This window comes from Cylas formicarius, unplaced genomic scaffold, assembly GCF_029955315.1.
Source record: "Cylas formicarius isolate icCylForm1 unplaced genomic scaffold, icCylForm1.1 PGA_scaffold_1__22_contigs__length_36826433, whole genome shotgun sequence".
Taxonomy (NCBI): Eukaryota; Metazoa; Arthropoda; class Insecta; order Coleoptera; family Brentidae; genus Cylas; species Cylas formicarius.
In genome coordinates this window covers 8373367-8517545 of record NW_026844264.1, presented here as the reverse complement: position 1 = coordinate 8517545, position 144179 = coordinate 8373367, and the positions used below count along the sequence as shown (strand labels likewise).

Genomic DNA, 144179 nt, shown 5'->3' with positions numbered 1-144179 from the left:
GTTGGGGAGCACTTTTAGGACACCCTATAATCTTTAAAGTGCTCCCCCCGACATCAACTTTGTTACTTTAAGTGGAACACTCTGTATATTTCGATATTTTTGGAATCCTTGGTTAAAATAAAGGTCTCTTTCTTAAGAAATTCTTATTCTAATTTTCTACAGTTTAGTGAAGTGAAGATTGAAGTTACGTATTTTTTCGCATTTTGATTGCCCCATATAAAACTCTGTTGTGACGCTACTGATCCAGGTATTGCTACGAAAATTTAATCACACACTAAGGAAATGATGCACTAGTCAATCAGTTTGACAGATGCGCCTCAGCTTATACAGGGTATCCCAAATAGGTGGTGCCGTTTTGGCGAATTGAATTAACGAAATTTCAAGATTAGCCATATTTTTTACGATTTTTGATTTACGTTTAATAATTTACTCTGGGAAAGAACAATTTTCAAAGTCTTTTAGATTTTTTCCTTTAATTTAAAAAAACCCGTATATAATGGAAAAAATGATAGAAACGAAGGTTAAAGCACTGGATACATACCGCATCTACCAGTTAAAGAATTTTGTCGATCGGGTCAATGGTTATGGAGAAAAATATGTTTTTCTTGAAGCCAAAATAACCAACAAAAAAATTTCAAATTAAAAAAAAAATACTTTGCCGTACTTGATCGCACTCAACTTTAATAGTTTAAATGTGGGTCAGAACTTCTTCTTCTGTGCTAAATCTGAAATTGGTAGATGCAAATTTAGTGCACCTATTACGTTTTTTAATATTGCACGGAATGTAACCCTGTACAATAGGTGAAAACCTTAAATATAAACGTTTTAGCTCTCTCTTTATTGCCATGTAAAAAAACAATATCTGAAACACGGTCCTTTAGTTATAGCCAATTTTCAATAATAGGGGGACCCATTTTTCAGTTTGTTGTTTGTTTGTTGTCAAGAATAAAATCCACGCCAAATATTCTCATCCAATATTATTTTCAGTTCAGTAAACAATTCTCGAGAAATGATCTTTTCCTTGCCTGCTTGCAAAAGCAGTTTTTAATTTTAAATACTTCCCAATCCCCCAAATCAAATTTGAAGTCGATAGCTTCAAATTTCGGACACTTATCATCATAGCAACGTCCAAAAAACAGTCGAAAATTGAGAAAAAATATATGGACGCCGAAGGTTGAACGCAGCCATTTTTACAAGTCTTATGTATCCTGTGGACGGTTAAAAAGAGCAAAATTTGAAGCGTGAGATCTCGAGTTTAGTGAGGAGCGCGCATACTTTCGAAAAGAATCGGTTTCATCGCTTTTTCAAAAGTAACAAGGAATGCTCTTTTCCGCCTTTTTGTCATCACAGGGCGTGATTACCTTATAAAATAAGAAAGTATTTTTTTGCGAGAAAATGGAGAACTGTAGAAAAAATCTGAGTACGCCACAGTATTTCTATTAAAAAATGTCCTAATAATGTTTTTATCCGAATCCAAAAATCATATATATATATCAAGTACGTAAGCTGGTGCTCATAATTCCATCGTCGAGATGAGCATTATTGAAAATGAATGGACCAAACTGAACAGGTTAGGAATCCACTTCAAAAATCGACAACGCTGCCCATCCGAGACCCCAAGCCGGACGTACGGTTAGTCCAGGGGCGGCGTAATTTGCGTCGGGGGCGGTGGGTGGCAGATTGACCGTAGGCCGACCCGCTGATTGTATTTCCCGGGGGAGGCGAGAACAAAGGCGAAAAGGGCAGGCGATTTGAAAAATCTTTAACGGATTGGATGTGACTGTTGCAACGCGGAGTAGGGGTAGAAGTCCCGATTCTTCCTTATTTCCGATATCCGAAGCACATTGAAAAATCTATCGAACTAGGTCACTGGTTGTTAACAACCCGGACGTCCGCTTGTCGTAAACTCGGAGAGTAATGACTGCGATTAAACGTCACGTGACCCGTAATTATCACTCAATGGTCGGGGGTGGGCGTTATAGGTCCCGCGGGATATCCCGAACGGGTCTGGATAGCAGGTGCGACACGCGAACTGTCGTGCGGGCTTTCGTATAGTCTGGATCTGGTTACCGATTCTGGATAATTCGGTTTGCGGAAGGATATAAACGGCTGAACGATGCATACTGGGTGGTGGTTAGCCATGAATGCGCCGAATATCAATCTTGTAATGATATTGAGCTAAATGCCTGAACCACATTAATAAGATACATAGTATTAAAGAGGTGAGTCTAGCAGAAGATATTCTGTTTCTACACTTCACTTAGAAATTGATATAATTTACAATTTACAGACATAAAATTTTACTAAAAGTGCTATCCGGGTTATTCTAATCTTTTTGTTATTTTAAGCAGGAAGTTGTAAGCCTTCGGAACAAAATTTTGAAAGTATCGTTGTCCAATATATATATATATATATATATATATATATATATATATATATATATATATATATATATATATATATATATATATATAGGAATATAGTTTACTGGAATAGGAATTCCAGTAAACTAAAAACACCAATACCCAAAGATAAAAAAAGTCACATTCTATGTCAAATACCATGCAACGACTGTGACCAAGTGTACATAGGACAGACTAGCCAACTGTTGAAGAACTGCATTAATGGTCATAAGTACGACAAAAAAAAACAAAACAGCCATCAGCAGCCATATAACAGAGAAAACACATACTTTTAGCTTCGATGACACAAAAATACTTGCTACCGAACCAAACACACAAAAAAGGGAAATAATTGAGATGATACATATTCAAAGGAATAAAAACGCCATAAACGCGAAAACCGACATAAAACACCTGAGTGAAATCTATTTGGAATTGTTAAAGTAGACCATTTTAATGCTCAGATGCTCCACCGCGTATCAATAGATCTTAAACTTAACACAAACGTACACTCTAAAAAAATAAATAAATAAAAACTAATAGGGAAAAAAAAAGACATCAGATACAATGAATGTTTATTTTCCACTTCTATTTTTGATTCGTACGCCAAAGCAAGAACGTTATTGTTTTTGGCAATGATGTATGTGCTACTTTTTTACAAACAGCGCTAATAATAGACATTTAAAAAAAGAATAATAAATTTGTGAGTATGACTAATATATGTAATTTTTTTTGTAATATTTGTAATTTTTAAATTCGTATATGTCTACTGTTTAAGATATTCTGTGTTAGACGTTTTATTTTTTGATAACGAATTAATTCTTTGTGTGATCTCGCTTTTTTTGTCCTCTGTTTTGCAGTTTTTGAGAAAGACCTGGGTTGCCGGTCGAAACGTCAATGACAATTACAGTGTTTTAAAATTATTTGTGAGTTTTGTTCACTGTGGATCAAACCCTAGGAATCAACCTATAAAAAATATACAAGGATTCACGAAAAGCATATTTTTCAACTATATATATATATATATTTTTTCACGTATTGATTCACGGAAGGAAAAATGTGATGACACTATATTCCGGGATATCATCCGTTCGCTTGTTGAACTCCGACTGGAATCCTGCAGACGTTTCGCCAAAATCTCACTTGGCATCTTCAATGCTCGCGCTCCAGTGTTCGAAGTGTTTTCGGAGCGCGAGCATTGAAGACGCCAAGTGAGATTTTGGCGAAACGTCTGCAGGATTCCAGTCGGAGTTCAACAAGCGAACGGATGATATCCCGGAATATAGTGTCATCATATATATATATATATATATATATATATATATATATATATATATATATATATATATATATATATATATATATATATATATATATATATATATATATATATATATAGTTTATAATATTTATGATATACGGCTGTCGTTAATTAAATATATTTATTTATTTATTTATAAACGTATCACTAGAATAGATAATATTATTTTCTAAAAAAGAATGACATATTTCTTTCTGTATATAGCTGAGTTAGAAATTAATTATCCTTTAGGCTCAAAAATTTCTTTTTGTCAGCATTTAAAAATCCGTAGGTGTGAAATTCTTCTCAAATGGGACATGTTTTAAAAATCTTAATAGTGAATTAAAAGAACTTGAAAATGATGGAATTAAAATTAAAGAGAAGTATTAATTCATTAATTCATTTCTAAATTTTTCGTAAGTGAAGTAAATCAGAAGCACAAAAGTCAGTTACTTGTAATAATTTATATTTAAGATCTATAGAAGATTACAACAGCAATTAAGCAGCAAAGCAATTAGCAGTGGTAAAGAAAATTGCTCGTTGAATATCATGCCATCATTTCATTTGGTGCTAAATTTGTATGTGGATGTAATGCATGATTTGTTCAAAGGAATTTGCCACTACCACTTATGTCATATAATTAATTATTTAGTAGAACCATGAAAACGTCAATTTCTTTTGTATTTTATGCGCCAAAAAGCAATCTTAGAGTGGTATTAAGCTAAATTCGTGAGCCACATTAATTAGATACATGGTCATAAAGAGTTCTTCATACAAAAAAAAAAAAATCGGTGAGTCTAGCAGAAGATACTCTGTTTCTACACTTAAAAGTCTATTAAAAGTGCTATTAAGGTTATTCTAATCTTTTTGTTTTTGATTTAAAATTTGTTTTTTCAATTTTTTTGTCTTAGACTGTTTAACAGGATGTTGTAAGCCTATGGGGCATAATTTTGCAAGTGTCTTTGTCCAATTGTTTTCAAATTTTTCGGTAAAGTAAACTAAGTTGTTGTTGTTGTTAAAAGTAACTCGTTTTATGTCCCTATGGTGTCGGAGTTACTTGGTTCAATTTTAATTTCATTGTTTTTACTGTTTATCAGATTAATTAATTAATAAAATAAAAAAAAATTGATAAATTTCTTTCTGGATAAAGATGATTTGGAAATTAATAATCATTCAGGCTCAAATAGTAGGAAATAAATGTTTTGTAATATTTATTTATTTATTTGGCAGGATTTTAAAATCTGTAGATGTAGAATTCTCCCCAAACTAGGCATATTTTAAAAATTTCTAATCTAAAGTGAAGTGAATTAGAAGAACTTGAGAATAATGGAATTGAAATTAAAATAAAAGAAGACATATTTAAAGTATATTTCATATTAGGTTCAATTTCTGGCGATAATATGGTGCTTAATTCATTTCAAAATTTTTCGTAAGTGTAGAAAATCAAAAGTACTTGTAATAAGTTAAATTTAAGATTTAAGGTTAAGATTGCAGCAACGATGTGAGTGTTCAAGAAAATTGCTTATTAAAAAATCTTAAATCTTTCTGTGAATGTAATGCATGATTTGTTCAAAGGAATTGGCTACTACCACTTACCACTCTAAATGTACACGCCTCCGAGAAACATTTTAATAGTCTAATTGGGTATGATATTATAAAATTACCTTCACGAAAATATAGATTAAAAACTATTTTCATGAGAAAGTCAGTTGAGCCGTATTTTTCAACATATGTTTATTAAAGAAGCTCGAGTCTATTTTAAACTTCTATGGAAAAACTTTTATACTAACTTTTGTAACACCTTATATATCAAACCATTGCTTCTATTTCCGATGCTCTTCATGAACATTTAGTGATATAATTTTATTCAAAAAAATATATCTTGTAAAAGCGACACATAAAATACGCCATGCAAGACTCGTGGGAATCATTTTTGTTTTGTTCCAGAAACCCAACAAGACATCAAGGAGTCCATTATGAATCCAAAAACAACAAAGTCGGCAATCTAGCCTTGTCTTCTATACCTTGGTCATGACATCTCTAAAATTTCTTGCATACGTATTTAAAACCGTCGGTATATGTTTTAAAATAATGTATATATATAATTTAGCAAAAAATTAAAGCAAAATGTTTTGCAACTGTTTAGAGAAGTGTTTCTATACACATGTGGTTCCCTTCGAGAACCCCAAGGTTCACATGATTTTTGAATCGATTTTACAATAAATAGTATTATTTACTTAAGTAGATGATTAAAGGGTATTCCAGGGGACATAACCTCAAACCTTGCAAGTAAGCGGGTAAGTAATTAATTTTGCCTTTATTCATAATCATATTACCATATAGTATATGGCATACACATTATTTTAGAATTCATACCGCATCAAGTCAGTGGACAACAGGTAGCGATTAGATACTCACTTATGACCCTGATAGGTGATAGATCTACTTCAGGGATGGTCCCCTACCTACGCGAGCCTTGGTTTATCTCCCAATACCATACGGGGGAAACCATTGTCCTAACCATAGCTCCTATCCAAACCTAATGTTTCCTTCCCTCCTTCCCAAAATCAACTCACCAAGACGTCTAGCCAACATGGTGTTTTACGGCTAAATACCCCCTATGATCATGCCAGATGTAGAAACTGAAATACCCCAGACGAGTAGAAAAATACTTCCAGAATCTCGTACTGACAATCAGTCAGTCTGCCTCGAGGATTCTGGAGGGGGGTGGGGGCAAACATATGGCAACGAGTACCAAACGTACCAATGAGAAAATACTGCATATTGCAACCTACAATATCCAACCACTATCAACGGACGAAAGATTAATGGAACTAGAAGGCGAGTTGGAACACATAAAATGGGACGTTATCAGTCTAAGTGAAGTAAGAAGGAAAGGCGAACAGCTCATAGACTTCAAATCTCGGCACATATTTTATCACAGGATTTTTCATACACAGGCGACATAAATCAAGCATCGGGTCTTTAAACAAAATTTCAACACGAGTTCTCTCCTTAATTCTAAAACTCAATACCAGGTACAATATTAAGATCATACAAGTATATGCGCCTACAACATGATGATAAGGAGATAGATCTGTTCCATGAGGACATTAACACTGCTCTAAACGAACACTCAGAGCACTTTATTCTACTATGCGGTGATTTTAATGCCAAAACGGGCAGAAAAATAAATCAGATTGAAAAAGCACTTGGAGACTTCGGCTTAGAAGGAAGAAATGATCGAAGAGAAATGTTGCTCGGTTTCCTACTACAAAATAAGTTATTTCAAATGAATAGCTTCTTCAACAAAAGAACAACTAGAAGATGGACATGGAAAAGTCCTGATGGTAGAACAAGGAACGAAATAGATATTATTATAACAGATAAAAAACACATACTAAAGGACATGACTGTCTTAAATAGGGTCGCTACTGGGAGTGACCACAGACTCGTTCGAGCTAAAATAGCTATTGACATTGGCAAAGAACGACAAAAGATGTTACGAAAATGTATCAAATCTAATTCGCTAATAAATCCAGCGGATCTTAATAGCTTTGAACAGCGGATCACTAATAAATTAACCAATGCTGAAACGGAGCAAATTTGTAACGACATCAACAAATTAAATAACATAATCACAACCCCTATAGCTGAAGCCCAAGATCGGCACCGCTCAATGAATCAAAAGGAAGAAAAACTAAGCAATGAAACCAAGTTGCTCATAGAAAAAAGAAGAGAATTGAGGTCTCAAAAATCAACATCTGAAGACGAATTAAGAGTAATAAATAAACAAATCTCAAAAGGCATCCGACGTGACTTAAGAGCTTTTAGACACAACCAAATTAAAGAAACCATAGAGAACAACAAGGGTATGAAAATTCTGCGTAGAAGGCTCGATGATGGAAAAAGGCAAATAATAAAACTAAAAAATGCACAAGGAGACATAACAACTAACAGAAAAAGTATTCTAAATATAGTAGAAGGGTTTTATAGATTGCTACATAAAAATCTACACCCAGAAACAGATATACCAACCCGCAAAAAAGGTGTGGTTAACCGGGGCTCGGAACTACTTTTACAAATTTTTTTAGATGAGATTAAACTAGCCCTAAAAAAGATGAAAAACCAAAAATCACCCGGTGAAGACTGCGTGGTTTCCGACACGATAAAGATTGGTGGTCCTTGTTTGCTCCAAAAAATCAAAGCCCTTTTCAACCTTTGTCTCTTCAATAGTACGATACCTGAAAAGTGGTACAACGCCATCGTAATACTAATCCACAAGAAAGGAGATATTTATAACCTAGAAAACTACAGGCCTATAAGTCTTCTTAGTCACCTTTACAAACTATTCACTAGAATAATTACCACACGACGTGAAAAGAAGCTAGATTTTCTTCTGCCGGTAGAACAAGCCGGTTTCCGAAGTGGGTTTCTAACCAACGATCATCTCCAAAGCGTCAAAACAGTGATTGAAAAAACCATCGAATGCAACAGACCTCTGGTTCTCGCTTTTGTAGACTTGAAGTCCCTAAAAGCATACCGTATTGACCATCGATATACTAAACTCATACAATATATACGAAAATGTCACCCTTATAATAAATTACATGAAAATACGAATCCCATAAAAATTGGAACAGGAGTACGACAGTGAGATACGATGTCCCCAAAACTGTTTATCACCGTTCTAGAATATATGTTTAAAAAACTAGACTGAGACAAAAAAGGTCTGAACATAGACTGCCAAAATCTATCAAACTTACGGTTTGCAGACGACATTGTTTTACTATCAGAGCAATGCTGCAGGAACTTCAAAAGGTCTGTGCAACAGCTGGTTTAAAAATGAACATGGGAAAAACAAAATTTATGACATACCTCGTCCCTAGCAACAACCTAATTATTGAAAACTCCGAGGCTAAAAAACTAAAGATAACGCCGCGTAAAATGGAGAGATTCATGCTTAGTGTTTCGTTACGTGACCATATTAGAAATGAAGAACTACGCAGAAAAACAGGCGTGACCGATGTGCTCGTATATATAGCAAAACTTAAATAGAAGTGGGCTGGACATGTGGCTCGCATGCAGGATGGCAGGTGGACAAAACGATTACTGGAATGGAGGTCCAGACCTGACAGAAGGAACAAAGGGAGACCACCAACTCGCTGGACAGATGCATTGATTTTTTATTAATAATACGTACTGTTTTCGTTTAGCGTAAATCTAATTTCCTATCGTTAGTGATACCAATTAATTTTAACAGATATGTAGTATGAAAACTTTTACTACTAATAACAAACGGAAAAGGTCCCGTTGCTATTTCTTTTTCTCAAAGCGGTATACCATGCATAAGTTATTTCCATCGCGGAAACCTTTCGCAACTCCCACAGCAAACCGTCAGGAGATTTCCTTACCTAAGCATCCCTATTTCCGGACCGCACGTGGTAGGTATATAGTTATGACTTACAATTTATCTTTATACGTCGCGTTCACCGTTTTGCCTCCAGTATGATTGAATATTCGCGGTATAAAACGACGAAACACTTAAACGTCCAAAACCCGTCTAGCGGCGGTCGCGGCCGCCCCCCAGGGACCGCCGTCCGCCGTACGCCCGTTTTACAACGTCCCGAGATATGCGATATAGAGCGTCGACGGCGACGATGCTTTTCAATAACTCTAAAAGGACCCCCGCCCCACCTCCACCTGACCCCCGCCGCCCACCATGGTGTTTTTATGCCAAATCGCTTTTCCGACCAGCTGCGCCGAGACAAAGCTTGTTCTTCGTTACGGAAAAATCTTGATTATCATTTTTTGTGAAAACAGATCAAACTCTCGGTAAGGTTACTTAATTTTTTATTAACATTAAATTCAAACTACAAGAATGCCCACTATGGCAATCTTTGAAACGATTTGATATGCTTGTAGTATTGTTACTATAAGTGAAGATAAAGTAACGTCATAGATAATAGTTTTTATTATTTGCAGATACTTTGGAAGTAGAGTGTTCTTTGATACTATTAAAAAATATATATACCCCTAATAAGATATTTTGAAAATATAGCCAAGAAAAAATTAAACAAATAAAGGAAAAATTCACCAAAGGATTAGGATTGCTATCAAGGTGTTAAAGTGCTGTTCGTACCGTTAACCGAAGAAACTTGTAAAAAATAATTAATTAAAACGAATTGAGATACTGATGTTGAAAAAGTACGTGTTTTGTCTAGTATGAAGTGAAAATGCTCTTAATTTTGTAAGGATTTTTTTTAAATCCTCATTAAGTATGGTTCTGACCAATTAAACTTTTAATGCACAGTCATTTTTGTTGTCATATTTAATAGACAATAACTAAAATAAATGTTCATAAGTAGATATACTTGTTTAATCTGTCGCCATTTTCATGTATCTTGTCGGCTTGTATATCTTTCTTTAATTCTTACAGCAAACAGAAATCCAAGGGATTATTTTGCTATTTTAAGTTTAATAGACCTTGTTATTATGGATCACAATCGTTGCCAGCTAGAAACGGGATGGGTAATAAACAAACCTGTATCTTTGAGATTATACATGTTGGAAAAGCATAATGTTTATTCAAACTGTTGTTATATTGCCGCAGTGCAGAACAAAAAATATTAAATAAACTAGTATAACTTTCATATGCATCTATGTTTTTCTGGGGCGTCCCCTTTTCCTGTTTTCTGGAGATCACAACTCAATTTTTTTTGGCCATCCGGTGTTCGACATAGGTGGCTGTCGTCTCAAACTTTTAGCTTCAACAGCATCAACATTGCTGGTGTCAATCTTCATTGCTTTGTACCATTTTTCTCGCAGGGTTAGTCCACAGCAGTGTCTCAAGTGGCCCATTTCCATTGCCGACAATCTCTTAATTGTTCAGTCATTTCCCAGATCACTGTCCTTTCTACCATAGTCGAATACGGTTCGTAATTTTAGTTTCACTAGTGCTACTTTTGGTTATTTTTACTCGCAAATATTATTAAATATTATTATATAAACTCTCACAAAATTTTTTGAGAAATGTTTATTTTTCTTTTCTCAAGGAGTACATGGAGTTAATTAAATAATTTTCTTTAAGAGATCAGAAAGCTCTAGGGATTTGAGTTGCCTCTGTACTTACCACTGTACGACTGTAATGTTACGACCATTGATAAATTGGAAAAACTGCACTTTGCGTATTAGCTAATTTTAGATTTAATTTTATCGTAACTTATTACAACCTTTTCAGGGAATTTTAACAAATTGAATTAGATTATCTTTTTATTATTAATTTTGAATAAATTTTCTAATAATGTTGCAAACAATGCTTTTGTATTTTATTTTGGTATAGATTGAATTTCAGATGTGCTTTTGACAGCGAAGGTCCTGTTTTAAACGTGTTTTATGTGGGACACATGAGTATAGCGAACTCAATGCTGCATCGTCGAAGGCTAGATTGTTATTAATATTAGAAAGGCTTGGCGTTGATCCCTGTGGCATCCTTGATGTACAAGGAATGAATCGGAATTATTAATGTTAATTGAGACATTTGTTAAATAGGAGTGCAATAAGAAGCACCAGTCCTTAAATAAGGAGAATTGACTAGTTTTAATATTATTATTAAAAAGTTTTTTTAGGTCTGTGAATATAGTAACTAACTGCCAACCAGATGGCATGACATTTATAAGGAAATTCAGAAAATCTATTAGATTTTCCATAGTAGATCTGCGTTCTCGAAAACCATACTATATATGAGATAATTTTGTGTGTGGGCTCTTAACCTAGCCTTTAAAATGTTTGCTAAAATAATTGCAATGTTAGATAGAACTGCTATAGGGCGATAATTTGTTAATTCAGTTTTTGAACCTGATTTAAAAATTGAGGCTGTTCGAGCAATTTTTAACTGTGTTCCTATAAGAGGAACGTCGGAATTTTCCGGCAAATCCACTTGATTATTATCGTTATTATTTTAACTAGTTTGTAAATAAACAGTTTTAGAATGATCTGCTAAGGCTTGAGCTGCATTTTTCTCACTAAAAATTGCTTGATTATTAAGAACCATTGAATCTTTACACCATATTCGTTTCATCGTTTGTCACTGTGGGTGGACGTTCCTTTTTTGTCTATTTGTTTTTTTTTTCTCGGTAGTTGCCCATTTTAATGTTCTGTTAACTTAACGAAATGTCAACTTTTAAATGAGGTATGTAATTATTATTGTGTTTTTTTTTCGTTTTTTTCTGTAGTGTGTTCTTTCGCTTCCGCAATGGATCGTTAGTCGTTTAAGTTTTTAAATTTCCATTCTCGACCACAATTTGTATTCTTGCTTATGGGCACTTATAAAAATTCAACGTATTAAATGAAACGTTGGCCACAGATCAGATGTTTAAGGTGTTAACTATTCTGTAGATGGAAAGTCAATAGATAATGAGTTTCGTTAGCCATGATTAAAGATTTGAATAGTCTGAACTATATGAAAACACCCTCCAGGAAGAAGATTCAAACTTGTTCCGATTCGCATTTCTCATCTTTATTATAATTTTTTACTTTGACTTATCGCTTCTGCAGGCAGTATTGTCCTTGCCTTTCTATATAGCGTACCAAAAATCAACGACGTGAAATAGTGTTATTGATTTTAGTTTTGGTCCAGATAACATAAAATATTTATAAGAATTAGGAAAAAATCTATTAAAAAATTATAAAGACAATTTTGTTGCGTCTCTGATTAGTAGCTTCCCTTATCTTATATATTTGTTATTTATTACCCCATTTGCCTTTATATTTTTAAAAATATAAGGCATGGTCCGCAAGTACGTTATAATACTTAATATAATTATAGAATAATCCAAATAATCTTTTGAGAATTCATACTCCTTGGGTAGCCGATATATCTAATAGTAAGCCGATATAGACATGTATACAACTAACAGCAAGCACTATTTATTGGAAATCTACTACGGTACGCCACTATCTATTTCAATACTTAAATTATTCTGTGATATGAGCTACTTGTTTCTTTCAACTTGACCCAAGTAATAATCTATAAAAGCGCTTAAATGTCACCAAGAAGAAAATATACCTTTTAGTTTCATAGGGAAAATTTTTGAGGATTTATGTCAGAAATTTTTGAAAATAAGTCATTTTTCATTCTATACTAACTTGTTTTTCATTTCATTTCATTCTTGGTGGTCTTTCGGCGCTTTCGCAACAATCCTCTTAAATATCGAAACTTTTATTAAGCTTCCCAGAAGATGCCGAATTCAAAATATTGTGGCAGTTAGGTATCAGCAGTTTGTACCACAGTAACATTTCTGTAGATTAAAATATTCAATCAGCGCTTTACAGGTGCAGTAAAACTGTTCTTTCAAATTTCATTACAAGCAGACGGCAAGGTGAGGCAAGTTTGTTTCCTGTTCGTTTACCGACGAGGTTAAGAAATAAGACACAAGCGGTGGAATTTTTATTTGATTTATTAATTGAAGGTGAATCGAGTGAAATGTAAGACAGCTGCTCAAAACTGAGACGCGGTCAAGCCGCTAGCCGACACATATTTTTCTTTACAAAGTGCTTTATAAACATTTGATTGGATTTTCGACGCAATGTACAAGGTGACAATTTGTAATAATACGTAACATTCATATTAGCTAACATATACTATACACGGAGAAATTTATATAAAAAATTAACAAATATATACAGGTGGTAACAAAAGCCTTATACAACTACGCACATCAAAAATAAGTCCGCTGTAATGTGGTAGACGGTTAAATATAATTTGTGAACATTGCACGTTATAAGGACCATATCTACATGGGGAGTAAAAATAATCGGAAACATTGGAGAAGCCTATATACATATGGAACGATAAAGCCATATTAACAGTACGGCAATAATGTAAATTCAGTCGCAAGGCATTGCTTTGTTTAACTAGACGAGCTTGAGTACAAAATTGTTAGAACCTGGCTTTATTTACAGCTATAAGGGGTAGCCAACAGGCAGATGATGATTTCGGGAATGCAAAAAAATCTCAAGTAGCTATTTATAAAGCTTAACAGAAAAGTATTAAAAGGAAGTAAAATAAATCAGTATCTTTGCTGCTCATAAAAACACAGAGAATATCTAATAATTGGAGAGTCTAAGAAGTCGTTTTATCTGGAAACGTACTTGATACGGTTTAGCATTGTATACGAAATTTGCACAGGAAAGTAACTCAATAGGGTTGTTAACAATTTTATAAAAAAAAATATTTTTTTGGAAAATATCTGATCGAATACCATGCATTGAATAAATATTCTAAGATTGATCTGATGACGCTTTTATAAATAATAAAGACTCATTTCTGACTGATTAAGTCTTTAGGCCTCTTAGGCTTTATTCCTCTTTTTAACTGTAGTCCAGTTTTGTATTGTCTAATTTTAAGACAATATTAATAAATTATTTTCTTACTTGGCATTTATCAGGAACCTATCGAAATAATTCTGGAACTCCAAAATGTCCGATTGAAAATATTCTTTTTCTACTTTTAGGTCAACAAATCACCAACAAAGCTGGAATTAAATGTTGGAAACAAATATTATTATCAAACCTAATTAATATTACAATGAATCTAATGAATGCAACGAATAATCGATCAATTTTGGGTTTACGCAATAATTTAGAACCCGCGTAGCCCCATTACATATTGACACAAATTAGTTTAGATTTTTTTACTAATTTTAATTAATAATTAATTAATTAATTAATATTTTTTTTAAATAATTTTAATGGTATAATAATAATATATATAATATATATAATAATATATAGATCCTTTAGTAGTTATTATTAACATGATTTTACTAAAATGCATTCTAAGTAAAACATGTGTTTTCCATAAAAATCAGTCATTATACGAAAACTTAATTTACGAAAGTTACGAAAATTAAAAAAAAAGTTTGAGGTAATGAAATTTTTGAAAAGAAAAACCGATGTTTGTTTTTGCAGACTAGTAAATGATTGTTTAATTTTTGTTAAAGGCTCGAAAATATATTTTAATTAAAAAACTTTAATTTGTATGTTGAACCCTTGATCTGTTTGACAAAAATAATGAAGGTAATTTAGAGTTCATTGAAGAAACGCGTTGTGTTATTAAAATTTTACTGGCTGTTACTTGAAAAAAGGAAATATCGAACAAAATTTTTGTTCTTTTTTTTCCTGGTTCGTTATAAAAAAATCTATTTCGTCAAGTGGTCGGGTATTAAAACGCAAAGTTACATGTCCTTGAACTTCAAAATTGTATTATAGGGATTAGTTAGCCACTTATTTAACGGTTATTACAGATATAAATAAAAAACATTACAATCTGTTGCTGGAACATGCAATAAATTGGTTTATATTTTTTTCTCGAAAACAAAACAAGATACGAAGGTAATAAAGAAAGTTGCTTTTTTTTTTCAAAAATATTCGTTATGGAGCCTGCCGGGACGCCACTGCATTTCATAATTTCAATTTACTTGATCCTAAATGAGCCTCTTGACGCAAATTATTCGAACATTATTCTGGACACCCTATATAAATGATTCCAAAATTATCATAGATATTATAGAGTTTCGTATTTCTCGTTTTGATATACATCCCGACGAACTTTTAGGGTGTCAAGAATATCGACTTCGCCACGGTCGCGTCGACGGCGACGTTAACGCGATCGAGGCGAAAAGGGTGCGCGAAGGGATAGCATTAAGATTAAATTGATGAAATTATGTAAAGCGGGAGCTTTGTCATGTCTCCCGGTAATCCCATACTCCCTGGGAATACTCGAGCGCTCGTGTTTCATCGTCTAGTTTTCGCTCGCCGTCATCTTCTCTCGCATCCAATCAAATCCCAAGCAAATCAGAGCGCCACCTGGCGTAACGCTTGGTAAATACGCCGGAAACGAATACAATATCCTAACTAAAAATTAATGGTCAAGATTTGTGCTTTTTCACTTCGAAACGTTTCCCTTTAAAGTTATAATTAAAATAATTTCTTTCCTTTGTCTTGTATTTAACCATGACAGTGTTAAACTGGTTCCGCGGTCTTGTATTTAACCATGTCAATGTTAAACTAGTATCACAAGTATTCCTAAATCGTTTTTAGGAATACTTCTGTTATGTCATTAGTTGGAATTGACAGTTGATATGTCATGTCATACTTTTGAATTACTTATTTAGGTGATGTTGTGGTTTCGTTGACTTTTAAAAATAAACAAAAGAAATATTGAAAAAACCTTTGGTCTCAGTTTCCATAGCAGCAACATTCAGAAATAAATCGCATATTTTTCTATAATCAGGCTAAATTATTGGAAAACGACGAGAAAACAAGAATATTTAAAAACGGCTGGCCCATTTTTGAGTGGAAGATTTTTCACGCATGAAATTTCCCAGACTGAAAGTTTCCAGCGTTACGTAGCATTTTGATAATTTATCACTGACGGAAATCTGTTTGCTTCAGTTTTCGTAAGAAAAAATAATAATTTAACGTTATTTAATATTATTTTAAGGCGATTCGAAATTAACTTAATGGCTGAGCCGAAAGACTACGTGCGCCACTGAAATTGGGAAGGGTCTCCGCAGAGCGTGCTTCTGTCGTCTCGTTTTACGTCAAACGCGTTGAATTTCCGCGGAAACTGTGGAAATCCCACCCGGCGCACTCACTTGATTTCCAAGCAATGCTGACAATTTTTAGCGTCCCTCGCGAGGAAGATTTTTCTCTCATTTTTTTTTAAAGAAAGTATATGGTATCAGTTTCGAATTTAATCCGTTGACATTCACATTTCAAGAAGTTACTACGTCACTGGTTCGGTGTCCTGTTATTATTTAATTGCAAAATAATAATTATTTTCTATTTATATATAGTGATCCATTGTGGGAACATTAATAATATCCTGTCATCTTAAAATTTTAAAAAATTTGAAAGCGTAAAGTGGTTAGTGCTTACAATCTCTGGCAAGGAAGGAGGAGGAGAGGGGGGCGTTCGAACACTTTCTTAGATTATATGTCCGTAAAAGGCTTAACGCATTTTAATAAACTTGCAGTCGTTAAAAGGGCTATTCTGAGGCTATCCAGAGGCCATTGCCCACTTTGCCAGGTTTTCTGACAATCGCAAAATAATTAATTTTTTGGTTAGAGATATGGCCTTTTTTGCCTCATTAGCTAACCAAATGCAGGCACAACAACCTAGTGAAAACCGCATCTCAAATTTCCCTTTTACGGGTTGCTATTGATGTCTAATTGCTGATTTATTATTTAGGATGCCAACTAAAATGATTTAAAATAAAAAAAGAAGTTTTTATCTTTATTACTTTTTTGCAATAACTTCGCCGTTCCCCAAATTAGATATCAGGTTCCGTTAGCATTAAAACGTTTTTTGACATGCCTAGCCATTTGACCTTTTTTTATTAGTTTTAAGCACTAACCAGGAGACTAAATAATGTTATCTACCATCGACTTACTTAAATAGTAAAATGTGGAAAACCATTTGGAAACTGAATAATAATGAATAATTATCAAGATTATTATAAAAAGATTTTTGGTTTTATCTGACCAAACACTTCTTTCATGTCGTATTTGATGCTTATCAAAACTATATTCATTGCCCACTGTTTTAATTACTTTTAATTCGTTAGATCTTTATTGCGAATGAAGAATAATATATACTGATTACTATCAATAAATTTGGTTATTAGTTTTAGTTAGTTGACTAAACCTAATTATTAATAAAAAATTAGTGATTGTAATAAATTATTTAAAAACGGAAAAGGAAGTCAAAACTTAGTAATGTTAGTTGCTGAGTAATTTAAAGCGAACAAAGGGTGTTGTAAAAAAGATAATAAGAAAATCTTATTTTCGTTTTAAATACTATTTGACTTCCTAAATAATAAATTTGGTAAATTCTATATTCCATAGACATTGATAACACCCGTAATCGTTTTTTTTTTGAGGGTTGCAGATTTTGAGATGTGATTTTCATAATTTTTTTCTAATTTCTATTATCGTTTATTTTCCCAATACAGTACGGCTTTGCCCTTAATGGGACACCCGGAATATTAATTAATAGAACATTTAAGAATAGATAAAGATAAAATGTCATCTGTTGATTCAATTGTAATTGTAACAAAACATATGTTTTAAGGAAATTTAAATACATTTTTAAGAAATTTTGGCCACACACATTTTTACTTTATGTATTAGTAAAGATTTTAAACATTAAAACATTAAAACTCCTCGCAAAATTTTACATCCACAATATTTTTACATTTGTTATTTACATTATTTTTTGTTGTTACTAATAAGTGACCCTTTGTAATATATATAACGTATTATAATCATATTTTACTAAACATACATTTTAAGCTTTGAGGAAATTCCCGGAATCATTAAGAAATTTTCACGGTAGATATAGACGCGGGAAACGAACGCCGCGATATAATAAAAATCGCAAAGTAAAATCAAACCAAACCGGAACAACACACACCCGGAATATAAAACTTCTCTCCGGCGTTTTCCGCGTCGCCGGTTAAAAATCCAGAGAAAACGATTCGAGTAAATTCTGGAAATTTACGTGGAAAACGAACGTTGCCGGTAGCGAAATCTCAATCTTATTTAACGTATCGTGTTCGGCAATGTAGTCCGGTCAGTTTGAACGTTCGTTCGTACGTCACTATCGTATTCTAACCCAATGTTATATATACAGGTTATACAGGTTGATCATAGTTCCTAATTACAAACTCTTACACTTTGTAGGATCTTTTATGAAAAAAATGTGTTAAAAATTTGAAAATAATTTTTAATTCATTTGAATTAGTGTATTTTTGTTGCTTCTGCTTCACCCCGCCCTGAAGGTAAGATCTTGAGATATAAAACATCCTCCAACTAATTGATTATACTATTAAAAATAAAAAATAATGAAAAAAATCTACTTTAAAATTAAAATTATCATAAAAAGCTACTAAGCAATTTTGCAATTTTTTAAATAGAAAATGGCTTCCTACAAGCTGTCACACCTTGCCTACCCTGCCTTTTTCTATTCACACCCTCGCCTCTCGTTGGCGATCTAAATAGCAATTGTAGTTTTGGTTTGTGAAAGAAATCATCTTCGTAATTATGAATTTTGGCGTCTTCGTACTTTTTTTTCCTGTACTTTTCCATCCATTATGAGCAGAAATAATTCGTACCTCTAACCTCTAAATACATGACCTAAATTTTTCTTTCCTTGATAATGTTGAATAACTTTGATTAAATTCGAAGCATTCATCTGGAAAGCTTTTTTAATCTGCCTGAGAGTCTAGGGTCCAGCTTTCGCCACTCATAGGGCAAGACAGAGAATATGCGTTTTCCTCGCTTGTTCAATTCTAGAGAGAACTTCTTTGTTCGAGTCGTACAGCTCTATTGTTTATTTTTTGACAAGCAACTGTAGATTTACTGGTGTTTTCGAAACAATGAACTACAGAATCTATTATAAATTGCAGGTCTTGCAAATTGTCTGGTATATAGTTCTGAGATGACCAGAGAATCTAGTTCGTCGACACCAGTTGCTCTTTAAATTCCTATGTATCGAAACTACTAAGGAGTTCTGTGTTGACATTCTGTTGGTATCTTGACAAAGCTATAGATTTTATTAAATAATAATCTGAACCTTTACCATCCTTTTCTGCATATTAATTTAATTATTTTATTATGTCACGGGTTCAGGAGTTACCTCTTACACATATTTTTACATTTACGTGAAAACCTTCTATAATACAATAAGTTACTCTTCAAATTATTTTAGATCGTCCTCGCCTTTTAATTTTGAAGTCATACAAACACGCTTCAAGCAACGCAGTGTCGCAGTAAATTGGTTGATCTATGGTTTGTGTTTGCTTTAATTCTTCGGGATTTGCCTTTCATGCCTTTGTGTGATTGCTGTTAGTGATTAAAAGGTCTACAAAAGCAAAATCTAATATCTTTTTTTTTAATATGTAATATTTCATCCTGCGTGTGACATTCATCAATTCGTAGAGTTTGAGGTACTGGTTTGGCCTAAAATGTGTTGGGTGACACTCTGCATTGTCCTTTTTACAACTGCCATTCCTATAGGAGGTGGACCAGTCGGCTTTTTGCTTTCTTTTTTCAGATCCTGCTTAAACTGAAAAAAGACAATATAATGGGTTTTAACCGTATGCTTCGTTGGGTTTCTTGTATAGGTAATTTAATAAATGTTTATCCAAAGCAGGAATGCTTGTAGTCTTATAACTATTGACGATGCAATAACGATATACAACTTTCAACTTAAAAATAACTGAAACTCGGGAAGAAATGTCAAGCTGACAACTGACAACAGGAAAACGTACCTCGTGACGTCACCAATAGCTGAAATAACCGCGTTATGTTTTTGGTAGGAAAATGTCCAGTTCAAATTTTAATTATTCATTCAATTAATTAAAAAAATATCCTCAAAGACCCTATTGTCGACCTTCGAAACTTGGCCTCAAGTATTGAAAGCGCTCGTTCATTAATATTCTAATATTTCCACGGTATTTTCTATTTTGCTTTTGCCAAGAATCAAAATATCGTAAAAGTTAATTTTTGCAATACTTTTGATATGGTTGACATTTACGTTTTTGCAAATTACACAATATGGCCAAAAAAAATTTAGGTCGCAATTTTTGTCCCAAACGAACCGATCTTACCTATTCCGAACCCCGTACAGTTCCGGTTAAAAATCAAGTTGCTCAATCAAGGAGGGCGGGCTGTTTGATATTCCTTCGGCGTCGCGACGGCCGCGCAGTAAATAAAGATATGGTCTACGTGAATCGCCTGCCGCCAGCCGCCATATATATTGTTTTGCCGCTCCTCGGGTTTTCATTAAACGCGGACGATGTCTTATTTCGGTGTGAATTTGCCAGATTGCCGTAATAAATTTTTATATATTTCTCGACCTTCGACGCCATACACCGTGATTGTTCGGAATTTCGCCCCGTCTGCACTATCACGATGACACGCCCCGCAATGGAACTAGTCCGTGTTAAATGTTGGACTTGGGACCAACTAATTGGTTGAGAAAATGGAAAACGTCGGCCCTCTCTTAAAAATTGTTTTTCAGAAAACGAAAACCTATTTTATCATTTTTACAGATGTTCGTAACTAACTGTTTCTAAGAACATAAATATAAAAATATTACCAAAATTTCAATTTTTTATTGCTCAAACTAAGGTGGATTCTATAGAAGTTATAATTTCTTTAAACTCGTTCTTTATTCATGAATTTTGGACAATATTTTGTACTTGTATTGTATTTTATTTTGGTTTATAGTCTACTCAAAAAATGACATTAAAAGTTTGAGATTTGTTAGATGTGCCCGATAACATCACAATGTTGTAAATTGAAATTAGACATTCTTGAATTGCAGAAGAGTTATTTTAGGTTATTTAGCTACATTAACTAAATGTTTTTGTTGTGCTTTTTATAACATGTAAAATGTCTATTATTCGTTGTCGAATTTATATTTAAGTCAAATATTACGCGTTATCTGACAATAAATACCTTTTCAATATTTTGGATGACCTTACCTTAGGACATATTTCGTTTTTCTATTCTTTTTCTTATATTATAATACAATTTAAAAAATGAACTGCTATTTCTATAAATTTCCACAAGTTTAAGATTATTTTAACACCATTTTATTTTACATTAGCCCAAATTGTCAAAATAACATAAGAAATATTATACAACACCAAAAAATATAATACCATTAGACTATACAGAGGGCGACTATAATGCCCTAGTATAAAAAGAGAGTAATAACGTATTGGTATAACTCTCAAATACTATACCACTACAATGACGTGGCTGTAACATGTATTTGACTTTTTGGTACCATTTTTTTAGAGATCTAGAGAAAGCTCTGTTAGACTGATTTATTTTTACTCCTAATTTTAGTACTTGAACCAGAAAATATGATCCTCTTCCGTTTCCTGTAGTTATTTCACGATATAGCTGTTGTTAACTTTTGAGTAGTGCCAAAATGATATAAGAAATATTATCCAACATTAAAAAATATAATACCATTACACTAGGCAGAGGGCGAATATAATGCTCTAGAATTAAAAGAGAGTAATAACATATTGGTTTAACTCTCAGATACTTTATCACTATAACGTGGCTCTAACATGTATTTGACTTTTTGGTACCATTTTTGATAGAGATCTACAGAAATCTCTGTTAGACTGATTTATTTTTACACCTAATTATAGTAGTTGAACCAGAAAATATGATCCTCTTCCCCTTGCTGTAGTTAATTCACGATGTAGTTATTGTCCACTTTTATGTAATGAAATATTATCCAACAATAAAAAATATAATACCATTAGACTATGACGCAGAGGGCGAATATAATGCTCTACAATTAGAAGAGAGTAATAACATATCGGTTTAACTTTCAGATACTTTATCACTATAATGACGTAGCTCTAACATGTATTTGACATTTTGGTACCATTTTTTCTAGAGATCTAGATAAATCTCTATTAGACTGATTTATTTTTACACTTAATTTTGCTTTCCTGTAGTTAATTCATGTGAACCTATTTAAATAATAGAAACAAACTTATTGATTATTTTTAGTTCATTTTGTTCAAATAGGTTTAGTTAGTTAGGTTAAGTACGTTCACCGTGTAGGTAGAACAGACACCATATGTTTACCTGTCCCTATCCAATTTTTGACAGCAAATAAGTTATCATAGTTGTCGTGGAATTTCTGCTGACCTGCAGTCGCCCATACGGCATTGTTCCATGGTAGATAATAGAAAAACTCCCTTATCGAGCTGGGGTTGATCTTATTTAAAATTGAAAAATATGTACGAGATGCTAGAAATTTAGTTTTTGCTAAGCCTCAATTATAACCTTTACCTTTATTAACCTAGGGTTTACGCATGCAGTGTGGAGATACATAGATGACTGATGACTAATCTTTCTTAAAATGCATGTACAACATAGTTTACGCCGGTTTGCAGCTCACCACAAAAAAATGCATAGTACAACAACGATTACTTTGAACTTCTTTGAAATATATAGTTCAAACTAATCTGTCAAAAACGGATTTTCTAAAAATGTTCGAAAAATATATGTGTTAAATAGGAGGGTCGTCTTGATTCAAATATTATATATTAAACTAACAACGGGGCCTAACAATAATTATATTGTGTAGTGCTTAATATTTCCATTACTTTAACAAAAATAAAAAAATATATATTGGGTTGTAGTACTGTTTAAGAAAATACTTAATTCAAATTTGGAATTTTCAGTTTTTTTTTTCGGATTTGAACTGCGTTTGTTATGGTTATGTTTTAGAAAATTCCAAGTGACTTTTCTAAAAAATATATATATATAAAAAAATGCCAAATATGCCAGGCAATTTTGAGTGTCACTATCGAATCAACTAAATACTTATAGTAGAAAAGAAGCACAGAGATATCAAAAACAAAAATTCTTTATATAAGAATCTCTAATGCATCCTCTAAGAATATTTGTTATTATAAGACGAGCATATATTGAACAATTTTCTGAATTTTCAAGCCCAATACTAGCGAGGACTGGCAATATCTGACATTTTTTAATACTCCTCAAAACACATTTCAGTCAAAATAGTTACAAATAAGATGTCTATCTCTTCAAAAAATGAATTTAATTTTGCCTACCAAAAAATCCTATAAATTTTTTCCTCTTTCGTGTTTTTTCATATTACTATACAGCTTCAATTAACCATCAAAAAATATAAACACATTTTTTAGAATGTGTAGATTAAGTTGATTAAGACACCGAAAAAATTAGAAAAATGTTACTTAAGATTTCTGGTCAAATATTATTGAGGTCGGTAGTATGACGTCGTATGACGTCAGTGCTAAGTCAAAATGCTTGTCGAGTATTTTCATTATTATTAAACACTCATGTTCTTTGAACTTTTGTTTTTGGTTGACAAACAAAAAAACTTTCTTATTATTATTATTCTTGTTATTTGGAGAGGAAGGCTTATTAGATTTTTAATCGTACGATAATATCCTCATTGACATTTAAATAAGTCTCCAAACGATAAATTTATAAAATAATTTAATAAAAAAAAACACACATTTTACTAAGAAGTTTTAAACAACCATATTCATGAAGTCCAGTTAAGCAAAGCCTCACCGATAGATGCGTGATATGTACGTATAGAACGTCAAACGGGGATTATCTACATATATAGAAATACAAGCTCCACAGTAATTTTTCAATTATGCATTCGTTGTAAAACGCACGTCAAACGTCACACATAGTTTTTATAACCTTTAAGGTGTTCCTCAAGGACCCCCCCCCCCCCCGTAACCAACGTTAACCTTTTGTAGAAGACGTTATCGTTTTGAATGATAAGATTAAAATTTGACATGGGCGTCCGAATACAAGAAACATTTATCTCCCTTTAATTTTCACAATGTTATTTCCAACTTTTGAAATAATATTGTAACGGAGAGTGTGGGGATCGACAGATTTTGCTTGTACACCTTGAAATAGCCTACATAGTCACTAAAAATAGGGGGAATATTGGAAAAACCAGAGCGATCAAACTGCTACGCAGTCAAAAATAGACAGCAATTCTGGTGTAAGATATGACGTTACTATTACGCTTGGACCAACTCTGCTGACCTATGAAAGTATAATAAAATCTTCATGACTTACATCGCCAGCGTTACTAACGTCATTCAAACCACAAGCAAAACCGGCGCCCTGATCTATGACATCTTTCGGACAGCGCTAAAAAATCTTTGGTTCACCTAGTGATATATACCCGTCGAAAATGGGATGTGTATGTACAGACTTACGTAAAACCTACCATATATTCTATATATGGTAAATAGAATCACAGATTATGATAAAAAAATGCTCATGAAGGCGTCCAGCACACGTGTGGAAATTGTCCGAGACCTGTCGCTCTTCCGTCCAACGTTTGGCGACCGTACTGATGATGCCCAAGAGACGTTTCGGGCTCCTTCGCGACAGGGATTTCGGCCAGCGCGGCGGAACTCCCTCCAGCTTGACACTATGTGACTATGGGCCGTAGCTCGGTGTGTTGCGTCTCCTTGTGGCGTCGCAAGTCCACCTTGCGTTGGAACGCGCGTCCGCAGAGGTCGCAGGCGAAGGGCTTGAAGCCGGTGTGCTTCCTGGAGTGCGTGATCAGGTTGGAGGATTGGCTGAATGCTTTGCCGCAGACGGTGCACTTGTGGGGTTTCTCGCCTGCGAACAAGACAAAACAACTTAGTTAAACACTCTAAATTATTAAATTCATATTTATTAAATTATCAAAATGTAGGTTTTTATGGGTATAAGTTTTATACACTCATAGCTCTCTGAGTTTTAAAACAGGTTTTTTGACTTTTCTAAGTATTTAATTTAATTTTGTATTATATACAATATTATTTTAATTTAATTATATTACTTTTAAATTAAATTATTAAATAGTAAAAAATAGTAAAGTAAAATATACAAATTTTAATACACAATTTATATGTAGGGTCTGTGTAATATTTCACTAATTTCTCATTTGTTTCAAAGGTCTAAAAATTGCTTTTTATCAACCATAAAATGCCTCCAAAATCGAGAGCTTAGAACTACAATTTGTTTATAACCCCGCATTTTTGTATACCTGATATATGAGAGATTTATTTATTTAATATCCGATAGCGCAGGTTTAATAGGCATCTTGCAAAAACCCGTTTTCATACTTCCTTAATGACGTTATGTTCGATGAAGTTAACTATAAAACGGCTATTTTAAAATTGGAAAAAATAAATTATATATACGATGTCTAATTATAACTGTGTAACGATACATGTGTGATTTTTTATTTATTTTAAACGTCTAAAATTTGCTTCTCGTGATGGCCTCAAAAACGTTTTCAAAATGTCGATACAAATCAATTTTTGATATACCTAAAGCGTTAGAAATGTTTTCATTCAAAATTTGAAAACGCAGGGTTAAGCGGGAATATTTCAAAAACCCGTTTCTATATTTATTTTCTTAATAAAAACATAAGATCCATAATAAACAAGTTGTCTCTGTAATGATGCTTGGATAATTTTTCGTTGGCTTTAAAGGTATAAACTTTACTTCATGTAACTCATAAAATGACCAAAATGAGGACCCAGAGCCCTTAACTATATATTTTTTTATAATACCGATTTTTATTATTAGAGATTTTTTTTGTTTAAACTCTTATAATGCAAGGCGAATCAGCATCTTTCAAAACCCACTTTCTATATATGAGCCCAAAAGTGGGCCATTAATTATCAGCCAATCAATTATCAATTAAAAAAGAAACAACAAAATTTGATAGTAATGTATAATAACACATTTTTTCATTCTGAGATAAAAATACGTAAGTTTAGAGAAAAAGTTGCTTCTGATTTTGCTACCAAAAATACAAATTGAAAATTAAATACCAAAGTTTCCATTGGTTTATAGCAGATCTGACAACACCGAATTTGTTAAAATTATAACTTGTTACGATTTTATGCTAATTTATAAAAAGCCCTCTTCGTCAGTTCTTCAAAACTTTGAATAATACAGTCAATGTAACGTTAATCAGATCAAACGCTACGCATCTTTCAAGTCGTGATTTGATGCTTTTCGAAATCTCTTAGCTGCTTATACAACAAACAAATAAAACGGGCAAGGAAATCAAAGCATAGTAATCTCAGGTACTGGGTAATTTTGTGCGCTTCGGAGGAATTGTAAAAGTAACAGACATTGAATATCATTCGGCATCACTTGCAATAAGGGCAACCCAACAATTCAACTTTCAAAGTTCTTCCAATTCAAACTTTGATATATTGAGAATTTTCTTTTGAGATGATATCAGAAAACGAAATCTAATTGCAAGGTTGCAACCGCAAACGTTTAAGTTAATCAACTTTTCAAAACTCTTTCAAAAATTCAATCAATTATTAAATTTAAAAAAATATTTTTTCGTAGGTGATTCGCACCCTATTCTGTAAATAAAAGTAATTCTGTTGAGCTTGTAATTAAATAAATAAATAAAATTAGGACTCTACACATTACTACAAATATAAATAAGAAAATTATATATGAATCCATTAAATATCTAGTCATAACTCCGAATCGCCATTTAAAGTTCACCCTAATGAAGTAACTAAACAAAATAACTAAATTTAAACGTTTAAAAGAATTTCTAGACAGCAGACTCCTAAAGGTACTTAATTCCTCACTGATTGAATCACAGCTTCCAGTTACATAGACTAGGTGTTTAGCTTAGAATAATGGATTGTAATATGGATTCTTGAGAAGCAGTTCACAGGTGAGTCACAAAACGAGAACCCAAAAACTTTCCAAAAAAGTTAAAAACAAATGGACACTCATACTTTCCAAATTTTGCTCCGGGGGCTTACAGTTTAAAATAAAAAATTACAAAAATCAATTTTAAATCAAAAATAAAAACTTTGATTCAGCAAACAGCGATAAAAATTTATTTTTTGTGACTATTCTCTCTATAACTATAAGATAAAATCAAGAAAGTTACATTGAACAACCCAACTAGTTACCTAACATTAACGGATAGAACATTATCCCGTATATTCAAGCAAATTATCTTCTGTTTCAGCTGTCACTTTTAGACTAATTAAATTTTAAGGTTGTATTTCGAAATTATGTCAGTTGTTTATTTTTCAATACTACAAAATAAATAATGAGTGTTTATGTATGTATTCTTTTAAAAAATGGGAATAATACTACTTGGTCATCCTTGGAAATGTTAATCATACTGCAATGGATTGGCTCTAAACAGGTAAAAACCCACTCAACTATATTCGTAGTTTCTTTCCAGTTTTAAATCTAAAATCAGAAGCATACAAAATAAAAATCTAGTCATGCCTTATGTGGAGTCAAGTTTTCAACTCACCTTGTACATTTCATGGAGCCGAGTGTATTTTTGTAAGGCGATCTAATTAATACAATCATCAACGTTCATTTTATAATTTAATTTATCTTCCAAAAACATATTTGATTATGTTATTTGATATTTCACTAGATTTGCATGGTTCGTATTTGTACTCGGTAGTTATCAGCAACAACAGGGTTAGGTTGGTTATTGGTGTAACCACGCTTTTACTAGTCGTTAACTAAGAGAGAAATTTTTAATATTCCATGATCTGAAATGTACCAATATTGAATGTAACCTATCGCAAATATCAAGCAGGCGCTGTTGGGAACTCATAAATTTTCCAATGTGGACTTTGTCCATCGGGATATGTTGGGTTTGTTTTGGGCAGTTTAAATTCACAGCGAACTGAAACTCTCTCTCTCGACACAGTTTACGATACTGTTCAAATAAAATTATCTCATCTTTAACGGTTTTTCATTTATGGTCAATAATTTGCCCACAAAACGGAAATTTTTAGGATCCTAAACGACACACCCTGTATATGATTCAAACAATGTTATAGCCCTGGATCTTCCATGTATCCTGGTTCAAGAATTTTTTGAAATTAGTAAATGGTTTTCGAGAAAATAAGTTTTTTCTGAAACCATGCAGTGCGTCGTAATAATCAATGACGTCATCGCGTCTTGACAGCCCCCGAAATAACGATTTCATTAAGGATTTTTTCAAATATCCCGAGCAGCGTATGTGATAGACGAAAACCGCAAATACAAAAATTGTAGCTCTTGTTGCGGCCTATGACACCGTTTGAACCAATTAGACATATTTTTTACGATTTTTGATTTGCGACTAATAATTTACTCTGTAAAAGAACAATTTTCTGGTTCTTTTAGATTTTTGCCAATAATTTGAAAACCAATTAGACATATTTTTTACGATTTTTGATTTGGGACTAATAATTTGCTCTGTAAAAGAACAATTTTCTGGGTCCTTTAGATTTTTGCAGAGTTGCAAGATTTTATGGTTATAGATCAGGATTTGCCTACAACAGCAGACTTGGCAGACGAAGCCATATTACAACAAGAAAGAAAGGGTGAGGAAGAGCACCAAGAGGAAGAAGAAGATGAAGAAATTGATCTGGGGCCACCACCAACCATTCAACAAGCCCTATATTCAGTTAAGCTGCTAGATAATTTTTTTATGTATCATGGGGAAGATGCCAATCTCGAAGAAATGGTGAAAATACAAGCCGAAGTACGAGATGCGTATTGCCACACTAAAAAAATTCAAAAGAAAATAACCGATTATTTGAAATATTAAATGTAGTTCTTAAATCTTTATATAAAATATTCCTAAGTAGATGTTAAAATATGTATATAAAATAATTAAATATTACAGAACACATATGTGTATTGCTATTCTTCAAATGCCTATAATTCTTTATCACGAAAAAAAAGCGGTCCCTTCAATTTCGCTATATAGAGTTTTGACTAAATAATTTTTTTTTTGTTAAATTTTTACTTTTGGGACACACTATATTATTATTTTTTTATTTAAATATAATTATTTTAAAATGTTTCTACATTTTGTGTAGTGTTATTAAACCGTTTTCATGATTTAATCAAAAACTGTTTGTAAATATAGAGTTTTTTGTAAACACCCTGTATAACGATTATATTGTATTAAAGTTTGATGTTCGTAATAATTTTTTCTTATTATTGTTGTGTTTTTATTAATATTAAGTAAAATTTATTGGCATTACAAAAAAAGTCGAATTAGTCAAACACCTAGGGTTTCCCTTTTAATAGATGTTATCGTCTTATCGCCCGGTATACCCCGCGAAAAATCTCTCGCGAAACGACGTCCGTTCATCCGGTCACCTCTTTCGCGCCCCAATAGCGTCGATGTATCGGTCCTCGTTGCCGCCGTCCCGAATCGCCATGGCAACCGCGAGGGAACGGGCGGGGCCAACCGGGACGAATCACAGCCGCCACAAACTGATATCAATCGATAACGCGGTAGGCTGCTGTGGAGAGGTGCCGCCGATACGCGAGCCGACTTCGGGTACCTGCGTCACACGTCGGCTGTTGGATTACGCGCGATCGGTTCGATCGAACAATGGCGAGTCGATATCGCGCCCAATAGGGTAACGTTTCGCCAAGCTGCCCTATCCCAAATTACTGCGGATGACTTGGAATACTTTTGAATACTATTTGAACTAATCAAGTGAGAATCAATCACGTTACAGAAGACGTAGTCCTCACACTAAACAAAAAAATAAAATGCCCACCCACTGGAAAACTGTGTCGATTCGTGGCCATTGCGGGATATTTTATGAGTAAAACTAGAGCGGTTCGAGGTTCGTTGTGGAACGAACCGGGTGATTTTGAAAATTTCGCGATCCGCGGCACCCCTCGTATCTCAGTTAATATTTAGTGTTGTCAGATTGTTTTCATTTTTCAATTATGACATAACGTTGTGTAGTTTATAAATGAGACACCCTTCATAATTTTATTTATTTTTTAGTTTTACACTACAATTTATATATTTAACAATTAGTCAGTTTTATTCAAGAAGTATTTTTATCAGTCTTATCTATTTTCCTCCCGCAAAATTGTATTAGTTCAAAAATTGTGTTGCTTAGAGAAAAAAATTAGACTAAACGTGAATCTAAATTAACATCTAAATAAACTGCCCAAATTGACGTCCATTATATTGAATGCAGTATGGGCCTTATTTTCTTGTTCTAGGCAATACATTAAGTAAAACTGGGAGTGCTTGCACATTTCTTCATTCACTTTTAGTGGAATTCCGCAGATCTTCCATTGTATGATGTTGATTTTTGTAAATTTGATTTTGAAGGTAGCCCCATAAGAAGTTATCAAGTACCGATAAATGGGGAGACCTGGGTGGCCATCTCATGGGGCCAGTTGTGTCAATCCAATGACTAGGAAAATTGTTGTCTAAATATGGACATATGATTCTAAAATTATGCACAGGAATTCCGTCCTATTGATAAAAATATGGCATTTAGCTAAGCACATGGGAAGATATTGTCCAGCATCTATTTGCTCTGAGGCTGCCGTGGTATATACAAAACTTTATATTACTTCCTGCCTTCCTACCTTGTTGCTCCAGAGGATACACATGTTCATTTTACTGAGACCAGTCACTAATATTTCGCATGTCTAAAATGCCGGCAATTGCTAATAAAAGTTTCATCAGACCAGATAATTTTCCTATCAAAAACCTTATCTCTGTGAATATTTTGTAAATGCTAATGACAAAATTCTAGCCCTGGGTATGCAAATTCTGAACCAACTCAAATCTATAAGGTTAAACTTGTGCTTTTTTAAAATCTCTTGAACTGTAGATTTTAGATGGCCAACACTATTCTCAATTTTTTTACAAGAATTTGTAGCAGTTGTTCTGACTGTTGCCAAAAACATTAATTTCACTAATTTGCCGATATGGTTATTACACGTTTTACACAACACAGCATATCATATTTTTCAACACTTTTAAAGCTTTGTACAGCTTTATATCAATTTTGTCACCATGTTATACCTATCTAATATATACCAAAGAAACACAACAATAATATATCCACACCCTGTATATTAAAGATATAATTTTTTGATTAGTTTGGGTGACTAAGTAAAAATGTCTAAGTAAGTTAAAAGAAAATGACCTTTATCGGGGTCATTCGATTTTCGGGTACATCTGTTAAACAATCTTGGGTACTCACAAAGACGGTGATCGAACCAACCCGTCGAAGAATCAGTTTTAATGGAATCAAAACAGCGCCCGAGCCGCCCAATTACTTTATGATCGAACTCGGGAGAAAATCGTAAAGTTTTCCGCCGGAAAAGTTTAATGAAAAATCCACTTTTCCTTTAGCGGAGAAGCAGCAATCCAGCCGGAATAACACTCGACGGTATATGCGGGCTGGCGCTTCGGTTACGGCCGATAGATTTTCACGAGGTCAGTGGCGGAGGGAAACGAAATTCGTGCCGGTCAGACGCGCCCAGATATTGCGGCGGAAAACCGACGATAGAAGAAACATAATCGTAATCGTGAGGGTTAAAAGATTGATTACAAAATACTATAATTATTAAGGAAAATTATTTCCATTTGAAATCGACGCCTTTCTCTTGACGGACTAAGAGAATGTTGTCAGTCCTGGATATCGCCGAAGGTTTTCACCGTAACGCTATACTTACACAGAATAATATTGTTTTATATTGTGTTGTAATTACTATTACAAAGACTGACAGCACAAATGCTACAACACTCTGAAGCTTTTAAAGAACTTGAATTGGTTCAATACTAAACACAGAATATTATTTTCTTGTTATAAAATAACAAATAGACTTTCTGGAAATGAAAAAGATATTTTTGAGCCATACTATTCAAAAAACTGACGGCTAAAATGTCGCAATACTCTGAAGTTTGCAAAGATCTTGAATTTCTTTGAATTCCGATATACTGAATACCGATACACACAGAATACATATTACAATTACATATAAAAAAATAAATAGACTTTCTGGAAATGAAAAGATGTTTTTGGGCATTACTCTTACAGAAACTGATAGCAAAAATGCAGCAATACTAAGTTTGCAAAGAACTTGATTTGGTTTGAATCATGATGTAGGTACTATACAGAGAATGATATTTTGATGTATTCAATCACATATACAATAACAAATAAATTTTCTGGAAATGAGAAGATGTTTTTGGGCATTACTATTACAAAGGCTGAGAGCAAAAAGGCAGGAATACTGTGAAGTTTGTAAAGGACTTGACTTGGTTTGAATTCAAAGTGTCTTTACGTTCATCTTTTCAACTTTTCTAAAATCTGAAGAAAAATAACTGCCATGCGAGATGGTTAGGATGCTCACCTTAAGTAACAATTGTAACATACACAAGTTGGTACTGAAGTCAGTTTACTCGGCACTGAAAAGGAAAATGTGTTTTGATAAGTTCCGTCATAAAATTCGATGCTTTTAAAACGAGAATTTCATTAAAAATTGTTATGTTTAATAGACTACTTAAACTGGAGACTTAAAGTGTAGTTTGTATTTTACTTACACATTTTAAAAACTTTCTTACAGTAACATGTTTTGAGAAAAGAGATTTTATTTTTGACAAGCAGCTCGCCAACTTGGCCCACCTTTCCCTACTTGTTATTTCAGTTTATATTTTATTGTTTTTTATTGGTCTTAGTATTATCCATTATAGATTTACAAAGATTGCCCAAAGTCAGCAGATTTGGTTTGCTTTATCTCTGCGTCAAGTTTGTTTAACTTAGCCATTTATAATGTAACTACAAAGGTTTTAATATTTTTATGTTATAATCTCATACTCTGGTGATTCATGGCCCCTAACGGGAATCATTTTCTCCAACTTGACGTAGTCACCATAGCAACCATTCAGATTTAGGCAATTCATTAACAGCCATTTTATAAATCCGCTCCCTTTTATTTGGACGTCTGTGCATTATACCGGGGGTCCTAACTAAATATGAATTTCGGGTTTCTGTAATTGCCCTTTACCCTATATCTGAAAATAAATGTCGATAGCTTCAAAAAGGCTTAAAGCATAAACTTCATGCTTTGAGTGAGGCGATAGCATACTTCCTCACCAGATGAAATAATAAATGCAACATGTGACTTTTTTACCTCAATAGGTAGTCAAACAAGAGCCGATCAAACCAATGAAAACTACATCAATATCTTTATCATAATCTTATATTTCAATAGAAGAACTTGAAACTCAAAATAAGTTGAATTTTGGTTAGCTTAGAATTTACACTTTGCGGGTTGTTCTTAATTTATTGTTTTCCAAATAGAACTTTTATCTCTGCGTTTGGACATCCTTATAGGTATCAAATTTTCATTTATCTTTATCAGATTATTTTTCTCTTCCTATATAGACATATTTCCACATAGCAATCTATAATATTATTATTAAAATTATTTTACTTTGTGCAATGACGCAATTGGCTCTTTATTGGCTCTATTGGCCTTATTGGCTCTATATTTAAAATTAAGTACATCTGCACATCACTGTCGCTAATGTTCTGGTACAGGAAGGCACGCCCCTGCTACGGCGGGATAAGACAACTCGATTGCCACCCCCCCAGGCCAAATATTTTCGTTAGTAACCCGGCAGCGAGATTAAAGTTTGTGCAGCTCTCGACACTCCCATTTAGTGCACTCCGACAGATGGATTTGTTATTCTTTTTTTGGCAAACAAGGCGGACGATTTCGTTTTTCTGTTCGCCACTCGTTGTTTTACTTGGCGATCCTCTTTCAACGAATTACTTTAAATTTCGACATCAGAACGCGAATGAGTTCTATAGCGCTTTGTTTTCTTTTTATTCCGCATTTAACAAATACAACCCCTTAATACTATAACAATATGATCATCATAACAATACGACAATGTAATGATGATTGCAACTAAAACATAATAAAACGTAAATAGTACGTAGACGAAAAAATACACAAAAGCCGGCTATCCCATGTCAGAACTAAGTGTTAATATTTTTAAGTATCTAGAAATTATTTCATGCAATTTTTATATGAAAAATGCAATCAAAAAATCAAATTAAAAAGCCATTCATAAGTAGCTTTAAATATTTATAAATGGCAAGCCCTAAGACTTATAAAAATTATAAGTTGCCGTAGTAATAAGCGTATAGCAATTGCATTATAAGTAGATTACAATTAGCTATTTATAAGTATGTCCTTATTTAATATCACGAAATATCTTAATAGCATTAAACGTAAATGGTGGAAATTGAAGAGCATGAAAATGATACCAATTGTTATATCTGTATAGGGAACTGTGACAAAACGTTCCCATAATAATATTAAGAATTTTGGTCTACCGAATGATATATACATGACTACCTGTGCGAACAGTGATTATCCTAAACACCTGCACAATACTAAAGATCATGTCGATGGAATAAGATCAGTCAATTAATGACTGAAAGTTGGAATAATAATAATAACTTTATTTGACTAAAATTAACTTGTTTAACAATAATTATTGTAAAAAAACCTGTCTAAGTTTGGTGCTTTGGACAATCTAGTACCAAACACGAATGAAACACTGTTCTTTTATACATTGTAAATTGCTTTATGAGAATTCTAGAGGAGTTTTAATCATTGTCGAGTTTGAGCCCATTAGTAGAGATAAAAAAAAGTTTTTATATGTCATTTTGAAACTTTGTGCTAACAAGAACTAATCAAGTTGAAATACTTTAAGGTAAATGAACATTGTCGCTGAAATATGGCAGTGCAATGTGTTTATGATCAATTTCCTCAATCCATGGACTAAACTTAACAAGTAATGTACTGACTACGATTTTAATATTCCTGGTCTAAACAAAAGTCATAAATAAAATCACAATAGTTCACATTTGTTGTTCACTTAAAATATGGCTGTTATTGTATAGAGTTTTCATTGACCCAAGATATTTTTGAAATGTTTTTTAAATTTATGCAAGTTGTCTAAAACAACTCCCATACTTTTGGTACAATTGAATAACATTCTTGTTATTGCCACAGACCAGAGATGAGAGAGCGATTTATCTGGATTAATTGTTAGTTTGGGATGTTGGTGATATAGCATTACTTAATTGCAATTTATATTAAATAATTATTATTTATTTTATTTCTCTTATGAGTTTTCGTATTTAAATTTCCCGCCCGCAGATCAACCGACGCGTCAAACGTCAACGACGAATGTGAGGTTATGAGGTAAGCGGTAGCCGCCGTTTTTATTATTTGCATGGTACAGAGGAAGTTCGGATCGTCGTAAATCAAGTCCCGGAAACCAACCGGGAACGCTCGGGACACGTTATTAATTCCCTGCCCGAGGGGTTTGGCGTGAGAAGCGACCAATAACCTGCTGGGAATCGTGGACATTCCGGACGGTGTCCCGTCCTGTCCGGCCGCAATCCTGGATGATAAAGCCGGACGGAAGAATATATTATACGTGCCGCAACTCCGTATATTGTGTTGGACGGACGAGGTTTCACTTACGGACGTGTTTAAGATTATAAATAGGCACCACGAAATATACATGGACAGGGTGCGATAGAATACACGCTGAGAATTTCAGCTATAGTTCTCTCGAAACTTGAGGCACTAGACTCCAAAATATTATGAAATGCCAGCATTTGTTTTGAAAAATTTTTCTATTACTATTATCAAAATTGTTATTATTTAAAATTGATTTTTAAATGTTAATGTTAATGTTTTTAAAAATTCAGAAAAAATACTTTGAATGTGTTAAATACAAAAATTTACATTATTATTCGATTTATTTAAATAATATGGGAAAATTAGCCCCATCTACGAGCAACGTCTAAATAAGTGTCGACTTCATAATTGTCAAATCAAAAAATCGAAAATAAATTGAATTAAATGAAAAATGAAAAATTAAATAATTAATAAATAAAATTAAAACATTCAACGCCATGCATAATATTTTGGTGTCTAGTACCTCCAGCTTAAAGATTACCCAGTCTTTATGAATTATCCTCTATATCCGATGTTTCGATTAGCAATGGTATAAAGGAGAGACGAAAGACTTGTGTCAGAAATTCTAACTTTTTTTCAGAAATTCAAAGAAAATTTCAGATGATTCAGGACGATATTGTCATAAATTCTAATCATATATTGAAAATCATGCACACGATATGTGTGACTTCATAGGTAGGAAATTTCAATTTTCTTAACGCTTAAAATAATGGAGAGAACCTTTTAACCATATGCTTATTAAATTATTTTTGATTCTACACTATAACCATCAAAGGGTTCCATGTTTGATGATTCGTCCCTACCTTATATTGAATTCGTGTTCTAAAATTCCGATTTAGAGCACATGGCAACGTTATCGACCGACTGATACAGGGTAATTTAAATTCCGTACCCTCAACTGGGGTCGCTAGCTGCGATGCTAGACAATATGCCGTTTAGAAACTATTAAAATGATTTTTTAAAAGTCTGTTTGTAAACGGCGCAGAGTAATAAAACGCTGGATTTCGAACAGTATGATCGAATTTGAGGATCGTCGATAGAGTTGGGTCAAAGATTAAGTAATAAAAACGAAGAAATGGGGCAACATGGCGAATTATAGAGGAGTATTTTTTAAAATAAAAAAAAAACACAAAAATTGAAAAATGTAACAATTTTATTTATTAGACCTTAAAACCTGATTATTGATATTTACTATTAAAATATTGTTTCATCTACACACGACTGCGCTTCAAGCAATTTTGCTTATCGAGTATATCGACTGGTATCTTCTATCGACGCTGCTTTGTCGACATAAACAACGTTGTTCAGCAATATATATATATATATATATATATATATATATATATATATATATATATATATATATATATATATATATATATATATATATATATATATATATATATATATATATATATATATATATATATATATATATATATATATATATATATATATATATTTACATATAATAATATGTGAGAATCTTGTTTCGCGTTTTAAAACTACATGGTCCATGAAGTGGACACTTCGGTGCCCAAAAATGGATGCCGATTCAACGAAATGTATTGTAGCATAATATGGAACGTCCTGTATATTATATTATGGCAGAACCCTTTCCATGTGGATTTTAAAAATGTATAACGCAAAAAATATTTTTCTTTACTACCTTTTTCCCATCCTCTATATACGCAAAAATATATTAAATTAACCTTTTTTTCCTAATCAATAATAAGAAAAACTGGCTGTTTGGTGTGCTTTATGGGCTGGTGGAATCATTGGTCCGTACTTTTTCAAAAACGATGATGGCCAGAACGTTACAGTCAATGGTGATCGGTATAGAGCTATGATTACTAACTCTTTCATTCCTGAATTAAATAACCATGATGCCCAGGAGATGTGGTTTCAACAAGACGGCGCAACATGTCACACAGCTCGTGCCACAATCAATTTATTGAAAGACACGTTTGGTGACCGCCTAATTTCACGTTTTACACCTGTGAGTTGGCCTCCAAGATCTTGTGATTTAACCTCGCTAGACTACTTTCTGTGGGGCTATGTAAAGTCATTGGTCTATGCGGATAAGCCACAAACGACTGACCATTTGGAAGACAACATTCGCCGTGTTATTGCCAATATACGGCCACAAATGTTGGAAAAAGTCATCGAAAATTGGACGTCCAGATTGGACTACATTCGCGCCAGCCGTGGCGGTTATATGCCAGAAATCATATTTAAAATGTAATGCCACAAGATTATCTTTCGGTTAAATAACATTCATGTCAATCGAATAATCCATCGTTGTTTTATTGCAACTTAAAGTTCTATACATCGAAAAGAAACACCCCTTATATATCAAAAATATGTGTAAAAAGTGACACAATTGAAAAATTAAATTTATTAATGCAATTTTGCAGAACTAACTTAATGCAAGTATCAACTCGATGAGTTTTGCGTATTCTCTTCTCAAAAGCAATCGTTTCCAATCCAATTTCCCCGTATCCGTTAACGTAACAAGCCTATTGTCGAAATAGAGAGAACGGTTCTATAAATAAGATAATAAAGACGATTCGAACTTACGTCCTTCTATATAGCGTGAGTCGGCGATATCGATCGGGGGAACTTGATAGCGTCAGTTAGCTAACGACCGCATGCATGGGGGTGATAATAAAATTAAGACGACAAATGGCCTTATGCCGGTATCACGGCATATGTTTGGCGATTTCAATCGACGCTGTTGCCGTCTCTATCTCACTTCCGAAACAATCAGTGGGTCGGAAACTCGTATAATGCTTAAGGTAAACGCGAGAAATGAGCACCAGACAATAATTATAATTTATTTTATCAAATAATATACGGAGGGTCCGGAAATTTAGCGAACGTGTTGAGGGTGTTAAAAAAGCATACTGCCATATATAAATAAATAAATAAATAAATAAATAAATAAATATATATATATATATATATATATATATATATATATATATATATATATATATATATATATATATATATATATATATATATATATATATATATATATATATATATATATATATATATATATATGATGACACTATATTCCGGGATATCATCCGTTCGCTCGTTGAACTCCGACTGGAATCCTGCAAATCCTGCATCCGACTGGAATCCTGCAGACGTTTCGCCAAAATCTCACTTGGCATCTTCAATGCTCGCGCTCCGAAAACAGTGAGATTTTGGCGAAACGTCTGCAGGATTCCAGTCGGATGCAGGATTTGCAGGATTCCAGTCGGATGCAGGATTCCAGTCGGAGTTCAACGAGCGAACGGATGATATCCCGGAATATAGTGTCATCATATTTTTCCATCCGTGAATCAATACGTGAGAATATATATATATATATATATATATATATATATATATATATATATATATATATATATATATATATATATATATATATATATATATATATATATATATATATATATATATATATATATATATATATATATATATATATATATATATATATATATATATATATATATATATATATATATATAAATATGATAGTTTTCTTTCCTTTTCAGGGTTTCCCGAAAGGTTCCCTGGAGCACCTACTACAATAAATTAATTTTTCTACTCCCGTCTGTAAAATACCTAATAACATAATAACACACTTTACAACGTCAGTTTCATTTCCCACGGAATCGAGCCACTTTTCCACACACAGTTCAGGGATATTACCGCACGGTTTGGCGAGCAATCGGATGTTTTCGGAGATATTTCCCACGCTTTGAATTGTGACGTTCAGCAATTCTGACGGTCATGTCAGTGAATGATTCGTGTTGTTTTGCGAAAAAATACCCAAAACTAATGGTTGTACAAAAAGTATAGTATGTAGTAAGAGGTTCGGTAAACTTGTTAAGTCAGTCGTTTATTAAACACTCGCTCCGCTCGAGTCAAATAGTATATTATGCACTTCTTGCATAATATACTATTTTTTGTGATCTATGATTTTGATAAAAACGACAATAAAGTAGGCAAAGCGAGGCAGGAACATATACGTTTTTATTCGTTACTTTTATTAAGTAGATAAATATTTTTTAATGACATTTTTGCGGCTTTACTTTCTTGCTGTTTTGTATTAATTATTATATTACGTTATACTTTTTTTTTAATAATTGTGTTATGAGTAATCCATTTAGTTTAAGGGACACTGGACAACAGGTTTTTTTAGTGCCCCTTTTACAAACCATAACATGAAATTGCTTAACTCATCTAACTGTTAAAAATGTAAGTTCTTTGATTATGTATTTTACGTTAAAATTATTAACGACATGCATTTTCGTAAGTATGAACTTAATTTTCACGTCCATAAATATGTTGACCCGTGTTGACGAATTGTTGCGAAGTGGACTGTATATTGTTAACTATTTATATTCAAATAAAATACAAATTTATTCTGAAGAAAGAGAGGGGTGTTCACTTGGACGTCAGATGGAGGTCACCATGGTTTCTGCCTCTGGGTAAATAAAATAGCAATGTTTAACAAATAAGTAACTACTAATGTGATATTTTCCTGAAATTCATATTTTGGAGGTAAGATTTAGTTCACGCTGCAATTAGGTTGGCAGCAAGATAAGAGCAATTTGTTTCTATTGCAGTTGACTGTTTGCATCTTTTATCTATGCGATGCTGTTGGACGGTCGAATCAAAGTTTCCATAAAAAGTAACGATCTGATAGATTTGTTTGCGTTTTCGCTGTTTATACGCGCCGCTGTTGCCTTTGGCGTTTTCTTTGTGACACCCGCCGATTTTCAAACCCTGAACCCTCTCCTCACGTAACCCCCATCAAGATAAAAAATTAGGCGCGGGGGAGCTCGGACAGAGAAAAAAAAAAACAATTTCGTAAACGACACCCTGCGTTGCATATTTTTCTTGTTGCCGTATCAATTAATGTCCCGACCGTCTTTTCTCATATAATTAGACTTTTTGCAATTAAGAAAAATCTTCATTTTGGAAATTGCCGCCTCCGTTGCGACGTTCGAAAACAGTGGCGTCTCGTGGTCTTAATGATGTGCCATTCTATCAAAACGAAAAAAAAAATCATTGAAAATTCGTTATTTAAGGTTATCCCCACTGTTAAATTTAAGAATAGGAGAGATAACAATTTCTAGCTCGTTATTTATTAATAATAGATAAGAAAATATTACTTATCTAGATTGTGACAGAATGTTTTCTAAAAACAACACTAATATTGTTAGTACAATACGTGTATTAAGATGTACATTTAAAAAAAAAGCATTGCTATTTGCTTCCAATTCGACATTCGACAATTTGTTATTACGTTTTTAAAATCAACGATGCTTTCTGCCGTCTATGATTAATCTAACGAATAACATATTGTAAACGAACCGTTGCTTGTGGTAAATGGGAAAACACAAATGTGTGGACCATAGTTTGGGTTGCTTTAAATAAATAAGAGAAATAAAAATGGGAAATCCAAGAAGTTGCCAATTTTTTTGCACTGTTTACACGTAAGGCAGTGAAAAATGTCTACTTTTTTGGAGAAGAATTGGGGCAAAGACAACATTTTGGGTACAATTTGTGCATTAAAGTATAATCATTATAATCAATGCAATTTAATTTGCTATTTGCTCTCAATTCGGCATTCTAATTAATAAGGAAAAGCAATCCATTTTTTAAAATTTGTTATTACGTTTTCTGCTGACCGTAATTTATAATCTAAGAATTAAGTATTGTAATATTGTAAATGTATCGGCGCTTATTACAATAAATTGAACAACACCAACGTGTGGAAACTGAACTGATAATATTGGAAACCCAAGAGCCTAATTTTAATTTTCTAGAAACGAATTTGGGAACGATGTGGAGTCATGTAATAGCTATTTGTGCGGTATGAAATTTGATTACAGTCTGTGTTTTCCTCACCTTCTAACGCAAAGGGGTAGGGTTTCAAATCTAGACAAAATTTATCACGATGAGTGCAGCATATTTTCATCGGACATAGAAGAAATTTCGAAGAAGACTGTGTTCTCATTTCTTCCAGAAAAGTTCAGGGAAATATACTAGAAAGTTATGAACGTTTTACTACCTGGTGTCATGAGGAAAACATCAAAAACTACGTAATAATTCTTACTAAAGGTGGACTACAAGAAATTTTTACTGCAAACTTGTTCTTTTCTGTTTTTTTAAATTCAAGAAGCTACCGTTTCAAGTGTTATTATGAGCAGAGATAAATTTGACTTTTAATTAATTAATAAGTTATTAATAGCTGGTGTTTTTCTCTTCTATAAAAATGAGTTAGGTAATAAGTTTATAACTCGGTTTATAACATCACTAGTGATGTAACGAAGTCATTACATCAGCTCTAATGTAGTAGGCATGAAGTGTGCATGAGTGTGGATAGTGTAGAGAATGTTCTTTACAATTTTGTCTTTACCATTTCTTTGCAATGTAAATATCTGAGACATAGTCAAGGCTCAGAAGGAATCCAGATGAAGTAAGTAATATTGAGAAAATATTTTTTCATCTGGGGCATACTTTGTCAAAATAGTGTTCAAAGTTGACTTATTCACACACAACCGAGTAAAATACGAGAATGTATAATTAGTTGCATATGTCGAGAACACCGGACTATAACAAGTTATTATGTATCGAGCATCACTCCGTGGAGTTGCGGTGAATTTTGGCTAATTTAACAATCAATTATTTGTTGAGGAAAGCAATTTTTGTCTGGCAATGATCATTTCGTAGATTCAAAGAAAAAATTTTGTTGATTGAAGTTATTAAATTTTTGAGTATTACGTCTCCGTGTTGAAAATATGGCGTGTAATAGTATATTATGCAACAAGTGCAGAAATTATTTTATATTTATTTTATACACATAAATTTAAAAAACCCACACTGTCATTTTTTTGTGTCAATTTTTTAAAGGATTACTTTTACTAAGAGAGTAACTTTAATTGTGCACCGTCCCCTATACTACAGTTGTTGAATTTTGGATAATAAAAAAATAATTTATTTTGTCAGGAAAGTAGTTATGTGATTGAATTTATTACACATTACAATATGGTGTGTATATGTGTAAAATTTAACAAGAATTTTTTATAGGATATCTTTTACTGACACTGTAAAATCACTCTCGGTTAATAACTTATTGTTTGAGGGAAAAATTATCTCCTATTAAAAAAAAATCAAATGAGGAGCACATCTCTGTGGCGCATTTTTCTTTCAACAACTTTCACTGTCGATGTAAGTATATAAGCCCCTTAATGATTAGGAAATAAAACAAAAGCATACTATAATTCCTTGTCTACATGTAATTGTTATGAATTTCACTGGACTTCCACGATAATTCCGAAGCATTATATGTAAAAGGGGAATTACTGTCCACGCCCTTAGCTCTTACGTTCATTTCGTTTATTGCATAACTCAAGTAGACTAAAATTCATTACGTGTTTAGCCAATACCATATATGTTTAATTTTTCAAAGAAACTTCTACTGTAATACTTTTTACAAAACTTCTGGGTTCCTCTTGCGTCGGTCTTTGATGAGTCGAAATTGCTGACGTTTGGCCAATCATCCTCCTGGCTTCTTCTTCAGTTTCAGTCATGCTCTGAAGAAGCCAACAGGATGATTCTCGAAACGTCAGCAATTTCGGCTCATCAAAAACCGACGCAGGAGGAATCCAGAAGAAATGTAAGCACTTCATCAAATTCCTTTCTCTTTCTCATCTCTTTTAAAATTAGAACCTAACACTAACAAACTGTATCAAAGAATGACTTGTAAAGGAAATTAAAAATATATCTATTTCAATTTTTTTACAGTTTTGTTCTGTTAAGCGACTGATAACCAAAACCGTAAATTTAAATTCGCTGGGCGTCGGAACGCGAAAAGATTTTTTTCCCGCGGCGCGCCTCACCCTCCGACGCACTCCCGGACGCAATCAAGATGGCATCCGAATTACATTAATTGCTACTAAAATAACGTTTCGGAGTGACGGATAAAAAGCGGCTGCGAATCGCGCGAGAGGAAAAAAAACAAAAACGCGTCGGCGGCGGTGGCGGAAGCGAGGGGCGGGGGCCGGCTCCCCGGAAGAAAAACGCTTAAGCTCCGGATCTACGTGCCGGGAAACTAATTAGAACGGCGGCATAAAAATCCGTCGAGACTGCCGCTGTACGAGAAACAAATGAAAGTGCGCGAATGACGCGTCGCCGTTTAATTGGCGCGGGAGGGAGGGGTTGCGAGGGCGAAAGTGACACTCGGCGTGCTGGGAGGTGGGTGGTGGTTAGGATCGCGATTAAAAAAACGGCGTCTTCTTTTTTTTGTTCCGTGCTGAATCGGAATTGGACGGCCATTGGCGGCGATTTTTTGCGTTGTTGATCCGGCCGCGTGATGTGGAGATATATTGGAGTTTTTCAGTTAAACTCAGTGTTATATGGACAGCGTACTGTAAATCTATAGGGTAGTTTTTACATAGGCAACATATTATACACAAACCAATTTATCTAATATTAAGACAATTTTACGCACATTTAAGCAGTTAAGCTCTGAAGAGGGCAGAAGGATGATTGGCGAAACGTCAGCAAGTTCGATCGTGTTTTGCTTTGCTTTGTTGCTTACTGCGTCAGTAGAAGTTCTAAGGTTGTAGGTACATTTCATAATAAATTGAATCAATCAAGCTGTCATTTTCCATTTTTTCATCGATCTATGAGATCATTTTTTCCAAGTCGTAAAAAATTGCTTTACTCAAAAAATAAATTATCCTTTTAATTTAAGGCTACTATAATACTATTTATAAAACTTCTGGATTCCTCCTGCGTAGTTTGTTGTTCCGTTGAACTTGCTAATGTTTCTCCAATCATCCTTTTGGCTTCTTCAGAGCTTAAATGAAACTGCCTCGTATTTTACTCTGTACCGATACCTTAATGCATGGTCACATCACAGCAGCCTGTGGAAGTTTCGTTGAAAAATTAACAAGCCTTAATGGAGAGGATATCAAGAGCAAAAGCAGAAAGTTAGAAGGCCACCGACTGAAACTGGTTGGATTACTCTGAACACTGACCTTTTTGTTACGTTGTAGAAAGCATAACGTTATCCCCAATTTGCTTAAAACATCCCATCCTGTCAAAAAAGAATTAAGGAAATAGTACAAATCAATAAGACTCTTCTGTCTCTATATCTTGAAATGGCTGCCATCTTGTCCACATCCTAGTTCGATACCCATTAAAACATGATTCACGACAAAGCTTTAAATCTTCGTTTATCTTCTACCCAAAATTTAGAAATTAGAAAAACTAGCGTCAAAACTAGTGAAACCATCAAACTTTTCTCAACTACCAAACACTGTGATAAATGTATTATCGCACCAAGTTTCAGAATCCGAAACATCAGTTCTGTCGAGTCGAGTCTATCCTAAACAAACTGCCATCTCAAACAGCGGATGAAATCGGAATTGAAACCGCAAAAAATCCTTAAAAAAATCAAAATTTCCTAAATCATTCATTCCAACGTCTGAACGCATTGCTCTAAAATCTAATCCCGACATCGTAATCCTAAACGCAGATAAAGGAAATACTGCGGTGGTCATAAACACAAATGATTATCAGGAAAAAATTCAAGATATTCTTGCAGATGGATCATATCGTCAGCTTAAAAAACAAACTACATCATCTATGGAACGCAACCTTAAATCTTTTATTGCGACTTCTTCTCTATCAGACACCGTGAAAAAGTCTGTCCCCTCTCATGACCCTAAAATTCCTCGTCTCTACGGACTCCCTAAGTTTCCCGTTCGACCTATTGTCAAAACCCTTTACAGGGAAGACTGATAGTTTCGTACTTAATTCCTTTCCTTTTAATTAAAGAATTAAAAAGCATGCCATTAGATCCACAAGATATTCTGGTTAGTTTCGACGTAGAATTAATCTTTACTAAAGTTCCTATTCTTTCAACTTTCAACTTTCAACACCATTTCAGATATATTAAAATGCAAGAATCTGGAATCAAACCTTCTCACCTTAATTCAAAAACGGAACATATTTTTCTTTTAACGGTCATATTTTTAAATTAACGTCGGGAACAACTCTCCATGATCGATATTACTTTTGTTTTATGGCCTCATGGCCAAGAATCCCTGTTAGAGATTTAAACTCTATGACATACATTTTACCATTGAATTAGAAACTAAGAATAACCTCTCTTTCTTAGATATTTGGGTTTACAGAAAACCTACGCATACAGACCGATACCTAAATCGGTTACCTATCATATCAAAAGTTTTTAAGAAATATAACGCCAAAACCAGATTCACCCCTTGTCCAAGAATATTTCAACATCTTCGATCCGTCAAAGACAAAATTCCATTTGAGATGCCAGGAGTTTACAATGTCATCAAAGAACATGAAAGAGCCTAATGACTGAGACAAATAAACTCATCAGCAGTTGCCGAACACGAAACCGGACATACAATTTTCTTCGATGAGACTAAAATTCTTGCATGTAATCAATTTTTCAACCAACGAAAAATCCGAGAATCTATAGAAATCTATAAGCAACCTAACAATCTTAACTGCCACTTAGGTCTTTACCTATCACCAAGATGTGAATAAGTCATCCGAGACAATGTGTATGTCCCTCATTTAGGTCCGCCCCCCTCAAACAATATATAAGCAGGTACAGAGCGAGTTAGTTTCAGTTAAGTTCTGAAGATGCCAACAGGATGGGTTGGCGAAACACATGAAAAAATATTTTCTCATCGTTCGGCACAGGAAATGTCGAGCAGGAGTGTACCTACAAGTTCGAAAGCCTAAGGAAGTCATTATGTATGACCCTGTGTTATTTTTAGTAAAAAGAAATATTCCCTTATTTCAGTAAGAGCAAAAAGGTTCAAATGGACTTAGTAGTTCTACTCTGCATTGCGTTTGTTTGTATTGTGATGTTAAAACAACAAACTACAATTTTAAGTATTTGCAAAACTTAAAATTTTCTAGTTTAAAAACTTAAATAATTTTAAGTAAAATTTAAACAAATAATCTCGCTAATATTGATTACCTACTAGTTAACTGTACGTCCCTGAGCACTTCTTACAGAACATTGTATGTATATTTTTCTTCCATAGTATACATTATTTTACTGTCTATAGTTATTATTATTTGGATCCTATAATCGGAGTGCAAACATGAAGGAAACATGTTTCAATTATTTTTTTTGCATTTAAAATTCAAATTTGAATTGAGGTTATTTTTATTAAAATTTGTAATAATTACATTAAGTTACAAAAATGCTGTCCTGACATTGCTTGAAATAAATATTTAATTGGTTTTTCATTTAAATGTTCTCTCTCGTTCAAAAACTTATTAAAAAACGCTAATAGTATTTACTGGTTACTTTTGGTTGCGTTACTTGAAATATGAAGTTGCAATAAAACACTAATTAATTAATTAAAAAATAAAACCTGCTCTATTTAATTTACCAAATTCTCTTTAAAAAAGGAAGGCCGTTGATGGCAATAGTTTTGTTTTAACTGTTTTTAGATTTTAGAAGAGCTTTTGATTGAGCTGTTAATAGAGATATTTTAATAGATAATTCAGAAAATGAGCCAGCTCCGCCCCAGGGTAATATTTTAGGGTCACTATTGTTTCTCCTGTATATAAATGACATGGCTAAAGTTGTAGAAAACAGAAAAATTATATTGTGTCGTTGACAAAGATATTGAATAAAGGCAGCAAGATATCAATGATGAGTTGAGTCAAGATGGATGTGTAACCTCAGCATCAATATCGCAAAGTAAAAATTCTATTTAGATTGTGTCTACAATTAAACTTTTTTGTTTATGATATGCAAAAATTTAACAACTATACAAAACTGTTATTTTACATTAGTAGTAGTGGAAATGTATAGCCACGTTAAAAGTCTTACTTTAAAATTATACCTTCACAAATTTATAACATTTATTTACGGGTTTCTGCGTGTGCAATCGGCTCCCAAAAAATATTAGAGAATATAAATATTGAAATACATTTAAAAGATTAATTAAAAAATTGTATTATTTAATAATTATTGTTATGTTGCTATTTAAGTTTTTGTACTTATACTGTACTCAGTCAGTAATCGTATTTTTTCGTTTAGGTGCTAAAAGTGCTATTTATGAGTGCATTTTCATTGAAAATTGTATTGTTTTTCCTTGTAACTTTTATGTTCAATAAATATATGTGTTTTTCAAGCTCTATGGTTTGCGGCCAAAGGAAACTATAATCTCTATTTTTAAAGTACTTTGGACATTGCAGCGTTGCCACTGTACTGTAACCCGACACTAATCTCAGTTTTAAATGGAATGCGTTGTATATTGTGCTGAAACTTGCTACGTAACATAAGTTATGGCTAATTTAAAGATAAAATTAGCCAAAAATTAAAATTTTGTTTAGGGGTTGAGCTGTATCATATTATCAAATAAGCTTTAACTTATCGTGTACAGGATGTTTAAATAGTTTGGCACCCAATGCATTTTATTGCGACCATAAAACGGACGATCACTTTTGACCAAAAAGCATAATAAAACTTATACATTTATTTAATTTATTTTTAATTAATGATCAAGTGGATATTCAATGTGTCAGTACTATAAACAATATTGTACTTAAATTACACCACAATTTCTTCTCGACCAAGTCAGATTTTGATAAAATACCACGGAGTACTAAACTTTTTAAAAATAATAAATTGTTTCAACTGGGGGAAGTAAATTTTCAAAAAAAAAAAAAAAGAAATGTCCAATAGAAGAAACTCACACTTTTGAGTTACAGAAACTTCCATTTGGTTTGTTGTTTTTAATACATTTAATACCGCGATTAAAAGAATGTTAATTATTTCTATGGCGGATGGTTTTTCTCCAATTGTTCTAAAATGTAATTACTCCAAAGTAGTTCAGGAGAGCTATAAAGTATGCCAAATCAAATTTTTCATAAAATAAAGAAAAAGAATAAAGAAATGAGGTTGATGTGTGGTTCCAGCAGATGTGGCACTGCAATGGCCCAGATTTGTTAAAAATTCTCCACATACCATCAGAACCATCTTGTATTATTATTCTTATTGACAATAATGTTTTCATTTTTGGTCTGTAACGTCTTCGTAATACATATACCATTCGACAAAGGGCTTTTAAATGGCGGTCAGTGTATTTCATGACCGCGTCTGATCAAAACGGTCCATTATTTACCCGCGATCCACTTCGTCTCCCCCGAAATCACTATTATCAATTTGTCGTTCACGCACTTGATGTCAACCATAATAATAACGTCAACAGTTTCGCTCGGCAGCACTTGAGCAACCTGTTTAAAACAAACATCCGAGGAGTGGCCTTCTCCCGGAGTGTCTGGTGCGGGGCACTCGACAACTACGGGGGGTTGCGGATTAACAAAACACCATCATCCCTGCCGTGATGCGTCTTTTTATCGCCCGTTTAAAGGGCTTACGGGGAGACAAAGCCAGACATTAACGGCATTAAAAAGTAACTGGCTAATACGAACGGCAGCTGCCAGAGTGGAGGCCCCGCTTCGATTGTGTTTTAATTTGAATTTTTTCGCCTTTCTTAATTGGATTCTCTCTCCTTTTTTTATTTTCGAATCGAATGCAGTTCTAATTAAATTTTGACTGTCTAAGCTCTTCTCTTCCCCAAATAACAATAATAATTGTAATTCAAAATTAATTTTTCGCACTCCATTCTCTAAAATACTCACTACTCAAGCATGCACAAAGTTTCTATTTAATACCACAGTGTGGTTAATTGGCAATAATTATTCTTGTTCGCTGTGCTCAAATTCCACTAATGAAATTAAAATTGTTTTTATTGCCAATATAGGGGATATATCGTACAGTAAATAAAGACACAAAACACAGAATATGACTTCGAGAACACAACGTTTAAAATGCTTGCTGATGATGACTTTATGGTATCTATGAAGGTATGAGTGAGGTAAACTCTTGAAAATAATTTATACCTTAAGAAGAAGCTATAGTCCTAGATAAAAACTTAAATTTTGACACGTATTGCTCTTCTTTTGTATCGGGGTTGGGAGGAAACATTTATTTATTATATAACCTGAAAGAAATTGTAAGAGAATGATAAGATATTAAGTGTTTATGTGAGAGTAGAATTTCGGTATAATATAATTTTGTGGTGAAGGTCGCCTGGGGTGAAGGTCCATAAGGTGTATAGCAGGTAATTCCAAATGTACCTCCTTTAAGATGTACTTAAAAAAAATATATTTTAAAATGCGTGTATATGTCTTTCAAAATAACTCAGGTTTTGTGTTTAATAATAATTTCCACTCAGTGAATAAAAGAACTAAAGACGATTTTAGACTTTCTTATGATGGTTCTTATAAAATCTCAAGTGCAAGTGGCGTGCGATTTTTTAACCTTCTGTGTATGATAATTTATATATATTTAAAAAAATGAAGGAATATCTTGTGCATTGGCATTTTCTTCGCATGTTTTAAATTAGTCTTACAAGAATTAGCAGATAGGCATGCTTTAACAGTAGTGGTTTAATAGTGTTATGAGTATGGTCTGTCTGAAAATATTTCTTCTTAAACTTTTTACAAACGCCTGACCAGTCGGTAATGTAGGACGAAGCATCAGGGACGGACTTTCAAGCTATTTGAAGAACATTAACATTAATAAAGTTATACAAATTATCAGTCATTACCTAAATAAGTTATTCTTTATTCGAAATCTAATTCTGATTCACTCTTAGAGTCGTCATTAAGCTTAATTACAATGAACTATATTATTTTGTATGCAATTATAAGAATCTTCCATTTATATACATTTTTTTTCTATTAGCACACGAATTTCACACCAAAACTTGACCTGGGTTCAAAATAATTATTATTTTGTAACTAAGCAGTTTTCAAAAAGTTCTGCACTGTATCTTTGTGATAGTCCAAGCAAACGTTCTTAATATTCTTTGCAGATAACAGCAAGCAGTGTGGAATAAATCAGATTGAACGTGAATTGTGGTGCTTTTGCCCTACAGCTTTGATAGGAATCAATTCATCATTTGCGGATACTATATCCTACCAAGATTAATCTAGGTAAATTATACATCTGTTTACAGATCTATATTTTTATGCAAGTTGTATATCCATACTCGCGCATTAGTAAATATGTAAGAAGGTTCTGTAGACTTTTTTTTTATAAACTAAAGTTGCAAGATGGAGCTGATGTCTTTCGGATAGATTTAGCCACTTAGATTGTTCCAGATAGTAAGGAACATGAACATATTTCCTGGGGTTATAATATTAGCAACAATTATAGACTTTTTTGTAGACATCCTATATTCTCCAAAGTAAGACAGTTCCAGTATATAATATCGGAATAAAAATCTGAGAAATTCACTTTATTAAATATCTAGATGTAGACATTAGGAAAACAAAGGTTTTGCAATTTTTTGTAAACGATTGTAATAAATCACGTTCGTATTCAGCTTGAAATTTAATACCGTTACCTTGTAGAGGAAAATAAGTTGGTATGATAATGTGAAATTAGTTTTAAGACAAAAATATAAAAATTATAATAAACACATGGTTTTCATTTTCCTTTTTACTGCGTGTACGAGTTTTTTTACCGCTTATTCACAGGTTCAACCATTCACAATAAAATTTGAAAGAATCATATTTTTTACTACTCTATAAGTATATTATATTTCCTTTCTTTATAACTATTGGAATATATGAGAAAAAAATATTTATTTATATCTAATATTTGAAATCAAAAATCGTCAACCTGTTAAAAATATTTAAAGTTCGATATTTCAAATCAAAATCTAAATGAAAATTCTACTACCTTTACCTATTGCAACAGAAATTGTAGAAAGTAGAACAATTAACGCAGTTGTGGGAGATCTGAAGAAATGGACATTAAAAATGGATAGGCCAAACCGTACTCACTAACTCAAATTTTGACACGAGAGTGATTTTTTTAATACCGTATAAGGACGTTATTTAAATTTTTTTGTGAACCTCATTTTCTAATTACTTTTGAACATAATATAATAATTAAATAAAATTAGAAGTAGTTAATACATACCTCTTTAAATATTAAATATTTACCTTAATCCTTTTCCACATCGCCAATAAAAAAATTCGTAAAAAATTTACTAATTTCACCTGTTGTTATTGTTGTAGCATAGATATGTGGTAAACTTGTACTGAAAAACAAGAAAGGCCCACAGCAAAAGATGAACAAACGAGCTATCTGAATAAAATAGGAAAGGAAAAATTGAAGCAATATTTGTTTACCAAATCTTACGATATAAGCTAGGCCGCCCAAATTATCAATTGGTTTGAGTCTTCTCGCTTCAAATTTGAGTAAATTTACACGCCCTCTGACCAAAATTAACGTTTCGTGCACAAAGCCATCCAAAATCGCCGACCCAGCCGAAAATCGATCACCATAGTTCCCCGTTTTGCGCGCCGATGCGTCTTCATTTCCTTTGTGTTTTTTTTAGCGATAAATTCGACCAAATCAAAAATACATCCCACGGGCGGCGGAGGCAATCACTCCTCTGCGAAGCGGCTCTATACATCCACGAGCAATATATTTTAATAATTGAGCGTTATGGCTTTTGGGAGAGCTTTCAAAAAGATTGAGCGCATCTCTCTCCGGATATAATGGCTCCTATTAAGAGGCGGGAGCGGGACGTAAAACAGACGGCCGCCGCGCCTTAATGGCGGCAGATTTCGCGCCAGTCGTGGCGGTTATGTTTTAATAGAATTTACGATTATTACGGTGTATAAGAGGGTTGAAAGGTGGTAAGGGATTTGTGTGGCCTGAACGGCGACGTTGCCGCTTATACGATAAATATAAAATTTTATAGATATGTTGAAAACAGATTTTCGTTCCTTGCGCCACCTTCAGACAATGCGTTCCAAGAAAAACATTGTAGATTACTAGAATACTAGAATAGTGATCAAAACACTTATGAGTGAGGTCACTTCTCCGTGCAAAAACGTCTCAGATGTCGCATATGTCTTTGGTCATATGGGAGGATACTTTTTTAATAAAAATTAAGATAATATACTTCCCGTGCGAAACTCATAACTTGGGACTTTGGAGGGGAAACTGAAAATTGAAACTCTAATGGAAATTTAAAAACAGTTTACAACAGCAGAAATAAAAGCTCTTATCTTCAGATCTTTGGATTTGTTGGCTAATGACCTTGAAATGAATCATGTACCATTTAGAACAGAACCCTCCCAAACATGCTACTGCTGTCCGACGCTGCAAATTGTAATCCGTCGATTTAATTATTTAAACATTTCCTAAAATATTTTTTATTAGGGCTTTGTTCATCTTTTACTGGAAAATAAAATGTTTCTGTGGGGCTTAACTAGAGAAATACATGAGACATATATATTCCATATATTTAACAAATTTTAATATTTTGAAAACGGGTCTCCCATCTTAGATTTTAACAAATTAAGAGTAATATGAAAATACACAACATTTCTAAGGTTTATTCAAATTCACAATTTTACATAGCTCTTTTATTAAAACATTTTTCATTCTATAGAAGTAGTAAACTAACGCCATTTTTTTGCAAACAAGAAGACGTGGTTATTTTTTCAGCATTGCATGGTTATAACAAGCTCAGGAGGTATAAGATCTAGAATTTGCTATTTTCAAGAACGTCTTTGCCAACCATGACGGGAAAGAAACTATAATTCTAATATTAGAGACTAAGGCACAGGAAAGTCAACTGCCTGTCTGCCTACCTGTCACTCTCGGGACTCGTGACAATCATCCAAGGTACAATACTGCGCCTATTAATAATGATTTATAGCTTTCTCAACTCCGCTGCGACAGGAGGAGGGATAGAGGAGTAATACCTCGCTAAAAAACCTGGGTTCAGCTGGCTCCGGCTGATACCACCCAGTAAGGGTCCCTGGTCCAGGGTTACAGACGAAGACCACAACGGCCGCAGTACGGCTCATCCGGCGGAAGGGGCAGCCCAGCTTTTAGGGTTAATGTAAAAGCAACTACTGCCTTGTACTTTGATGTTGGCCCATCAAGGCCAGGGAGAAGCTCCCCGGTACTCGTAAAAATGAAATTTGCTAAAAATCCCAGTACACCACCTCGGAACACAGACGGATTAAAACGAGGACAATGGCAAGGATTGCGAGCGAAGTCGGTAGACGTCGTCGAAGGATTAGAACAGAAAAATGTTGATATGGCCGCTCTTACAGAAACAAAAAGGAAAGGCAGTAGAATCGAGCACTCTGAAAACTACACATATATCTACAGTGTGGTACCAACAGATAAAGGAGTAGCAATTCTAATCAGAAAGAAGTATGAAAGTAAAATCACTACATGGGAGGCGATAAACGACAGAATAGTAATGGCAAATATTTCCATAAGAAGACACCGGATAACTATTATTGCTGTATATGCCCCAAACGAAGACGCCACACAATCGGACAAGGAGACATTTTATAATTAACTAAATAATATACTCTTGAATGTGGGAGACCAGAGAGAAACCCTAATACTTCGAGACCTCAATGTTAGAGTTGGCAGAAAGATAATCCGGTAAATGGAAGATATGGCGAAAATCATCCAAACAACAACGGCCAGAGACTAATTGAGATATGCCAACAGCATAAATTAAAAGTACTGAATGGATTCTTCCAACACAAGAGTATCCATAAATTTACTTGGCATCAAGAAACAAGATGACGTGGATAAACGGAATACGCCGAGCCATGTCACAAAGGAACCTAGAACCAGGAGACTGGGAAGACCGAAAGGAATGGAAACTGGGAACTGGAAGGCGTAGGACGTAGGAAACAGGGCATAAAAATCGTCTTGTATGGGCACCTATCACCAAACAACTTTTTGGTGATAGATTAAGAAAGTCAAACAATTTAATTATTAAGAATATTTATACAAATATTTAGTAAGAAAAATCCTATCTTCAATGTTATATTGATTTGTTTTGAAAAGGATGTACAGAAATCATACAGCTACTGGCAACATTTGGTGGAATGTGTCAACAGGAAATGCAAAGAATTGGGATTAACAATCCATTATCGATTACATCATTGTGAAGCAGGATACTAAGTACGTGATACAATAGTGTATAGAGGTATAGAGTGGGGATCCGACCATTATCTGGTAGGCGTAAACCCTTTAATAACGACTGAAGAAAGATGGACGAGGCAAAGGGTAATGGAGAACTGGAATAAATAACGTACACTATTGAAGGATTCTGCAATGTCAGTACAACACAACTATTTTAGAGCCGACTAGATGACAAACTACATCTTCAACAAAGAAGAAACGACCTATATGAACACATAGTGACATGTATACACTCTGCTGCACATGTGAATTAAAGGCAGAACTTCTAGTAAAAGGAAGAATAATGTTACCTGGAACACAGCACTAGAGAGCGAAAAAACTCTCAAACAAAACGCCTCCAACAAATGGCTAAATACAGGAAATCCCAATGAAAAAAAGGAGACGTGGGACAGGAAATGTAGAGAGATTAATACACATATAAGCGGTACAAGATCATCAGAAGCATGGAAATTACTAAAATCGCTAAGAATGGATACCTCCAATAAAGTCAATCTACAACCAATCAGTATAGACAAATGGCGAACTCATTACGCTAAATAATTGATATGATATGGAGTGCCATAAAATCAATGAGAAACAGAAGAGCAGCCAGACCAGAAAACATCTAAGCAGAACTGTTAAAAAACGGCACACAAAAGCATATAATCCTTTTTTAAAGAGCTCTTTTCCAAAATAATTAAAAATGCTATTTGGAAGGACGCCTGGATAACACCCATCCATAAGAAGGGAAAGCGAGACGAGTATGTCAACTACCGATGTATTTTGGTCATTAGCACAATAAGTCGGGTCTATGGGGAGCTAATTAAAAGCATTGTAGACCAGGATTACGCTTGGATCACATATTTAGCCTGGTGCAGCTCAATGAGAAAAAGAAAAGTTCACCTCTTGTTTCTCGATCTAACAAAGGCGTACATAACAGTCCGCATGGCAGGTACTAGAAGAATCACCGATCAATAATACAGCTATAACAGCAATTAAACAGCTGTATGGACAAGCGACGTCTCGAATTAAGATGGGAAAGAACATATCGGAAAAATTTCAAGCCTCAAAAGGCCTTCGACAAGGATGCGTCTCTCCCGGGCACTGTTCAAGATTTATTTGAATAAAGCCCTAAGAAAATGGAGAAATATATGCAGCGGAATGGGAATATAATTAACAAATAACACCAATATTTACAACCTCCATTTTGCGGATGATCAAGTTGTAGTGGCCCAGGATAAAGAAGACCTAGAGTTTATGACAAGAAGGCTATTTGATGAATATACAAGATAGGGGCTGATAGTAATAAAACAAAATACATGTGTGTGAGCGGAGAGGAATATACAAGAATACAACTATCTAGGAACTAAGATGGATTAGAGTGGACAAACAAGAAAGGAAATAAAACACCGAACAGTGAAGGGGAAAAGAGTCATCTCTATTCTCTGGTCGACACATATTGCGAAAGAAAGGAAAAAACTTATTGACAGCATAGTCGTTTATGGATGCGAAACATGGCAACTACACAAAGCCTTGGAAAGAAGACTGCTGTCCTTAGAAAGGGACTTCTGGCGCAGAGCGGTCGGTAAATCAAGGAATGATCGAGTAAAAAACCAACGAATAAGGTCAATCATGGACGTGCACCTTGAAGAAATAAACCAACGACAACTTATATGGTAAGGCCACGTAGAGAGAATGGGTGAAGAAATATTACCAAAGCAAATTCTAAAATGGACACCCACAGAAAGAAGGAATAAGGGAAGACCTAAGATGACGTGGCTAAACGGAATATGCAGAACCATGTCAGAAAGGAACCTACAACCAGGACACTGGGAAGACCGAAAGGAATGGAAACTGGGAACTGGAAGGCGTAGGACGCTATAGAACCGGATCTACATACATATTTATATATTTAGCTTTCTCGCATTAAGAAACAGGGCATAAAAATCATGCAGAAGTGTACTTAAAGCCACATACGTCTCGTATGGGCACCTATCAGCAAACAACTTTTTGATGATAGATCAAGAAAGTCAAAAAGAGGGCATCATTAATATTACAAATTTTTAATCCTTTAGAACAGTTTAATTGTTAAGAGTATATATACAAATATTTAATACGATGTACAGAAATCATACAGGTATTAGACACACTTGTTGCAATGTGCCAATGTGTGAACAATCAACATTACGAAGAACAAAATACATGGTAGTATCAAAAAATTAAATAATCAATACACCACTGATTATGGAAGGATATGATGTAGAACGAGCCAATAAATATAAATCACAATCAAAATTCGACCAAGTGAAAATGAGGATGGAAATTGTACGGGATAGAGATTTAGTTCGAAAATCATCTTACCAGGGTATCTATTCTTAAATGAAAAATTCGTATTTCAAGGGTCAGAGAATCATTTGAACGTGTGGCGACCAACCTTCGTTAGAAGGCGGCAAGTAGGAAGAAGACTATAGACCGCTGACAGATTGTCAATTAGTTTTAACGCAGCATATTTTCTCAAAATATGTCTAGATTTCATTAAATCTTCGGGCAGAAGAGTGTGTGGATATTGATGTTGTGAAAGAAAGAAGGCAAAGTGTAGGTTAGTGGATGGAATGTCCCACTTCTACGAAAATATTTGAGTTTATAGAATATATGACAGCAATGAGTTAATCGTCAAATAATCCTAAGCTTAAGTACTATATAGTAACTGCGTCATAGAAATAAACAATAAATTAATTTGTCACGGTGACAGCCTGTATATACGATGCGTACGAGCTGAGAAATTTAATTTTGCGAAAGATTTCTATATTTTCTCACGTACACTTTTTCACCCCCCGCCGTACGAAAAAAAAACCCCATATAACGTTCTCTCCCCCGTGCCTTTAATTGGCCGGGGGTCCCTCGGGACAGTCACATGTGTGTAGTAGCGGCAAGCGAGTACAGACATCGCATGTCACTCTAATCAGGACCTGTTATTGGGATTAAGATTATGTTTCTAATGTGATTTGGGCCGCAAAGTCGGAGTTCCCCACCAGAGCTATCATTTGATTATGCAGAAAGATTTTTCGTTATTGAAAAAGAACCGTGAAAATCGCGTTTTTAGGTATATTTGCGGCTCGTACTCATTTTATTTACAAGCCGTTTAGTCAAAAATGTCATTTATAAGTTATTATATAAAAAATGTGTGGAATAATAAAGTGAAAAATTCCGTTCAGTTTCGCTCAACTTTGATCCCTGTTGTAAACCCGTAGTTTACAACAGGGCTTAGAAACAACATTCTCACCAACGAAAAGATATCTCAAGAAACTGGAAAAAATCCACTGTTTTTAAGTTATTGTGGAAGAAGGATAGCAAGTCAAGAAAGTCCAAACACGCCAGTAAAAGTGCTTGATGAAGACAACAAAAGTGTAATTCTAAGAAAAGTTCACCTTTTTTACTTTAGAAAAGTGATGCCCACCCTAAATACGATTCTAATGGAACTTGGACATGATGGCAGTTATTCCGTTGACAACTAGAAAAAAAGTATGGATCACAAAAACATCATCGTAAAGTACTTATAGTGGAAATCAATGAATCAAATGCAGTACCGAAGAGACCAGTTTTTATCTTGACGAGACGTTTATTAATAACCATAATGTAGTACCAAAAATGTGGGAAGACCATATAACCAGTGCTCGCCAAGCTTTCATCCTTATCAGAGGGTGTTGGGGGTTCTAGGTAGTATGTTTGGGAGGGTTCTGCGTCAAATGGAGTAAATACCTTATGCTTAATAGTTCACAATTTCCCGTCTTCGACCATTTTCATTTAGCGTTTAGCTTTGATAGCTTTGAGCAGATTTATTCAACCTGTGTTTTTACTAGCGGGAAAAGTTTCATTTTTTCATTTTAATTTTTAAAAAGTCCTAACCTATCGAAGAATAGCCGCCTTCCTTTAAAAAATGCATGTGTTGTCACGCTTTTATCCCGTTTAAAATTGAAAAAAATTTAAAAATATTTATCTGATTTTATGCAGCGTTTATTCAGACATCTTTCAAAATAGTGAAAAATAAACAATTCATAGCAGTTTGCCGTATTATTGCGCCCCTCTGTATAACAGCTTTTTTTTTGGAAAAAAAACAATGGTAAAATTGTTATTAAAAAATGCAAATCTGAAAAAGATGAATGCGGCAAAAAATGACAACGTTTGACGATCATCAAATACACTTGGGCCAATGTAAAATATAAACCCCTTAAAAAGCTTCCGAAAAATCCATCTGTGGTGGCCCACGCATTGCGCACGTGCACGTGCAGACCACGCGACTCGTAACGCGCCCCAGTCAAAGGGTGTCACGTTACAGGGTGGATTAGGAAAGCCAATAATGATAATTGTATTAGTATTGAGTGGCGGGGATCTTCTCACGCTTTTGTTCTCGGCGGTGTGTCACTTTTACGATATTAGCGCCTTCTATAGGTTTTGGGGGATGGTGTATTGCGCCTGCAAACGAACAGCATTTCAATTCCTGATAATCGGCCATCGGTTATTAGCAGATGATATTCGTTTTTGACTGTCGAATTTTGATCGGTACATTGTATAAATGTCTGCAAAATAAATCCGTTACCAATTGATCTCTTATGTTTCAATAAGGCTAGGCCAAAGTTTTTGACACAGTGAACAGAAAGTAAGCAGTTTTAGTTTATATGAAGGATATCTTTGACTTGAATATGACGAGTATTTTAGGGAGGTTTATTGATGATATTTTTATGTTTATAAAAACAAAGTCGCGGAATAACATCAAAAAATCAGCAAAATAAGATTTTCTTAAACCGAAACAATGGTTTGACTTTAAAACAATAAAAGTAATCGTAAATAAGACATTTTTTTCCTTTCTTTTCTTATCGGTCGGAAATCCCAAAAATTCGAACATTTAAAAATATTAAATTATTATCTAAAACCCAATTAAGTATATCAGGTCCTTTAAGACGGCGGTTACTTAATCAGTAAAAATATTTTAGCCGATATCAAGTCGTGGGTGCTCACGAACTACTTAGTTCTTTGGACCCAAATTCTACAGATCTGGCTGAGAAATTGAACTCGTGGATCTACGAACCAGGATATCCGATTTTGAAAGCCTCTCTTGACATGAATGGATCAGTTGTTTTAGAAAATAATGTCAGGCTTTGAACTGGCTATAATGTTGCTTCCTTGTGGCAACTCTACATCGTATTTTTTGCAGAAACGCTTCCTTAAAAATGCGGAAAAAGATGCCAATCAAGAAAGCATATGGTACGTTCCAGTATCTTACACCAAATCGGGTAAACCAGATTTTATGAACCTGGGCATGCAATAGCTCGCACCTAAGGAAACTTCCGTTATCGATCTCGACGATGGCGAATGGATATTATTTAACATACAATCCAGTGTCAAGTAATGCGGGCTGTTCAATTCCAAGAACTGCCACACACATTTATAATACTTTTAGGATTCTACAGAGATTCTACAACGTTTAAACTTTCCCGATACATTTCCAAGGAAACTGAGTACTACCCTCTATATACGTATTTAACGGAAATTAGTTATTTGTTGGGAAAACTACAAAGTGACGATACAAAAAATCAACTTGTGGTAGGATGATCGATACGTAAATTTTATACGAGGATATAGAAGTTTTTATGTTCTTACTAGGCGGAGGTTTTGATGCTTTTGGATGACGTCATAAATAAGACCCTGGCTAGTTCTTCGGAAAATTTAAGTCATGTGGAAGTTCTGAAGAAAGTTTTAATTTTAACTTGGGCGTCCAAGCTTGGACACTCGGGTGCGCTTTCACTTGCCACACAAATTATTTGCTGACGACGCCGATATTCGACAGCAGTTAGACAGTTTAGAAAGGTCCATTGGAATTAAAGCAGTGGATTGTGAAAAATGGAAAATGGCGTCATGTGATTCAAATAGAGAGAGAAGAGAGAATATTGGAAGCTAAGAATGTACTAGAAAACACTCTAAAGTCCGTTATTTCTCCGGACCACAACGACTATAGTTCATCTGACTACTTGGAGCACGGGGACTAAATTTTTAAAAATGAATTTGTATTGTAAAGAGTAGATTATTTTAATCACAGAATAATTGATATCTCAATTTTCTACCATTCATTATATATATATATATATATATATATATATATATATATATATATATATATATATATATATATATATATATATATATATATATATATATATATATATATATATATATATATATATATTTATATATATATACAATCATGTATAATTACTATAATATTTATTACCCCAACAAACAACTGTACGCAAATTAAAACTTAAAGCTAACCATAAACTGATGTAAGTTGTCCCTCTGGTTTAATGATCCTTGTCATTGCAAATTTACGTGTCTTACCCTCACGCATTAAGCTATAAACGTTTATAGTGGTATCTTCAGGTTAAAAATTTAATTTAAGAATAAAATTCCTTAAAGTTAAATACTATACAAAAGACTGGGTCAAAAATCTAGCATTTTAAACATTTCAATTTAAGACAACTTTTTTCCAGAAAATTGGACTAAGAATTTTCAACGGAATAGAAAAAATAGACTTTACTCAAACTCCTTATAGTAAGATAAACTAAAAAAAATGTAAAAATAAATTGTATTACTCCTAAATTATATAACATAGTATGGTATACTACAGTATAGTATGGTAAAATATACAAATTCTTAAGGGAGTGTAAAAGTGTGTGGTAAGGTAAATCCAGTGAAAAGTTGGAGATGTTTTTATTGAGATTTAAATTTTAAGATTTTGATTTTAAAATAAAGAGTCAAAAATGTTTTCTACCCGGATGTGTGCATAATAGTATATTATGCAACAAGTGTGATAAACGGCATTTGAGTTGTGTTTAATAAATGAGTGACTTAAAAAATTTACCACACGTGTTGCATACTATACTTTTTCTACGACATTTTCGCAAAACAACACGAATACATTCACTGACATGTCAGAATTGAACCCGTGCGGTAATATCCCGGAAATATCTGAAGTGATCCGGATCCGACAAGAAACTGACGCTGACGTAAGTGACGCTTTCCGCACGCTAGGTCGGTGGGTAATTAGGTATTTTACAAAAGGGAGTAGAAAAAAACCATAAATACCCAGTGTCTGTCAAAACTCAAATTGAGATAAAAAAAAATAAAAAATTAAATTAAGACTTTCTGTGATTACGAACCAAATACACAGTTGTCTAACTCTCAACAAGTGAGCAACTACTTCAAGAATGCGCTGTTTGTTTCCTTTGTTTTGCATCCATTGTTCGATTCGAGTTAAGTCTAATTTTATCCAATTTACCTTTAACTAACCAGTTTAATTTGTTCTCTGAAGTAGAAGATTTTATTTATATGATAAGTACAATTTTGTGATTCATTATTCGACAGCAGAAATTCTCCCCATACTTCTTCGGCACAAGCAAAATGACGCCATTACAAGACGGGGAGCAGGGAGGAGTGACGACGACACCCAATTTTAATCCCGTTGTCACCTCGTAATAGCGAAACGACTGAAACTTTAGAACTGCCCCCGAAGCAACCACCGGCTGCGAAATCATCATCTAAAGTGCAATGTCGCCGCGGAGTTGTCAAGTTGGCGTGGTGGGTTAGTTTCTCATTTGCCATGACCAATCCTCAAAGTTGATATAAATGCGGGTATCAAATCAAAAAACAATCTCCTCAAATTCGTAGGTAACAATTAAGGGCTGTTGGTTACGATTTTAAAAAGACTTGATAACAAAAGTATTAAGGAAGTTCGCTAGGGAAAACAGATTTTTTTTTAATTCCCATATGTGTCTTTAATATCCTTTTTTATTCAATTAATTAATAATTTTCTGGTATTACTTTTTTAAAATTTAAATATATTAAGTCTGCTGAATCACTAATGCAAAATAACGAGGATTAACTGCGTTTATAAATGAATTAATGATTAATAACTTTTTTTATCATTATATTATAAGATAACGTATATATATATATATATATATATATATATATATATATATATATATATATATATATATATATATATATATATATATATATATATATATATATATATATATATATATATCGAAAATTGCTTGTCTGGAAAATATTTTTCTTATAACGCTCACATTTTTGAACAAACGTCGGGAAGAGCTAGGGGTTCTCCTCTATCACCAGTCATCAAGAGTATATTTATGGAAGCCTTTGAGAAGAAAGCTCTCGACACCTTCCTTCTAAAACTAAAACAATGGAAACGCTACTTTGATTTTTGATTTTTGTTATTTGACTGAGGTCTTTACCTGTCACCAATATGGGAATCAGTCATCGGAGACAATGTCTATGCAGCTTTAGCTGCGCCCCCCTCAATCAATATAAAAGCAGGAACAGAGTAAAATGCGATCCAGTTTCAGTCAAGCTCTGAAGAAGCCAACAGGATGATTGGCGAAACGTCAGCAATTTCGATTCATTAACAGACGCAGGAGGAAACCAGAAGTTTTGTGAAAAGTATTACAGTAGCCTGTGGAAGTTCCTTTGAAAGAAAAAGGACCAATATGCTTATTGATAAGATTGTCCATAAAACGCTTCGCCAGTAACTGAAACGTTATCACAATAACCGTTACCGTAATTCAACAAAAAAAACCAGAGGAATATTGAATATTTTCATATTTTAAGTGGTCGGATATCTTGTCCGAGCTATTGGTATTTACAATAAATTTCGCTAGTCCCCGTTATCTGATTTAATTCATATCCATATCACATCATTTGGAATATAACAAGAGTGCCCCGGATCTATAAATATGACTCTGCGACCCCATTAGACAAGTGGACAGCGCACAATGGACGGGAGCGTTTAATAACCGAATTTTCCCATATATTAACTATATTAAGGACCTCCGCCCCGCCGTGCATCACCACCACCTCCCACCCGCCCGCCTAACGACCGTTTCTTTTAATCTCTGTTCGCCGTACTCAATCTGGATCGATCGGGATGCGTGCTCCGGCATTTATGAACAGCGATATTGAGAGTCCGGGGCATGCGGCCCGGAATTTCAATTTAACTCTCTGCAATCCGGCAACCGGCGACCGCCGTTTGATTTATGGCCGCAATAGCTCGCGTTCCATCGATGCTCTTTATTACTGGTACCAAGACGGCGGGAGCGCTCGCCCTATAACGGCCCTTTGATTTTTTTGCTTTCAAAAACGAAAATCATAAAGTGCAGGAAAAGGCCGCGCCTGAGCCTTTAAAGTAAATCCGTACTTTACTAAACTTTAGCATTCTGAGCTTACAATATTAAGAATGAAATATAAATTCCTTTGACAAAATGTGCGATTTGAGTGTTTTATTTGAAAATTATCTTTTGTGTGTACTTGAAACCTATTTGACGTATAACTGTCATGCTTGGAGGGAATTATTGTCTTCAATAGAGCTAAATGAGCTACATAGCTCTGGTTGACAACTATTTCGGATGTTATATAATAAAAACAAATAATACCGGGTGCTATAATAATTAAAATCTTGGAAAAGGTTGAATCCTAGTTTGATTTTGGTGGCCATAATATGCATGAAATATTAAGAAGTTATGCTACAAATCTTACGAAGCATGCTAAAAAATTAAAAATCCAAACAAATGTGATTTTACTTCTACAAGGTTGTCAACAATGATTCAATCGTTTCAAGTATAAGGATTTATTTCAGTTCAGTTTCTTACTTATTTCATAATTTGAACAATTTTCAACAAATTTGGACCAACCAGTTTTTGGGTTCAGTGGAATAATTCATTATAACGAGCTTTTCTAAGCAAGATATGGTGTAAGGCGTAAGTATTTTCAATTGGAGATAAAATCACGCTTGGAAACAAGAGAACCGTCATTTGGTGAAAGAAATTTTCAGCATGCATTTTTAATAACTATTATGAACTACCAGAGCGACTCAACGATTTTTGCAGCAAATTTTACTTCTACAAGGTTATCAACAATGATTCAATCGTTTCAAATATAAGGTTTAATTTCAGTTCAGTTTCTTTCTTATTCCATAATTTGATCAATTTTCAACAAATTTGGACCAACCAGTTTTTGGGTTCAGTGGAATAATTCATTATAACAAACTTTTCTAAGCAAGATATGGTGTAAGGCGTAGTATTTTCAATTGGAGATAAAATCACGCTTGTAAACAAGAGAACCGTCATTTGGTGAAATAAATTTTCAGCATGAATTTTTAATAACTATTACGAACTACCAGAGCGACTCGACGATTTTTGCAGCAAATTTTACTTCTACAAGGTTATCAACAATGATTCAATCGTTTCAAATATAAGGTTTTATTTCAGTTCAGTTTCTTACTTATTCCATAATTTGATCAATTTTCAACAAATTTGGACCAACCAGTTTTTGGGTTCAGTGGAATAATTCATTATAACAAACTTTTCTAAGCAAGATATGGTGTAAGGCGTAGTATTTTCAATTGGAGATAAAATCACGCTTGGAAACAAGAGAACCGTCATTTGGTGAAAGAAATTTTCAGCATGCATTTTTAATAACTATTATGAACTACCAGAGCGACTAACGATTTTTGCAGCAAATTTTGTCAATTCTATGAAAAGACTTCCAAATTCGGCTAAACATCTGGTTCGAAATTCTCTGGATGAAAGTTCCCTACATAGATGGATAGGCCGTAGTAGCTCGTAGCCCCGACGACCTTAATGCTGTAGCTTGGTTTGTAAGGAAAAAATCGCGTGAAGATCTCCTACAAAAGATTCATGAAGAAGTTGAGGCCATTCAAAAGAGAAAAGGTACCTTGTTCAGGTAAAGACAGCATTTAAATAATGAAATAATAAAATGTATTCAGGATAATAGCGGACATTTTGCTCAAATTATGAAATAATTAGTGTTACTTGTTACTGAAAATGTTGATATATTATTGTAAATTTATTACTATTAATTAATAAAAAATTATTAATAAAATTTTATTGTCAACTCCTACTTGGACGAACAAACAAAGAATCATCAAAGCAACATTAGGTGGCGGAAAGACTTGCTTATTTCAGTTTGTAATCGAATCGTTTTCATAAGGCGCTAATATCCGTATTAGATACTTCATCCAAAATTGAGAGAGTTTTGAATAAAAATGTTATATTAAAAATATTTCATAGAAACTAAGCTTAAATGTAGATTACTCACACCCCTAAAACCCATCTTCCAAATGTTTGCATCTTACTTCGACACCCTGCATCTTTTAAACGAGCAACATTTTGTTAGAGCATTTTAAACTCGAGTCGTATAATTACATTACCGACCAGCCTGTATATCTGACCGTTATATGTTTAGAAAAATTATTTACACATATAATTTTAGGGAAATAAGTGAAAACAGCAAAGTATGCATGACAACTATATTGATGACCCTATAATTACCTTCTTAAATTGCTATATATATATATATATATATATATATATATATATATATATATATATATATATATATATATATATATATATATATATATATATATATATATATATATATATATATATATATATATATATATATATATATATATATATATATATATATATATATATATATATATATATATATAAATGATAGAAGGCACACTATAATATCATATTATTCATCGTTTTCAAATAAATGGTAGATGATAAAAAGATATATTACATCGCTTACTACTCATAAAAATGCAGCCTTGTTTTTCGAAATATTTTTACACGCTTACATATTTCAAAAACGTTGAAAACAAACTGGATAAGAGTGAGTAATATGTGCTGGGTGTCTCATTTTAAAAAGATGAAATAGGAACCCTAAACTTCTTGATCTCATCGTGGGCGCTTATTTGAACATTTAATTCTTTCCAAAAAGTTGTATATAGATGGAAGATAACTTAGATGTAATACATTTTCAATTTCACCCAAATCGGAGTGCATTTACAGTCAAAATTAAAAACAATGTACGTACATATAAAGCGTTCAGCATTTAAAAACAAATTATGATTCTCAAATGAATGTGGCAATCTAAATTTCTGTTGAATCTTAATATTTTGTGCTCACTATTTTACAGTTAAAATATTTTTTTGACGACAGGAAACAAAAAGGAACATTGTCAATTGGACGTTCTCTTAATTAAAAACGATTTTTAGAAAGGAATGTTATTCTCGAAATAAAAAAAAAGTTTTTGTTCATTTTTATGACAACTCTAACTATATTTATAATTATATTATTAAATATGTTTGATTTGTTGGCATTAGGATGTTTGCTCTAATTTATTTTTAAAAATGTACATATTCAAAACCAAGCAAAACTTATCTCTATCAAAACTCCGCAAGAGAACTGCAATGTGTATAAAATTAGTTAGTAATGTTATTTATATTATTTATTCGTTAGTTGTTCAAAAAATATCGATAATGGAACGGGGGGCGGAGCGTTGAGGCGAACGGGCAATAAAACTTTGAAAATTGCGGAATTACGCGCACTCTCGCCTTCCCCGAAATTCGACTTGCGAAGTTTCCGGAAACTCCTCGACGGAAGTTTGGCCGCAAGCACGGGAAGGACGGGGGAGGGTGCTAACAGCCCCAAAATTATGGCCCGCTTCCTGTCTAATTAGTAAATAATTCACTGGTAAGCCGCCTCGGCGATTAATAAAACGGCAAGACGCCAAAAGGGTTGTCGGGGGATAAGACGGGGCGGCAGCCCCCGAAAGGATATTATTGCTCCCCCCCCGGTTTCGCAAGTATTCGTGTTTGGCGTCTCGATACACTTAATAAATGTCAATCCTTGTTAAAAAGCGGATTAGGGCGAGACACCAAACCACGAGAGGGCAAACAGAAAATGGCCGCGTTTAGGAACATCCAATTGTTGAAATGTTGACAATGTAAACCAATAGTTGCATACAGTAGACCCGTAGACTATACTGTTTAAGTTTTATTAGTATTTTTTTCGTGTTTTTAATTTATATTTTATCCTAAAAAATGCAAAAGAAGAAAAATGATTGCCAAAATTAACGTAACGTTATTAATTTTACTTTCGAATTAGAAAATAACAACACTTTTCGATGCCCAGACAACTTTATTAATCGAAAATGATTAACTTGAGGCCATTCCGTCTATAAAAATCGACTCATACTGATAGATACCTAAATCATCACTACATCATCATTCATCCCAAAGATCTTTCCTGGATAATTTCTTAAATTTAAAAGCAATATCACTGCCTCAACACGAATTACTTAACCAGGAATTAACACATCTCACCTCAGTTCTTCTCTCAAACCATTATCAAAATATGATATGTTCCATCAAGGAATACACTTCACCATAACCACTTAGACAAAGTAACTGCAGTTGACCCTACTTTAGTACTTCTGTATCTTAAAAATGACATGAAAAAAGAAGATAACATTCCCATCGAGAAAGCAGGAGTTTATAGTATCCAGCAACAGGTTGAAAAATATCAACCAGACTAAAAGAACACCAGACATTAGAACATCATCAGTTTCTGAACATTATCACGAAACAAGACACTAGATTTTATTCCACGAGAAAGCAAAACTTGCATGTAGCATTTTCTTCAAACCAAGTAAAGTTCAAGAGTCTATGGAAATCATCAAACATCCTGATAATCCACTCCCGTTGCACCCGGTAGGTGTTTAAGCTCCATGCAGAGCAACGGGCTTCTGTTTGAGACAGCGCTCTGAAGAAGCCAGCAGCATGTTTGATGAACCGTCAAGGGGACAGAATATAATATATGACGTAGAAGAAATCCAGAATAATTGTATCTACAAGTCCCACAGCTTGTGAAAAAAAAAATTAAAAATAGTCTATTCCTCGTGTTGGAGTGAGTACATACTCGAAAATAGTCCTCGTCCAAAAAGTTTTAATCTCTGTGGGTCCTTTCAACTCTTGCGTCATAGGAAATACTCACCGGTATGTATGTAGGTGTGCTTTTTCATGTCGGACTTTTGGTGAAACCTCTTGCCGCAGTATTGGCAAGGATAAGGCCGCGTATCGGAATGGATCAGGAGGTGGGTTGACAGAGTCGATGACCTCTTGAAGGACTTCCCGCACTGCTTGCACTCGAAGACTTTCTCTACGTTGTGAACAGCCCTGCAAATGTCATATTTGCACCAAGGTTTCCTCTTAAACATCTTCTTTGGAACTGGATATTGTTCTTTACATTTTGTTAGCTGTTTAACAGTATATGAGTATGTTTAAGTATTTTTAGATCTGTCCCTTCAATTTCCTATAGATTACTTTCAATAACTTTCTGTCAATGGAAAGCGAAATGTAATTGGATAAAGCTGGCTAGACACATGCCCTACACAGGCTGTTTAATATGTCACTAGGGTCAGGCGTTTTTCTTCAACTATGGAAAACCAGTTTTATAACCCTCTTCCATAAGGGAGACGACCGAGCTGAAGTCTCGAATTATTGTCCAATTAGCAAAGTATCGATGATTCAAAAATGTTTGAATCAATTGTTAATGACAAAGATCTTACTAACTGTAAGAGGCAGGCGTAATATTGCTCTGTCAAGGGAAAATATACCCAAATTAACCTAAACTTAAGTCTTGGGAATGAATGGAATTCTACTGAAGTGGATAAGGCGTGCAAAATGTAAAAGTGGAAAATGTCATTTCCGCACATATAGCTTAACTTTCGAGGGTGCCACCGGGTATGTATAGTTAAAAGTATGTTAAAAGTGATTGTGAACAATTACAATCCGATATAGATAGTTTTGCTTTGTGGTGACTCCTAATGTAAGTAAATGTAAGGCCATCAGCCATAACATAAAACTGAACATTTTATTTGCATATAAACTGTCTAATGTATGCTCAATAGGAGTTCATTCTATCAAACATTTAGTAGTGATCTTAAATTCGCCTCTCACATTTGATGGATTTCTCGAATATCTACGTTATCAAGAGTGTATGTTGTGCTGTGGTGAGTGCAGAACTTACATAGTAACATTAGATTAGAGCGACTACAGAAGCGTTTTTTATATCGCATAGCCCATATATAAAATGAATATTCCAATGAAGGAAATTAACTACATACTGAATAATCAAACCTTGGAAGGCCATAGAAATTGTTATGATCCTTACTTTCCATTTAAGCTAGTGAATAATTAGTTTTCTTGTAGTGAACTTTTATTTACTATTGACTTTAATGCGAGAAAGACTAGACTAGCAGCACCAAAAATCAAAAATCTATTAAGATGCTGATTATCGTCTGTAATATAGCATACGAGTTCCTACCTGTGCTGGCTCAGGCTTATTTCGTGGCCAAAAGTCTTGTTGCACAGCTCGCAAGCGAATGGTCTCTTCCCGTTATGGGACCTCCTGGCGTGCACCTCCAAACCGTGAGGCGTGGAGAACATCTTCTCGCACTTGATGCACGAATAAACATCACCTATAGGCATCATCCCCGGCCTCATCAGAAGATGATGGTGTGGCGGAATACCCGCCGTCGGATTCGTCATCACGTGGTGCCGCAGCCTGTACAAATCTTCTGCGCTAGGGGTACTCAGTGGATACTGACCGCTCTGAGCTTGCCCGCTTGCCATGGCAGCAGCCACAGCGCTAAAGTATAACGACGTGGGGTTCGGTAGAAAGCCCCGTTCCTCCCCATCTTTCTGGGTATAGAAAGTCGACGGGAAGAAACCAGGATGTACGAAACTTCGAGGGAAGAAAGCAGCGTTGTACTCTTGAGCGCTCTTCAATTGCTGAGCGTCTTTCACCAGGTCTACGAACGGAGGATACAGGTACGACCTCGTGACCGATATTGTCTCTTGGTAACACGGCGTCTTGGGTGATTTTTTTGGATTATCTGGCCTTAGTAGAGCGCTTACCGAAAACGCTTCGGACTTTTTATTGGGTGAATCGCCTTTTTGAAGATCGGTCACGGAAGGAGGACGCGGTGACGGTGAGTGAGGAGGCGAATCTACTTCCAGTTCCGGAGAGGTATCGGGCGACGGTCGGGAGGGGGAACGATCCCATGCTGCTACCCGAACGGGACTTTTGTCGTCGCCGCTGAAATAGCTCAGGTTTTCGTCCTTGTGACAGTACTTGGTGTTGTTGTTGTTCGATCGTTCGTCTTCGTCGTCGGACTTGGAGACGATTCGACTGATGCCGAAAGTTATCCGTTCTGGAGAGAAGAATAGGGATTACATTTTGATGTTGACAAAAAATATACTCAATTTTGGATTCATTGTACCATAAGTCTCCATTATAAGTTATGCTGATATTGTATGAATTTCAGTGCTTTAATTTCAAAAATAAATGTTATTACTATTATAAGCACAAGTATTTAATAGTTTAATTACTTCAAATAATGATCAGATTATTAAGATAATGATCACATACCTAAATGTTAACAGAATGTAGATAGTCTTGGAAATACACGTTGCCAACAGTTATTAACAAATTCATTTTTTCCAACCTCTTTATATTCCATTTATATTTAAATATGGCCATCTAGGGACAACAATTGTAGTAGACCAGGTGAGTTCTGAAGTGTTCAAATCGATTTTTGCAGCGTCCTATTTTGTGTGTTAATTATTTTGAGATGGAGAGTCATTATTGAAAAAGAAAGAACTGTAAAATAGTTGATATTATTTATACTATACAAAGTTTTTTGTTTGGAGATATCAGATGAAACTACAAGTAGTAGTACATCAATTTATTTTAGACTCTTCAATTAATGGAGTCCCACCAGTCACTAATAGGGATATTATAAGTTATTTGGTGTTTTTTTTTACAGCTTGTGGTAGTACTATAAAGAACGGTACTTTTGTTTAATCAATGAAAAATGATCTCAACTCGCTTATCTCCAGTGTGTAAGTATATTTATTAAAAACAAATCATATTTTGAACATTGACGAATATCTTAAATTAAATAGTTCATGTGTGTTTAAAATGACGGGCAATTGTGTTTGAAAAAGGTTCATATTTATTGTTATTCAAATATTTGTATCTAATCCGCAATATTGCGATTTTATTATATGGTAGCCGAATGTGTTCTTAAAACAAAGAAAGTGTGCAAGAAACATGTGGAACATGTGGTGTAAATTGAGAAACTGTTCCCAATGCATCTTGGTATTGCAGCCGATGTTGTGATTCAAAATAGAATTTTTAAAAAAGCATTTTTTATTTAGTAAAACAATAGTTTTGTTTTTTACTTCCAGCTTTTATTAAAACAGATGTAAGACTTCGGTAGTTGTTTGTTTTATTATTATAACTTGTGTGTAATGTTTCAAATTTGAAATATAGACGTTATTGTAATATTAATTTTATTTTACATAAATCACTTTGGTGTTTACAGCCCACACATTTGGTAATTAGTATTTTAAATGTACAAATTTTAAAATATGCCAAACGTTTAGGGTGTGAAGGAAATCTTTATAACTTTATAAGGGTGAAGATCAACTGATTAAAGCTACTGAATGCTGTGGTACTCGTAATGGAAACATATTCCTTTATCCTTTCAAATATAAACAAAAGAACCATCCAAAGAAAATATAATATTAAAGCATTAAGGTATATGGTGATTTTTCTTTCATCTTTGCTCTAAATCTTTTGACTGCAAAACTAAGCTGTTCCAATTTTAGTTGGAGTAGATTTTCCAGTGGGATTTCAGTTTTCCTTTTCTCTTTGCTTTTTTGAACTGCAAAAAAACTTACTCGCTCGCGGTTTGAGCGGTTTCCACAAAAAACTACAACACAGGCATTTTCATCCTATTTCATATTTTATGTCTTTAAAAGTAATACAGTATTAATACAATAACGAACACGAATGCTTTTTCACAATGCTAAAAAACGTAAAATACACTGTCAAACCAAAAATTAAAACACTTAAACACTTTCAACAGACACAAAATAAGATCATATGCTAAAAAACAAATAGTTTTTCCAATAAAGAAAATTTCACAGATCGTTAGATTGCCTAATCTCTTCTCAATAAATAAGAAAATAAATTTTAGTTCACTAAATCTCAATATACCAACTTTAAACGTAAAGGGGTTCAAGATGGCCAACTTGTTGAAGGTTCGATAATGTTCATTTCATAAAATATGTAAATTGGAAAAAACAGTAAAACATAGAGTTATTGCAACTAGAAATGTGGTAGCCTTATTTGACAAGAAAAATAAAGATCGGGATTGACTGCTATGCCTAAAAACCAAAAAACATAGTTTTTGTTTTTTTTCATTTTAGATTCCATTATAAGAAATTATAGCTTCTACTCTCAGTTGTTTAACGTACTTTTTTTTAAGTTGGTTAATCAAGTGCGCATTAAAAAATTATACAGCCAAAAGATTAAGACTTGAACACTAATAAGTCTTTTTAACTTTTGCATTATGGAATTTTGTAACTAAGAATCCATATCCAAAAAAAAAACGGCAATATTGATTTTTAATGGGAAATCCTTTTTTTCGTTTTTCGATTTATATTTTCGATCGATACAATCACTACAAATAATTTTAAAAATAACAATTATGTTTTACTACGGAAAATTATCAAATCGACCAGAGTAAAGCCTAATCTCGGCAAATCAAAATTAAAACCCATTCAGAATTCAGAAATGCCGAATATATTGTTTTCCGAAAAATAGTATGATAAAGTCATTCAAAATGAAAGAATATCGTGAAAGTTTGAGCCGTAAATATTGGCGGGAAAAGGTCTAACCGCCATTTTGGAAACCAAAAGGACTTATGCCGATTTTTTGTTTGTGCGCAACCTTTTTTTAACCAATTTTGGTTAGCTTTGCTTTAGTTAATTACTCAGACAGTAGGAAAATGAATAATGAAGTACGCTTAAAATCATTGCAAGTGAGAGAACATGCAGAGTAGTTCGAAAATAACAATTATTTTTCCCAGCTGGTTTAATAATGCTATCATTTTTTAAAACAATTTATTGACACCCTGAACAGAATAAGATTACATGTCAAAGGGAATAATCACCGATGTAGATCTGGTTGGTGTTCGACTTAAACAAACCAAGCGAAAAAGACCGGCAATTTTGAGATTTAGCTAGCTACATTACCGGCCATTCAATGTGTATGCAAATAAAATAAACGGAAGCACGGGAGCGTCGACGAGTCGCGAAGTAATTTTAAGATTAGAATGGAAATTAAAGGACGCGACGTGAATCGAAAGGGAAGTTCAATATCCTTATTGTCCTTAACAAGGTAATTGGGGACAAGGCTCTATCCGAAATTCATTTGCAACCGGGATGAAAGAGCGGAGCAAAAGGATTTAAGAACTTTTCACGCGGGAAATTGTCGTTGTCGGTTTAAAGCAAAAGAGGCAGCGCATTATTTTCGAAAATCTCTTGGGTCCGGAGCATTTCAATCCTTAACTAGACCCTAGGCCATGCGCTTTGGTCCTGATAAACTAGTTTTCAAGGTTTTATAAGTCTTCTTTTCAGGGGAGTGGTTTCAAAATAATGGTAGTGTGGGTTTTATTAATTGATTAAACAGCAAGGGAATTTTTGTGAGTGCTATGGGACGGCTTACTCCTCATTTCACAATTTATCTTGATAACATTTTAATTGGCTGTAAATTTTTTGCTTTTAAAGATATCAATATATCAAAAACCAAAATGTAGGGTTAGTAGCCAAGTTTTTTTCCAAGTGACGTATAAAACAAAACACTATCAATTTTCTGGAACACCATGTATATTATATACGTGTTTAATAGAATATCTTATTCCGATTACAATGATGTAAAACACTTTATATTTTAGTCCAATCATTTTCGACAATTCGGCAAAAATAGGTCTTTTTTTACAATTTCAAAGAGTGCCGTGATTGATGGCAACAAGAATAATTATTTATAAATTAAAGTAGAACAAAAGCAATAAAAATGACGAGACACACTAAAGTAAAAAAATTTTTAACTATTCTAAGCTGAACACATTTCTCATACACTCTAATTGTACGATGTAACGTTTCCGGATTTTCTCTTAACTGATCGATTGCCTCTGAAACTCTTTGCCGAAGTTCCACGACGATATTACAATGAGTTCTGTGCACGTAATTTTTTATATATCCCCAAAACAAAAAATCCATTAAAGTTAAGTCGGGGCTGTTGGCTGGCAAATCCATAGTTTGGACGTTCCCTATCCAACTCCTGAGATATTCCATGTTAAGAAAAATTTTTAATTTGCACAACATTGTAAGGAGGGGCACCGTCTTGCTGCCATAGAATCAGCGCTGATATATTTACGGATAAATCTTCTATATATTGTTCTATTTGGTGCTCTAGGAGTTTGCATATAATGATCTCGAGTTCACTTTTGCTCTATAAATATCGGACCTAAAATATTCCCATCTATGACATCATAACATACATTAATTGATTGGTACCCCTGGGTATTTCTTTCGTGTATTTGTCTAGGACTATTTAAAAACCAATATCGAGAATTTTGTCTATTACAACCCTTTCTTGTAGTGAACGAACTTTCATCAGTTCATAAAATGTTTTTCAAAAAATTATTACTCTCATTATGTCTATACCTTTTTAGCATTTAATACATTATCGTTTCCTGCAAATTTCTTTGCCAGCCTTGAAAATATCAGAAAGTATACTTGAAACACTCCTTTCACGAATGTTAAATTCGGATAAAACCATTTTAACAATAATGACTTGGAGAATAATTCAATCATCAGCATTGTTTACTAATATGTCAAACATAAACATATTTTTATTTGTCAATCATGTCATGTTTATTTTGAAATTATATAAAAATTTCCTATTTTTACCGATTTGTCAAAAATGAGTGGTCTAAATTATAAAGTGGATATATCATTGTAATCGGAATAACACATACATAATATACAGGGTGTCCCATTTAAAAAATATGATGTAGGCTTATATGTCAGAAAATTGATAGTGTTTTGTTTTATACGTCACCCTAGATTTTGTTTGTTTTTACATTGATATCTCCAAAAACAAAAAAGTTACAGCCAATTAAAATGTTATCAAGATAAATTGAAGGCACGGTACTTTTTCTTTCTTAATATCACACAGCAAAAATTTGTGAGTGTTATTCCTCACGAAATGGTCCTTCTTCAAAAGTTAAAGTCACTGTTACTATTAATCATCTTTTTTTATTTTATTTTATTTTTTTTTATTTTACTAGTACTCAGCAATTTTCTTAATGTTATTAATAACTTACAAACCTTACTTAAATTTACAATAGAAGGAGAAATTAATAATTTAATTACCTTGCTAGATCTGAAAATTAAAAAGGAAAATATACCTTGGATACTTTCTCCATTTTTTGATAACTTGGATAACGGTTGGAAAGAATAATCTTAATATTTATTTCAATAATTAGTTTTTCCTTCTCCCTTTTGGTTTAGCCGAAATCAGTTATATAAAAAAATATATTTTAGCCTTTTAAAATCCTTAAAAAGCATATAAAAATAAAAAAATTCTGCATTTAAATTGCATGTAAACTAAAACTATAAAAAGCTAACTTTAGCTATTATCATTTAAAACATTATTTTTTTCTTGTTTTGAGACCGCTAATATTATTTCGAGGTACTTTTCGTTTGGTCCTCTCACAAGCACTCTGGCCTCCGTAACACCTCGGACGCTAGCTGTAAGTATTGCCTCAAACAAACCGTTTATTCACTATTAGAACCGCGTTTAAACAAAAAAAATATTAGAATGGGCAAGGCCTAAACTGCCACTGGACTAATAAACGCACCCCGTTGTGTAAACAGCGGCGGCGGTCTGAAAATCGTGAATTATTCTAGAAAGTGGCTCACGCAGGCTCTCCCCGCGCCCTTCACACTGTAATTACAATCAAACACTCAATTCGGGACGACTAATAACGTTTTCATTTGCAATAAAAGTGATTAATGTAGCCATCCACCCGGTTATGTTTACGTATCAATTTTCAATTATTTCATTTTGATTGATTATATTTGCTGGTAATTAGTTCAAACGAATGTGGGTGGGACAGCATAAGCTTAGTCACATGTTTGTCGTCGTCGCTATGACCGACATGAGTTTTATTTATTATTTTTATTTTGGTTTGCACTAAAAACTTATAGTCCTAATCTATTTTCTAAATTGGTCTGAAAGAGTTACTCTTAAAGCAAAAAAAAAGTGAATATATTTAGGTGCGATAATGTGTCACTTATTTGTTCATCAAAGGTGCATTAAAAATTATTTTATTATCATTTTACATATGCATTTCTTAATATTTGAAATTACTTTCATAACTGTTTTTAAATCTCGAATATATTGAACTGACAATTAATTGTATCCAATTTTTCCATTTTTACCCAATAAAATTGAATTTACTGGAAAATGCTGGTAGTCTACTAAGTTATAATGTAAAAAACGAGAAGTCTAAGTGTTTAAACTCAGAAAATGAAATTAATCAACATATAAAAATATATATGATGATATGACCTTCGGGATTTTAAAACAGCATGGCAGCAGTAATAAGATTTAAAAACGACTTCTAAAAAAACAGGTTCAACAAAATAAGTCTAACACAAAAAACGCATTTTATATCTGAAAATCTTTAATTTGGAGCATAAAACAAATCAAGACCGAGAAAGAGTAGAAATCAAACTCTAACATGAAATCAATCAAAAAAGACAAAGAACGAAAATATGTTAATATTTTGGGGAAAAAACTTGCATCAAATATCAATTATTTCCAATAGTATACGAGGCTTGTCAAAAAGTAATAATTTAAATAGAGAATATTGAAAAATATTAAAACAAGTTTATCACAACTGAAAACGGCGTTCAATATTTAAAATATTAAATACGCAGAAAACATATGTACGTTGAAAAAATAGGTTGTGTGTTTGTTTAATATCGTTTCTAATTTGAATGAACATTTGTCTCTTGTAAATATTAAAACATTATAACCTCCTCTAACAATTTTGTAATTTGTAACACATAATGCATTCGCAGCTTGCTAATAAAATTATAAAAAATATAAATTACCATAATAAATTTCGCAACTAACATAATATTAATTCTACTTACTATTGTTACCAGATTCTTTTTTGTAGGGGTGATTCGTTTGCGAAGCCATATTTGCGAGTACAGAGAAATTGAAAATAGCTTTGGAGTAAAAAAAAGGTTCAATTAACCTATTTTTATGAATGCCAATGACACGTTAGTGATTGGATTATTGATCATCACATTTTATTACAAAATTAGTATTTTTATATTGTAAGAACGTTGCCTCATCAGAAAAAGTAAAAGATCTCATAAAAAAGGGTCATCTTCTAACTCTCCTTGGCAAAAATCAAAGCGCTCATTAATATGTTCACTATTTTTGGTTTAAATGGTCTGAATTTTGCATAATGACAATTTTCAATTGGCTGCAATAGCATTACTTCAAACTGCGTATTATCATCCACGTTTTACATGAAACCTATTTTTATATTTATTTTATTTTTGGAATTTATCCATTATTGTCGTTACAGTTATAATTTTCTTCCACGAACAACACGATCTCAATTGACACTATATTCCGGGATATCATCCGTTCGCTCGTTGAACTCCGACTGGAATCCTGCATCCGACTGGAATCCTGCAAATCCTGCATCCGACTGGAATCCTGCAGACGTTTCGCCAAAATCTCACTTGGCATCTTCAATGCTCGCGCTCCGAAAACACTTCGAGTGTTCGAGTGTTCGAAGTGTTTTCGGAGCGCGAGCATTGAAGATGCCAAGTGAGATTTTGGCGAAACGTCTGCAGGATTCCAGTCGGATGCAGGATTCCAGTCGGAGTTCAACGAGCGAACGGATGATATCCCGGAATATAGCGTCATCACATTTTTCCATCCGTGAATCAATACGTGAGAATATATATATATATATATATATATATATATATATATATATATATATATATATATATATATATATATATATATATATATATATATATATATATATATATATATATATATATATATATATATATATATTTATAGGTTGATTCTTAGGGTTTGGTCCACAGTGAACAAAACTCACAAATAATTATATTTTAATTTAAATTTAATTATAAATCGAAGTTTAAGTCAAGATATTCAATCATATTGAACGAGCGTTAATTATTCTTGGCATTATAAATATAATCTTTGTATATTAACAGTAAATGTATTTTGCCAAAAGAACGACATTGGGATTTAATAATGGCAGGTATACTGAAAATATTTTGAAAGATACAATTTTGTTTCGAGTTTTTATTTCTTTTAGTGATGTTATAGGTTAACGAAAAAGATACCGAAATACTTATTTGGCTATCTTATGTAGCAATAAAAGTTAAAATAAAATTTATTAATAGTGTTGTCACAAACCGCTCTCTAGCGGCGATATAAGATCTAAATCAATATGTCCAGGACAGCGTTGATAGCCTAAAAATACCCATTTTCAATAACTCCAAGTTTGACTAAACACGGTCAGTCATTCTGAATTTATTGACATTTATTTCCACTATTTTCCGTTAAAAAGCACAAACAATTTCACGTAAATGCTTTGCTTGATATCATGTGATTATTTTCAAATTTTAACGGGATTTTCAATTAAACAATGTACTCCCTGGCGGCCGTTGCAGAAACTTAAATATACGACAATAACTTTTCGAAATAAGGCCGAGCGTCTTATATACATTCTCATTACAAATAAATTTCAAAGGGAAAACAAAAATTTTCAATGTAAATGGATGCAAATTCCATATTTGAACGTAGTTTATAGTTCTGATTAACTTTTTTTAATAACATTTTTCGATTTTGTCATATTCGAAAGAACTCTTGTTATCTGATGACCTTATTATTCTAGAACCCTTGTTGTTTATTATCCTAAAATTAAATAATAAAAAATATTCCTATATGGTTCCAACTTACTGAGACGTCTTGTATGGGAGCATATATTTACCCACCAGCCAAAGAGTCACTACCTCAAACCGCAGTCGAAGAATTTACGTGGAAGGCGCCGTGAACAGAAAAAAGCAACGCGGATAATTTTCAATCGTCCCCCTCGCAGTCGTCGGGTCCGAATAAAAAGAGCAAATAATAGGGCAAGTGTTAAAAGAGCTCCTATACGCGCGGAAAGAGAGAGTATAGAGAAGTCGTCACGGTAACAGCTGTCACACCGGAGGATGATCATGAATTATTCAACGCGACCCCTGATGTACATATTACACCCCCATTCTTTATGTTCCGGAGCTTATACTGTATCGTGTCGGAATAAATGAAGCGCGATTGCAGTGTTTAGACGGGCTGGGGGGTTCGTCTCCCAACGAAAATTACCCCCGTTAAACTATTCGGTCACTGGTTAATGACACGTGAAGTCATCAATGACGGCAATAATGCCCTGTACCGTTTCGGAAGTTTGTTGGGGGTTTTTGTTTCTCGGTGATTTGTCCTTTGCTTCCCTTCAGTAATTAGTCGTTCATTCCGGTTTGACGTTACCAACCACCCTCGACAGACCTCTTCTGTTCTATCCATATAGCTACTAGACATATAGAGGGCCTGTCTATGCAGACAGTTCAGGAACTCATGAAGCAACTATGCAAATTTTTTTTGAGAAGAATGCGGGAGAATTAAAATTTCGTTTTTAAGCAATGGCAGCTCTAATGGCAAATTCTGACGATGGACCCATAAGACCTTGCGGCTTTCAACAAACCACATGGCCGCTGACAGATCGTCGATGTTTGGATGCGGCATTTTTACGGCAGCATTTTCTCCAAATATGTCGAAATCCCATTAAATTTTCAGGCAAAAACGGACTTAAGGTGTGGAAAAGCAGCGCAGAATTGCAGCACCCGCTTCGGTGTCAGTATAATTATTAATAATTAATAATTAATTTGGCGTTTTTGTTATTTAACCCTGTAGATGCGTCAGCAATTCCTATTTATTACGGTTTCTTTTGCTTGTTAATCGCCCCAAAACGTTAGTTTTCATAAAGTCATAAGTTTAACCTCTATTGAAATAACTTTGCACAAGAAACATCTAAGTGGATTAAATGTTTAAGAAGCACCTCCTATATGCAATAGTTGACAATGGGCATTTCTTATGCTTGTTCTTAATTGTTTTCTTATATTTCGTGTAATTTTTGTACACTAAAACATATTACCCAAACATTCTTCGTAGCAATTTAAGTGTACCTAAAAATGTTCGTTTCATTTCTGTAAGTCTATTTTCCAGTTTGTTAAATGTAAGATATGTAGGACTTTCTGTTTCTCTAAGATCCTATTAGGTATTCATATTTGCCATATCTACTATAATTTCGTAAAAGCACAAATTATACAAGTTTGTATGTACGGTACGGAGATATTGACACCAAAAATTAAAACAACAATGGTACAGGGCACTGACTGTTCTGTGACAATAGTAATTACTTATCTCGGGGTTGCCAATTATGTTCGGATTTCAGAGATTGATGTTGCCTTCTTATAAAAATTAATTAATTTTGCAGAAAAATTACGGCAATGTAGCAACTGAGACAATTGGGCGGGGTGATGCACGCGCAAAAAGTCCGTACCCTCTCTACGAAAAAATCACAGCCATCTGCGGGGCATTAATTTTTACCATAGTAGACACTATATTATCTGATAGCTATATGGTTCTATCCCACAATTTAAATAAATCAATCGTAGCCTTATTATACCAAATAGACTAAAACGATAAATTATACATATTATGAATTGATCATGTTCACTGGATTTTCATTTATTGATTTATTTATTTTAATCTACTTATAACAGAATAGAATTTATTGACCACGTTTTGTTCTTACAATTATGGCAAATCATAAATACATTACGTAAAAAAAATATGTATATAAAAAGCAAGACAATGAATAAATTATACAAAGAGTGTGTAAATTATATAAAACAGTGTATAATACATAAGAACAGGAAAGTGTATATAACATATATACAGGACGTATATATTAATAAACAAAAGTAAGCAACATCAACAAAATTATTGCACATTCACACCGTTCACAGACGCTTCTTTGGACTTCAGTCACAGGTATGTATTTCCCGACCGAGTAAAAGCAGTGCCTTTTAAAAAAGGTTAAGATGTTTTTTTTTTACTTTTGGTATATTTGAATCTTGAAGCACGAAGGTGCTTGTTATTTCTAGTTAAATAGTCATGGTAAGAGGAGTTCTGACTGAAGCTGTCTATGTTTTTGTATATTTCTAATAATTCATAATAACTATACAGACAAGAAACTGACATAATTTCCAACTTCTTAAAAATTGGTCGACAGTGCTCCAGATAACCTGCACCGGCAATCAAACGAACAACTTTCTTTTGGAGTTTAAATGCCTGGTCTGCTGTGGCAAAATTACCCCAGAGAACTAAGCTGTAAGTTAGATGAGAGTGAATGAGTGATGAGAGAAAAATAGGTAACTAGCAATATGCCCACGGTAACCAGTCCTTTAAGTTTAGGGATTATAAAAATGTTAAAGGCCAGCTTTTTACACAAGATGTTAATATGAGGGGCTTAATTTAAACTATCGTCAAGCGTTACTCCCAAGAGCCTTACATTCTTGCCCTCCAGTAGATTATTATTAGTTAAGAAAACAAGACGTTGTGTCTTATTTGTGTTTAGTTTAAGGTTATTGTTTTTGAACCAAAGTTCCGCCAACCACTCAACATTATCAACATTGTGTACAAGTTTATAAAGTAAATAGTGAACAGTAGCGGACCCAAGACGGAGCCCTGAGGTACGCCACTGCTCACAACCCTCAACTCCGATATGTTATTGTTAAAGACGACACATTGTCTTCTGTCAGTTAAATATGACGGGATAAGTTACTGAAGGTGACCACGGACACCGTATCTGCCAAGCTTCTCCAGAAGCAGGTCATGAGAAACGCAGTCGAAGGGCTTAGTGCCACATAGCGTGAGTGCAGCTTGCTCCCCCTTTTTCAGGCCTTCCACCACGTCTCCCACAACCCGTGATAATTGATAAAAGTGTCTCGAAGACCTTACCAAGTATGGGAACTATTGATATTGGTCGGAAATCATTTGGAGAGTTTGTGTTACCTTTTTTAATCAATGAATAGATTTGTTAAATAAAAATGTGAGAGGTGTTACAATCTGGTTGATAGATATAAGAACTAGATTTTTTTCAATGCAATTACACAGTCTAAAACATCGTCTTTTGCCATCCAGTGCAAGAAGAATGCTGAAGTTACATTTGGGATATTATTCAGGCACTCACTCTGTACTTCAGGGTTGACAATTCAAGAGACCAGAATATCAGCACTAACATTGGTAAAAAACTCATTAAATTCATGGGGTGAAAGAGTGCTTGAAGGGTCACTTTTTTTATAACAATTTATTTCATAATTTATAATTTTCCATGTATCCCTGGTTATTAGACCGACTAATATAGTTATCAAACGCTTCTTTTTTTGATTTTACGATTATTTTTTTGTATTTGCTGTGAAAAGATGGTTTTTATCGCTGTTAACTTATTTCTCATTTGCTTTATGTCATTATTAAACCAATCCTTCTGCTCTCATATTTTTATAGGGGAGAGTTTTGATTAATCAGTAACTGAAGTTTGTTTATTAACAAAGAGGCCATTTTTTCAACATCATTATATTAATATAAAATTATAAAAATGTATATATTAGATATTGTAGTTTTAATTTCGGAAGTAATATATCTCTTAAATAGTGACGTAAAATAGTTTTGTACACTCAAAAATAATCTGCTTTTCTGACTAGTCATTGTAGTATTGTACTACAGAGCATCAGTAGCGGACTTTTAAAACTGGTATCTGGCTCGGTCCTTGGAAATGATGTAGTTTAATCTACCGGCCAGATACTACATGGCTTCAATCATAATAGCCGAATACGAATATGATTTAACTTGCAACCAAATCAAATGCATGACTTCTGGATCATCTACGAGGTCCTCCCATTTCACCGTAAGAGTGCAGGAAAATAAATCGAACTACAATAGCTCAAGGAGTCAGTACCATCATGTCGGCAAGTCTAAACCTTGTCATTACTGAAAAATTCGTTGTTTTCATACAAATCTCTTAATTCTTAATTACAGTTTGTGATTAGAGTCTCAGACAACCAACCAAAAAAAGCAGCTGAAATCTATGGAACCTTCCTTTCCATCTCTATGAAACTACCAAATTACTTTTTTATTATTAACATATGTTTCGTTAATTTAAGGGTATTCCCATCATCAATTCAAGTACAATAACAACTAATATATAGAAAGCATTTTTTTTAATAACATTGAAACATATAGTGAGCTCTGCAGATATCTTGGAACCCTTGTTTCCAATTTATAAAAGTCTTCAATTTATAATAGCCTCCTTATAGATCCTTCTTTGGGAATGTCTGCATGGAGGATTTGTCCTCAAAACGCACTTTAATATGTAGCGAGGTCTACGGGAGCTGACACAATATGTTAATTATTTAAGTGGTTTGCAGTGAATTGAATTGAAATGAAGAATGTACTTGACAATTCAAAATAGACGCTCAGTGGTTAAAGGGTCCTGGACGTTCTTTATCCTAACTATACAGTCCTTTATCCAATTAATGTTAGTTTCATTGGGTAAAAATATTACCATACTTATTTGTATTCCTTCTTTAATTGACGGACCAGTTCTTGTAATACATTTCGTTAAATTTTATAAAATAAGACATTTTTATTTATAAACCTCATTAATTATTAAAATGTGGTACGTATAATTTCCTTCTTGAGGTTACACTTTTAATTTCCTTTTTTTAAATAAAAAGGGCATATTAGCAAGACCTCCCGCCCTGCACACTATTTCCTCAAACTTGTTCGATGTACTCCATAATCGTTTTGTTTAATGGTCAATAATAATTGAAGTTTTTAATATATTTTTTATCACAAAAATTGCGTAATAAGAATACACACGGAAAATCCATATATATCATTAAAAATTTTCAACAGTTGCAAAGAATTTACAAGTCTAATTTAACTGCTTCACAAAATTCATTTGTCTGCCTGTGCCTCCATCACTAATACGTTTTTAAACAATTTGAGAGACCTTTTATGGATGAAAATAAAAATGAAACGTTATGATCGTATATTGTGACAAATACTTTGACTTTTTAACTGAAGTAGGTCTTATTTTTTATATTTCACATTTTTTGTTATCATCAATTAAAATATAAAATTACAATTAAATATTTACTAATACTAATTGATTGATGTATAATACCTCAAACACTACAATTTTTATCAACAATAAGCAGGTCTTAATGCCACAGATGTACCGCGTGACCAAGTAAAAGTGATTTTCTATGTCGAAAAGTACTTGTCGTAAGGACTTGAGGCGAAAGAAATTATGACTAAAGCGGCGAAGAGAAAATGCGGCACATAATTCTTAAGTTTCTAGACCGGCCGCCAGGGGATGTGATAGTATTCTTGAATTTTAAATCCGTAGTGAAAAAGGTGAGCGCATTTGGTCGAACTTAGAGTTGTTGAAAAGGGTATCGCCGCTGGAGGGCGTTTTGCGGCATTAATAAGTAAAATGTAATTTATAACAATATCATTCTTATTGCCACAAAAAATAGACAAATAATGATCTAACATGCTAGCGAAAACCGACCGAGAGCCATTCTTAATAGGCCACCCGGTGTATAGAGAAAATATGCTAATAGGGCATAGAACACCTCTTTTACTACCATATGGTATGCCGTTTCTGTTTACACAATTTATATGAACGGTGTAACCAACCATACAGCCAAATATATTAAAAAACTGAGATCTTTATAATAAAGATGGTTATTTTTAAATATTTTTAAATAAATAAACCTGAAAATGAAAAATTGCATAGTAGAAGTCTCAATATTTTCACAAAAACATTCTGTGACTTCCGAGTTGACCAATCATTTTGACCCACCTTGTTTAGAGACAGATAGAGATGAGAACATGAGGGACACGGTACGATAGCTGCCCACGATCCATACGCTGGGATTCGAGATTTTCAACGATTGTTTTCCCGACTACGCGCGCTGTTTAATTTCCATTGCGATAACAGAGAGGTCCGGTTGGAATTGTTATTTCCCGGAATAATAACGTTCAATTTGCTGATTTTAATTGAAGTGTCCCCTGACAGAGGGCGGTCATTTGTATGAGCTGCGTCTATTTGTGGGGATCCCCATTATGTTCGTATCTCCGACGTCGAAATATTTAAAACCGATCGGATCGGACGCGGGTCGAAACGCGGCCTTTGGCATTCGAAACGTCGCGTCGGTGTTTTAATAAGCTGAACGCAATAATAACAGACGGGGAGATAAACGAGGCGGCAGTCTGCGACATTGTCGCGATAATTGGGGGGGTTGGATTTGCATCCCCGAGGGATCGGAGAGAAAACACGCTCCAACTCATTGGCTACGCCCTGCTACGACCGACGCGGCCCTTGGTTTTAACGTAGACTTTCTGCTACTACGTGTGAAACGGAACTGATTGACAAATCAATCTAGAAATAACATAACGTCCACCTTCATATATTTAATCTTTCATTTTTCATCTTCAGGCCTAGAAAAGGTTGAACTACATCAACTTATATTTTATGTAAAAAAGACACACTGAGGCGAAAAAGGCAGCCGATAACTAACAGAAATACATTTAAAGATAGAGATGAAAACAAGCTGACAGTTCTGGATTACTAATAGAACTTGATTTAAGATAGATAGACAACGATACGAAACAGATTTTCTGTGGAGTGTTTCGGAAGGGTAAATCTTTGAACGATGCTGATAAACACTACATAACACATCTGTAGCGATACATCCTGATCCATTTTATCAGACATAACTCTTTTCTACTTTTGAATTCCTTCATGGGGTAGGAAGCTAGTCTGATGCAGTTTTGATATTGAATTAATTGAAGACCGTGCTTTATAGAAAGACTAGAATAGAATTTATTATGTAAGTCGTAAATGATCACGGCTGGTGCTTGATCAGCTTTTTCAATTTGAGTATCCTCAATGGAAAAATGATGAACGCAGGAATACATTACAAAAACTAGAAACGTACTGGGAATACCAAAGGAATCTAGAACTGTCCCTTGGCGAGCGCCAGTGCTTACACATATCTATCTTCTAAAAAACGTGCCATAGTCTGCCCACAGTGCTTGACATCCATCAAAAATGGAGCTCAAAAGTGCTCTGGAGAAATCCAGAACTGTCATGGAGCAATCTACATTTTGTTTTTCTGGTTAGGTGGGAGAACAGATGTAGGTTTTATTGTTACACTGGTCAACTGAACCCCTTAAGTTTATAAAATTATTTTTTTTCTTAAATCTTTTTATTTAATAGCAAAAACCTTTATTATATAATAGCAACGAACAGACTCAACAAATGCACTGTGACGCATTTCCAGTACTTCAGTCACAGCAGTAAACCAATTTGGTTTCACTCTGGAACCAACATTATCCTGGGAAAAACTTATTGGTAAGTTGGCATCTAAATTAAGTAGTAATATATTTATGATTCATTTTTCAAGGGAACTTCCATTTACAAATTTTCTGGATTCCTGCTGCGTTTGTTTAAGAAGCGAATTTGCTGACGTTTCGGTAATCATCCTGTTGACTTCTCCAAAGCATAACTGAAATTGTAGCGGTTTCTACTCTGTACCTGCTTATTTACTATTTGAGAGACTGACTGATTCATATATCGGTGGAAGGTTGCTGCTGCAGCTGTAGCTCTGGATTCTTTGCGGCCATTCACCTCATATGAACATAGTATTTGGACTATACCATAAAGTTATCAACAATCAACAATGTAGGTTAGTGGTAATGCAGAATCTATAATATAGTTTATTATGGGATGTCACCCTGTCTGAGAACCTGTAAGAAATGTCAAAAAAAAACTTTGTTCGGATTCACGTATACTTTAATATATACTTTTATATAGATAAGAGATTTACATTATACATTTAACACATTATGCAACTTTCATATGAAGCCATTTTTGATTTTCTCTGAACTTTCAAGACAAATTTCATGTATTATAGATTTTTTGACTGAAAGCCTTTCTTGTACATATTTTTTATATTTAAATGAAAAAATCATTTTTCAAGTTTTTTTATTATTAAATATTTTTATATATTTATTATTTATATTTATTACTATTATTATTAAAGTTTTATAGGAAGGGCGATTGAGCTATTTGCTACCGAAATTAATTTATGTGTTGGAATATCTAGGTTATAATTCTGTCTGAAACTATAATGTTCATTGGTTGCACGCGTACATATATATTCATTATAATTACATTTAACCATCGTTACCGAATATGTAGACCCGGAAATGTCAAAATTTGCGTTTCAATAAATATATTTCTGCAGGATTAATGTTTCGGTTTAAAGTGCATTGTACGAATAATCCTTTTTTAGAACAAAAATATTTCATGCGATCGGGACCAATTACCCCAAGGAGTAATAGCATAATTTAACCAGGACTGAATATGCGAATAATAATATAGCAATAAAAGACTATAATCGACCATTCTTCTAAATTGTCAAATGAGAAAACAGTGTGTCGATAATTTTTTGAGAATATAGTCCACCTGATGACACCGAGAAAGACCAGGACTAAGACGCTCTTACCTATGCCTCTTAATGAGAAATGAATCAATTCAGTTTTATCATGCTTTCATATAAGACTATTTCTGTTACAATAATCAACAACATCTGCCACCGCCTCATTAGAGTTCTTAGATATCCATGTCGGCACCGCAGTAAACCACAGCTGTATCATCAGCAAATAGTGATAGATAATTATTATCTGATCCACAGGAAACAATTAATTGAAACATTGAAACATTGATAAAAATAATAGACAATAGAGGCCCCTGCGGAACGCCACTGGAGGTCATCTCATCACTAAAAAAATCTTTCTTATCGTTTTGTTTTAAGATAACTTTTTGCACACGATCTTTTAGGAAACTCTTTAACCAGTAAGTTAGTAATATCAGTATAAGTAAGAAGTATTTTTTGTCTAAAACTTTTGTTTAATTTTAATTTTAGTGTTGTCAATTTTATTTTTACAATATGGACACAAAAGCAGGTCAATATTACCGATGCAAATTTTTACAAACTTAAAAATGATCAATTTGCTACTTAACAATGGTTTTTCAACTGTGACTGAACTGTGAACTGTGAAAATTTCTCAACTTTATAAAACATATTCTGTCGGACAAAGTTTATTCAAAGTTGACCGACCATTTTATTTATTTGTGAAACCTTTACCTAAATGTTCTTTGTATGTTGGTGAACTAGCATATTTAGGCCTTAATAAGGTTTCCACTTCAAGCATGGTGCGAAATCAAACGAAAACGTTCAATCGAAGTGTAAGTGTTTGTTTAACGGATAATATTAACCACTTCCGGTTGGAGGCCGAGCGCGTGTGGACCCTCCACGTAGTGGCGCCCCTAGCGCGGTGACGTCACATCCGACTCATGTTTGACCTCCGTTTAAGTTAATAGTAATTGTTTGATCAGCGAGTGGCCCAACCACTTTAAACTATCATTGCAGACGACGTCGGCGTCGCCGCTATATTCAATTCCCTTTACTTCCTCAGATTTGCTCGTCAAATTTAAGTTGGAATATACCGGGTGTTTCGGGTTGTTATAGAGGAACTTTAACAGTCGATGGTACTTTTAAAATCAACCAAAAAGTTCGTATATTGACGTCGGGCTTCTGCAAATGCTTATTTTTCGAGATACAGGGTGTTTCAAAATAATTATCGTATAGAGATAAAAATGATATTCTTTTGCGCAGAAACTTTCACAAGCTACTGAAATATTATTTAGAAATCTTCTGAATTCTTCAGACCTTAACTTAACTTAAGTTAAACGCTTAGTGACATTAGCAAAGTATTTGAAATAAGGGGGAAATGTCTTAAGTTTTTGAATTATTACAAACAAGAATATGTACATATTCAGTCTGCATTTTGTAGCTTATCACAGTCAAAAAAGAAAATGGAGGACATTATTGTTCGAACATCTTCTATCTTCCTTACATAAACTATATAATCTTTCAAAAAAATTTTGATATAATTCAAAAAAGAGATTTGCGTTTGTTGAACATGTTGTCATATCAAATATCAGAGGGCAGATTGTGTCACAAGAAAAGCATATTAAGTTAAAGTTTTTTCCTGCCCTAAAAGAATCTCTGGGTTACCCTAGAATATTTTTTGTTGCAATTTCTGTTAAACAAATAAACTTTGTCTATGGCTACGACATTCCTGAATATATGAAACAAATAATCTTCATTAAGGTTATCAGAGATTTGAAAATGAAGATGGTTTTTATTTGAAATGACAATTACAGAATCTAAAAGAAAAGTAAATATTTTTATAAAATTAATTTACCACAACATTATTTATGTATTGCAAGAGCACTTATTTATTCATCTCCTGATTACGTGATTACGTGATGATGAGACAAGATCTTGTGAACAAAGTTCCTTCAGAAAAGCTATAAAAATTAATATTCTTTGTTTTTTTATATAAAGGATCAATAAAACCCGAATGAACCTTGGAATTAAGACATATCCTCATAATTTTTATAAAAGAAAATAATGTTAATCTTCAGTGTAGTTTTTCAAATAACTGTCAATGTTTCTTTCAGCGCACGTCGCTAGGCTAAGTTTAGTTTAATCTATAATTGCCAAGACCTACAGAAAACTAGACATGATAATAACAATACTGCATGATGTACACAAACATTTAGTAAAATTTAAAGTAATTAAATTTTGGCGATTGTTTCAATAGCTTAGGTTAAAATTGTTATAAAACTTATTACTGCCGGTACCACATTAACTTGTAGGAATTTTCAGAAAATAAAATTAATTAAAAAAACGAGAAACGTGCTAAAATATCGATATCTCGCTGCTTTTTATCAACATAAAATACAAAAAAAAAGCAAACGGTAAATAAAATATGAACTAACAATTAACAAATCGAGCCTAAAATATATTTTTTTTATTGTTGATCCCGAAGAGATTTTCTTCTTTGTTTTTTGAAGTTGTGGTTGAAAGGGAAACCCCGAAACCTTGAAATGTCGAACGGCACTGTGATGCGCTTGAAAACCCGACTCGACCGAAAATATTATTCTAATCATTAATGGTAATAAAAACTGTTGATTTTAGTAATTAGTTGTTACATCGCGACCTATTTTAGCGGCACATTGCGTTTGTAAAGATCGATCGGTAAACATCATATCGTTGAAATTACCCATCGCACTGATAACAAAAATAAAAACGGAAACTATTTGTCAACAAACCAAATATACGCCGTTCACGGATATATTACAGTTTGCTTTCGTGATATATCAACCACGACGGCAATAAAATATAAAATTCCCTCCTTATATACGAGGGCAGGAGGATTAATACACCCTGTATACACCTGGCGGGTATATTCAAAATTTGCCGCTTTGTAACCAAAAATGTGATGCACCCTGTATTTCTTAAATGCTACAAGATATCAATTTTCAATATCGTAAAAGCTAAAAGCTTAATTATCTTGTTACTTGGGTTTCTTAAGCAAATAGGCTTTATATTTTTCAAAATTTATATTTATATTTTCAAAATGGATAGATTAAAATAAAAATTAAGAATAAAAAAGATATATGTATAAAAAGATTTGTTTGTTTGCAATGTCAAATTTTAATATTTTATATTATCTTGATTAGAATTTGTATTTTATATAAATTAAGTAGAAAGTAAGAAACATTGATTAGGTTCATTAGTCACTTTCTAAAATATTTTGAATGGAAAACTTTGATAATTATATAGTCTACCGAATAAACGTATATCATTATTGATAACCCACCCTGTATATAGCTTGAACTATGCCGTAAGTCCATAGACCGCCGTAAACTGCTCATTTCAATCGAACGTAATATTGATCTTTTAAAATCAACAATCATACAATAATTTGTGTTAGATTAAAAGTGATTTACAATCCGTTTAGCCCATCCATCATTCTGGCATCGATAACTCGAAATCCCTGCTTTATCGGCAACTTTTATCGTTACCGCTATCAACAAAATGTCTGCCCGGGATAATCTTTAGATAAATACACATCGCATATACACTATCGAAACCGCAGCTGTCGTAGCGATATTTTCCGTAACGATTTTTCTATTGCACCAGCGGATACGGATTGCCTACGATTTGATTGGACCGTTATTTTTTGTTGGTGCCCCTGTGCGTCGTGTTATCTGATTTAATTGCATCCATTATCCGAACGCAAACGCGCGTCGCTAGATTAAAAGCGACGAGAAACGCGGTTGCGGATTTCTTCGTTAAAATTAATTATTTTACTCCTAAAGCTAGTTACTTATTCTTCGGTATTACATTTTTGTCTTACAATATTGAACCCGATGTATGGAACCAATTATACTCATAGTGTGTCTTTTTCCCGTTTATGAAGAAATGAACTAACGAAAATTGAAAATGTTAAACTTAAAATAACATGAGAAAAATTAGGTTATAGCGCGAAATTTCAGGAGAGGTTCAAGATATAGCCTAATTTAAAAAAAAAAACTTCTTTATTTATTCTCTAACGGTAGCACTTTATTTTTTTTTTAATATTAATATTATATTACGAAAGTATTCCTTAAAGAAACAAACGTAAATCTGGAATCGCCGTACACGTGGCGGTTTAGACATTTTTTGAGCCAGTTTACTTTAGATTATTTAGATCTTAAAGTTAATAACCCCTAAAAATTACATTGAGGAAATGCAAATGGCAAAATGTATTGAGTTATCGTTCTGCGTGGGTAGGTTTTCTATAAACAGAATGAAACATTAGATCTGATTTTCGATGATAAGAATATTTAAAAACAAGAAGATTATTATTAGTTTCCATGGCAATGGGAAAAACGTATGTTAGGGTGTATAGAGCTTAAATGACTAAAGTAGGGTTTCCATAATTTTGGTATTAGATTCAAGGTTTCGAGCACATTCTTTTTAAAGGCTTTTGTAAATATATGCAGCAGCCACAGCTATTCCCCACATTTGTTCCAAAATTTTCCCATTATAGGAAAAAAATGTTCCAAAGAAGCAATTCTTCCTGATTTTGCAGAGTAGAATGTGAGCCAGTTTCATATAAGCTCTGAAGAAGCCAACAGAATGATTGGCAAAACGTCAGCAAGTTCGATTCATCAAGAACCGACGCAGGAGGAATCCAGAAGATTTGTAAATAGTAAATAGTTTTTGAACCCCATTCTCTTAATGAAAATCTTTTTTGATCAAGGAAAAAGAGAAATCAAAAACTTGTACCGCGATGATCGTAATTGTGTGCTCATATTAAATGTATTTTTAAATAATTATTTGAAGGTAAAAGGTAAATTATGAATCTCCATAAAACAGGCAAATCACGTTTCAGGGTGTACGAAAACAACTACAGGCTCTTTAACATTCCAGTATTTCCTTTTTACTAAATACAATTTCAAAACTGCAAAACGTGGAATTAAGAGCAAAGAAGGCTTCTAGAGTAAATTCCAATGCAGCGCCACCATACCGTGGCCTGAGCAACCATTCTTGTCAGTTCGCGTTTCACCCACGTTCCTTCTATGCCCGCAAAACTTTGTATAATATAGAAATGCAGTCGATTTATTTCACCTCTTTCCGGACATCAGTGGCTGTTCGAGCTATTCAAAGGGAACTAGCGGTGGCAAATGTTCATAGAAATTCAATTTAATTAATCCTAACTAAATTAATAAATACATAATAATTAAAGAATTAACAAACGATTTGCCATCTCAACCCTACTTAGGTCAGTTTTGGTTAGTTGAATACCCTCCCCCTGCCGCGACGTCTTTTCTTGTACTCCTACAACGATTTAAAGACAAAAACATGAATCCGGCAACGCCGCACCGATCGAAGTTTATCGACGATACGACACAGTTGTACTGTGCTTTAAAAACGCCTTCCGCAAAACAAATTTCCATCGTGGAATACTCGTGTGTAGGAAGCCCGGCCAAAATTACCTCGTCGATAGATTTGTTAAGATTGATCAGTGTCGAGATAACATTGTTTCGACGCTGCGGCGGTTTTTGTTAGGGCTTTAAGCATTGCGCAAATAAAACTGGCACTAAGCCCCCCCTTGATCTCGGTGTTTGGTGCAATAAAATCCAATACGGAAAATTTATCTATATATGCGCGGGTATGATAAAAAGGGTTTAGTCGGCCGCTTACTGGAACAAAAATTATTGATAAAACGGTATTCGGTGCCAGATCAGGCGAATTTGATGTGTTTTATATTGCAGAGATTATTACGATCGTATATTATAAGGATCGGCTCGATAAAATGTGATTTACAACGGCCGCAGTGGCAGCGTGTATTAACCGCCATTTCGTGATCTTATACTTAAAGTGAATCATCCTAACCGAATTATATTATACAGAGTATTTGAGACCTGGTAAAGCTTGTGACTTAATCTTGGCCTATCGATTGATTCGATAAATCGAAAACACTGGTTTATATACAGACTCTATCAGTCTAGAGTCTATTTCAGAAAGGTGTGGAGTAATATAACCTCATTAGGCACGCGAAGAGAATTACAGAGTAGAGCTTCATGAATCGTTGCTTATCCACACCAACCAGCTCTCCTTATTGCTTCTCTGAAAAAATAATTCTTTGCCATCTAGAAATTTCTTTTAGGCAATACAAACAAAGCATAAGGTGTACTTAATGCTACGGTCACTTCTAACAGAACACCTATTGAAAAAAAAAAATAGATAAAATTAACAAAATAAAGCAAGATGTTAATAATAATTAATAATGAAAGGTATAAACTCATTTATGTAACATTTTTCTGGAAACCATCAAGAAGCCAAAAAAATATTGATTAATACGAAATGATCTAAGTTCTAGAATGGACATCAACCCTGCACAGATTTCCGCTTGTTATCCATTCCAGGCAGTACCGCCCGGGTTTAGGTTAATTTATCTTTTATCCATTTACCAACACTGAAACTGGTGCGCCAAAGGTGTACCAATAGGATCCTTGTGAAAAGGAAAGAATTTTATTTTAGCTCATTAAAAATTAGACATTTAATTTATTAAACATTATATGGGAATTATCATAAACATAATCAACGGGTCGATGAATCTGATCGATAAAATAATCAAGATCCTTCATTTTCTCTTCACTGTCTCAATGGTTCAATCATACAGTAGCTTTTGAATGTTGTGTTGTGCCTTCTTTTTTGTGCCCATATAAGTTCTATAGATAGATCCGCAGCACAGTTATACAATTTTTCTTATAACGATGTTTCTTTAAATTTGCTAAGTGTAATAGTTCCTCTTTTATCAAATTATCTTCAAACTCAATATTTTTGAGAAGAAGAAGTTGCCTATTGCCTGCGAATGATATTTGCGTTTTCCATAATCGCTGAATCAGTCGTAAGATGTTTTATCATTTTACCAAAATAGTCTTGAACACGTCGAAATATATGTCCTAGTGGTAATCTTCCGTATGACATGACTGAAAAGGTGGTCAAAAATAACAACAAAGCCTATTTATTAGTTATCGTTATTTTTTTACAATGGGAATCAAAAATAATTTTTGTTGAACAATGTTTATCTACAGCTATGAACAGAACTAGATGTAATTTCATATATGATTGCTATAGATTTATAAGCTAAATTGCTATCTATAGTTTTAAAAAAAAGTTTTCAATTTGACTGTTTAGTGACGGAAAAGCGAATACAACATCAATGGACCTGTATATCATATCTGAGAAAAATACTCAAATTCCTCCTTAAGCTCAGTTCTCAATTTCCAAGAATAAATTGACAGTTCATAACAAACTTCAAGGAGGTTTCCTTGGGTACTGTAAAGTTTGGTAACAATGGATACTAAAATTTCGTTTAATTGGCCAATGCCATAATTCAACGTTGAAGTAAGAGTTTTCAACCTTTTAAATTATTGAAACCTTTCTCTCTAGTCGTAGCTCAATTTCAAACATTTTGACTCAATCTTGGTACAAGCCTCTACTCTTCTCACAACTTCTGTCACTGACATATTTGTAAAGTCCTTGATTCATTCGATGAATGAATCTGGCAGCAAATCTGCCTATCATTCTTTTGTAGTCTTCTTTTCTGGAATCACAAACCAATCGAAATGCTGTTGTACCATGGCGTTTCCAAGTATGTGAATCTTGGTATGGCAACGCCAACGTTGAGTTATTATAACCATCAATTTTAATTTTAATCTATCAGAAAAGATGTTGTTCTCCCTTCACTAAATGAAAACTAAAGATTTTTTTATATATTGCCATATATAAAGACCAGTTTTATTAAATCCCTTAATAATCTTATCGTTTCTACTATGGTGTGACGTCACTTAGTTGCTTACCATCTACTATTCTCATGACTTTTGTCAGTGACTTATTGGTAGTCTTTAATTTGATCTATAAATCTAGCAGTAAATCTGCCTATCATTCTTTATCGTCTTCTTCCTTCCTGGAATCACGCACCAATCGAAATGCTGTTGTACCCCTTTATCTTTAAGCATTTGAATTTTGGTATGTCAACCTTACCTATCAGAAATGTTCACCCTTCACTAAATGACAACCAAATATTTTTTTATATATTGCCATATATAAAGACCATTTTGGATTAGATCTTTGTCTCTTTCAATCCCTTAATAATCTAATCGTCTGTGATGTGGTTTGACGTCACTCAGCTTATCACAGATGTTTATGATAGCTGTGTCCATCGAACTGTAATCAAGGCGTCGATGGTGAGGGATGGTGGAGGGGTGAAAGACCTCGAGTTAAACAATAACGTTGTCCCATCGTGGTAGCTCAATTAATCAAAACTGAATATAGGCGGGTGTTTGTCTGCGAGTGTGTATTTTTTCCACGCAATAAATGTGACGTGTTATGGGGCGTTCGTGCGAAGTAGGTACACACCACGTAACCCCGCGACATACAAGGTTCGCGGCCTTATTTTATATTTCCATGTTATTAAATGTTTATTTTTCGATATTTATTTAATACCTACGCCGACCACGATGACAATCAGCCGAATGGGGGGGCACGCCAAGCGACGGCAAATAAATACGACCGGGGTGACAGGTATTTGTGCAAACAAGACTGACCCGACTATGGAGCCGACCGGGTTTTACTATGCGCACGGAACGTTTCGGTGCGGAGCTTCAAGAATTCGCGAGTTTCGAAACAAATTTGATGAAAAGTTTGGTTTGGTTTAAATTATATTGATGTTCTTTTCCAGTTTGCAGGATAGAGCCGCAGTAGAGGGCGGCTTAAATTCGACACCCATCATTGGGATTTTGAAAACCGTAACAGATACAGGGTCGGTAAAGTGAGGCAAAGTTGGGCAGTTTGAAGCTCAAAAAATGAAAAACTCAGCATACTCCCGAAACAATTCCAACCTGGCAACCATCATCAATTTAATTTTTTTAAATACGGACCTGATTTTTTTTAATTTAATTTAATCCTTTCATCGCACTTAAAATACAGTATATCACTTTTTGTTTTGTACAGAAAATTTTATTATATTCATTTTTATGTGATAAGGTAAAAAAAAGACTAAATTGATTACACGTTCGAGAAGTTTTTATTGCAACTCATTGATATTTAACAGTGGAAATTACTTTAGTATTTATTAAAAGAAAGATACAAAAGAACTAGACAATAAAACAAACAATTTGTGCTATACCATCCATAACATAAATTAACCAATTTAATTTTATAAGGTGGCTGTATGAACATGGCGCGCCATACTTGTTTTATTTTCAAAAAGTGTTGCAAAATGAATAGTTGCAATCGAAATTCTCAAGTAACAAGTCAACAAGATATGGAATTGTATCCGGAAAGATGGCAGTCTCATCATAGCTATTCCGCTATTTTAGACAAAAAAAATATGGATCCCGTGAATGAAATTAGTTTATTTTTTATTTTTCTATCTACTAGACAATTTGCTCATGAACTCAACAAAACCAGCGTTTAAATTACACGGTAGTCAAGCACTCTGGCCATGAGATAATGAAAGGCGCCTGGAGTTTTATAACTGGTTCAAAAAATAAATGGAAATGTAGATTTCCTTAATAATAAATATTAACGGATTTTCAACTAGCGGATTATTAAAAAAAATCTAAGGAAAAACCAGCAGGTACAAATTCAAGGGAGAACTTCATTCAATGTATGAATCGGTATGTGGCGAAACAGAATTATTCTACCTTGCATTAACGACAAGAACACAACTGACGAAAGATATCTAAATTTGATTGGGAATTATTTCTTCCCACAATGGAAGGGAAGTAATTCAATTCATTAACCATGTATTTCCTAGTAAATGGATAGGAAACAATGGTTTTGTGAGATGGCCCGCTAGGAGCCCAGATCTCAGTCACTTTGATTATTTTTTAAGAACCGTTTATTTAAAAAAAACTTCACGATCTTCAAGTGCTACGACAAAATTTGACTGCCCAATCCTGTGAGAACAATTTATTGAACTGTATTAAAAATGCAAAACAGAGGGAATGCCTCGATGCCAAAGGTTATATCTTTCAACACTTATAGTGATTAAATTATATTTAGTTTTAATATGGGTATCTAGATAGTATCGAACAAATTGTTTATGCAATCTGATTTGTTGTCTACTTTTTTGTATTTTGTCTGTTTTTCTTAATAAAGTAATTTCCGCTGTTGGATATCAGTAAGTTTATTCTTTTTTTTTTTTGCTTTTTCATCTAAAAAACGTAGTTCAGAGCTGTATCATGGTTAAATAAGCATTTTTGGAGATGGAATTTGCTGTAAGATAGGCAAATATTAAAGTGACGATATATAGTGCTTTAATAGTGATGAAAGGGTTAAATGAAATCAAAAAGTCAGGTATATATATATATATATATATATATATATATATATATATATATATATATATATATATATATATATATATATATATATATATATATATATATATATATATATATATATATATATATATATATATATATATATATATATATATATATATATATATATATATATATATATATATATATATATATATATATATATATATATATATATATATATATATATATATATATATATGTATGTATATCTCCGTTTATATTTTGCTCCATATCTACAGCCTAATTTAGAAAAGTTAGAAGGAAACTTAAAAATAACAAAGTTGAGTTCTTTTTATATATTGTCAACCATAGAATCGAAAAAATGAGTTGGAAGTCTATTATAACAACATATCTTACATTGTTTAACATACTTTATACTTTAATTTTAAGTTTTCGTCCTGTTCTCAAATGTATAAAGTTTGCCTTATTATGGATTCCGTTAATTTTCATTTATTTGCAAATTAGAATATAACAGTATTATAATTAATTACTTGTAATAAACGGACGTTAAAAGTGAACTATTATTTAATTATTTAAATTAACACCAAATAAATGCATATCAACGAATGGCTATACAGAAGTTCCGATAATATTTTTGAAATCAGGGAATAAAAATTCATTTCAATTATTCTTTTTAAATATAATTACTCAAAGGTAATATGTAGCGGAAAAACTAGTAAAATGTTTTTCTAACTCTTTAAAATTTGTATGTAGGTATTGTACAAAATATAAAGAAAGATGTATATATATCATAATATTAAGAAAAATTGATAAGAATTTTAAATAATTTGTATTTTATTTCTAATTATTAAAGCCTGTACGGTTCCGGTGATATTTAAGTTTCCTTAACGCTTGATGTGCATATCTGTAATAAATTTCTGATGTGCTTACCATGCTTATTACCCTTTTTAAATGAATATTTCGAAAAAATGGACGAGAATTATTATTGTCAATATAAAGGAATTCGGAGATTTATATTTTCAACAAACCTTGTACACAAATTTGCGGAGCTTTTCATAAAAATGAAAATAAAAAAATATTCTATATTGCGCAGACTTAATTCGATACTCTATATATAAAATTTCAACCCCAATTATTGTGGTAGGCTTAAATTTAATTTTACTATTGCATTGCATTTCCTATGAGAAATAGGATTAACAAAATGTTTAACTGCATAGTGATAGATGATAATAATTGTCTCGCTCACGTCTCAAATTTATAGAAAGAGAATTTTGAAAATTTAACTTTTGATGATTGATTATAATATTCTCCAGAGTATTTCAATTTTCCATTAAATTTTTTAAAAATGTTCAAAATTACCTGACATTTAAGTTTTATTTTATAGTCATTAATTCTTATGCCATACCTGGTTTAAGCGATGGTTAGATTTTCTGAGGCAATCCTGCTGAAACGTTGGAAGTTTTTTGAGATCTTCCTATTTCTTTTTGAAGTTGAAGATTAATAATAAGTTATCTTAGATAAAAGGATCCCCTAATATTTTCCATCACACAAATACTAGACAAATCAGTCAACAAAAATAAGCTTTACAGTCTCAACACTCCTTAGATTCCAAATACCGAGAAACGAAATACGTGATCGTTTAATCCCATTGTTGTAAATCGAAATTCTTTTATAGGCTTAATGAAAATATCTAGGAATTATTACACACAACAGGTACCACCCTAATAACCTTCAAAATTGTTTTGCATTCAGATTTCACCAAAAAAATAAAGCACATTTGTTGTGTAATAAAGGATGGAATGGTTTTCAACACCCCGAAAACCATAGTTAAACCATCCGTCAAAGCCCTCGAAAAGCACATATAACCTTTATTGCATTCTTTACAGATACAAAACCAACCACCAATATGTCTACATATTTTGTATATTTCTTAATACTAAAATGCTTAACCCTCGCTGTATAATAAAAAAAGACGAACTAATTTATATATCTGCCTCCCTGATAGTCTAAAAAAAATATTAAGGTATATGGTCTATAATTTTCCCTTCTTTAATTTTTTTTCAAAAATGCTTAGTCGTAGGGTCCTTATGGCAAAAATTGGAATGAAAAGTATTTTTTATCCCGTACGTTGTAAAAATATGCTTTCCACAGCAATGGGTTGAGAAATATGCCGTTTGCATTGAAGGTTACACCCGAATTACTCACCTGGCGATCTCTCCTTGGAGGTTTCGGAACGAGCTAGCGTCGACAGGTACCTGGGTCCATCGGGTGTTATCGAGGAGCCCCAGATCGATCTGCAGTAACTCGTAAATCCCAGCGACGACGGGAAAGCTGGCGGGGATGGCTCCCTCTCCAGCAAGCCACCTGTAAAACAACCCTTCACATAATTTCGAGTCGTTTCGAAAACAACGGAATTTGTGTCAAGTAAACAAATTCTTTACAATGTCTTAATGCAAATGTAGTAAATAAAATGAAAATAAAATTACCGATAACTTAATGACATTCATACATTTTAAATAAATTTACATAATTATTGGTTATTTTTTAAAAATTATATATAGCTGAACTGTTGAAAAAAACATTTTCAAATTCAAGAATAATTGTTCTGTAGATAATTCATATTCCCAAAAAGTTTTACTTTTGTTATGTGCTTCTATACAGATAATAAAAATAGGGATTAAATATATGAGATTACAGATTACGGTGTTTTCTTGTTTAGGGCTTCGCGTTTCGTGCGTGCGTTCAAAAACTACCTATCTCGTTTCGGATGCATTAAAAATTATGGAAATTACTCCTCCTGTCTCGTGCAAGGGCCAATAATCCTATTAGGGTAGGTAATTAATGAGGTACTTATAAAGACGTTGCTACCAATTCCTGAAATCTACCGAAAAGAGCTGATGCAAGTTAAAAACGCTGGACTCTACTTTATTGTTGAAGTACCAACATTTGCAAATGTGACAGAGAGGTTCTACAGATCCAGAAAAAAATCTTTGGGAGTTAAAGCTTTACCAAAAAAATGGCAAGAAATAGTCATTCAGGAGCCAATGCAACACGTTGTGCTAATAGACAATAACCAAGATGATCGAACATTTTTTTTGTAGGACTTTAAACTCAACGCCTCGAATTTTTATGGACGGGATTTTTAAAAGCTGTTTCTATGTTAGACCAATTATACACAATACACGTAGAGTTGGGCGGCAGTGATGTTAGCACAAGGATTGTTCCAGACTTGCTTTTACCCGATAGGACATACTTTTCACAATGTTGGAAAAAAGTAGAAAATTACAGAGATTAAGGGACATGTTCGTATGTGGGCAGCCCTTGCACATTTGAAGAAGACTATATTCTCGAGGCCTGGCTTCTAATAATGGACAGCTCGCGCAGTGGATGCCCTGGTGAGCTTCAACGATTATTCTGTGGACCGATAGCTTAACCATGATGAATCCATGTAGGTGTGCTACGTGTTGCGTGCTAAAAACCGCATCCAAATATTTATGAACTGCTTAAAGCGCTTCAAGAAGAAATACGGTACTACGATATTATTGTTAAACAAAGTGAACTGAATACTCCAAAATGAAAAATTTTTGTACAAAATAAAGTAAGTTTAGGCAAAACTGAAAAAATTGATTGATGCAAGTAAATTTCAATATTATTTGAATATTTAGAAAGTGTGAGGAAAATATGAGGCAATGCTAGTGCACTAGCACTATTTATCCCTTTTGTCTTGCTCCAAAAGTGTTCACATGTATTTCATTGACCTTCAAAAAGCATTTAATTGCGTAGACCACAAAAAAAGGGAAACCTGAAAACGACCAACTAATTATTAAAAAACTATACCAGAACTGAACTGCATTTGTAAGAGACAGACAACAGAAAATTCATCCATGAAGAAAAGGAGTACAAGACATAAATTAAAATAAATGGTCGTGTGATCAACAACCTACGCTATATGTATGGTACTGAAATAATTGCTGATAGGCCTGGAAAATGTCAATGACTGATCAATACATTAGCAGGCAAAGGAGACAAATTATCGTTAAAAGTTAACATCGACAAGACTATGGCAATGGTTGTGGGTAAAAGACTCAACACGTGTACAGTTATAACTAAGTTACAGAGTTGAAGTATTTCAGCTACTAGATGACTGAAAACTTCAACACTGATATGAAAATGAACAGCAATATCGAACAAATATTTTTCAATATAAGAAAACTACTAAAATTTAATACTACTAAATGGCATTGAAACATGAACCCTTGAAGCCATCATGCGGCATCATAAAACCAACGCAGAGATCTTAAGACATATGAGCAGAGATAGGAAATTAAGAAAAATTATAAAGCGCAAGCGCTCCATCAATTCATGATTTTAATTACGGCAGGACATATAGACGGAAAGCGAGCCATCGGTAGGAAAATAAACTCGTGACTGAGCAAATCTGGACGGCCACACATTATCTCTTCTTCTTTTTCTGGTGCCGTCTTCTAGTAAAGGTTGGCGATCAATCTGGATATCTGTATTTTGTAGACCGCTGCGCGAAATAAGGATCTGGTACCTATTCCGTACCACTCTCTCAATTTCTTAGACCACGATTTTCATATTAGAGATGGGAAGATGGGCAGGCGTAGCCGTAATCTTAGAAACTGTTCTATTCTGACTATTTTAAAGCGAATCCGTATTTCCTGTCCAATTTCCCAATGACTGTTCAAGCGACATCAGAGGTATTCATAGAGATCAATCAATTTTTTATATTATTTTTTGGCCAATTGACAATTGTACATTTCCAATATTGTGCTTGTTGACAGTCATAAATTTAATATTTTTTAAATTTAGTGATAGGCTATTTACGTAACTAGGCTGGTCAATTTTTGTTAGCAATCATTGCAGATCTTAAGAGAAACTACTCAATAAGATTGGCGCAGGTTATTTATTGGTATACCATTTACATATATTCCTTTTTTGTTTTCACCTGACAAAATAGCCTCAGAGTAGATAAGAGACACTAACAGGGAAAGCACGTAACTCTGCCTGACTCCCTTTTGAATGTATATTTCATCCGATATATGACTCACTATCTAAAAAGAAGCTCGTTGATTCCAGTATAAATTCATATTTCTATTCATATTTAAGCACCTTTGAACTAGTACTAGCATGCTACAGAGAGTATGTCTTGTTCCAAGATCATTTCTGAGGTCAAACTGAGTGTCAGAGACAGCTTGTTCACCTGTTCTGAATGACCTTTGGGAAATGTTTTAGTATATGGTTCATAAGGCTTATAGTGCGATACTCTAAGCAGCGATTTGATATTAGCTTTTTTTTTTTTGGTAGCGTGACAAAAGGGGACTTCAACCAATCCTGTGGTCTTCTTCCCGAGATGTATAAGGTGTTGCACAACTCAGTGAGCAGCATGGCATAGATGAGATTGTAGTCAGGGCCTGCAACTCTACCGTTTTTGGACTGATGGACGGTTTGTATGATTTCTTCTTTTTGGACCAACACCCGCCTTTTCAAAACCTTGTTCAAGTTTGTCATCCTCAGGTTTGTAGTTCGTCATTCATATCTGTTATGATGTTGTTATTGTGTGTGATTAAATTGCCGTTTTCTGATGATTGCCGACATCCACCGATAGATAGGCACCATAAAGAAAGATCTCACTTGTCCGACCCTGTGTGACCATTCGGTGTAATAAAAGACTGGAAATCGACGTGAGCTTATTTTTCGCGCATATTACGCGTCTGGGGCTCAAAACGCTTTGACGTCCAACTTCCCAATTTCGACTAATTAACGCACACGCACACACACACAACGTTTCGCTCGTAAACGGCAACAGTAATTAATGAACGACAGAAAAAAACTCAAGTAGTACTTCCTCTGAGGCGGGGGTACGAGTGTGTGCGCGCCTGGAACGAAATTACAAATCTTTTTACAAGTCTGTTTTTTTTCGACGTCCTCAAGATCGGGTTACCCTCGCTCGCAAGTAGAAACAGTTGAGCCGTGACGTAACAATAACTTATGTTTTCCATATGCAACTTTGCGCGTCACGGAGTAATTGATATGCCGACGCGCCGATTGTTTTTGGTGAGCAATACGGCGATCACATGGGTCTCGGTGAACGGACGCGCTGTTACGTTTTTTTTTTTGCTTTACGCGAAAAAGAAAACGTCATCTGCGACCGATTGTGATTTTTCTAAGTCGGCTACGAGTGAAAGCACTGAAAAGAAACTGAGTGGGGTTTGCGACTTCGCTTAGTGCTCGATCTAGTCTATAAAGGCAGCGGCGTGATAAAAAAGTGAGGAAAATTTTACAATAAAAAAGAAAACTGGTAATGGGAATTGTCGTCTCTCTTTTGCGAGGGTGTCCTCTTTGTTTGATTACTTTATTTATCGGTATATATTCCTACTAAAGTAACATACATATTATTGTTTTAGGATCAAACAATACTTCCGTAATATATTTGCATAACATAAATGTTATGACCCTCTAACTTTTTAAAAACTTTGAAAAAAGCGAATACTTCAAAGAATTGATATATTTAGAAATCAAAGTATTTAAGTCATTTTAACGATTTAAAAATTATCTCACATTAAGACAAAGTCTGGATTTCCTTGTACTTTGAAAATATAACACTGCTACATATATAGGATGTTCGTAACATCTAACAAATTTGTTATTTTAACTAATTAAATTGATTTAGGTAATTTCATGATTTCAATAAAACTATCGTTTGACAATTTTTTATAAATTCTCTAAATCATGCCTGACAAATAGGTAATTAACACAAAAGGCTTAAAATTTGTTTAGTGTCTAAAAATGTCACAAATTTCATTAAAAACATTTAGGTATATGCTGAAAATTATCCATATGGACAAATTATTTTATTATAAAGAATACATACTTTTATGAAAAAAACATTTTTGCAAATAATAAACTCTTCAATTGGATCTATTTACTATTAGCATTTTCTTCATTATTGAGTTTTATTTTTAGAAAAACGGTTTATTGGCATGGGAAAATTTATTTTGTATTAAAATAACCGTAATAGCATATATAATAAAAAATCAATAAAAATAAAAAAACTAAGTTAGGTGGCATGAAACTGTCAAAAATTGATTCTCAAACTTACAGCAAGCCGAAATAGTGACGTTTGTGCAGTGGTCGATTGTTTTTTTTTTCGCCATGTTTCGTCATCATAGTATTTTTACAATGACAAAACAAATTAGCAGATCTCGTCATATATAAAAATCAAACCCGAAGATATTCAGTAGAAAAAATTGATCCATTTTGACATAAAAGTAAAAATATTGCAGAAATGCCTTAGTTGTGGCTAATTATTATTCATGAAATAGGTCTAGAATTCTCCGAAAAATTAAAAAATTATTTAATATACAGGGTGGCCCATTTAAATTACAGAAAAGAAAATACCCCTCCACCCTCCGCAAATATAATAATAAGATATTTTAAAAGTAAAACAAATGAATTCAAGCAAGTTTTGTCTTTTTTTTTTTTTTGATAATTTTAACATTTTCCATCTGCTTTTAATAAATATTTTTCATTTTTGGACAAATTTTCTTAGACTTTTGAGGCAAATAAATCCAGAACTAAAGGGCACCAAAATACTGATTTAATTTACTTCTAATTTGAATTTACAAATATACATTACACTTACAATAAATAAAATAAAATTAACCATTTATGTAATTCCTTAAAATATATCACCTTATTTATTTTTTATATAATAACTGGATGAGTTATTATTTATTTATACAATAAAATCAAATTATAATTTTGTGGATTTAAATACTTTGCGCGCCTAAAATTTCTTTGGAAAGTTGAAAATTTTAAAGAGTGGAAAAGTTCAAAGTTGAAAACATGCATTTTTTAAATTTAATAAAAACAATATCCTTCAGTAATTAGCAAACTTTTGGTTCATCTTAAAAAGTGCAAAGAAGAAAAATGTATTCATATGATCTTAAAATATGCACAAAAATTTATACAGGATGTTTCCTAATTAGATGCTATTCTTCAAGGGTGTGATGATTGGATGATTTTGATAAAAGAAATTTATATCAATTTGCAAGCTGCTGAAAATTATTAAAAAAAAATTTCCTCATTTCCATTGAAATTGCTTTAGATATCTTATTGATTGTTTGGTAAGCACCTCAATACTATACCAATTAGTCTTATTTATAGGGAAAATCTTGATTTTCTTCCACGCTACACGCAAGCGTTATAAGTAAGTTGGCGGAGTCAATTCTTCTGAAGAAATATTATTGAAGCTCCTTTGGGGCAGAGACCCATACGGAAATTACAAAAAAAATTGCTGTTTTATGTCATAATCCCTTATTTTCTTCAGTGGGGTTTAATTTAAAACTAAAATGTACCTTCCTTTAAGGCAATCATAACGGACTCGATTTTAGTTGCTGTTTGTTAGTCGACGTTGAAGCCGTTCAAACAAACCTGATCGGTCGGTGCTCTGACTTCATTCCTCCTACCGTAGTTTATGGTCTGTTTGCCGACTAAATTGTCAAATCAACGTTAATCAAAGCGAAAGCCGTTCGCAAAGATTACAGAACGAATAGGAAATAACAAGTTAATTCGTAATTGAGTTAATTTTGCCCGCTCGATTTGGTTATTTATCGTTTATCCTCCTCTAATCGTATTATAAGTTACGACACGCGTTCAGACTTGGTTTTCTTGATTTCGACAATGACCGGATATTTATATAGTATATTCGTTAACAAGAGGGAGCAATAAAAAAAAGTAGAAGACAAAACAAATTTCTAATTAGACTCTAAAATAGAGGGCCAGGAAAACGCCGAATATCAGTTGACTATTTTACGAGTAAAACATCTTAGAGGAAAAAATGTAAACTATTTATTAAAATTCTAATATCTTACATACCTAATGGACTATAAATAGAAGAATATAATAATCATGAAGTAGGTGTGAATTACGGACTTTTATTTATTTTTGAAGCATTCATTTTTAATACTACATTTTATATTGTTGTTTTTTTAATACTAATTTAATGCAATTGATAAACATTGTTTCGATAAGAGAGATTCTTCTAAGGTTTTTCTGAATTCTGAGGGAAACAAAATAGGTTAAACTTCCTTCTTTACAATTCACTGAAATCTCATGTTGTTCGTGAGTAAGAAGAAAAAAAAACTTTTACTATTTGTTAATCTTAGAGTTGCGCTCACGGTATATGTTTAATTATACTCTTGACAGTACAGACCATAATTTGTAAAATAAAATGCCTCACGGGAGCAGAGCTCATTTTATTTGTTTTTCTCTTGTCCTTTCATTTTAACTCAAGCCTTATGCAAATCTTTATGGTTCAGCATTTCGAAACTAAGCGAGGAATAGAACTCAAAAGGAAAGAGAAGATTTAGTAATATAAAAGTGTAACTCACTATCTATAAATCCATAAAGGAGTTTACTAGGCATAAGCCAAAATATTTCCAAAACTCAACGCATATACAGTATATCCGATTACGGCGGAATGATTGAGGTCCGTCTCTATAATTATTGTTTCTGGTTAGTTTTGGTTAGTTTTGGTTAGTTTTAATGTTTTTAACGCCGTTGCTAACTGGTCCATCTGAATAGATTTCTGTTTGCATTTTTTGTTTCTTTTAATCTCCTTCTTGATCCTTGACGTCGTAAGCCGAAGTAACCAATTTTCGAAATATGCCAAAATATTTCTAATCTTCTCTTTCCAACGCACAGAATATAACGAACACATGGCCATCTGAAACTACAGATGGCAGATTACTAGGGAATAATCTAGATCCATCTCTCTGATTAAATTCCTCCGCTGTGAGAATGGCTCATAGGTGCAGCTCATTGCGTCTGGTTTGATAATACCACGATACCACAATTCAATATTTTATCTCAGCCACATTAGAGCTAATATCGCTCTAATGAATTGAACACCGCTGCTGACTCACCAATCTGAATAAAACTATTTCGTTCTCTTCTTCTTTTCATCTCTGGTTCTCTAAATCGTAGTTCGCAAACGTAACAGATTATTTCTGCCCATATCAGAAGTTCGTTTTCCAGTATTTTCTGATTAACGAAAAAAAAAACAAGAATTTTGTTACACACAAATTGTTAACGGCATGACAAGCAAGGCTATAAAAAATATGACACAACCATAATTCCACAAAAGACTTTATTGAGCATAGGCCAAAATATTTCTAATATTCTCTTTTCAACGCACAGAATCTAATGAATACATGAACATATGAAAATTACAGATATCAGATTACAAGAGAATTATATATCTCTGATTACACTACCCGCTTTGACAATGGTCGTAGATGCAGCTCACTGCTCCTGATTTGGTATTGGTATTTGGTTTGAACTTTCTTTACCAACTTGGTGTGTTATCTTTAAATATGTTATATTTTATATATATTTATTCGTTGCGAATATTCGCCCTAATTTCCGTTTCTTTCTTCTTTTCTGATTCTTGAACCTTTGAATCGTCGTTCGCAGATGAAACAGATTATTTCTGCCCTTATAGCGAGTGACCTCTAGTATTTTCTGATTATCGACACAAAATAATTAAGTATACATGAATTATTAACGACATATATCGTTCCGTCTATAATAAAAATGACCCATGAATAATAAAATAGAAAATCCCTCGTATACACTTACGGACTCACATTAAATCCTAGATTTCGGGTAAGAAGATTACGGCGTTGGTTTTACGGTAGGAAATAATCCCGAGACTGTGGACGCAATCGGGCCGACAATTAATATTTTATGACGTTATTGATGGATGTGCGCAAAGAACGCGGAACGGATGGATGGCAGAATTATTTGTTCCATCTTGCGGACGTACTTGAAATTATCAAATATAAATTCAATTTTTACATTACTGTATAGCGAAAAATAATTGTACTCCCGATTATTCTAAAGGTGTTCAACGAGACAACAAAAATGTGACTGAGGAAGAAATTCATCAGGTTAAAACTTATTGCAGAAATATATAGAGTAAGAGAACCTCATTAAGTATGCTACTCTGCTCTGCTCCATAAATTTGCAATGACAGAGATTGTGAGTTTCCCTATTTTAGCCTTTAAGTACAACATGAAAGTTTTATTTCAAAAAGTCTACCATTTACAAAACAACTATAAATTTTAGTCAAGTTCCGAGTCAGATAAACTACAATCGTTAGAGTCCAGACAAGTACAGTGTTTTCCTGCATGTTATCAGCTTCTCACACTCCTTCTTCAATCTACTGCTTTTATTCCATCTTAAAAGAGGGTTTCAAGAGTGGTATCTCACTTCTTTCTCTATTAAAAATATTTTGAGTTTTTTCCTAACACAATTTTTTTTTTAACCGTGGTTGGAATTGCCTGTCTGCCTTTTTCATTTCATACATTATTTTGTCCAACGTAGGTGTTTCTTTTTTTAAGCAATAGATTATTCTTCTGATGGCAGGCTTTTCATATTCCTTTATCAAGTCGGTATATTGTTGACTATCCAACTTCAGTCACATTTTTGGCCCGGCTGTTGGGTTTTGGTCCCTTTAAACGCCTTGAGAATAATAATTTTCTGATTTTTAGAAAGGGGAGTACTACTAATCCGCTTCTCAGAAAAAACATCAGAAAAACTACCAATTTTCCATAACGAACTTTGCCAACAACTGTCGGAAAGTATAATTTTCATTTCAAAACTAAGGTCAATTGTGTATTTGTCTGTTTTACAGTTCATTAATATTTCCTAACACTCTCATATTAAGAATTTGTGCCACTTGTGAAGATACTTGCATACTTTTAGTAAAAATTTAAATTAAAAAAAAATTGTCTTAACAAAACCAAAAAATGTTTAAATAATACGTATGTAGATACAATTATTCGAAATTCCTATAGGTTATATTTTTTGTCTCCTCCGTCGTTTTTAGATAATTGTCCGGTTCCATTTCAATGGCATTGATTAAACAGGAACGTATGACCACCTGGACCAACTCTGTCGCAGACTATATGTTAGTTTTTTGACAATATTTTGTCGCCAAAGTCCCACATTTTGAATTATTTTTATCTTGCTTCAGTTCACGCGAATCGCCCATTTATTTTCGTCTTCTCTGTCTAAGGCACTAAATTGTCGCTCCATCGTTGTCGGGGGCATCCCACTATTTTTCTGTTGTCCATTCTACTTAGACTTTCGTTCCATTCTCTCTTTCTAGCCAATTACCTATTCATTAACGTTTTCCACTTTGCACGTCCTTATATTTTCGCTCCTCTCTCTGTCCAACAATGTTTTTAAGTTATTCAGTAGTCTAGTTTTCGTTGTTTTAGGTCGAATTTCTGCGGTGTGTGTCACGATTGGTCTTACTATGACCTTGTCTATTCTGAACTTAGTTTCCATTTTAATATTTTTATTCCTGTTGCACTTGTCGTCTGTTATTTTATTCCTCGCCTGAACAAAACTTTTATTATTATTATATTACTTCTGGTCCATCATCAACATCGTTATTCATATTTTATTTTTTTCTTTATTCCTTTTAATCTAAATTCTTTCTGTTATCTTTTCTTCTTTCTTTCTATAGGTATCCATCCCAACACTCAGGGTGAGATGGCCATTTTCAGTACATTTACGACACTTTTAGTATTAAGTCAACAAAGCCTCAAAAAACCATCAAATAAAGATTAGCATAAATTATTATCAAAATAGGCATTTTTAACATAACTTAGGTACTCAGGAATACACAAAAATCTAGAACTAAGAAGAATCTAAGAACGACAAAGTAAAGTTAAAGTAGGGTAATGTAAATTTAAAATTCTTATATACAGTGGGTCCAAAATAAGAATGTCCATCATGGGGATATTGGAAAACACAAGATATAGGAAAAAGGTTAAATTGCTAGATTAGAAAGAAGTTGGTGAAAATTTTATCCATGACACAGCTGGTCAGCATTTCTTTCTTCTGTTCGAGGGTGTAAATGTTTCATAGTTGTCTCGTTTTTATTCTTTTTATTCTTCTTATCTCTTCATTAAGGATACTTACTCTTCTAAGAAATACTATTTCCACAGTATCAATTCTATTTCTGTTCTTGGTTGATCACTGCCAACACTTTCATTCGCAACACATTATTGTTCCTATTGCCTTATAAATATTCAATTTCGTATTTAAATTTATCTGATTCGACCTGAGTAGTGAACTAACAATTGGTATACATTTCTACACTTGTTGAAACCTATGCACTATATCTACATCTAAAGTTTCATTGTAGGAAACTGCTTCTTTTCATGTTCATATTCAATCTCAATTTCTCGTATTTTTCATTTTATTTCCTTAGCATATAGCCCATATTTCCCTCGAAATTAGCAACAATGACTTACAATAAAAAATAGCGTTGTTTCATCTCTATTCCCATGTTTGATCACTTCTTCTTGCTTGAAACATTCAATTTACTTAAAATTTTTAGAGATATTAAAAATGTTTAATAAATGTTATTGCTATTAACGATATTTATTTTTGTTATTTCACTTGGCAGTGTATTAAAAAATGTTAACTTATCTGAACAGGGGCTTAATAAATGTAGATGTTTAATGGCTAGTGGTTCATTTTTATAGATAAACAGTATTAATATTTTAATTTTGTGCGATATATTTTAGAGATCTAATCACATTTTCGCCACGTAAGTTTAAGGGAATTATTAATTAATCAGACTGCAAGATTTATTTTTTCTTTATTCCTAAAGTATTGTATTTCACAGTACAGAAAGCTTCTACGTTGGATGATGATACTTAGCGTTTGTGATTGATACCGTGTACATACATACAAAGGAATTCGTTAATCTCGACTTAATCTCTTATCGCGCACTTGATCTAATTAACCAAAATTAATAATTTGACGTTATCTTGTTTTGAAACGGTGGAAATTATTACTTAAAGGATTACCTTTTACGACCGCCACCGCCGCGTTCAAAAATAACCGCCGCTTTATACCGTTGATTTACTCAAAAAGACGATCATTTTACAGTGGAATTAAATTACTTGCAAGTGTCACGTGAAAATTTTCGTGTAAAAAGATAACATATATGTGCGAGTCGAGGCTTAACACTGCCCAGTAAAATGTATCTGACGACAACCATGTTTTGCAATGTGGTGGGGTTCTAGTAGCCTTGCATGCCTCCAAATTACAAAAAATAATTCTGTAACTAGCAAAAATGTCATCTTCATAGTTTCGGTGAGTTAGTAGTGCTATACAGGGTGGTGCAAGTTAAAGGTTTACCAGGAGATAAAACAAGAAAAATAAATATTTCTTATGCAAGCCTCCTGCATAAGAAATATTTATTAAAACCTGTTTTCTAACAGCTAACAAGATATTAAAGTAATAAAAAAAACATGTTTTTTTATTGTAATTTTTAATTGTAATTTTTTAATTTGATACACGTCTTTTAAAAATCAAAAGCCCTATTTTAGTGCAAAATATTTTTTTTAATTTTTACCCCTAAAATAAGGGCTTTCCAGTGAACATCTTTGAATGAGACGAGGGCACGTCAGTTATTCTATAAACATAAAATATTTTTCCGTTCTCTTTTAGTATATTTTTTTAATATTTGTAAATAATAATATATTTTATAATAAATTTTTTAAATTACTGAATATGAAAAGTAGTGAAATAGAACTTTACATATCAAACACTTTAGACATTTTGTCATGTTTTTTTTAGAGAGATCAAATTTACTCCAACTTAAATCTGATGTAGGAAATACGAGTATTTAGATTAATCAGTGTGGTACTTTTTTCCTTTCACACCACTGCCAAAAATCTTAAAAATCTTTAAAAATTGTGTAAAAAGGTGTACACTAAATGTAATTTAAATCTGCAGTGATGTTAAAATTGCGGTAAAAAACGAGAACTTTTGCTGGTTACACATTTTTTTAAAATCTCTTAAATAGTAATTTCTTCTTTCTTCCCCAAAACGCTGCCAATTTTTGACGAAATGAAGAGATTTTCAGAAAAATGTTCACACCTACTGCACTTTTGTGTTAATTTAGAAACAAAATGCGGACTTCTAATATTACATTTCGGAATAAATATTTTTTTCTGTTTTTATATCTTTTTAGATAAGTTGTTTTAAAATGTACAGTTTATCATGTTATGAATCTATTCCAGAATTTTTAAAGATTTCGTATGACTGCTTTGATTTTGATGAGGCAAAAAATGTTGTTCACCAAAAATACCTTGAAAGTGTAATAAAAAATCAATTACAATAAAAAAACACAACTTTTTGTCTAAAAACTGGAAATTTTTGATGACTATACATTTTTTATATCTTCTTTATATAATAAATTAATTTTGTTCTCCCCAAAACGCTGCCAATTTTTGACGAAATCGCTAAGGGGTATTTAAAATAATAGTGAAAAAACTAATTTTTGAAATAACCTTAAACCTCTGCCATTTAACAAGATAAGCAATAACAGATAAATGGATACGTCTACTACATACGGTTACAATTTATCCGTTATTTTTACGGACGAGGTTGTTAAACCTCCTGTATACTTGTTATTATGAAATTTTATTTTCCTTCCTTCGTCATTGTACTCTTGCACCTATTTATATACTTACGTATAAGATGTATAATTTTTTCGGCCATTTATTTGAAAGCGTAAATATGGAAATACAAAAAATTTCTCAGGTTGAAGATATTTATTTCAGTTTAATCCTTTTTTAGAATAGTTAGAACAATTGTAATTTTTAAAGAATTCGTGTTGAAATAAGAAATGGTAAGACTTTTTTCTATTCTCGATTTTAACTTATACTAATATTATTTTTCCCATTGTTTATGCTATTTTTGTCATTGTCCGCAAAATATAGTTTAATAAATGGAATTTTTAAAAAGTTTTCTCTACTTAGCTGTCATTATTTATTTAACACAAAAGTGATAATTGTAATAATTGTGGTAATTAATGGAAATTGGTCATAATTTCAATGTCGTAATTTTTGTCCACCAAAAACACCTAAAGAGATGTATACCAAATGAAATAAAAAAATTAAGTGATGCTAAACTTACAATAAGAAAAAATACCTTTTTTTATAAACCTAAGAAGTTTTGCTATTCATTTCTTAGTATCTCTTTTATAAATTAATTTTTATATTTGTTATAATATAAATATAACGACAATTTAATTTAGTAAAATAAAAAAAGTAATTTCAGTGAATTTTCAGGCCATTTTTAACACAAGTGTAAATTAATTGTACAAACATCTACTGTTAAAATTCCCTTTGGTGGCGAGCGACAAAAACTATCGAAAACTTCACAAATCTAAACATTATTTCGCCCCTCTCGAAATATAACCGCTACAATTACTATATATCGCGAGACGGTCCTGCTGGAAATTAAAACGGACCGGATTTTATTCATTAAACGGGATTTCGCAAATTTTTACGGCCCCCGCGAGCCTAATAAATTCGGAACGGACACGGCTGGTACATATTATGTGATTTTTATGATAAATTTCGAATGCCTGGTCCGCTTGGCGTCGACGCGTCTGCCATCGCCGGATCGTTCCACCCTCGCGCTAGGGGCGAGTTTAATTCGTCGAATTCAATTCCGATGCCCTAAAATACGATCAACCCTATGGCGAATCTATATAGTCGTTGCTGATGCTCTCTTTTCCGGTGATTTTTAAGCACTTGACAGTTATTGTAAATTGTTTGCTTGCGCCTATTTTTCTCTGTAGTGGAAGCTATCTTTAAATAAGCCTTTTTCGAAAGTAGCTCAACCTAAATCGACCAGTGACGAGAGAACCATATCTCTGATTCCAAGGCCAAGGTATTGTATGACCAAAAATATAGTGCATTTATTGCTTTGACGTTTTAAGTATTTTACAGTAAGTTACAGCTTTAAATTTGATTAAGCAATAATGCGGGGTATTTTCGAATAAGCAGAAGCGTTTATTTTAACATCTGCTGATATGTATCGTTCTTAAGAGTTTAATCTAAATTGCAATATGTTCGTATATATCACGGAGGTATTTGAAGGCGATCGTTCCAGTAAGTACGTATTTATGTACCTGATTCTCGAGTTTTGACTCCGCGAGGCTGTTTTCATTGGATAGTTCAGTGGTAAGTACCTGTACTGTATTTATCTTACAGGTAAGTTTGAAAATAATCATTTTTGTCTTGTGTGCCTGTCGATTAACAACATTTTCTTCTACATAGTTCTTCGATTTATAAACAAGACCCGTCTTTTTTAAGACCATGGATTATATTCGCGGTTCGATAGCACCATAAAACGGGCATGAAATCTTGAGATTACCCCTGTATCATTGTAAGGGGTAATTTTTTTCGATGTGTAGAACTTTAAGTTGCAATAAAACTACGATGGATTATTCGATTGACATGAATTTTATTTATCCGAAAAATAATCTTGCGGCTTTACATTTTAAATGATTTTTGGCATATGACCGCCACGGCTGGCGCGGATGTAGTCCAATTTTCGATTACTTTTTCCAACATTTGTGGCCGTATATCGGCAATAACACGGCGAATGTTGTCTTCCAAATGGTCAAGCGTTTGTGGCTTATCCGCATAGACCAATGACTTTACATAGCCCCACAGAAACTAGTCTAGCGTTGTTAAATGACAAGATCTTGGTTCAAACGTAAAATTAGGCGGTCACCAAACGTGTCTTTCAATAAATCGATTGTGGCACGAGCTGTGTGACATGTTGCGCCTTCTTGTTGAAACAACATCTCCTGGACATCATGGTTATTCAATTCAGGAATGAAAGAGTTAGTAATCATAGCTCTATACCAATCACCATTGACTGTAACGTTCCGGCCGTCATCGTTTTTGAAGAAGTACGGACCAATGATTGCACCAGCCCAAAAAGCGCACCAAACAGTCAGTTTTTCTGGATGTAACGGTGTTTCGACATACACTTGAGGATTAGATTCGCTCCAAATGCGGTAGTTTTGTTTGTTGAAGTAGCCAAACAAAATTCGCTTTTGAAAATCGGGAACAACGGCAATCTCGTTTTGGGAACATTCGACGAATCTACGCCTTACTTGATGATCGTTTGATGAATTGCCAAACCAAACTGAGAATAAATCACTTGACAGCTGTTAAATCGGTTGTCATCTTGAACAGTAATGCCAACTTAAAGTTATATACATCGAAAAAAATCCATTATATTTAACCCGATTCAGATGATTTGGTCTGAGCTGAAAACGCATATAAGAAGAAATAACACTGCACCAACATTTACTGATAGTACCATAGTCGTAATTCGGCGAGAGGTAGCTAAAATATCAGTACAAAGCTGGTCTAAGTGTGAAAACGAGTAATAAAAGTATTAGACGTGCCGCCTTCACATGGAAATAGAACGTAATAAATTGTTACTTTGTACTAATTTTTTATGTACATGTTTCAAAAATTGCTTGGCGAAAACGAGTGTAAACATATATCCCGCTCGTTAGTGTAGGTAGATAAATTCCTAGGACGGTCCTGGAATGGTTACGGGTAAGGGTCTGCTCGGCAAAGTTAATAACGGAGCCCGTTGTAATAACAGAATATTTCTGGTTATGGTATTAGCCTCAGTACTCGCTCAGGGTTTTGCAAAAACCGCAGTACTACTTTAACCATTCCCAATATTACCAGAAAAATTATATCGACACTTGTCAAAGAACTCTCAGTGATTTCAATAATATTGGACTTCTCCAATGCGTTCGTACCATAGACCACAAACTCCTTTGTGCCATAGGATCGACTGTGCCTTTTCAACTTCACTCAAAAAAGAGTGTTGGAGGAGAATGAGTCGGATGTATGTAACATAACAATAAACAACAATAACTGGGGCTTGTTTAAAAATTTCTACATATGCCTGGGCTAATATAAATTTAAATATGTGGAATAAGAATAGAATGGCTTCCTTCCTGTTTTCACCTGTTTCTGGACTAAAACTTGCGATTGTAAGAAAAGTGAAAAATCTCTGTTTAGTGCTCGAGAATGACTTACGGCTCAAAGCCCATATTTCATCGCTATTGCAAAAGGCATATTTAACCCAATATAACAACTTAAGCATAAGCAAAAAATCGGTTCCAAAAGCGTAAGAATGCTTGTTTTATGTTTATTTTCGGGCTTAGAAAGTATGATATTCGTTGAATCGGAACTGAAAACATTTAACAGTATCATCTGGCGGATTTTGTCCGTAACTTACTTCTCACTTCGTCAACATATTATCTACGACGGCGGTTGGCGATTACAGGACATAGAAATCACCGCCACCCAAGGAACTTCAACAATTTTTCTTTTCAAAATTTGATTATTTATATAGTGCTCTATTTTAAAGACAAGCAAAATACAATAATGACGCAGAAAATAAACTATCTACCATGTGCAGCGAAAGAAATTGCGAGATAAATAGGTGATAAATGGTTATAATATTTGTTATAACAATAAACCCCTTAGAGGTCGCTTATTGCTTTTCAGTACTTATTGTTTTCAAATACCATTTGAGTATTAAGTTTGATTCATAAACAACCGACACAGCAGGAATCCAGAAAATTTGTAAATAGTATTACAATAGAGTGTGGAAGTTTCTAAAGTAATTATTTATTAAATTACCAAATCTACCATTCATACTCAAATAAATTTTATATGCTTTTTATAAAACTTCAGGATTCCTCCTGCGTCGGTTTTTGTTGAGTCGAACTAGCTAACGTTTCGCCACTCCTGTTGGCTTCTTCAGAGCTTGACTGAAATTGAGTATTACTGAAGTATTACAGTAGTCTGTGGTAGTTTCTTTGAAAAATTTTACATGAGTAAAATAATTATAAAACACTTATTTTAAAGAAAATTTCACAGGATACTGTAATACTTTTTATAAAAATTCTGCATTCTTCCTGCGTCGGTTTTTGTCGAGTCGAACTAGCTAACGATTCGCCAATCATCCTGTTGGCTTGACTGCGAGCCAGTTTCATGCAAGCTCTGAAGAAACCAACAGGATGATTGGGCAAACGTTAGCTAGTTCGAGTCAACAAAAACCGTAGCAGGAGAAATCCAGAAGTTTTATAAAAAGTAATTATTAAATGCATTTATTGATAATCGATCGATTTGTTCTGTGAAAAAAATTGTTCAGCATTCTGATTTTTGAGATTATTTTGTTAACTATCTACTACAAAACTGACCCCTTCAAATCAAAATATTTAAAAAACGATTTATTAAGTCCTTATATTAAAATTCATTATAGATATATTATTAATTATTAAATTACTTTATTACTCTGTATTCCTGAATTTAACCGGTTTAGGACTAGTTTCACTATCTCGTTTTTTGTGAGAAATTGTTTTTTTTTTATTTGTCCGCTACTTTTTTTGTTCCAATAAGATTGCAATTTAACAACAATGTTGATCGACCGCAAAGAAGCAAAGCGGTTCATACATTATTGAGTGACGGAGAGCGGATAAAAATGATAAATGAAGAGATGAAAAGGACGAGTATCGCCGAGAGTGGAAACTGCGAAATACATAATTCGATTGCGATTATTATCGGATTCCCTTTGAGGGGCAACGTGATGGCTAGATTGCCGGCGACGGCATTAATTGAAATTGACGAAAAAATAATTAGTTTTCCGACAATCAAAGCGTCGGGGGCCATAAACGGCTGACGTAGGGAAACCGCTTTGCCGTGTGATGGATTGCTTTTTACGAAACGTTTTGTAATTTTTTCGATGGGCGTTCTCGTAGCATATTTCGGCTAAAAGTCCAAAATCAAGAAACGAATATTTAAATATACATAGATTCATCAAAAGTGAAAGTAAATAAATAAAAGTACAATTATTAAAGAAGAAAAGAAAGATTTGTACACGATCGCTTTTCTGAAACCATTATTCGCTTTTGAAATAAAAAGTATAATAATGTTCGTAAACAATAGACATTAAATAAATCATTTCCCCGATTTTGTTATTCTAATAACAGTTTTTAATTAACATTTGACCAAAGCAACATACAATAATTATAAATGCTGATTTTAAAAAAATTAACTAATTCATTAATGAATTTTGAATTAAATAAATTGATTAATTGAACTGAACGAACTTTTATTATATTTTCATTGCTGGTGGGCATATACACAGTTAACTATGTTGGTACAGGGTGTCCAAGCGTTGGTTTGAGGGAACTTTGAGCGAAGTAATAGAGAAAAACCGACCCACCATGTCAGAGGTTAAATTTTTCAAAGATTTTAATAGGTGAAAAACCGGACTTTTGTAGATATTAACAATGATTTTCCATTACGCAGTCTATGGACTAATGAATCACATGTCGCCAGTAATGAAATCTTTTAAATAGATATGTTTGACGACTTTCATAAATTAATAAGGTAACCAAAGACATATTTATTAGATATTACACTTATTCCTGAGCACAAGAAAGTCCACATGTCACTGGAGAGAAAAATAAGAGGACCATATAATTTTGACGGAAATTTGACCCAAAGCAGGTAAATTCAGATATCGCATTATAACTTGCAGCCCACTTATATCTTAAAGACTTGGTATTTAAACAATAATTTTATAATAAACTTTTTATTTTAAAATTTAAAACACATTTGTTTTTGTTTTTTTTGTTAACAAATTAACTGTTTTCGACTATTCAGACTCTTTTTTTTTGCAACACGTTGGAACCCTATCCCATGCACACCGCCACAATAATAACCAGTTTTTTAAACCCAAAGTTCAGAAAATAATTGATAACCATAACCATAGGGGCACTGTAAATTGGCCGGCTGGATCCCCGGATTTCACGGTGTGTGATATCTATTTATAAGGTCTAATCAACCACTTATAGGCAGCTCCCTAAGTATCGCAACTAATACACACTAATACAAAACTAATACAAACTAATACAAAAAGGCAAAATGGGGATAACACGAACAATCAATATGACAATTATCAGAATTAAGTTTTTAAGTTTATAAAAACATTAATTTTTGAATTTTTAATGCGTTATGAATTCGTTACTGTAGTTTAGCACAACTTCCATATGTTTTTTTTTAATGTTGAAAACATCTGAGTCTGAAAAAAAAACCTACACCTTTCCATGGCAATCTGAAGACTAAGTTAAGTATCAGTAGGTGACATATTCAATATTGTTTTGGATATTGGATATTTTGTAACATTTGTGAACGGTGGTTTAATACCTGTATCTTTTAGACATTTTGCTATTAAAGTGTTGCTTCAAAAACTATTTAAAAAAATTTTGCAGACTATATTTGAGACAGATTGAACGATAACACGAACATATTTTTTATTTTTAATGCGTTATAAATTCGTTTCGGTAGTTTACATTACTTTCGTTTTTTTTTTTAAAATAATCAAATATCAAATAATAAAGTTGCCGCCATTTCTGGTTAAACCGAAAGTGATTGAGAACAACTGAACACGTCAATCAGTTTGGATTTATGTGGTAATTATGGTCCCCCCACCCTCAACGATCATTATTTTTTCAAAAGCAGCTTGTATTTTGTCAAATCAAAGTCTGGTTTTGACCTAGTTAGATCTTAAAAAAATTAAGCCAGTAACGTGGGTGAGTTTTTCTCTATTTCCGCTGGAAGTACCTGAAATCCCCAAAATCAACGAAGCTTATACACCCCTCTCAACCACAACTCCATCATTTATTAATTATTATTTTAAATTTTTCAACAATAGATAAGAATATTAATTATTACAAATGCATAATACATAACATTGTAAGCCTATATTCTGTTACACACGATGAAAAAAATAAATATTATTGTTGAAAAAATCAACACATATATGATAAAACATATATGAAGATTGTCACCTATGGATGTACAATACTTTGTCTAAAGAAGATTTAATAGCACTCCCAACGTGAATCAACCTATCGAACCATTGAATCCATTGAAACCATTGAATAGAGACAAACCCAAATTACTGTAAAATCAAGTCCGCGGTAGGGCCTGTTCTGTCGTAGAATTTTCGTTCCTTCAGAGCATAATATCTAGATATAGTGACATCATTTGGTTGGAAACTTTTTCACTCTATATGGGACATTATCCCCGCGTCTGAAATTTCAATTAAGCCCTGTAAAAAAAGATTTGTACAACGATCTGTGTCATGTGTCTAAATGTGCGTGTCGAATGTGATGACTCGACACCAAAGCAATCAAGGCTCGCGGCTCTCAATTGCCCGAAACGCTGCCCATCCTTTGGCGGCGAAGTTTCGCCTAAATTAATAAGACTTCTTTTCGTGTCATTACCCGTTTGTACTAATTTAGGAGCCTAAACCGTTCCTGGTATGATTTTCAAGCGATTTATTATGGTTATGGTGTTATTTCGCCAGTTCCAGCCTGAAAATTGATCATATCTTAAATTTAAAAATTTCAGAATTCAGAAATTCGACCTATCATCGTATCACATACGGGAAGGAAAACATAAGCGGGAGAGCTTATATTTTTGGCTGAGTTAAATTCAGTTTTTTTTACTATTACACACCAAAAAAAATTTTTTTACTGACAAGCTAACATGACTCTTTGCTAAACAGACAATTCATTTTCAAAAACTGAGCTTATATTTTATTTCATTATTTTTTACAACTTGCCAATTATTATAATATATTGAACTGAGGTGACTTTTACTTGATGAAAATCCATTTATCAAAATAAATAAGAACTGAAAGTTCAGATTTTCACGAAATTATATATTATGACATGACAGATTCTAATTATGCTACACACTTAAACACAGAAAAACACATTTTTTACGACAATTTTAATATTTTACATACAGCCACAAAAAGTAGAAAATTAAATTTATTGGAAGCCATGGAGATTAACAAAATGAGACATTCAAATGTATCGCTTAACTATCAGTTTGATTTAAATACCTCTCCTTTATTGAACTTAAATTCTCGCAACAGCGTTAATTAAGGTTTTATGGTCATTTTTCGGTATATATAGTAGCAGGTAGTTTGTAAATATTACATTTGATAAAGACACGGTGTTGTCGAAACAATTGTCATGTCATAATATATAATTTCGTGAAAATCTGAACTTTTAGTTCTTATTTATTTTTTTATTATAATATATAATGAATATAGTTTTGGTTAGTAAGTTTGGTTGCTACTTTAGGTTATATATGCACATGGTGACGGTGTACAATAATGCGGCTATTCATCACTGTTTCCAACATTTTGTTATTGAATGGGGATTCCATTTAAAAAATAAGAGAAAAATAATGATTTACAAATTCTTCAATTTAAGCAAGAATTTAGTGAACTCCCTGTATGAGATAATTAGGCGCCTTACAATAATACATTTGACCATCTTAAGGACCATTTTTTATATTATATTAAAGGTTGCATCTTTATAAATCTGAATAACTTGGCAACGTCGCGATGAATATATGTAGGTATGATCTTAATTTGGAGGATTCAGGTTTGATGGTACGATATTTTGCATTTGCTGAGGATGTGGTAGGATAATTGGTCTAATAATATAGGTGATAATTCGAATTGGACCGACTATATTGACAATTACATAAAACAGTAGCCCCTGCCGTCAATGCATTGTTTAGATTACGAAATTATCCAACTGTTCACTCTAGAATAAAAGAAAAGAAAAGAAAATCTATGCAAATCCTGAAAAACGAAATATTAAAAGTTCTCTTTTCAAATGACAGACTGGCATACGCCTAGAATCGGTACAGAGAGTTCAGTGTCTCACGGTTAAGTACACTATTGAAGAACAAAAATCCAACTCAAATCTTATCTTTGCGAGTGAAATTTATACTTAGAGAGCACAGTACAAAAAAGGCAAAATATCAGAACTAGCAAAGGTTTTTGTAATCAAAGTAATCCACTTTTCAGAGATTCTTGGGAGTTTTATAAATTACCAGAAAACATTTTTAAAAAAATCATCGCATCATACATTTGTTAAAGTGCTGAAATAACTTTTCCAATTTATGCTTCCTGTGAAAGTTTCTGTGCAACTCATGTAATACAGGTAAAGTCTGTTCATAGATATAAGAAAGTGACTAACTGATACGAATTAAGGAAAGACCCGGGTAAGCTGTAAGAATGATATATGGCCGAACAGGTCCCTACTTTGCTTAGAATTTAATTATTTGGGGTTTTGTTAAGAAAGATACTAAACAATATTTTTTTTAAATCTAAACTAAAATTACAAATTATCTTTATTAGCTACTTAAATTACTTAAAATTATTCACATAATATGTCAGTATCATTATTTGTTCTATATTATTTGCAATATGGATGCACGATTGTTTGTGCTTTTTCTATATGTTTAACAGAATTTGCCCAACTTTGTGGAGGGATGTTAAAAACTTCGGTTTCTATAAGTTTGAGGACATTGGAGTTAACACGGGGAAAAACATTGTTACGACGAATGGCAGATTTCAGTTGGTGCCAAACATGTTCAATGGGATTAAATATACAGTGGTATGGTGGAAGCATAGCTTGCGTTATTGCAGTCCATTTCTGGTTATGATGTATGTCACTAATAGCAATATTATGTTATGTTACTGATAATATGTCATCTTGCTGATAGTATTATTTACCATTCTGGTTTAGAATGTGCTCGAGACAGCGCTGTTTTTTAATAAATAAAGAATTTTTTGCAAAATAAAAAATAATTAGGGCGTCATATAAACATTTCCTGGGGGAAATATAGAAAAATATATAGGGTGTTCCATGGAACATACATATTTTTTATTAAAAATAATTAATAATTAAAATATTTTTAAACTATACATCTTTGGATTCTATGCAACTCTTATAAAAATAATTTTTCGAAATAGAGGTATATAATAGAGATATGGTACTTTGTTACACTAAATTGCGGCTCCGTGTATGTACCATACGTTATTTTAATTCGTACACTATATCTAATAATGAAGTAAGCATACCAGTCTATGCAAGGTGTTTCAAAAAACGATCATCTAATTTAGATAATTTTTAATGTTACAACTCTAAATTCGTAGCTTATTTTCTTGTGATTTTTGAATTGAAATCAAACACACAAGTGTTGCCATTGCGAGATTTACTCTTGACCATATATGGGCATGAACCCGGGTCGAACACAGACCTCGAATACAACATAGAACGTAAAAATTTCACACTCAGCTATGATGCTGCGGTGTCGGTTATATGCGACGTTGCCGGAACGTGCGATTTGTCCCTAACATTAGTTGAAGGGATTGAATTAGACTACCCCTACCATTCTTCTTAACTAAAATTGAGGAAAAACTTATGCAGTTATATAAATATTTATTTTTTATTTTATGTCTTATTAGGAAATGCACAACGCACAACAAGATAAAAAAAGTATTATATTATTGCTTTATTATTATTATTTATAAATTATTTTTAAATCTAGCTGTTTAGAAGATAATTGATAAAAGTCGGTACCAAAACACAACCGTTTGACAGCACAGTAAGACAAAAAATAAAAGCCTTATTTTTCCGCCATATAACAAGGTAGCCATAAACCAGGTGTACAAGTAGCGGATGCCGCTTATTTTGCCCCCAAACTTTGTTTCTAAAGGGATTTTTTTTTTTTGCAAAAATAATATCTTTTCAACAGTTTTAAATTAAAAAAAAAAACCGTTGAGCTGTGGTCCTATTTTGTTCAGGTGTACAAGTATCGGATGCCGCTTATTTTGCCCCCAAACTTTGTTTCTAAAGGGATATTTTTATTTTTATTTTTTTTGCAAAAATAATATCTTTTCAACAATTTCAAATTAAAAAAAAAACCAACTGGTTTGAAGTTGTTGAAATTTACGAAGACTCATAAATTTGCTATTTTGCTATTTAATGGTTGCTGTTACTTTTATGCCTTTTTGATTTATTGGACAGTTTGCAGATAGTCGTTTAAGAACTCTCAACGAAGCAACGGCGTTGTTCCGTTGATCTGCATTTATTTTACCCTATTATATTTTTCACTAATTTTATTTTAATAAACTGCACTAAGATTTTTTTAAAGAGTGTTCAGTCCTTTTATTGTAAACAATAAAAACTTCAAGATAAGTTATTTTAGATTCTAGCAAATCATGCTAACTATATTAATGAATTGTTTTCAGCAATTTTCATACGTGAGACTGAATTATCTCTGTCGATACTGATTATATCTGACTACGAAGTAAAAATATTGAAAATTATGACATCAGTCCTTTTTACGAACCCATTAAAGGCATTTTCAATTTACTCTTCCTTTAGATATCTAAGACTGTTTCAGAAATAATAAAAAAAAAACGATTTTTTGGTACCCCTTTTACAGAGTCATCTTCTAAAAGAAGCGTTTGCGGACACTTCTATGTAAAACAAACCAACATTACACGTTATACAGGGTGTTTCAAAACAAATGCGAAAAACTTTTTGATTAAAATAAAGGTTAGTTTGTTATAGAAACATAAGGCCAAAAGCCAACCGTCAGGGAGATATCGCGCTACAAACATGGCAGAAAAATAATGCTTTCATTTTTCATCTTGCATCTCTGCATATTTTTTGTTTTAAATTAGTTGAACGGATTGACTTGGACCACTAACCACTAACTAAAATTAAGGAAACACTTGAGCCATGACACAAAAATTCATTTTTTTCTTTTAAGTCATATTTAAAAATCCTTTTTTTCTCCTGCAGTTTTTCGTAATACTTATCATTTCTAAATTAAAAAATAAAATCAAAAGCAATGCATAAGAAGATAAGAAAATAAATTATATTTTTGTAAAACATTTTTAAATATAATTGTTTTGAAGATAATTGATTAATGTTGGAACTAAAACACAGCCGTTTGACTGCACCTTAAGATAAAAAATTAAAATCTTATTTTTTCGCGTGATATCCCTTTGGTGGCTCGCTTTTGATATCAAATTTATGCAGCAAACTATCCTTTCTTTTGAACAAAAAATCTCCCTTAATTTTATCACATTCTTTTTTATACATTCTGCATAGGTAGCTAATTATTAAAACAAAACATTGTGATTTTTTTTACTTTTTTTCTAAATTATTCAAGATTCCCGAATAAAGGATAAATTTATATAACATCGGTTTTATTCGAATAATAACGATAGCGCTTAAAGTATCGCATATACACGACGAAACTTAAACCAAAATAATTTGAAATTGCCGCGTAAATTTAAAGCGCGACCGTCGGCGCAAAAAACCACTGACCTTTGGTCCGTCCTTTCGGCGTGACGACGGTAAAAGCGCTGTTCCCGGTTCCCGTCGGACTCGCGGGAACCGAATCGGACACGTTCACTTCCGGACTTTTGCTCGATTCCCGATTCGAACCATTGCTGCTAAAGTCCAATGGCATCGTCGAATGACAGCTCAACTCTAACGCCATGTTTGCACCCACTCAATCATAGAACGAAAATAATAAATCCGAAAACAAATCGCGAACGCGGGCTTTTTAAAAAAAATCAAATCGAGCTAAACGAAGATCATCCGGAACTGCTCCGTTTCGAGCTCGCTAGCTGACAACTGTTTGATATTGCCGGTCGTGGTCGTGATAACTGCGATACCGGCTCGGAGAAGGGGCGGAGTCTACGACGAGAGAGCGACGCGACTCGCCTTTAAGCGACGCGTACTTAGCGGCGAAGGGGGGCGGCGACGCGAGCGACGACGCCGCCCTCATTGCCAATTGAATGGGAATTGTAAATAGCAGATTTATGGATTTTTGGACGCTGTGCGTGTGCCGTCACCGCCGCCGCCGCCGACGACTCTTTTTTTTCAACGTCCGCTTTTCTATTATCGCGATAGTCGATTTCGATGCGAGTTTGATTGCAATTTCGGTATGATGGGTCGGGATTCGTAGGGATTTTTTTACGTACTGCTGGAATGAGCTCGTTTAACTATACAGTTTAAGATTGAGTACATGGGGATATTGCAAACAGTAAGAGATACAGCGCGGATATAACGAAAATAAGACGCAACTTATAATTTTTGGTAAAGATAAAAGACTACCGAAAGACTACCGAAATTTACTTTTACTACTGCCGTCTGTAAAATGCCTAATTACACAACGATCTAGCGTGCGAAAAGCGTCCCTTTACCACGTCAGCTTCGTTTCCTTCGGATCTGAGCCACTTCTGACATTTCCGGGATTTTACGGGAAAACCACAAATGCTATATATATATATATATATATATATATATATATATATATATATATATATATATATATATATATATATATATATATATATATATATATATATATATATATATATATATTCTCACGTATTGATTCACGGATGGAAAAATGTGATGACACTATATTCCGGGATATCATCCGTTCGCTCGTTGAACTCCGACTGGAATCCTGCAAATCCTGCATCCGACTGGAATCCTGCAGACGTTTCACCAAAATCTCACTTGGCATCTTCAATGCTCGCGCTCCGAAAACACTTCGAACACTCTGCGCCCTGTATCTTGCCCAAACATCCCTAATATCGTTGCCCTAAGCTGCGGCATACCAATAGCTCAACGTGGTAGAGTTAAATTGTGAAAAAAAATTATTAATAATTTTAACACTGCTAGAGTGAACTCATACATATATACAAGAGTTACACCAATCCAAATGCAAACTTTAAGAAACAGATCCATTGCGGCGAACTAGATAAGAATGGAACTCCTCGAGACTAGAGAAGTAGAAGAGTTTGGACAACACGTACAAATGTAAGTCGCTTAAAAACTTTTCAAGAAATCTACAGGTATCAAGGGAGCATGCTATCGTTTGGGCAGTATCGTGAAAACATTTTGGAACATATAGTGACAACGTTTTTACCATGGCATGGGCAATCGCCGGACCTAAGTCCCATGGAGCACGCGTGGGATATGCGTGAGAGACATGTATCGGCACAATATTTCATATTTCAAACAAGAACTGAGCGGCTCAGCTGTTTAGAGATACACAGGCGTTTAATATCCATAGAAAATATATTGGTTAATTTTTTGCAAACTCGAGTAATTCTTTCAATGTTGGCATAGAAATATTGCAGAATTTTCAAAGGTTATGGCGAATGGGGAATATTCTTCACAGGTTGTTCTGAGATTTTTTAGCAAATATTCGGCAATAAATATTTATAAAATTGATTCATACATACCAGATATACCTATGTGTTACTCAGATTTATGAATATTCTTAGAACAATCAATGACTCTTTTTTAAAATACAAAAAAATATATTTTGACTTAATTCTAATAATTTACTGCTTATTATAAGTCATTCTATGATTATATTAAGCTATGAAATGAATGTTGTTAGCTGAAAAATGCAATAGCATTGCTAGCAACCCCGCATATTTTAAAAAAATTACTGCCGTATTAAAATTTTACAGAACCTTCTCACTTGCATTGCAAGGAATAGAACAAAAGTTTATTTTTTCTTACATAACGCACCGACATTTCGAGGTGTATACAAAAATGTACCTTAGCAAAAGAATAAGTCTCACAAGTTATTTTCTGCTACAAATATTTTCAAAAGATCCCTTCAATACTGAAAGAGTTATATTGTGCTGCAAGGACTCATGTTTATTGACTGCTTTTTTGAAGTAAAAGGTTGCCCTTTAATTAATTCATCGACATCCATGTGTAAATTTTCTCGTAATTTACTATCTCTAAAAACGACTTACGCTTATTTTTGGCATTTTTGCAAATAAATGGAAGGTTCGTTTAGGTAAATTAAATATTCTTCCAGATTATCTTCATGTTTTATTGATAACTCGATACATAAAAAAACATTATCCAATTTATCCAAATATTATGGTGAAACTAGCGCCCTCTAGGAGCAAGATCCAAATACTTTCACATTCGTAATTCCCATGTTAACAAAATCTTAAACCAACAATTTTTCTTATTATACTTTTAGAACTTTCAATTAATGAGAAAATTTAGAATACACTATGTATCTCTGAATCCAGCGACATCAATATGTTGACAACCAATACCAGTTTAGAGATTGCCATTTCTTTATGAATCATCGTGTATATTAGATGTTTTGCGTGTTACTGCCCATATGAGATACTTATGTCAGAACATCTAATTTGTTTTCCAAAAAATCTGACTATTTTTCAAAAATCATAACGTAAGTCAGAAATTCTGACATATTTTCCAGAAATTTTGACTTACTTTTCATAAATTCTGACTAAACTCGGAAAGTTTGACTTATTCCTAAAAAAATTGCAGCTATATTTTTGTGAAAATTATCTCATTTATAGGAATCTAAATATAAATACTTTTTTCAATCACAATTTTCTAAATTCTCAAATATCAGCTTATTCAATATGATATGACAATTTTGATAAGTAAAAACAAATGTTTAGTCCATACGTTAAATACATATAATGTTTGACATATATTAATAATTTTTAATAAATTTTGACATTCTGTTTATAAGCATAAGGCTTATTTGGGCCCAATTAGATTGAAAGTATTAATTCCAGCGGTGCCGGGGTTCCGGACAACCCAGTATTGCTGAAAGATATGAAATACTCTTATATACAGAGAGATAACATTGGAAAATTAAAAAAAAAATAATCTGAAAAAGCTCTGAAAAAGCTGACAGGATAACTTGAGCAAGTTCTATTTATTAACAACCGATGCAGAAATAATTCAGGAGATTTGTAAATATCATCATGTAATCATTTAATAGTTAGGTAATTGTTTAAAATTAGGCAACTTGTTTAAATATTTGGAAAGGATATAAGAGAAATAACAATCTTTTTTTTTCTCTTTCAATGCAGATATCTAAGCGAACGGTAATTAGTTTTCCCTGTTAATTTTTGTAAATCTAATTTAATTCAATTATTATTTTTAAATATATAAGCAAGGGAAACAATTTGGCCATATTTTACAGTGACACAAACACTTTGTAACTAAATTAATTTATCTTAAGTCATAGTATTATAAAATGTACTACAATTTATTGTTTCAGAATAAATGTTGTTTACGCAAATATCGCAAAAAAGAAGATCCGAGTAGTGAATATTCTACATAATACATACTCTATATATAAATTCTCAACTAAAATATAAATATAATACAAATAATAAAATAAAACAATGGAAATATTTTGTTGCAATTGTTCGATTGTCATTATGAACTAATGTTAAGTTGTTGCATTTCTCTAATAGATTGCAAAATTAGATATAATTTTATTTTTATGATCATATCAAAGCTCAAATTTTTCTTCCACCTAGAACAAACAAAAAAATTTGCAAGCTATCAAAAGTTTTCGGCTTAAAAAAATGATTTAATTATTCCTAAATGTAGCTGAATTAAACAATTCTTTTGTAAATAAATAATTTTTCAGAAAAGTGTTTATCCAATTCGAAATGAACTCGTTAACTAAACACAAAGCGGCAAAGTTCAATTTTCCAAACTGCCTAATACCAAGAACGGAATTTTAATTTTAATCCAACGGACATCAAGCCTATTATAACAGGACGAGGTGGTATAGTGGGGACGATATACATTCAGTTATTGGCTCCAATCTCAGCTCCGCCTTCCCGTGTTCACTGTCCTGACTATTATTGCCAGACCAGAGACATGCACAGATTGATGCCGCTCCACTCCTTTTATAAAGCCACGCGCGACGTTGCCGGTGCCGCCTTAATTATCCGCATAGCCAAGAAATTTCATTTTTACAAACAAAAGCTACTGCCTACAAAAGTATCCATCAGATCCATCCATCCATAAGATAGAAGTAGAGTAATATACAAAATCAAGTTCGAACGAAATAATAAATAAATAAAAATTTGAATAATTGAATGAATTAAAAAAAGATATGGAAAACAAAACATTAACTGAAAAAATGTTGACCATTGACTTGTATGAATGGATGAGAAAATGAAAGAAAAAGACAACGGATAAAGACATCTTCAATATTTTCTACTCGATTTAAATTTAAGAATTGTTAAATGAAGAATTTGAATATGCTTAAAAAATGAATATGATATATTTAAGACAGATTTTTCATTGTAATAAATAGTCTTGTTTACAAATTCTACTTCTGAGATTGCATTCTCTCTTTATTTGGAAAGTATTTCCTCTTTAACATGATGATATATAATTTTACAATATACTTATTTTGGAAATGAACTACTTTCTGTTTTAAACAACCTAATATTCAAATGAAAACGACAAAACGTAACATTTCGATTTGAGAATATGGTTGTGCTGTATTCTTAATGTGAGAACGTATAAGTTCCTAAAATAATTATGATACTGCCATTATAGTAAATATATAATTGTTCAGTACTGTTTGGTTTCATTTGATCGCATATTGCAGCTTCGCGAAGCCCGACGAAATGTTACGATTTTCAGTTTCAGTTTTTACCGGTGTTAAGTGTAAGGGTTGTGGAAGAATAAATATAGAAGATACATTGAAAAGTTGTGGACTCCCAGAGTCCGTTATAAAATTATTGAAAGGTATGCATTTATGACCCTATTATTACTACATTTACTACTTACATCTTTTAAACATGTGATAGTGAGTAGGGATTTTTCCCAAATACATCTGTTTAAGAATGTTCGGGGTCACATCCAAATTTTGAGAAAGCTTCGAAAACTGGTGGCAAGCTTTTGTGTAGGCTATAAGTTCGGGAGCTGAACAATAATAATGAAAATTATTTGTATGTAATATATATGGGTTTTTGGATACAGTAGGAGATGTAGCAGCCACTAACGTGTTCATGCACTTCCTAAGCTGAAAGAATTTTTAAGAATTTTTTATCATTTGTCAATAAAAAAAGGTTAAACTTCATTCTCTTTATTTTGTAAGATTTACTATGAGGAGAAGCAGACAACCAAACACTAACAGAACATTTACAATACGAAAAATTGCGTATACCAATTACCCCCCCCCCCCAAATTTTCGAGCTTAAAAGAGAAAGTTGGTAATGAATTTTTTCTTCGTAAGGAAGTAGTTTTAAAGTAACTATTTACATGTTAGATTAAATCTGCTTTTTGAATCGCAAAAATTCTCTGTATATAATAATAGAAATACTACTTTGGGATAGATAAATTTTATGCAAAAATATCACTTTAACAATGGTAGAAATTTATTTTTCTCTTAACTATTAATGTATCTTTGGTAACATTTCAGAAGAAGCCAATTTTTCAAAGAATTTTTAACTATTTTTATTTGTTAATAATTATCAAAAATCAAAAACATGTTTTAAAAAAAAGATAAGCCGAAAAACTATTTATATTTTTTGCATGTATTTTCCAATAACCCAGAATAAAAGTTTTCAATTGGTATAATAGCCCAACCAAAATTACCCAAAAGTATACTTTAAAAATATCTCCATTTTTATGGTAAAATTACCACCCTCTCATTAAAAACCTGGGAAAGAACAAACAAAACAGGCATAACTTGGTGGATGGAACTGACATACTGCTTCATTGAAAACTATATAATTATTTTTAAGTATATATCTAACTAATTTGAAACTACCAATTCAATATAAAATTATGCTCATTTTAATAGAGTAATTTTATTTTTTTAAAACGAATAGGTGTATGATGCATTCAAATTGCTAATAAATATAAAAAAAATTGAAATGAAGCCATGAGTATTTGAAACACTCGAAGCATTTCATGTTGTTACAAGAAACTTAAGATATTGAGAATTCGCAATTTTTATTTTAAGCCGACATAGTGTTGAGGATGTGCAAAGCTTACTTATGCTCAAATTGAGCTTAACTTGAACTAAGTATTGTGATTTTTCTGTATACGCATGAATATTATCGCTTTAAAAAAATGTACACCAGGTACTTGGATGAATGAATTAATGAGTGAATTGAATTTCTTTTCTGTTTTGTACTGTCAGCACCATTTTGACTTGCTGGATCATATTTTCTCTGTTGGTCGGGCAAGTGTTTAAGACGTACTTAACAGAAGACGTTATCGTTTCAAGCAATTATTTCTTTACCTTACCTAAACATACATATATAATTAAAATCCAACAAAAATATGCTAACCAAAAAGAACTGATTGTACTGAAGTGCTTTTACTTGATGAAAATCCACACCAAAAAAATTTTTTTTTGATAAAGGCACGATGTTGCCGAGACAGCTGTCATTTAAATATATTTATGTGAAAATATGAACAACGTTTGTTCTTATTTAACTAAACTAAAAAGAACTGATACTTAAAAATCTACTAATATTAGATGTCGCTATAGTATAGCTGCTACTGCAGTTTCTGCATAATGACATCTGTATAGCAATATATCCGAAAAATTGTTGCATTATCGATTCCAAAGTCTACCGAAAATTAAAATAATAGGGGAAGTTGAAGGACGACTGCACATATAACAATAAAATTTTAACTTATTCCTTCAATATTTTGCTTACATCTTTAAACCTAATCTATGCTCCAATAGAAAATCTCTATAGTTATACAGGGTTCGATAGTTAGACAATATCTCCCTTAATTAAAACAGATTCGAAAAAGTATTACTAGTGTGGCATAAAATCGTGAAACATAAATTTTTCAATATTTGTCAACTATTCAGGGTGTTCCGCAAAACCGTGACAATACAAAAATGTTGCTTTTTAAATGGATGAAAAAACCCTAATCATACAATCAAAATGCAATATGTTTTGTTTTAATTATGCGTTTTAATTTAATTAATTATTAATTATAATTCCAATGCATTTTTGGAAACTAATATGACTAGAAAAATTTTCGTATTATATCGGCGCGGCTAATGAAAAAGATATGCCAATGTAATATTTTAATAGCATCATTGAACTTATTTCAAATGTCCAAAGCAACACTGCAAAGTCGATGCAGTAGCTCTCTGTCATTATAAATTGCGTGTGTGAATTTTTGTTTGGTTAATGTTGCGGTTTCGTTTAAAAAGTAGATGTCGAAACCAAGTTCCCTTTTTTAAATAAAACACAATTTCTCTAATTTCGTTTTCAAAATATGTGTCCAATCGCAAGCAAAATTAAAGTTGCATACCATATACCTATCGTGTGCGAGTGTTTTTCTTGAAATCCAATACCAGATTTTCAAATAAATTTGTCCATACTATACCCGTTGCGGCCATGTTAAATCACTATTAATAACACCCAATAGTTGTCATGTTACTGAAAAAAAAATTAAAAACCAAATAAAGTAGTTTTTTTGTATCTCTATAATGATATGAACTTTTTATCTTAAAATTTGTCAAAGATTGACCGTTTTAAAGTTTGCATAAGTACTTAACTAACGCCCTGTATATTTTATAGAATTTATTAATGAACATTAATATTATGAAAATAAGATAGATATTGTTATGAAACTTTTCATTCAAACCGAAATCATTGGGAACATTGGGATTTTAAATGGAACATAAGTATAGTTTTTGCATTTTGCATTTTTCACTAATTGTTCCTCCACTTATCTGATATTTTGTTGGTTTCAATAGTGTGATATGTGATATGTTGGGGTAGGAACGATTGTAAGGCGATTGTTAATGAACGTACTTAATATTTATAAATTGTACTTCAGTGCCAATTATGTGTATACCAAATTTTACAACAATATCTATTTTGGTTCTCATAATCTTTCGATTCTATGCAACGCTCACTATTTTTTTAAATAATGCTAAATAAGATATTATTGTAAATTTTTCAAAGAAACTTCCACAGGCTACTGTAATACTTACTGTACTTTAATACTCCTGCGTCGGTTTTTGTTGAGTCGAACTAGCTAACGTTTCACCAATCATCCTCATGGCTACTTCAGAGCACAAAAGTGTCATCGACGAAGCGTTTCCATAATTTTGGTTTTAGATGGATGGTATCGACAGTTTTTTTCCCAAAGGTTTCCATAAATATATTCGCGATGACTGGTGATAGTGGAGAACCCATAGCTGTTCCCAACGTTTGTTCAAAAATTTGACCATTATAAGAAAAATATGTTCCATACAAGCATTTTTCAATTACCGTGAGAAGGATTGGTTTCAGATTCTCGGATTTTAATATATCTGAAATGATGGTGAGAGTTTCAGGAATAGGAATTTTAGTAAAGAGGGATTCTACTTCGAAACTAACCAGGATATCTTGTGTATCTAATGTAATGGTTTTTATTTGTTCAATGAAGTGAAAGGAATTAAGTACTAAACTATCAGTTTTCCCTGTAAAGGATTTTAATAAGGAAGCTAGATATTTTGCTAGAGAATATGTTGGAGAACCAATGGTCGAAGGGGTAATCCTGGTTTGTAAATCTTTGGGAGTCCGTAGAGACGAGAGTCATGTCTAAAGAAGAGTAAGCCTTAATGATAGATTTAAGGATGCGTGGAAAGAACTTATTTTTCCGTTTCCGAAAGTTGATACATTGATCACTGTGAAGATAAACAAACATTTAAAGTTTTATTATGAATCATGAATGGAAGCAATTTCAATCTAATTGATTAGGTCTATTTCTTTACGGGTATGATGAATTTTTTCTCGAATTTTATAAGTCTATACCTGTCACCAATATGAGAATCAGTCTTCCGAGACGATGTTTATGCCCCTCATTTAACTCCGCCCCCTCAAACAGTATAAAAGCAGGTACAGAGTAAAAAGCGAGCCAGTTTCAGTCAAGCTTCGAAGAAGCCAGCAGGATGATTGGCGAAACGTTAGCTAGTTCGAGTCAACAAAAACCGACGCAAGAGAAATTCAGAAGTTTTATAAAAATTATGATATTGTACTTTATCATATATGTATATCAAAAGCCGTATTCAGTTGAAGTCACTAGTCCGTCTGTAACCTTTACTGTTACTCCATAGCCCATTGAGCAATACGATTGCTACAGCCCACCATGAAGTCCACATTGTATACTCAGACATTTTCTTGCTGTCTGTCTGTGCCGAACATTTCGTGACCGCATGTTTTCCGCAACGATGGAAATAGGTAATACAAAGCTTTATAATAGCCGTTCCGGCGGGATATCCAAGCAAAAGTAACGCGAAAACTTAGGACTAAAATAAGCCTAATCATTGTTTAGGGAATGCTCCTGCGTGAAAATTGTCATCTGCTGATGACGTGCCGAGGCATTTGCGACGTTTTACGATATCAGCGAGTATTGTAACCCTGACAGTTCGAACGACGCTTAAGACAATAAACTAGGATTAGAGGACAACAATTAGGCGTCGCGACGAACAAAGACGCCCGGATTAGGGCTGATTCACGGCGTCGGGAATTCTCGTCCCGGACTGTACACCCAGGAAAAGATGTTTCGTATCATTATTATCTGCTGCAGTTATAATTAGTGCTTATATATATATATATATATATATATATATATATATATATATATATATATATATATATATATATATATATATATATATATATATATATATGATGACACTATATTCCGGGATATCATCCGTTCGCTCGTTGAACTCCGACTGGAATCCTGCATCCGACTGGAATCCTGCAAATCTTGCATCCGACTGGAATCCTGCAGACGTTTCGCCAAAATCTCACTTGGCATCTTCAATGCTCGCGCTCCGAAAACACTTCGAACACTGTTCGAAGTGTTTTCGGAGCGCGAGCATTGAAGATGCCAAGTGAGATTTTGGCGAAACGTCTGCAGGATTCCAGTCGGATGCAGGATTTGCAGGATTCCAGTCGGAGTTCAACGAGCGAACGGATGATATCCCGGAGTATAGTGTCATCATATATATATATATATATATATATATATATATATATATATATATATATATATATATATATATATATATATATATATATATATATATATATATATATATATATATATATATATATATATATATTGCCTTTACATTATGCGTGAGATTCCTTGCGTGATTTTAAGACAAAAAGATACAGCGTGTCAATCCAAGAAGAAAGAAAGAAAAAATGGTAGAGGTATTTACCCAAAAAAGGTTTTGAAAATTAATTTCGATCTGACATTTGATTCTTAACAATTCAAATCTGATAAACGTTTTCCTCTATTATGTAAAGTTTATTAATAGCTTTAAAAGAATTAGTACATGAACATTAGTTTTATTAGTACAAGAAGAAAAATGTAAATAACAAAGTCTCAAACCATAGTTAAATCCTCTTGGCCGAAAAACTTCGTTTAGTGGATTTTCTTGTATATTTCATAGCCGGGTTGTCACTTTTTAATGACCAGCAGTAATCTGCCATCATTACAACGTTCCATCGACCCTGATATCTGCGTTCTGTTTCTCTGATATTTTGGTGGAATCTCTCAACCCGCTCCTCATTCACGGCACCAAGATTTTCGGGAAAGTAGTCGAGATGTGTAGTTTTATACTCATATTGCATCCCATTCCCCTGAATTTGTCTAACATGTTTTCTGCAATGTTTTTGTAATTTGGACATTTGTTGTTTTCTAGAAAACCTATTATACGCAACCTTTTCAGCTTCGATAGTAGCATTCACTGAGAAAGAGGGAAAATTTCCACATAGGTATGTAAAACCTGCTCCATCTTTATTTAAAGCTTTAATGTAATGCTTCATCAGTCCTAATTTAACAAAGACTATTGTGAAGAACATTTTTCAATCCGAAAGTTAGTTAAATGAACCCTTTTTCATCCAATTTTGCTATCTACTTCTAGCGTCCCACTAACACCAAAAATAAATGTACTTCGTGCTTCCTGATTGCTGAGCTAGTAGAAGCACCAATTTTTATGTCTCCATAAATCATCGAACTATAGGTCCTGGTATTTGATTTTTTCAAGCAGTACGTTCCAGATTTTCTTTCATTTGCATTGAATTAGCATCAGGTACAAAATTGTAGTCTGTATCAAATATCTTTATTGTATTAGGAATATTGATACAATAAACAAGTAAACTATTTTATTCAAAACAGTCTATAAAAAAGTTTTTATTTCGAAAAGTAGATGCTAAAATTTTGGAAATATCCTTAGGTAAACCTAAGTCATTAAGTTCTGAATGTGAAAATAACTATCGTTGCTGAGAAACACTCCATATATCACCAATATCTTTAAGGTTATTTTCATCCATTTCAGGTTCAATTCAAAAATGTTGAGTTATAGAAACAAAAAGACATTGTTTTTCTATTTTCTTAACTCCAAATGATAGAGAAAAACCTAGTAAAATGGCAAGATAAATTTCAAAAGCTTACCCGCTCCAGCCGCACGGACAGGTTGTATCTTATAGCGTGCATAACATTTCAACATTAAATACTATGAAGCAAAAATATCGAATAAACTGCAATTGGCATCTTACCCTTTACCATGAGTAATATGGCATTATTCATTGTGCAACACAAGGAATAAAAAAAATAAAATTGGAAAAATATGCATTCTTTAGGTGCAACATATAGAAACATCAAGTAACACAACCAGTTAGCAAATAACATATCTTCAAAGCTCTAAGTAGGTTTTTACTAGTTGATTTAATGGGACACAATCTGCTCAATATACGTCTGACATTTTAGGTACTGTAACCAATCGCATTGCGGACCTTTTTTCTCATTGTGTATTGTGCACAAAATTCATGGATTCCAATTCGCTTTCTAATGATCTGGTTTGAGTGGCCCCTGTATTGCCTTTGTTCTTCGGAACAACTTGTTTCTTTTTTTTTTATTCTTGTCTTTTCTTTTTTCATTTTATCGGCCTCTTTTCTTTCTTTTTCTTGTTTGCATCTTAAGTTTTGCAGTTTGAATTTTGTCTTTTATATCTTTTTTATATCGCTTTCCGCAATAACTTCTGAGGAAGTAATCAATTCAGCATGCTGCTTACTTTTCTTGGCCCAGGCATCACTGGAATAGCAATCAATCAATGAGAATGAGATTATTAATTTTTTCTTCTAAATTATCGTTATTTTGCAATATCTCAGGATTTGGCTGAATAAAAGCATGATGTAAAATTTTGGCTGCAATAAATGGCTCAAAACTACAGGCTCTAAAACCCGAAACACCGTTTTAAACTGTAACTGCTTTTCCCCACGCCATATTTAAGAGAGTCTATTTAATTTGCGACCTGAAATATTATGTCCAGGTATTACATGCAAAAAGTCTTTAAGGGCTTAAAAAATGATCGATTACGTGAGTACAATCATAGGGTCCTATGACTTGGTAAAGAAAAGAAGTATTACATCATTGCAAGATTCTAGATCGTACTAACTAATTCTACATCCGAACAGTAGGACGAGTGGTCATCTAGAATGAGAAGGACTTTACATCGCTCTTTTCTTGCAATAAAGTGTTCTCGTAGCCACCTTTTTAGAAATACCTGATGTTACATAGACTAACGTTCATCGTAAAATTCTTGTCTTTTCTCTTTGCATGAAAAAATAAAAACGAGAGGAGCCATGCATGCGTAAATACGCATGATATTGTCTCCTCATCTTTCGGTTGTAACTTAATTAGAGTGTCTGTACTTTTAGTAGCGACTTTTCCTGGGTTATTGTTAAGTTGCAGCCCTGACTTATCGAAAATGAGATGAAAATATGTTCCGCGTTCTTCTTTATTTATCCGTTGTGCTCGGGCTAATCATAGCCAAGTTGCTTCTGGTCAACATTGAAACACAGTTAGAAGTTTCATGAACTGAACTGAAACAACTATTGCGCCCTTATTTCCCTTGGCTACGTTAAAAAATGGCAAGTTGCTTAAATTTATATGACGAAATTCATTAAAACACTTGATAATTGATTTCTAAACGTATTAATAAACGGTTGCTGCTTTACATGATTCATTAAAATGAAGACTGTTGCCAAATATAGCTGCTAGAGATATAGATGCCCTAGCTATGGACTCCGGCGTTTTACCCAGCGCGGGATATTTCCCTACTTTTATTTATTTTTTTATTTTTTCAATTTAAATTTATAATTAGTATTATTACCCAAATCAATAACAGAATAACTTATTTTATTCTATATCTTCGTAATTCAGGTCACAAATTTCAAATTCATATTGTACAAAATAGATATTAACATAATATATTTATTATTTTGAAATTTCATTCGTAGTCCTTATATACTTCTTATTTTAAACAATATATCACCAATATTACAGATATGAATTAATATTATATAGGTTGTCAAAACAACAATAATAATGTTGGAAATTTATGATAGCAATTAATTTTTGAAAAAATACCCAGATTTTTTTTAATTTTGAGTTTTGACATTATTTAATTTGTTTATCAGATTCTCAGCGAGGAGATTATTAGGAGTCAAAATGGACTAAATAAAAGTGTTTACTCTACTCCCTTCTCTAGAGTGCGCTCCGCTCGTGCCAAATAAACTTCGGGACTAAAATGCTGTTTACCACATTTGTTGCATAATATACCATTAGTTCATTGGTTCATTTGGTTTCGACATTTTCACAATTCTCAATTTAAAAATGTTTTAAAGAATCTTGAACATTAAATCTAATGGAATCTGATGTCTAATGAGATGCAAATTTCTGGCAAATATAATTTTGACATCCGGCATACTAGGTATCTGATTTTAATAGTCCCATCAATATATTAACAAATTCACTCATATAATACAGGTAATCGGTATATTATACGATAAGATTCAATAAAAACGTTGCCAATGCAATAATAATAAATCTTAATAAATATTTTTTTCAAAATTTATGCGATTTTCGAAGCGAATTGGTTTTATTTTCTTTTCGCCGATCACTGTTATTATTATATAGCCAATAAATTAATGTCGGATAAGGATTGTGTCGGTACCGCGTCACTGCAAATAATTTGAATTGACGGATTAAAACGTCATAGAGATCTAGTTTAAGGTCTAGATAATAAATCCGTCTTATATGTACATATTTATCGATTATATTTTGATCTACTAACGGAGCGGAATATTACAGGATTTTTTTTTTCACTTCACCTTATTACACCCTTGACTACTCCTTACCGTTCAAGCAAAAGGAGGTCAATTTTCTAACTAATAGTTAGTTTTAACATAATTTAAACTTTAGTCTAAGAAATAATGTCTCCCAAGAAATTAATTAAACCAATTAATTGGTAGGCACTTTTGTAATTTTTCAATTTCTTAGTTCAAAGTTTTGATAAAAAGTGCACAAGGTACACAAAATGAATTGATCGATCTCTCAACGAGCTGAAATAAAAATATGTTATGTGTGAATTGCTCTGAAAGCAATGGCAAAAATGATTGGGCCAATGCTCGACAATAAGCCAAAATCTTGACAAAATTACAAAAGTGCCTACCAATTAATTGGTTTAATTAATTAATTTGGAGACATGGTCACGTTACACAATATATTAATATATCCATGGTCCACTTAATACAGTTATATGGTACTAAAAGTATTTTTAAAAAATCATTAGAGACGGTCCTGTGGAATTCGATAATTTCATCTTCTTTCAGCCACTGTGACGCCGTTTATGAGCCCTATCTCCGAAAGGCTGCCTCAGAACGGATAAAAAAAATTCAGAGATACTGTTTAAGACTCACTTTTGGGAATAAATGCGGCAGCCCTGTTAGTCATAAACTGAATAAAGTCCGATGGCTTAATAGAAAAACCGACGAGACCCCTATGAGTGAAATATTTATCATAAAATTATAAGATCGAAATGTCCATACCACATTTTCCATAAAATCCGTTTTTGCATGGACATCCACAATTTAAATTTAATATTTAAAGGCCTGCTTACACCACGGTTTCTTATATTACTAAACAATACCTTTTCTGTACACCGGAAACTATTCATAAATGTATGCCCTCTATTTGTTTTTTGTTTTGTTTTAATGTGTATCTTTCCTGCCGACCGATGTCATCTTTTTTTTGAACAGGCACTCAAAATATTTTACTTTTTTTATTTTGTCCATCTGAACAACCTCCTTTTCATTGTATGTTACATAAGTGAATACAGTTATTATTATCATTATTAATACATTTTATATTGTACATTCATTCTATTAATGTTATAATTTTGTATATTTTTAATTGAAATTGAAGCAAAGGAATTAGTGAATTATTTATTTGTTAAATATTTTATTTATTATTTAAACCATTTTGGAGTTCTCAAAACCGCCAAACTTCAATTTTTTTGCCTCAATAAAATTTGCAAAATATGAATACGAACTTTTAGTCTTGACGAAGACTAACCAAAACTAATAAGAAAATATTTACTTTTGACAAAACATCGCAAGTTCTTAGGGAATGTATTTTCTTACAGGGTATACATTTTTGGACAATTTTGGAAAGCAGGTTCTACTGATTCGCTAGTTCCAAATCGTTCCCATATTTCGAAAAACAGTCTATTAGCGTGCGAACCATCTGACATTTTTCATTCTGTTTGGTCGCGACTTCCTTTTCACATTTGGTAGCAACCTCGTTTAATTTCTTCACTTTGCCCATGTCGCCTTTGAGAACCGGCGTGAAAGTGAGCACCATCCCGTTTTTATTGAATTTCCCGTCTCGGAAAATTTTCAGTTTGGAAAATATGCATTCCACCATGCAAAGACCTGAAAGTATACCGTCACAGTCGGTTCTTTGTTTTTCGTTCTAGACTATACCTTCCGGTGTGTCCGGAATTCGTCTCTGTTTGATGGCTTCGAAATCCTCCTGACTAGCTCCGGTCTTGGTCTGACAGTCTTTGAAAAATACTTCTAATTTTTCGGTTTTGTTGTAGGCGCAGTCGCTGAAGGTTGCTATCGCGGCGCCTAAAAATTTCCGTTAACCCTATAGATGAGAAATTGCAAAAAAAAAATTGTTGTAAGGTATGGATCAATAACATTTCGGGCAGATGAAAATAAATAATCCCAAGTTATAAAAAAAATTGTCTTGTGTAAGAAAGTAAGATCTGGTATTATAAGTGTCAAATTAAGGTATATACAGATATGTTACCATGAAAGTCCCAGAACCGGTAATTATCATCAAATATCATTATTTCTGTTATGATTATGATGTTCAAAAGATTTGTGTATAAAAAGAAAACAAAACAAAACTCTATAGGACATATATGGACATAAAAAACTTGCTGAACTTAAAACAAACACAACAAACATATATAATATTAACATAAAAATAAAATTTATTTTACTTTTTAAACTAAAATTTAAAACAATGAAGTAAATATCATCCTTATTTATTACGACAACTGAAGCTACCATGACACATTGAATTACACAAAAGTCTCTTGTTTTTACAGCTACATTTAGATTTCCTTTTGCAGTTACAGCGTGTACAGCCTTGGCCTCCACTTTTTGAAGCTGCTTCTCTTACCGATATTTCTTGAGCTGAAATTTCATCAGTGGAAATTAACTTCTCTGTGCAAATTTCAAATTAATGACTGGTGAAAAGTCTGAATATTCTATTCCAACAACAATCTCTAACAAATATCGGGGATCTGTATACATTCACGGTCGACTTCAACTTCTTGAATTCTTACAGTATTTTTTAAGTTCACAACATTTTTGTTGCTTGGAGTATCAGATTCTTTTTTGCAGCTACTCTTTTTGAATTAATAAGTTCGTGCTACCTAGGCAGCACT

The 144179-nt window shown here is 33.1% G+C and overlaps 2 protein-coding genes across 2 annotated transcripts in view; both read right to left on the bottom strand.

Moving 5' to 3' along the window:
• Nucleotides 1-24753: 24753 nt before the first annotated feature.
• On the bottom strand, nt 24754-127084 carry LOC132696618 (zinc finger protein 383). Its single transcript, XM_060661550.1, has 5 exons — nt 126875-127084; nt 100903-101061; nt 70089-70977; nt 68757-68938; nt 24754-24953 (listed from the first exon to the last, which is right to left on the bottom strand). Exons 1-5 carry the CDS (start codon nt 127047-127049, stop codon nt 24760-24762), a joined length of 1599 nt encoding a protein of 532 aa, XP_060517533.1. The 5' UTR covers nt 127050-127084; the 3' UTR covers nt 24754-24759.
• Nucleotides 127085-142897: 15813 nt separating this feature from the next.
• LOC132696781 (general odorant-binding protein 19d-like) overlaps nt 142898-144179 on the bottom strand; it is a 7029-nt gene continuing 5747 nt past the window's right edge. The window contains exons 2-3 of the mRNA XM_060661800.1: nt 143203-143349; nt 142898-143151 (exon numbers count right to left, since the gene is read on the bottom strand). Coding sequence (XP_060517783.1) covers nt 142898-143151; nt 143203-143349 — 401 coding nt within the window. The remainder of the gene's footprint in view (nt 143152-143202; nt 143350-144179) is intronic.

Coding starts and splice junctions, on each gene's coding strand:
- LOC132696618 (XM_060661550.1), bottom strand. CDS start 127,049: ATGGCGTTAGAGTTGAGCTGTCATTCGACGATGCCATTGGACTTTAGC. Junction 70,978..100,902: donor CTCCAAGGAGAGATCGCCAG/GTGAGTAATTCG, acceptor TCTTCTCTCCAG/AACGGATAACTTTCGGCATC. Junction 24,954..68,756: donor GCACACCTACATACATACCG/GTGAGTATTTCC, acceptor TCTTGTTCGCAG/GCGAGAAACCCCACAAGTGC.